Raw genomic sequence first — 144,179 nt, forward strand, 5'->3', positions numbered from 1 at the left:
TATTATCAACTAATATTCATTATTGCCGTGTATTAGGTAAAACACCCCATCAACGGGCTTTGCATTTAACTACAGTCTATGAGCTGAACAATATGGCCAGTAGTGTGAGACCACAGCATGAACAGTCACAGTATTATTACGATCACTGGTAAACATCACATAATCGCTTGTATCGCTGCTGGCAAAGAAGTGCTGGGAATAATGACAGAACAATACTCGCCTGCCACGTAGTGCTGGCCTCGCTGGTCAAATCTTAGGATCAAGACTAAAGTTAGCCCTGGCGTAAAGCGCCGCAGACTTCAATGAACTCCAGTAACCTTTCGTCTGATGAGTGGTACGACATCGGTAGGCAGGTCAACCCGGAGCCAGCTGGCGCACATGACGCACAGCGGAGCATGGAGGGCTTGCAGCTTTTCTTTTCTTTTTTCAAATGAACCCACTGATACTTTGCTATCAACTCCGGCGTGTCAAACTGTACAGTGCCTCAACGTTACTTCTGCGGCTCCGTTGCCTCTGAATAAAGATGCTAAAGTGGACTGAGTGCATCAATGCGGCATCACCGGGGTAATAAATGCTAAGTAAACCAGCTAGCCAGCACATCCCTTGAATCCAGCCACTGACACGGCTTATCTCTGGACACACATGGCTTTGACTGCGGCCGGGGTCGTAAGCTAGCCGCACGGTGAAGTCAAAGAAGCAAACACAGAACCTTTTAAATTCACATACATGAGAAAATAAGCCCCCCCCTGTGCGACTACTGCTACCAGAGATGCGTTCAAGCTAGTTGACAACAGCTTAAACCTGACGTGTGTAACTCACTAGAAGGACAGGGAGCGGCTAACAGTGCATGCTAGCATGCTAAGTTAGCAAAATGCGTATAGCAAGGGTGATCATTTTTTGTGGGGGAAGTAATGAAGTCAGTTGGAAGGATTGCTAAGTTGCCAGCGAAAGGTAACTTTTCCCCACATAGCCTCCATCCTCTGTAAATAAACATCTGACGGTGCACCATGCTAGTTAGCCAAGCCCCCTCGTTAGCAGCAGTCAGTAACGGTACCCGGTCTTACCTGGAGATTATGTACTGGGGAGCAGGGCCAGTCGGTGGATTTAGTTACACTTTTTCGCTGCTTTTTGGCCTTCCCAGGACGTGAAATAAGTCTGTCGAGGAAGGCTTGCTCACTTGGTCCGTTCCCTGAAACGCAACAAAAATGACTTGAGGTAATGCGATTTGCAGGAGCGCTATTGTTTGTCGGTTAAAGCCCCACATTTCCTCCAAGCCCATCTGAAGGTGGCCTGTCCCACATCCGGTCCGGCCCCTCGTTTATTTTCAGACATAAATTAAATTCACTAATATTTAGAGGAAAAAATGTATTTATGCAGTCCTGCACCTGCCTGCAAGCTTTAATATGTTAAAAGTAGAATAAATTAATTTAGATGCGGGCCTATTATGTCCAATTTTACTGATTCCCTGCTACAACAGTCTTGTGTCCAGATCAGTGCTTAAACTGCTGAAAATATCTAATTTATTGACATTTATTGACATTTACTACACTTGCAATGTATCCTTCTGTCTAAAAAAGGAAAACAAATATAATAAAAACTGCTATCCACAAGTACTTAAGGTAGGAAATGACCTATAGTTTTAGTAATATTTTGGAACATCGCAGAATTGCCTATAAATTTGATATTTGTGGCATTGTATTCTCAATATAACCTGCAGCAGTTTTTTCCCTCAATTTTGTCTAAAACATCTAGCCTTTCTTTGCACTTTTTATTACCCATTTTCTTGACTCTGCCTGTGAATTTAATGCTTAACCTTTATAACCATTTCCCCTCTTGAATCCCAACCTTGCAGTACTGTGTGCTTGAATAGCCAGTGTCATGTCAGTAGTTGTGTCACATCCTGAGCAGGTGCACATGTCTGTTTAACTTTAGACCTCTTTAGCCCTCTGCTGGTGTACACTCATAGCTGCAGCTAAAACTGGAGGCCAGAAGAGCCGAAGGAATTAGAAACTTCCTTTACACATTCATTCCCTTTGTGGCATTTAGTGTTACAAATCTTCTCGGTAACATACACATTAGATTTCATCTTGCTGAACTGAGAATGAGACATGAAATACAATAACAAATCAAATTCATCCATTCTATTTTACAAAGTCTTGGTTTTTTTTTTTATATGTGAGCTACCTTGTGCATACTAAACAAATAAAATGTCTCAAGAACTTTGTTGCTGCATTCAGGTTACAGTTGGGCAGAAATATTGGGCCATCTGAGTATCTGGGCTAATGCTGGCTATTCATGCTGTGGATTAGTGTTGTCAATACAGAGCTCTGCCACCTGGCCCTAATCACAACATAGTAAGCACCTGGCCAGACAACTAAGGTTTGCTAATGTACCGTACTTTCTTATTATTCACACTTTTCATCTTTAAAACATTGTTCACAATCTAAGGCTAGATTCAAACGCAATCATGGCACATTTTATATATCTTGTGCAAGTCAGGGAACAATTAGCTCCTTGTAGAACAGATCGTGATGTGTGCCTTTACCCAGACTTACCAGACCTGAAAGTAAAAGGTATCTTAAAAAAAAATGAAAAAATCATGCCCTCAGAAGACACACCTTGATCTATCTACCAATAAATAAAAAATACAAATAAAATCAACACAGTTTGAGTAAAAGATTAGTAATTTTATTATTTCTGTTCTTATACTGCTCTATATCAGAGCAGTGGCTAAAGGTTTGGCACTTGACATTCTAACATTATGTGTGAGGATCAGTTGTTAGCACACAAAAACATTCACAATCAGTGCTCCTAGCCTTCCTAACCCCGTTAAGGCTATTATACAGCGTGGTCTCTTGACTCTTTTCTTGAGATATGACAACACTCAAGACTGAAAACAATGACCATTTGTAAATATATTAAAGATTATCTGTGCAAATACCTCAATTTGAGATGTTAAGACATGGATCTAACATGTTACACATTTGCTAGTTTAAGAAAGCATCGCAGAATTAAAAACGAGGTGAAAAACCTTTTCAGAAAATTGATTAAAACAACAATTTTTGACATCAGCTATTATCATGATTATCATTAAAGTTAGTTTTTGTCAAAAATAAAACAAAGTGAAATAATTTGGAACAACGAAACTGGACTACATATTGATTGCATAAGATGTTTGACATTTTGTGGGAGTTACAATAAACATCTCAGCGCTTATAATGCATCCAGTGTGAATGTGTAAGATGGTAACACTTGAAGTGACAAAACACCCAAGTGCATTTTAAGCACACTGCATGCATTCATTTCAGAAAAATATGAATAGTGCTTTTGCACTATGTGTTCTGGCCTAAGCCAGAGTGTTTTCATTTTATTACAGACAGTAAACTGAAGTGCTTATAATGCCTTGTGAGCATCACACTGGAAGTATGTGTGACGACTCCTGACGTACCATAGTCAAAACAAGTGGAGGCATGTTCATGCATACATTACTGGTTTCCTATTCATCCTAACTGGAATGAATTGTTTTACAGCAAGAACTTATTTTCACTATGTCAAGGAGGATTAGAGTACATTTACACTATCTTAAACCTAAACATAGTTGGCTGATGTCCTTTTTTTTTATTTTGAATCAAGGGCAGAGAATGTCTACACAGGCCATAGTACAGACACATATGGCAGTGATACCAGTGTGTTTGTGAGCAGAACGTACGTACAACAAATCCTGCTGACCACTTCTGAAAACACAGTTGTACTCCTTCAAAGATTCTGTAAGGCAGAGACACGTGACAGTCTTTGATGTGAAAATCCTATATGTGTCTGGCAGACTGCCCAGATGTGACGCAGATTCGTACCAGCACAATATGAATGTTCACAGAAATGCTACTGTCTTCGTTATGAAGACTTCTGTAAAACCTTTGCCTGCACTACGATGGTGGGATTCTCAATGTCGGCTTTGCTCTGAACCATCCTCAGCTCCAGTTGTGCAGGACTGGGCCTATTCCCAGGGCCAGCCACCTCTGAAAGACAGATGAAGAGCAGTTGAAGGAAAACACCTGGTTTTTGGACTGTGGTTGACGAGTCAACCAGAAGTCAAAGGGCAATTTTTGGTTTTCGGCTTTTTCTATACGGGTATACAACAAACAATATAATTACAGTTACAACATTGCTTGTTTTCTTCTGTCTAATTAAATATAGGTTTTATTCAATACTTAACAGTAGCACAAATAAAATAATTAAATGACCAACAATAAGGAGGGTGTCGCAATCAGTTGAGATGTTGACAATCGTCATCTGAAATATGCTAGTGGTCTCGACATGATGTAAAGTATTGGTGGACATTTGCCATGAATTGTTTAGGGAGAGTATTAACAACAGAAGGGAGTGATAAGTAAACAACTTATTCAGAAAACAACTGGAAGACAAAGCAGAGAGACCTCATGACAAACTGACGTCAATGAACAGACACAAACCCTACCATTAGCGTAAGTAATGGTCCTCTTAATGACATGGTGCATGACTGAAACAGTCTTTTCACAGGCAGCCTGTGAAGAAAACAAAACTACAGTGAGCTACAGTTGATTTATTAAACACAGTAACAACACATTTAATGGCTGTGCATGCAGGACTGCCACCTCCACAAAAATAATTTGATTCCATCAGTTTTTTGATGGAAAATGTACAAGTGTGTTACCGACCTTCAGGTCCTTGGGGTGATGGTGAGTCCAGGCTAGCAACATAGCAGCAAAAAGGTCTCCTGTTCCCACAAATACAGCATCGACTTTGGGGATGTCCATGCAAATTTTCTGATTGGTGTTGGTCCCATCTGGTTTTTCTGCAGTGAGGAGGACAGACAGGCTAGTGATGATCAGCAATGAGCGGGGACAGCAGTTGTAATTGCACTCAGCAATAGTTTTATCTACACTACCAGTCAGAAATCTGTACATTTTTATGCCTTTGAACTTTATATATTATAGTGCCCTAAATCAGCATCCCAACCTCATCAATTACAGTGCAATAATTTTGTCCTCTTTATCAAAAATGGTCAGACAGTATGCACACAAATGTTTCCCATACGAAATTAAAAACCAAAATCAAGTTACAGCAAATTCCAAATGTGTTCTTGAAAAGCAGAAAGTAAGCACTCTGTATAGAGACAGTTGGTCTGGTACTTTACTTGTTTTTTGGCTCCCAAGAGCCACCAGGAACTGGTCCCCATTTTTGGAGGGTAGGTCCGTACTAGTGAGGACCACAGTCTCTGGACCCATTTTATGAAGCAAGTCCATCACCTGGAAAACAGATGAGGTCCCAAGTTCTCAAGTTTTGCACTTGGTGGTATCACAAACTAATACAGCAAAGCAGGACATGTTTACAATACTCACCTCAATAGCATCTTCCTCTGTGTTTATTTTCCTCCCAGTTAACAGCCTAGGGAGAAACACAAAGTCACAGATGTACCAATCACAAAAAAAAATTAAACCCGTTTCCTCACACACTCACACAGCCCTTAAATCCTTTCACAGGTTATGAAGCTTTAAAATGCACTTACTCTGCTTCAAATTGGTTAGGGGTGAGGATGTCGGCCAAAGGCACTACTTTGTCCTTGTAGACTGGCAGCAGGTTCTCTGGAACATACTGAAACAGACAGAAATAAAACAAGCGCTACTTTTACAAAATGTCAAACTGTCCAGAATAACTGTCCAATAAATAACATCACCGGTAATAACACAATAATTACAAATGGAAAGCTACAGATGTAAGGAATCAATATCATTTATGAAGTGCTTTAGGACTTCCACTAGCAACTACTTTGTATTGAATAATCAATCAATTTCTTTCACAGGCTTTATTAAGTTAAACCAACTGTATCTCATTGCATAATGCATCATGATACAAAATGTAAACAAAAGCTTACATATTAAACTGCAAAACTGAAGGGTTAAACTGGTACTCCGGTTATTTAAAAAAAGGAGATTTATTATATGAGTCAGTAATGCAATGCCAAAACCAATCCAATATTCTATTAAACCCTTTAAGTGAAAGCATTAGATCTGTATATTAAACAAAGTACAACATGGAGACGATGGATATTTATCAAGCACAGATAAGGTAAAGCAACACATTTTCTCCTTATTGTGTAATTGTTCTATGACTTAGTTTTGTAATTTCTTGACTCTGAAAATATTGCAGAATTCACAGCAAAGCCGTTGTTTTCAACTCATGTATATGGCAACTTTGTCATCAGCATTGTCAGGACACATATAGTTTCAGTTAGTTTCATATTAGTTCTGTTGTCTGACAATAGAAACAGATAAAGATCTAAATGAGAACAGTTTAATTGGGATTTCAGCTGTTTTATAATGCAGTATATATGAGCACAGAGAGTAGGAGAGAAGCAAAAAGCTGTAAAGTGTCTCCGTGGCAAACAGCATCTGTGTTTTCTTCAGCTGTCTGAGCAGTTTGGAAGGCAGATCGCAGCAGCAGTGTACAAATCGCCGTTTTGTTCTGTGGTCATCCGAATTACTCCCGTTCTTTTGAAGCCTTGACTCTTTGGAAACTTTCACACTGAACCGTGTTGGAATTTGCCTCCGCCAGCATTGCCTAAAACTGTAGCGCTGTCTGCAGTTAACCAGTGACTGGAGCCAAAAACGACTGACGCCAAGACACAACAGCGTAATGACACTGAAGAAAAACATGTTGTTGTCATGAACTAAAGTTTAAAAAAAAAAAACAAAAAAAATGTGCTGATAAAAAAAATAGTGATGTTGATGCATTTTCAACGTTAACATCACCAATTATGCCAAGTGACCATGGTCTAAAATGTGATCAGCTGTATGGTGTGGCTGTAGGACACTTACCATAGCACCGTGGTCTCCCATGACAGGATCACAAACTGCAGAGAAGAAATCGCAAACATTAACTTTGTAATCACCCAAAAATAACAACTTACACTCTGTCAAGTTTCATTATTCAAAATGAAAACCCAATCTTACACTCACCATACACCAAGCTGGGATTGACCTTCTTCAGCTCCTGAATAATATCAACCACCATCTCTAGGAAAGATGTGTCCCTGCTGTACCCTTTGAGGAAAAAGGTCAAGACAATGAAAAGAAAATAAACACAAAGCAGCTCAATTTAAACATTTTTAGGTCAACACGAAAGTGACTTTGGAAAATCCTGCACTCTGTTGAAGTATCTAATTCAGGTCAAAACCAAGTGATTGTGAGCGTAAAGTGCTTCCTAACATCCACATCTCTTTACCCAAGTCTACAAAAAGACAATCCTCAGACTCACCTGTGAGGATGTAGTCATAGTGGGTCACCTTATTGAGCTTGATACCTTCATACAGCACATTCAACTCCTCTGCCGTCAGGACTTGTCCTTTCCAGTGGGCATAGCCTGGGAAGAGAGGAAATGGGACACATGGCATCTGTCAGTTTTTAGTGTTGAATGGATTTGATTAAAAGCACAAAGACAAGAAATAGAAGGAAAGCATATTTTTTTTAAAAAAAGGTCTCACATTCTCATGCAGCACTTTACGATATGTCAAGGACAACTTCTGGTTTTGAATTTGGGAAATGAGAATTGTGTTTTCAGACCATTTGAGGATAAATGAAGGACAATGCCACAAATGTTTGGACTAGTTAAACCATTAAAGACCGTGTTATTTTGTATTAGCCTGCAGTGTATAAATCTACCAAGACATTCTCCTGCTTGCTTCATCTTCCCCCACAACTCCCTCTGCTGAGGTCCCTCTCCTCTTTGTGCTGTCCAGAGCCAAGCGGGGCCTCCTCACTGACTGAATGGGAAGCTTGTATTCTGCCTGGCAGCTCCCTCCTTCCTTTGTCTCCATTTCACCATTAACCTAGAATGAGCCCTCAAAAGCTGTCCTGACTGCAAATGATTGGACACAGAATGGACACAAACACACTCTGGTATACTGGAGAACAGAGTTCACATGGAGCCCCGACTTGACCCCGAGCCAGTGAGCAGGCCTCCAGCAGTGAGGACTTAACAGAAAGCTCACAGCAAAGTAGAAACATGTGCTGTGGTTAGGGGTGTGTAAACTAATGCCTCCGCTGAGAGCGAACATTTCTGAATATTAATATTGTTTACACATAACAAGCAGACTCGACAAGTAGGATTAGACTCCCACAGTAGTGTAATTTAGTCCAAATGTTCAAAACTCAGTAGTTTTTCTTTCAGAGGAGCAGATGTTTATATTGATTGAAATGATTTCTGTGTGTCTCTGTCCCTGTGGTGAAAACACATTCTTCACATACTTTGGCACATGAACCCCAAATAATAATCCTATCATCTCTGCAAGTGTCTTGAGCCCACTAATTGCAACATGCTATTGTTTGCCTCACAGTTTTTAATGGCTAATTGTGTGGCTTTCATAGTGCATCTGTGGGACCAGTTTGTGGCCTGCATGTATTAGCATACTTTCTTATTTGTCTAAAAGTTAAATAAGGGACACTTGTTGAAAAACCCAGGCTGGCTAAAAGAACTTACAAAGTTTTCTCTCGAATCCGTAAAGTTAAGCCATAGTTTCCTCAGTTGAACTCTGTTCTCAATCCTAGTACCCAACATGTTGACATTTTGTTGCGGTGGTGAAACACAGGAATGAGTTAGCAAATATGTTACAAATGTTTTTGATGAGACAGTGTACAGAATATTTTTCTCTGAGGATTGTGTAGACGCCCTCGGAACAATAAGTGGTTTTTAATTAGTCTCTGACATTCTTAAATGACCGTTAAAGAAATGATTGCTGTCTTTAAATCACAAGGGAAATAAACTGGAGTTAATGGACAAAATGCCTGTTTGATTAGCTTATGGAAGACCCATAAACAGACATGCTAACCAGCTCCACAGATTCCTTCAGGCCTTTAGTGTTATTGTGGGGTTCATTTTTTACCTCACTGAGCATTCTGTGCTAGGTCTGGGATTCGTATCTATGCAGCCACACATGCCAATACAAGAAAGAACCTTCTATATAATAATCTATGTATCTATTATAGGGTAATCTGTATAGTGCTCTGTTGGTTATTGCTACTTATATGTATGTACTGTAGCGATTTCAACCTATTTGCATTCTAAATCTATTTCAAGACAATTAAATTACCTAAATTTAATATTTTGTAGGTATAAAAATCACAGCCTAACATCAACTATTGCAAGTTTGACTTTAAGCAAATGTAAGTAAGCAGGGAAGTATAAGTTTAACTGCATTCATGTCATACACCACAGCCCTATAGATATGCTCTGACTTTGGAGTTACATTCCTCGGGTCACTGGACGAACCTGAGAGGTGGCAGTTCTTAGAAACGCATTAACTTTTCTAGTTAAACACAGCACCCAGGTCCCTTCCTCTAAATCCGGCTGATGCTCACAGTGAGTGTATTTCACTGCCACAGATAAAGAATGCATACACAACTCATCCAAAGGCTTCTGCACTAACAAGGCAAAGTACAAGAACAGTCATTAACTCTGTTAATATCTCTGTACTGCCGTGCCAAGCACCTCATTAAATGTATGCGAGGGAGTTTTCCTGTGATCAATGTAATTTTGTACTTTTACTGATTCCTACTTTTTCTGCTGCTTCATGAGCAACAGCTTAAATAGCATGAACACAAGTTTTATTAAACTGGACATAACAGGCCTAACTAGATGTGAACAGATGTTCTGTTTCCAGCCTGCAACAAATGTCTTAGGAACTAAGATAGCGGTATTACCATGCCTGATAAATATTTTACCAACATTAAAACACGTAAAGAACAGTCACGTAAGCACAGATATTTATCTTCATGAGATGTGCTCATCAAAAAATAGCTCCACAGCAACACTTACGATCAAAAGCTTTACAGTACACCTTTATAATATGAAGCCCATTTGCAATCCATGCAACACACCGGTAAAGTCAAACGGTCACAGTTCAACGGAGGAGATAAAGGTTGATTTATTACGCAGTAGTGAAGGAGTGAGCCTGCTTTGTGAAAGTGAATGGAAAACACTTTGTAACTCCAATAAATCACTCGCCAACCTGTGTGATTGGAGAACTGCACAGAGTTGATGGAGTCCACTTCAAAGCCCAGCACCTGAAAAAAAGAGCATTTAAGCAGCTGTGAAAACAGAGCAACGATGTCTTTGGAAGAATAGGAGTGAATGAACTTTTGAGCTTAACTGTACTGTGGGAACAGCACACTGTATTACTGCAAGAGCTGCTCAACACAGAAGGTTTTACCCACACTTTGAGTTCTTGTCATTTCACTATATTTACATTTTGCACAGTCATTTACTAGACAAAGTTGCGTATACTTCCAACAAATGCTTTAGTTTTGAAACGTTGTAACCTGCACCTAAAATAACAATTTATATGGACAATACAAAAATAAATGAGGTGAGTTATGAAAGTTGTTAGTAATAAGAACTATAAAACAGATTATCAAGTCAGATTTTACTGTTAGACCTGCGTAGTCATATGATGCACATTTATAACCTATCAATTCAATCATAAAGTAGCAACGACTACATTTAGGTTATACATATGATCTTCACTATAATGGATTTACTAATTAATGTTTTTTATAAGTTATATACATTTGATTAGACATGGAAACTAACTTTAAAAATCCTGAAAACTTTTCAGCACAAGTTACGGTAGTCCTTGAAATCACGTTATGCTTGGCCAAAACGCTACTACAACAATGTAGAACATTGACTTAAATTACTTTTGATTATCTACATGATAAATTAAATACAGTATAACCAGTAACAACACTACAATAACACCTACAACTTTTGGACTGTTGTACCCTGTTTAATATCTCTAGCTGCCCTTTATGATGTGATTAGAATCATTATAAATAGCAGGCTAACAAGCAACCTGACTAGAAATCATGTTGAATTGTTTAATTTAAGTGTAATTTGCACTGCCATATTACAAAAGAAAAAAGAAGACTGGTAAATTCACTCCAAACACTTTTAAAACTTCAGTGTACTTTGTAGCACTTTCATTAGTCTTTTACGCAGAGAAACACTGATTATTGTTGCTTTGTTGCCTTTCATATAGACAAAAAAAAAAAAAAACTACTGTAACCACGGAGCATGACTTAAATTACTTTCCAGAGACTGCACTTTCCTCTAGTGATTAAATCCAACACAAACAACATCTTTAACTTTTAGGGATGCTTTTCTCTGTGTGATACCTGTACCTACCCTTTATAATGTGTTGAGAATGAGCATAAATAGTAGGCTAATAAGCTACCTGACTAGAAATAATATTGAAATGTGTAAATACCATATATTATGCTGTGAAATAGTTCATTTGTGGTAGTTTTAGGCTAGCAGAAACTGTCTAACAAGTTAAGTGTTTAAAGTGTACTAAATGGTAAAGGGCCTGTGTTTTTAAGGGCAGAAAAGGTCGTTGAGTTAACAGTACAGTTGATGTCATACTCTTCTTACAAACCAGGAAGTCACATCCTGCACCAGGCCGATGTTCTACGCTGTTTTCTTCGCGTGTTTTAAACCGTTTTGTCCTCTTTCTGGGCACCACCGGGTCGGTTTGAACAGTAAGATCCGGTTCTTACCTGCAGCGGGAATGTTGCCGACTTGTTCCCAACGTATCCCCTGACAACATGACTCTGAATGGACAACACACGACACTCCATGACCGCAGACTGCGTTTAAAAACACCAAACAACAGAGAACCGACGCTGTGTAGCCTAAAGAGGCATTAAAAATCTGTGCAGGATCCGACACGCTGCTACTCAGCATGTGGGGAATGAGTCCAGCATTGGAGGGCAGAAGCGGCGCTGCTGATTGTGACATTTACAGTTTTACTGCAGGCAGTGAGGAGGACACCTAAGGTGGTGCGTTCATTGGCTCGCTAGGAATGTGGGAGACACCAGCGCCCAGCCAGAAACAGTTCAGCTTTTTGTTAAAAAAAAGATTTTTTCTTAAAAAGACTTCTTCAGTAGCAGAAAACAAGCTACTTACGTAAATTAAAATGAATGGATGATTAAACAAACTGTTAGGCATACAACTACAGACATTTCAGGTGACTACCTCATGAAAGTTCATCAAGAGAATGCCATGAGTGTGCAAAGCAGTAATCAAAGCAGAGTGGCTACTTTGAAGAATCTAAAATATAAAACTTATTTCAAGCTTTTTTGTTTACTACATAATTCCAGATGTTTTCATTAATTCAAATGAGAAAGTATATATTGTTGAGCGTGTTTGTTTTTTGAGACAGAAGACAACCTACTTCTCTCCAGTTAAGCTGTTTATATTCCAATATCAGTGTCTCAAAAGAATCTTGTACAAGGACCTTTTCTGTTTGAAACAGCCTCCCAGAAAAGGCTAAAGTCTGATATAAACAGAACGTTTCATACAGTAGTATTTGGTTATAGAACACAAACATATGATTCAAATATTGAAATGTGATTGGCTAAAGGTTGGGATAAACTGTGGTTTACACTTAGTTCTCCCATTAGTTGGTGCACAGATATGTCCATATCTCTTGGCATATGATTCATCCAATTTTCTCCCCCCTGTAAAAAGAACCCTCCTAGAAACCTCTTTCTGCTGTCTACCAGTTAGTCTTATTCCTATTTTGACTGTGATGTGATGCAGTTACTGGTGGTATCTCATAGGGAGGATTATTATGGTTTCCACCCTTAAACAACCTTGAGTTAGCAGTTTCAGTGCAATTAGTTGTTACCTTATAAGGAAATAGGAATATGCTGTGAAGCAAAGCCAAAACTCTATCTTTTTCGTGTGTGTATCTGTGAAAACTTTCCAGATTGACCTATCCTTGGCTGTCTTCAGTATTAATCTACTATGTATAAAATAATTAAATAAAAACCACTGAATGATATTTAAAGCCAATAATAGAAGACCAGGCATCTCTGCAGGGGCTGCATTGGCATCAAAATACATATTTGTAGACAGTTGTTATATTTACATGATGGTGGACATACAGTTGGCTAATACTGAAACCTGTCCCAGAAAATGGCACTGTATATGAATGCTAGGGAGACTCATTCCTCACATACCAAAGATTTAATAGTAATTTAAACTCATCATGTAAGACCCTCTCTTGGTGAAAATATATCAAACCGAGTTATAAAAAAAAAGCACTTGCATACAGTTGGCTTAAAACTATTAAAGAATTTACGGCAAAAAAAATCTGCACTGATAAGAATTTGGTAATGAATCAAAAGAAAATGCTATCGTGCCTCATTTACAATGTCTGTAAGCCACATTTAAAGGTCCCACATTTCACTGTGCAGATTACTGAAAATGTCACGTATCCCTAGAGCGCTTCTTTCAATTTTTCATCTCAAAATACTGCAGAAATGGTTCATTTTACCACAACAATATAGCCCCTGGTTTTAGCTCTGCTCTTAACAGTTTGTTTCAGTGTCTGCAGCTTTAAACGCAGCTGAATTGCTGTTGTCCTTTCCCCTTTCAGGAAGACTTTCTCTGCATTTGTGATTGACAGTGTGACCAAACAAAAACATCTGACAACGGTAGCAAACATAGACATGAATAAGTGCGAGATCAGGACATTTTATCACTTCCAACTTTTTGACTGAGAGATCATTTTACATATTGGATAGATTGATGAATTCACAGCACAACCACTGTCTTCAACTTCTGTTTATAGAGAGTTTGTCTGATGATGTTGTGGTTATAAAATATATTTAGTTGTGCAGAGCAGTCACTTGCAAAGGGTGCTAAAGTGACGGCTGGTTGTATCTTGATAGTCTGCATTTCAGTCATTCTCTCATAGCCTTTCCACTGACAACAGACACAGGAAAATATGTAAATGAAAACAGCTTTATTGGGAATTTGCTTGCATTAAAATATATGATATGTGCACAAAGAGACCAGGTTAGAAGCATATAGATGTAAACACTGGCTGAGTTTAGGTTGCACTGAAGCAGAAAACACAGTAATGAACCCAGTCCTTGTTTTTTGGTTTTAAATCAGTCTTAAAGTTTCTACCTTCTTTGAATGTTTGTCATCTTTAGTTTCCACAGACGTCCAACCTGTGAGCATATGATCAGACCTAATGGTAATATTAGCCATATTAGCCACACAATTGGCTAACACAAATGATTTTCATGTCGTTGTAACAATTGTAATAAAATAACCCACTCTTTTTCAGTTCCTCAGATGCTGGGAGTGCATGTAAACTCTTTTGTTCACTCTTGCAGCCGACAGAACATTTGCTGTGCTTTGACTGTGGCTGAGATATTTTAGAGTTAGCAGAAACAGCTCTAGAAAGTAAATAAACCAGTGGACTGAGCAGCAGTGGGCAGTGAAGGGGCAGGATTATATAGAATTTGAGCTAGACTTCTATTTGGAACAAATCTGGAATGTAGCAGCTCAGCCAAATTCTTACAGGCTTGTAAAGCCGGGAGATTATCTAGTTGTAGGGGACAACAGGAAATGGCAGAAGTAAATATTTTCATATCTAACAGCTTCTAGCTTACACAGCCAAGTTTATAACAACCACAAAACACAATAAAAATGCATTTTCACCCTATAGGGCTTAAAGAATTTCATCATTTCATGTTATAAATTGCTTTGTAACACTGATTCACTGGATGTAAAGAGAATCTGTTTGATACTAAGCAACTGACATGGTTTTCATGATCAAAGTTAAAGCATAACTCATCAATCATCATCAGAATTTTTATATTAAACAAAGCATGTGACCAGTAATAAATGCCAACCCCTGACTCTTGATCACATTTCAGCTGTCTGAGTAACTCATTTATGGTCCGAACTCAGATGAATTGTGGTAGGTATTTTGGTTCCCACCAGAGGGCAGAAGACAACAGGGATTTGCTTTGTGTTTGAGCCAATGGAAGTAAGATGCCAGCTAAAAAATGCACATAGAGAATGTAAAGATCCCTTGCTATGTCCTAAGACAGGGCACTTTCTATATATTTATATTTTATATATATACACTATCAGTCAACAGGTTGGACACACCTTCTGATTCAGTGCTTTTTATTTCATTATTTTATTCATTGTAGCTTAATACTAAAGACATCAAAACTATAGAAGAATACATATGGAATTATGTTATAAACACAAAAGTGTTAATCTTCATTATTTATCTACAATGTAGAAAATAATACAAACAAATAAAAAGCATTGACTGAGAAGGTGTGTCCAAACATTTGACTGGTTGTATATATTTGGCCTCATATAGTCAAACAATCTGCTTCGTTCAAAGTGAAATATTTGTGGGTCTTTGTCTATTAATGAATGCTCAAACATTTCTATGTACACAGCTATGACTTCATAAGACAGCTGCGTACAGAGAAAGCTCTTTATGAGCTTGCAGCATGTTGCACAATATCACCAGCACTGATGCTAGACCCACTGTATAATTAAACATGTCAGTTTTTTTGAAACCGTTACTTAAAACAGTTGATGTAAATCTTCCATATAAAATTCCAAGACTAAATAAAACAAGACAGCCCTGCAGAAGGATCAATCTAGGACCAGTGACTGGACAATCAGGAGTTATTCTGCTGTTCAGTCTGTGTGGGTCAGGGGCTCGTAGAGAGAACAGAGGTCTCGCTGAGATGGGTGAGATCAGGGGCAGCGAGTTTCAGAAAAAGACTCACAAAGCTGCAGCCGAGGGGTCGACTGAGCAGAACTTAAGGCCTACAGCCCCTGACACCTGGGTGAGGAACAAAGAGGCTGACAGAGAGCAGCATGACCCGGGTGGATGAGTGTAAAGTCAATCATCAATAAAACACACATGGAACAGCTGCAGAGAGAAACTTCAATTTTTTGATACAGACTGATTACTTTTCCAGCAGATCATTAATAACGGGCTTCTAGAGAAAACTGCAAGCTGAAAATTAAAGTGTGTAAGTGCTTTATTGCACTTATTTTAAAGTCTGAATAAATCCCTAAAATGTGCTATGGCTGTGTGTTGGAGAAAAAAATAATTGGGTTTTAAATTGAACAGTGCAAGAAAGAGCATAGTTACAGTTACAATGGTAGAAATTATGAGCAATGAAATTGATTTAGAATTTGACTGAATTTAAGGTTTATGGCAGTGATAATGATCAGTGGCCGTCAGTGGGAGACAGGACCTGCTGTGGCCTTCAGGAGAACCCTGTTGGTATCAGTTTGTCACCGAAGATGTTCCAGTGTTCACAGAGGGAAGTGTGCATGTCATGTAAACAGTAGGTGGAGGAATATAGATCTTTTATTTGAGTACAAGTGGAAAACTACACTGTAAATAATCTTCAACACAAGTATCTGTTTTGCATCTAAAATAGAAAAAGTAAAGATACATACTATTATCAATATGTAAATTAAAGTTTTTAGTGCGTAAAAGTGGCCTTTTGTGAATGGTGGATCTTTAGATATTATAGAGATTATTATGTGGGCTGGTTTGTTATTTTTGTGCCCTGGTTTTCAGTTAAAACAGCCACAAAGTTAATATCTAAACTTGTTAGGTAAATTTGCATAGGTAAACTAATAAAATGAATAATTTACCTCATGAATATTTAAATTAGGTAAATTTATAAAATAAATAGTGTTGTGGGGGTCTTAATCTTACTTGTTGGGAAAATTAGTATTATGTATATATATATTTGTAATATTTAAAATTGTCAAGTAAATTCATAAAATATAAATCTATCTGACTAATATGTAAATTAGCAATTTAAATGTATAAAAATATATATTATTATATGATATTGTGGGGTCTTAAGCTTAATATTTACACTTGTTAGGCGAATTTGTATTATATTTAGTATTGTACACTCAGGTAAACTATTAAAATAAATTATTCACTTGACTAATATTTAAAGTAGTGAGGTTAATTAATAAAATAGCTAATATTATCTGGTCTTTAACTTGGGTAAATTTGTAACATCAGTCTTATTTCTTCATTTGAAAGCATTGAGGCTCGACCTCTGTTGAGTTTAACACTGTTATTTTAATGCCAGGTAATGTAAAGTAAAGAAGCAGCAGCACAGTTTATACAGTTCAGATAAACTTTATATACAGTTTACATATAGTTTATGAATACAGTCACCTGCTGCACACAGATGTTTCAGTTCCTGTTCACCTGCCGTCAGTCAGCGGGTCCCTCTTGGTATCCCTCCGCCCGCCGCTCAACTAGACCCGCCTCTGATGCTAACACCAGGCGGGGGGAGGAGCCAGGTAGCAGCCCGACTGACACGTAACAATCCTGCGTAAAAATTTAAGGAAGAAGCTGCATCTTTTTTTCTTAAGTTGACTCTGGATCCCAGTGGCTGACTTCAGACTTGATGTACAGTTGAGTGTCCCGGACCAGAGGCCTGTTTGTCGGCGGACTGAAGCGGGACCGTCAGCCGGAGAGAGCCCGACGCTCAAAATGAGATTTTCACTGTTTATTTCTGTCCTGCGGTCGCTCGGCCCGGTGATTATCGGCGTTTCTCTGGGCTTCACGCTGAGTTTACTGAGTGTACACTGGACTGAAGAAGCGTGTTATCTAGACGAGGGTGAGGATGTGACTTCGGGTCAGGACGGACTCCTCAAAGGAGCCCGAAAACCAAACTCCATATCGGCTGTCAACGAAGTGGAGTCGGAGGAGGATTTCGAGCCGAGGATAGTCCCATACAAACAAGTCCAACCGAGCGCCCCGAAGAAAGTTTTCAGGTGAGTGTGTGTGTTGAGTGTAACCGGCGGACACACGGACACAGCGCTCACACACTGCATGTCTGCTGGCTGTGTTAAATCCAGGTCATGTTATTATCGCCTCCAGAGCAGCAGGCCGCAGCTCATCCCCACTAAATGATCACTGATGATGATGAAACCAGCCTCCGTGTTACTGCACTTTATATGCCATGTGCTCAGGTTCCACTGGCTGTCAGGTTAAAGTAGCAAAATCATGAACAAAACTAATAAAAGTCAGCTCAACGGCAGCTGTAACTGGGTTAAATTCAGTCCCAGATGTCCAAATTTCCACACAAAGTCTGACCAAATGTGAAGTTTGCCCCACTTCCAGAGCAGAGCTGAGATTAACTGCATATTTTGCTGCTACAGTCTGCCCACACTTACAGTTTCTATGCAAACTAGGCAAACATTTCCAAGATTTCCTGGATAGAGACCTTGTCTGAGTGTTTGCCCTCACACCCCAAGGTGGTTGAATTTCATTGCAGTTCCACGAAAGAGTCGTTTCCCCCCAGAGGAGTTCTGCTGAAGGTTTCAGAGGCGTGAGCAGCCCATGTTTAATAGGCATCGTGTGCCATCCAGTGGTTTGCTCAGTAACTGGTAGCTGCATCTAATGATTTTTTTTTTCATCATTGAATTATCCCCAGCCTGTGTGCCTGACGTGTTCTGACGTCCTGTTTGTCCAGCTGACAGTCAACCATTCCAGTTATATCTGATTTGCTATCGTACACGACAACGAAAAGAGGCAGATCCTCACGTCTGAGATTCTGGGATCTGTAAATGTTTTGCATTTTATTTGAAAAATGTTGCTGATGATTTTTTTTTTCATTGTCTTCCAAATTAGTCACAAATACTTGCAGCCCTAATGTGGGGCGCTATTGATGCAATGTAGAGAATAACAAGGAAATAAAGGTTCAGTTGGTTTCTGGTTAAAGGTGTATCACTGCAAGTTCTTGCATGTTTATTTTTCAAAAGATCTTGTGGTTTTTCTTGTTAGTCTGTGCATCTGGATATTTCAATCATCCAGCACTGGGATTGGGAATTTGATGGGTAGAACCACAGTTTTACTGTTGTTATACAGCAGGGGTGTCAAACATATGGCCCATGGGTCAAACCTGGCCCACCAGAGGGCCACATCTGGGGCAGGACGACTGAGCAAAGTGTAAAAATTATGGAGAAAACATCATTTGCAATACTAAATTTGTAAAACCCTAAATTTAAAATGATTTCTAGACCTTGACAAGTTGTTCTGATCATAAAGTAAAATATTTAATTGTTCTGATGCCTGTAACTAAATGTTGTGTGCTTTTGAGATCCGCTGTGTAAACGATAAACTGACAGATAATATTGTTGAAATGTAACTTATTTTTCTTAAGAAATTTCAGTTTGTTCATAATGTTTTGTAAAAAGATGGTTCCTTAAATGTGAACATTTTCATAATTTACTTTTATTGCACTGAAACAAATGGAAAAAAATGAAGTTGTTGTTATTTATAGATTATTATCGTCTGAGTTTACTGATCCTGCCCACTGTAGATCAAATTGAATGACCCTTAACTAAACTAAAACGAGTTTGACACCCCCGCCATACACATTTATTTACATTCACTTAATGAAGTGAACAGGAAAGCCATAGAGGCAAAACAGTCAAAATAATGTCTTTTCGTGTAACATCAATTTAGAGAATTGGAGGTTTTCCGACTATTTCTTTTAGTGTCATTTTTTAATGCACAGCAGAATTTATTCAGCAGCTGTTTGACTTCTTTTTCAGGGCTAAGTACATAAGCACGGAGCTGGGGATGCGAGAGCGTCTGTTCGTCGGGGTCCTGACATCTAAAAACACCATTAACACTCTGGGGGTTGCCGTCAATCGCACCATTAGCCATCACCTGGACACGGTGATCTTCTTCACCGGCTCACGCAACCGCAAAGTCCCTCATGGCATGTTTGTGGTTTCGCACGGAGACGAGAGACAGATATGGAACATGTTTCAGACCATTAAATACATTTTAGAGCATTGCATCAATGAATATGACTGGTTCTACTTCGTCCAAGACGACGCCTACACGGAAGCTGACAGGGTCAAATCCCTGGTGGAACATCTGAGCATGGATCGGGAGCTTTACATGGGCAGTCCTGAGGAGTTCATCGGCGGGGAGATGGAAGGGAAGTACTGCTATGGAGGCTTTGGGTATCTTCTGTCACGAAGTTTGCTTCTGCGACTCCAGCCTTTCCTGGAAAACTGCAGGAATGACATCCTGAGCGCCAGGCCTGACGAGTGGCTCGGAAGGTGCATCATAGATTACACCAACAAAAACTGTGTCAGTGAGTATGAGGTAAGCTGAGTGTATTCTCTTTTCAGTAATACATCGTCATTTTTTCTCTAAAGGGAATAAAAGAAAGCAGTTCATAGTTTAAATGATTGTTCTGCCACAAAGAAAAACTGCTCAAAGATTCCTTGAGAACAACTGTGTGACAGGTTACAGCAGGGGTTCTCCTTTTCAGCAGAAAAGCAAAGCTGTCACTGTAGAAATCATGGGTTGCCCCAGGGACAACACTTAAAACTGACAGACAGCTATATAAAACTGTAATTGCCACGCTGGCATAGAGATGGTATTTATATTACAGAGTAGATTGCTAATACCCTTTAGCCTTACATTTTTTTTTTCCACAGCTCCAACAGCGATGTGGAATAGGTAAATAGGCGAAGAGAGCACAGCTGAAGGTTCAGCTTAGGTTCAATGGTGTGAAAATCCCCTGTGGGTCAACATGCTCTGCTCCTCTAATGTCATTAACATTTAAGGTCAAATAAGCCCTGTTGCAGTGCCCTTTCAGGCGATTGTTTGCGTGCTTCAGCACCGGCTGCTGTAACCATACCGAAGCTGGAAATTCGCCGTTACAGAAGAATCCTCTTGATCATTCAGACAAAATATACTGGACATGCCTAGTTTTTATTGTTGCTCCGTAGATTTGAAAATGCTTTTGCTTCCATTTTCTCTTCCTTGGCCTTCACCCTAAGCAGGAAACCATCTTGCTGCACAGCCGAGAGAGAGTTACATGGCTAACTAAAGTGCTCTGAGCCATAAGAGCTCCAGCAGAGCCTCCGAGATAAGGGAGAGAGGCAGGGGGGAGTTAAAAGGCCTGGTATGGGTGAAGAAAACAGCTTGAACACGGAGCCAGACATCCATTTTTCTGAACTAAGAGAGAACACTGATGACAATTAGCCACGGACAATGCTTCACTAAGTGAACAACTACAGGGCCGTAAGCTGTTGGCAAACATTTGCAACAGAGTGGTCACACTGCGTAGTTAAGCATTCTTGTTCTTTTAATAGCTTGATCAGATTGGATTCACTTTTTTTAAATCACTCAAGCTACTTAGGTAGTTACTCTGTTTTCAGCTTAAATGGCTGCCGCTGCAAATGGGATTGTGTCACTTGTATTACTGGTTTCACCTTTAAATTCTTAACTTGTCAGCCTTTTGTTTCCTTCCTACTAAAGGGGTAATAATCGAATAATTCAGTGGTGAAATCAAGTAAGATGAAGTGTATTTTAAATGTCCCAGTACCAGACCAAACACAATCCTTAAAAATGGCCAAAACTTTCACAATAAATGTCTGGAGTTGTATAATCATAGCATTTTATTGTTACAAAATGTATCTCAGTCTTCATTTCACTGTGCAGTTGTGGTCGAAACCAGCCTGTTTGCCATGGAGATGTGCCAAAGATGCTGTCTAGATGGCATGTAATGTTTGTTTGAGTGGAAGCAGTGCAGAATACCAGCTGAGCTTGGAATAACATTAGGCATGTTTCTGTCATGCCATCATGCCTCATGAAAAGGTCTCTGTGTTTCATTTCAGGGACTTAAGTACCACCATTATGAGTTGGGAAAAAACTCTGATCCAAGTAAAGAGCAGAGTGAACAGTTTAAGAATGCTCTGACCGTCCATCCAGTGTCTGACCCTGAACAGATGTACCGGCTGCACAGACACTTCACAGAGATTGAACTCCAGAAGACTTACGATGAGATTGCTAAGCTGCAGGTAAGCTGATTTTCAAGTGTCACAAATCACCTGTGGATCAGTCAAAAATAAAAACCTGGCTTCTCTCTCTTCGCTTCTATTATTGGCGCCAAATACCACAATTTAGTGTTGTGCTGATTGTGGAAATAGTGGGTTGACATGCATAGATTTGAATGCTTCTTGTGTTTCCACAGGCAGAAATAAAGAATGTGAGTGTGGTTGCGTTTGACGGCAACCGAAGCGCCCAGTGGCCAGTGGGGATCAATCCACCGTTTGAGCCAAAGTCTCGATTTGAGGTTCTGAAGTGGGAATACTTTACAGAGGAGGAGATTTATTCGTGCATCGATGGCTCTCCCAAGTGTGAGCTACGTGGCATTGACCGCATGGATGTAGCTGATGTCATTGACACGGCCATAGCAGAGCTGAACAAGAAGTACATGCCCACCTTACACCTGAAGAAGCAGCAGCTGATTAATGGCTACAGGCGCTTCGACCCCATCAGGGGCATGGAGTACACCTTAGACCTTCAGCTGGAAGTTGTTAATCAGAAAGGTCACAGCCGTTCCATCACTAAGAGGGTTCACCTTGTGCGACCTTTGAGCCGCATAGAGATCATTCCCATGCCCTACGTCACCGAAGCTACAAGGGTCCACATCATTATACCTCTTGCGCTGCAAGACCGGAACTTTGTCAGTCATTTCCTGGAAGTCTTTGCCTCAAACGCCTTTGAGACCAACGAAAACGCCATCTTAACGTTCCTGTTTATTTATGACCCAGTGGAGGCGCAGCAAGTTAACCAGAATGATATATTTGCCAGTGTGAAGGCTCAGATAAATGCTTATGAACGGAAATATTCTACAGTAAAAATCCCGTGGATAAGTGTGAAGACGGAAACACCATCCCAGATCAAATTCATGGACATCATCTCAAAGAAACACCCAGTCGACACCTTGTTCTTCTTGGCTAAAGTCACCACAAACATGAATTCAGAGTTCCTGAACCGCTGTCGCATGAATTCCATAAACAACTGGCAGGTTTTCTTCCCCATCCACTTCCAGGAGTTCAACCCCGATGTGGCCTATCACAACCAGCCACATCCAGCCACAGTGGATCTGGTCAAGGATGCTGGCCATTTTGACCGCAGGTCATTTGAGGAATCGTGCTTTTACAACTCGGATTACATGACGACACGCACTCGAATGGTGGCGGACGTCCAGGAGAACGAGGAGATTCTAGAGAGCCTGGATATCTATGACATGTTCGTAAAGTATTCAGGCCTACATGTATTCAGAGCAGTAGAGCCAGCATTACATCAGCAATACCACTACCAAGACTGCAACCCAAGACTCAGCGAGGACATCTATCATAGATGTGTTCAGAGCAACTTGGAAGGCATCGGTTCGCGCTCCCAGCTCGCCATACTGCTGTTTGAGCAAGAACAAGGAAACAGCACTTGAAAATACCAACGAAACCTCTGCTCCTGGAAGTGTTTAAATGGATGTTCAAAGATGTGTGTTTGTTGTAATAGCTTCTGGGTGCAAGCTAGAATTTGGGGAGAAAAGGAGCAACACATGTACTGCCACCCATACGTTAAACCTGACATTTTCCCCAAATACAACCCATGTTTGGGGTTGTAGCTGAATACGGGACTCCGCCTGACATTCTGTATCTTCCTGTGTGCATCAAGGGCTATTTGGTTTGCTTGAATTCTTAGCTAGTTTGGAAAAATGAATGCAGTACTTTCCTAAAGAAACCCTTTGACATAATACTTTTTCATACAGAACCAAATATTGTTGCTAGTCTGACAAATTTCAAAATTGCATTAAGCGATTTTGACAAGTAGAGAACAGAACTTCACAGCAGCAGAGAGTTTTCATTCTTGTGGTTAAAGCGTCCACCACACAGGGCTCCGTACATAACCCATTGGAGCTGGCATTCATTGGGAGTTTATCCTTGGTTGGGTTCACAAACTTCTAGAAGAGGTACTTTGCGCTCTACAGTTTTGCAAGCATTAGGCTTATTTGAGCTAATCTACTGCAGACAGCTGCTGAAGAAAACCAAATGAACCAAAACAATGAGTTGCAAGTGACAAAAAAAAGCTTTAGTGGGTTGTGGCTTTTCGGTGGAATCGAGGTACTAGCAGCAGCAGCAACGCATTTAAAGAATGTGCTTTGATTTAATGTTAATGTCAAAGGTACTTTAATTTGGAGCTTCAGTGACTGGCTCAAATAGACTTACATTGGTATATTGCACCGCAGCTGGTTTGCCCCTTCACACAGGGGCGTCGAAACTTTGCACTTTTGATATTTACTGATTTAAGTATTTGCAAAAGTGCGTCTTTGTACATGTGCCTTGACACTGACTTTTCATATGTTAGCTGTACTGAAATTATCTTTGCATGGTTGTGCAGTCCACCCTTCAGGTGACGCACATCAGATTATTTTCATTAGAGTTTAAATATTGTTACAGCATTAATACCTGTTTGAATGAATGGGAGATATTACCTCTCACTGTGGATTACGCCTGTTACAGCTGGGAGATATAAGTGGGGTCTTTGGTAACTTTACACTTTATATAGGCGACTTTGAAATCCTCCACAGGCTGCACATGTGCCTCGAACCAGGGAAGAGTTTTCTGGACACTACCTGTTGGTCTCCATATATACTAGATAAAGATGTGTGTGATCCAGTAGGCCAGCACTCTAGTGTTCTATTTACTGAGTGTTTCTCTCCTTGAAACTTTTTGATGTTGCAAGGAAATTTACATGCAGGAGGCAAAGGAGAATAATGAATAATGGCAGGGAAAATCACCTTGTCTGAAGTGATTGCCCAGTTTTTTTTTTTTCCCAAGAGTCCTCCTTGAAGTAAGTGGTACTTATACATAGAATTTAATTAGCTTAGAAATGATTGAAATTAAGAATGTATGAGACATTTCCACATCACCAAGTATAGAGAGTTTATATAACCTAAAAGAAAAATGTTTAGCTGTTCCAAAGTATGTCGGACTGTATTGTTAAAGATTTTCTAAGTCATTGAATGGTGTCATTGTCCTCCATTTAGTGAGCTCAGTGGTAGGAATGGCTGCTTTCTCCCAGCTGTAGTAAAACCCTCTGGGAGGTCTTTTCTACATCACTGAGAGGTAGTGGAGGTAGCGGTACTGAACACCAGAGAGTTATTAGTATATTCTAATGTGCAATACTACAGATAACACAGCTCGATAGACGTCTGTGGAGGACAGGACTTTGACTTCTCATTTCAAAGACATTTGCCTCAAATACAGCAGTGTGTGTATTAAAGTACTGTTTATGACTCATACTTTCTGTTTAATGCTGAGTAAATACACTGTAATTTCTTTTGACAAGACCTTTTATGTATTTTGCTGACACTAGACACTTTTTGTCATCAAATGTACTTTGAGATACATAAAATTAAGGCAAGTCCTTTTATTTAACTGTAATTGGATTTAATGCGTATGCTGGAAACACTACATCCACAGCGGTGGTCCTAAACAGTTTTTTCTGTTATCTGCCATGTGAACACAAACCATTGAGGTCAGGTTTTTGCTGACTTTTTGCATTCATTTTCTAACGCATCTCTTTCTTATTGAGAGCAGTCTTTCACTGTGACAGTGCACCAGCTGACGTGGTATGAATGTTCTTCGAAGAGTATGATGCTAATAATGCGCGGGATTGGAAAAATGAATCTTAACCACTGTGAAACATGGAGGGCTGAGATTACAGTATGAAGTTATTGTGGTGATCTGCGTTGTCTTTGCCTTCTGTAGACACGAGAAGCCTAAAATTATGGGAGCGGCAGATTAATCACCCTGTGTTGTTTAACACACATCGCTGAGCGAAGGCTCTTAAGTATTTTGTCCATAATTTATTTATCTGTCATATCTCCTGAATTATGCAGATTCTAAATACTTCTGCACCAACTGAGGGTTTCTTGACATTCTCTGTACATGTATAAATATTTTATAGACACTCTATTTTTAAACCTTTTTTAGCTTTATTTACACAGCAATTGATATTTTAATATTTTTGTGACCAAATCAAACATATGCTTTAACTTTGTCTTTAATGCTTTTGAAATTATGCCATGAAATCTGTGCTTTTCACTCTCATTTTGAATCAAGTAATTAATTTAATTCATTCCGAAACACAGGCAATTACAAGTTTTTGAATTCCATTGTTGTTTGGACCCATTGGTTTACATTGTTTTATGCACGTGGGTACTCGAAAAAACCAAAGCAATACATTTTATTAATGTCTGTCACATGTAATTGTGTGCTGTAATTCCTAATAAACTGTGAATTATTATAATTTTTAAATAAAGAATATTTGGAAATACCATTTTCTCTCGTTTATTGTCTGTGCTGTTTTAAAATAACACATTCTACAACAATCATTACATCTCTGTATTGTAGCTACAACATCCAGTTTGTCCTTTAGGTGTCAGTAGAAGAACACATTTACGTCCCGGACTTGTACCGACTGCTGGTTGCTATGTCCTGAGGACTGAGCAACTTTTAGAAAGCACATTTAAAATACAAAGAACATGGTTTTAATTCAGACTCATTCAGATTTGTAGTGTATTCTGAGTAGGACAGCTTTTAGTATTTCTGCCCATGTCAGACCCGAGGTATTCCTGATGTCTGGGTTGGGTAAAAACAGGGAAAACGTCGCAACCTTAATTACAGCTTTAGTTATTTCAGGGGTCTATATGCACTACCCTGAGGCATGCTGTAAAACCACATAACTACAGAGCAGCTGGGAGTTAATTGTAAGTCATTATTTTGTACTTCGTTTTACGTTCAATCCCAGGACTTTCTCCTCCCACGTGGGCACAGTTGTTTCAAGCCCTCCAGAAACTGGTGCTAGAAAAATATGTTTTTTGGTTTTTTTCCCACAAAGGACTGGCTTCACCTAGAGGCTATTTTAAGAGACAGAATTACACAATTTGCAAGAAGTTTGGAAAAGCCCTCAATTTTCCCGACGAGATAATGGTGCTTTATTATGACTAGTCCTGTATTGTCTTCCCAGAACCATCTTTTGAGATGCTTTCCTGTAACCTTGTAAGTCAAAAACATGTCTCGGTCAGGAAATGCTTTAAAAAGATGGATGGAATCAGAGATATATTTTGACTGTGTTGTAAAGGAAAAAAATAGACAACATAGAGGGAATTCGGCTCCGGATTTAAGAGGCACTGGTTTTTATCTAAACTTTAATAGTCATTATATTTACCATATTTAACATTTAAAAAATGTGTTCTAACAGAGGAAATAATCACAAGATCACACTTCTGTACAAAATGTAAGCACTCCTTGTTGCTGCAGGGATGTGTCCATTTCCATTTCTGTCAGATATGGGATGAAATTGCTCCGTGTGAATTCCTGACAGCTCCTTGCATCACCCTGCACTTATATTTTTCTCTCAGGCCTCAGCTAGGAAAATATTCAACTGGGAAAAAAAGAGGACAAAACGGCAGATATTCAAAACTTAACATCTGTGGCTGGTTGGATTACATTAATTTTTATGGATAATGCAATAAGCACACACAGGCTCAATGTCATGGAGCTATAAAAAGATCGGTTCAAAGAGCTGTGCGAGAAAGGAGCTCAGAGTAGCGGCTTGAAGAATCCCAGGAATGTCAGCTACATGTTGTCAAGCAGGGAAGTCGTTCCATCTGCTACAGTACAGACCTGCTGCCCACTGCGCAGTCCTGTGGCACCTCACACAGACTGCTGCCGTAAAATCAGCTCTTTATGTTTCACTTATTTGCCTTTCTAAATGCTTTTGGATGCCAAATGAACCCAGCTGTGTTTTACAGTGCAGCTAAACATTCATCTTCAGGACAAAAAAGTCTTCCCACATCAACTCCTGGCTCCAACATTCAAACAAAACTCCACGATAAAAATGCAGCCCTGTATTCATCTCAACACACCAGGCCCTGTGTGACTTCTCCAAGGATAGCTACAATTATTGATGACAGAGGAGAAGATTGTTATGCATAGCCTGTACAGGATGCCATCAGAGACTGTGATTGGGAACCTTTTGAAAATGTCAAAGTGACACATGATTATGAATATTAAACAGCCATGTATAGCCCATGATTACTTGAAAGGAGGAGGGGATCTGACAGATGGTGACTGTGGAATCTCGTTGTGAGCCAAAGTAATGTATGACAATATTGCAGCAACAGAATACACCAATCAAATTAACACATAAAATTATGTTGTCATTTGTTAACATGAAATTCCGTAATGTGACTTTTTTTTTTAAAAAAAAAGGTCTCATGTATGTGAAGTATGGATTGTCTGCCACCTTTTTGTGCAGTAACTTTAGAATTTAGTCCAACAACTTTTGTTCACACTTTGCCACCAAAACACGATGCCTGATGTCTGTTTTGACACAAACAAATCCAAACTGCAGCATGATAGCAAATAATCTCCTAACAGGCTCAATCAAGATGGAAGATTTGTGATACAGCACATGGTACAACTGAATATGAATCATGTTTGGTTAACAGCAAGGCTGCAATTACATTACTATGGTCCAGTGTGTAAATGGATGATGGGACAGAAATGATTACATCAGAAATCAATCAGAAATGAAAATGCGCCCATAAAGCATTTCAATCATGCATCATTCCTAAATACTTCCGGTAATAAATGTACATGAACAATGAGCTGCAGACAATACAAGTCTGACTTTACCCTAACTTTTGAGAGAAGTCAAAAAAAAGTAAGAAAGATGGAAACTACATCATGAAGCCCAAAGAACTCACACACAAAGATTGGTGTCAAGTCAAGCTAAGCTAAATATTTTTCCCAGCTAGTAGAGATCCAGCTGATAGTTACTTGGGCAGCCTTGTGTACATTTCTTTCCACTGCAGGAACTTAAGCGTAGCAATCAACAACAAAACATAACCTGCAGCTATTGATTTTTCTCCCCTCTTTACTGTTGTCTGCTTTTTTCGGGGGTGGGGGGGGGTGTGGTAGCTGTAAATAAATTTGGGCTCTGCTCAGGAGGTGATACTAAAAGCAAGTTCCAGGTACTTGTAGTGTTTGCTGAAGTGCGTTTGACTATAATCGATGCAGCAGATTTGCTGTCACGTCACAGCGAGGGTATCGAGCTGGAAAATGTTTGTTGGACAAATACGTCTGGGCTCTTATTGGGCAATTCAACCTTTAAAAACAAAAGGCACGGCCTGACAGTGAAGGCAACGCATGAAGCAAGTGAAAAACTATGAACTGTAAGTGTAGGATCCCATTCTGGCTTGTGCTGCTCCCACCAGCTGAAACTAACACCTGTAGCTGTAGCTGTTGTCTCACACAGCTGCTTACACAACTCTTCTACTATAAGCATTATATAGTTATGTGACCTTGTACAGTTTTAACAGTCTGATGGAAAAACAATGGGGATTGTGTTTGTCTCTTTCAGGCTCCTGAGATTCTGTGGGAATATGCAGCAGTCCTGATAAGAGAGAACTTAGTGTTACGTTCCCATGTAAGATGGAAGAACAACATAGAGCTATCCTCCCATAACAGGATAAAGACAAGCTGTCCCAAACAGAGGCTACAGGCTATGGGGTATAAATACTGACAGTCCTTTTTGCTCGGGGAGCTCCTCTCCCATAACCCCGTGTTGTGTGAGCTTCTGCTGAATAAAGAGGTGCCGACTTCAAGAGCCTTGTTTTGAGTGTGATTCTTTGTCGTCACCCACTCAGTCCAAATGTCTATTTGTAATGGATGAGACAAGAGAAAACCTCAAAGCAAATCCTTCTTTGTAAGTTGTTAAAAGGCCTTTAAACGAGCTTCATAAGTCCATGCAGTGGAAAAAGGCTGACAGTGACTAAGCTGACCTTCTATGAAGTGACAAGTCTGATTCGGAGTCTTTGTTTTTATTTTTCACTCCCTCTTTACTAACTTGTGCTCTTAAAAATTTGTGATGTCCTTGTCCCGCCCTTTCAAGCTTAAGTATACCAATAAGAATACATCAGCCGTTGTCTGTTTACATTACAACTCTCTCTGTGTCTCCAGAGCTGGAATTGGTAGATAAAAACCTGACGACTGCAATAATACTCTCCTCGCTTTCTTTCTAAATACTCTGATTCTATTCTCCTCCTTTTTTTCCATGGTTCAGCTCAACTGAGCTGTGTCAGTCTAATGTGCTCAGTCAAGTGTGTGAAAATGTTAAAGTGCGCATGCAAACACATAAATAAACACACACACACACACACACACACACACACTGATGTCGGCTCCACACTGTAAATAGCTGCTGCATTTTTACAGTGGCTCTGGCCCACAGCAGAAGGAGATGACTTGGCGAAAAAAATAAAAATAAAATTCTGTCTGTTATTGCTTATGTCAGCTTAAAGTTTTGACGCTAACCAAAGAGAAGAGTGGATGGTGGGCGGAAATGGCTGGGAGAAAAAGAAAACTTCAAATACAAACAAGTCAAAGCTGAAAACATCATCCATATGCAAAGGATTTGTGTGTCATCTTGTACAAAGCAAGTACAAAAAGGAAATGATGGAAACATTACTGACGAGCCAAACAGTCCGTTCTTGTTACCTGGACAAACGTGTCGGTGTTTGGCAGTCTATCGCCGTGAACAGTATTTGCTACAATCGTGATCGCTATTTTCATATAAAAATCTTCTCTAAAATGTATAAATAACTAAAATCAATGTTACATAAGTTATATATTAACTAAATATAAACAACAACCATTGAAACAGAACTTTTAGAACGTTCTCATTTTTAAGTTGGACTTTATGTACAAGTACAATGCTACTCTCTAACACCTTAACCACAAATCAGACAAAGTGAATCATGTGGAAAGATGCTGCTAGATCCTCTAAGCCAAGTTCATACATTTCAGCCTAAATAATTCCCCTCATACTTTGGATGGTGCAACACGAATAACGTTTGCTTACTGAAGTATTGTCTTCTTGTATACAATATAGAACATATAGATAATAGTATCTCTTTAAATAATTACATAATGTATCATGTGCAATGACTTGATATGGTACAGTGTGTTCTCCATGTAGAAGAAGGAGTAGTTTGAGGAGAAATATATGAAGGGATATAGACAGAAAGAAATCTGAGACGCTAGCTGAATAAATAAATCATATTTCCCCTTTTTTTTGGAGTATAAACTGGATCAAGGTGACATGCAGTCCTCCTCTTGTTCCCATGTAGTGATCATGTACCAAAAGTTGGTCCTGAAATCACAGTGCCTGGAATCACAGAGTGAAGCAGGGCAGAGTTGAGTGGAGTCCCGTCCACAGAGAGCAAGAGAGAGAAAGAGGGAGAAGAAGAAGAAGAAGAAGAAGCCGTGTCCGATTTGTGCCTACATACTGTACGTACAAGTGGTTTGTTAGCAGCACAAGTTTGGTGTTTGACTTTGGCTGTAGCTTTTCACTGGTGACAGCAAAGGAATGACAGAAATGCCACGGGTCTGTCATTGATCTCAACACAGACAGCTCTTATCTTTTGTTGTCACCAGGACTGGAAACAATGGTTGGCTTTAGCAAGCGAAGTCCTCAAACACCCCGTGGTGTCCGGCGTGATGGCGGTGGGGGTGAGGGTGGGGGAGAGGGTGAGGGTGGTGGTGATTGGGGAGAATCGTGTTGGCGTACGCTCCCTCTGGGTGACTCCGTGTCATGTCACTGGGCTCCTGTTGGAAACACAACCAAGACAGTCAACTTCAAGATCATGTCCTGATAACATGTGACGGTGTTTGGACAAAAATGTGTTGTGAACACTCGACCCTGTCTCTGCTGTACTTCACTCACACTTTACATGGGCACTTCACTTGTGGTGCTTTAAAACTGTAATTTTAACCCTTTGATGTGCAGCGTGGGTCAGGAGATACCCGTTTCCATTGGATTTGGGTCACTTTTGACCCCTGTTGTGCATCAAGAGGTGAAGAAAAACAGTTTGAGGTGTTGCTTATTTACTTTCTTTACAAGAGTGAGATGAACAGATCAATATAAGTCTCATATCTGTGTCCTAAAGGTTGGGTTTAGGATAAATAACACTACCAGTCAAAAATTTGGGCACACCTTCTCATTCAGTGCTTTTATTTACTTGTATTATTTTCAGCATTGTAGATTAATACTGAAGATTAACACTGTTTTGTTTACAACATAATTCCATATGTATTATTTTATAGTTTTGATGTCTTCAGTATTAATCTACAATGTACAAAATAATGAAATAAAAAGCATTGAATGAGGAGGTGTGCCCAAACTTCTGACTGGTAGTGTACATTTCAGCACTGTGTACATTTTTAAACTATATGGTGAACTCCTACATAACAAAAAAAATCCAGGTTAGCATGAATTTATTTCCAAATAAAAATTGACAATAAATGGGGGGTTCTGCCTCTGTCTTAAACTAATTCTTAAACTAACTCTGTGTCCACTGATGAGCTCAAGAGTGAATTTTTTTTACCACTTGCTATGGTTTTTGTATGTATTATAGAATTAGGACACTATTATAGTTAGATATGAGATAAGAAGTCTATTGTTCAGAACTACAGTAACTGATCTGAGCTCTAGGGGAGGATGTGCTTGGCATGGTGGTAAAGACGAATTAGGAACATTGAACTTCTTCATTATTTTAGTAGTGGAAACGTATTCATTTGCTTCTCTCTTACTTACTCCTCTGTTGTTTTGTAATGTTGCTCCACCGCCACAGGGTAAGTTGTACACTCAGCATGAAAACAGTGTATGTATTATTTGTTACAGTTCAGTGTGTGCTGTACCTTTGCTTTCATTTCCTCTAGACCCACTGTTGCAACAGTGCTGGTCTGCTGCTTGTTCTTCTTCTCCTCTTTCTGCGGCCTCAGCAGACGCTGTAGCCGGTGCTTGATGACCTGGTTTCACCGAGACCACGGCAGCAGAGAGGGTGAAAGAGCAGAGATGAGGGAGGGAGACATGAGCTGCAGCAGCGTGAAGAGTTCATCCAACATGATGTCTGTGTTACAGTCCCTCCCTCTGATTTTGCTTTATTCATACATGTTTGGCAGTCAGCAGGCAGCTGGCTACGGGGCTTAAAGGGGATACAGATGAGGCAGGAGTTCATTTCATGATCAGCGTTAGTAGCATGTCCTCTGCTCAGGCCTGAGCGGATATTAGCTTCTCCTGCCTGGGAATCAAATAAAACTTCTCCCATGTATAATAAGCGATAACATTCGCACTGCCAGTCCTGTCGTCAGATTTTCTGATGATAATGTGTGGGAAGAACATTGAGGAATACCAACGTGCTCAGTGGAAACATTGGCGAATAAAAAAAACAATACTTTGTCAATACTGAGGGAAATTAAAGCAAACAAAGGAGCACTAATGTGTTTTGTAAATAGTGACTCTTTGCTTGCAACAGAGTTCTTTCTAATATCCAGCAGGACAATGGCTGTTAATTATTGCTAATTATACCACAGACACTGCAGGTCTGATTTCATGTTGTGATCGGCTCGTGTGCGCGGGTTTGAATGAACACTGTACCTCATAGATGTAATCCAGTATTTCTAAGACTGTCAGGATGCTCGCTCCAATGAATAAGCCCATCTGTCCACCAATGTCACCTGAAAACAAAGTACTTAACTACTTAACAAGAGGCACAGTGGACTCAGGAACAAAGCTGTTCCTATTTTCTGCTAATGGCAACTATAAAAAGCACTTCCATTCTGCTCCAGCAAGTCTATATAACATTGAGAAAATAGGGTGAAAATGGATACAAATCTTACCTAATAAACCTGCAACATCGTACGCTTTCTTCTGCTCAATTGTTTCATAGTTAAGGGCTTCAAAGAAGATATCCAAGACTAGGAAGTTGTCTCTGGAAAAACAAACGGAGTGTAAATGGCATAAAAGACAAATAAACTTGAGCTGTTCCATAATTCACTGCAAATATAATTTGAAAAACAAAAATAAAAACATATCAAGTGATTTTTATGTTCCCTGAAACTGTCATGACAGGATTGTCAGTCCGGCAGTGCTTTACACAAATCTAACCAGCGATTGTGAGATAATGAGGTGTTGCAGGGTTTAACTGAGATGTGCTGACAGCCTGCTTAGTCACTGCCATGTCCCTGATCTCTCTGGATTTACAAAGCCTGGTAATATTAAATGCGGTGAAGCAGCATGTGCTCTTTGGTTTAGGCGTATTTACCCTCCGCTACATCCCTGATGATTAGGCACTGAGGGGAATTACAGCATAAGCATATTAGTTACTCCACTGAACTTGCTATGATCGAAATATTAGCCAATGTCCCATAAAACATATTGCAGAACAGCATTAAATGCTAGTAGAAGGCCTTATGTTCACTACACCAGAAGAAACGATGTCCGAACACAATTTACTTGCTTTTATCTAGAGCTTTCCCAAAAATGACATTACATCTTCCTCGTGGTACTAATATATTTAATGGAGTTAATCATTATCAAGATGTTTGATTTTAATGGACCATTACCCAACAGAAAGACTAAAGGAGCCCGCAAGGAATTGCAAATGATCTAAACAGCAGCAATAAACTTAGAATCTCAAACACAACACAATTAATGATTACAATTGGAACATTAATTAAAAAATGATGCATATATTCTGACAATCTGTTTCCAATTAGCAGTCAAAAAATAAAGTGATGCCTGCGTTAAAATCAACAAGATTTTTGTTTGTATTTGTGGTTGTGTGTGTTGTGTTGGTGATAACAGACTGGAGGTCATAGTTTATGGCCCTTTTACTGAGCACCACATCACTGCTCATAAGTGAGTTAAGTCTTGCTCAAGGTTCTCCGTCATACCTGATGTAGTCCTCCGACTTGTCGTATTTCCTGGACAGATAGCGAGCCGAGCCTTTGCTGGGAATTTTGACCATGGAGAGCTCTTTACCGTAGCGGGTGAGATTACAGGGAGTCTCGCATGGACAGGTATCCCCACTGTTCTTCTGTAGCTGTGCTGTACCACAAGTGCAGTGCCGGGGGGGTTAACAGATACAGACCGGGTCAGTTTCAGAGCTGATTTCACTTTAGCAGAGAACCATACATGATACTAGGCAGAATGTAGACACAAAAAGGACTGTAACACTGAAGTCAGATTCATAATTGTCATTACATGCAACTTTTTCTTTTACATTACTCATTTCTATTTGAGTAATTGTGAAACTAAAAATACTGATTGATGCAGCTTCAATGTTGTCTGTTGAAATACAATCGACCAAAGAAGTGAGTAAACCCCTGTGCAATATCACAGTTGCATTACTTCGAGGTTAAACAAGGGGAAACTAAAAATTCAGGTTCCACATTAGGAACTTAATGCAACAGAGGTCAGTACGCTTTGACAACTGATATTTGAATATTTTCTTTTTTTCAGTACTCTGTATGTCCACCTTTTTTTATGATGACAGACTCAGTCCTCGACATGGAGGATGCCAGTGTTGCACAAATTTCTGGACATTTCTGTCATTCTTCAGAGAATGTTTTTACAGCTGGTCTTTGCTGGAGGGGTTTTCTTGCTCTGCCTTTCTCTGTAAAACACCTCAAAGGTTTTCTGTTACATTCAAGTCAGGAAACATACTTGGGCAGGTTGTAGTCTTCACTTTCTTTTTCAGAAACTGTGATTTTGGCAGTGTGCTTTGGATCACTATCATGCTGGAATATTCCTCTTCTGCCAAGCTTCTGCAAACTGGGAGTCGTGTTGTCAGATAGTATTCTGGTGTATCCACAGGCAATCATGTTGCCATCTAGGAATGTCGTTACCTCAACACCTTTTGCACTCATGCAGCCTCATATCATCACACTCCCACCTCTGTGCTTCACTATCGGGACTGTGCGTTCACTGTGGTAGTCCTGGTCGGGTTAATGCCAAACATGCTGGACTCCATAAGAGCTGAACAAATCTATCTTGGTTTCATCTGACCAAAGAATGTGCTCTCAGAATTTCTCAGGTTTTGCTTCATGCCTTTTAACAAAGTTTAGCCTTGCAGTTTTGCTACTGAGTTGCAAGCAAGTTTTTCTTGGATGGCGTCCATAGAGGTTGACATTAAGCATTGTCCTTCTCACTGTCTGATCTCTCACAGAAACTTTGATTTCCATAGATAACCCTGTGCCAAGTCTAAAGCACTTGCTTGTCTGTTTATCAGAGCCAGACTGTACAAGAAGCGTACTGTCCGTGGTAACTTTTTAGGAGGACGCCAATATCTCTCTGATTAATGGTACTACAACTTAATCTATTCCTCCTGATTACTGCTGAAACTGTGTTTCAGCTGATTTTTAGTTCACCGCTGATCTTTCTGTATCCTTTTCCATCTTTGCAAGGACTCACAATCAGATTTTTCCAGTCGTCTGACTTTTCCTTTCCATCTGGAGTCATCAGGCAGATGAACAGATTAGATACGGCCCATATGTCCAAGTTCTGTTGTTCATTTTAGAACAATTTTTATGTGGTTAGGCTAATTGGGAAGTTTTGTTGCAATGATCACAGGTCTTTTAACTTGTCTGTTAGTGATCACAGATATATTTACTTCTATTTTTGTCATTGAGTTTCCACTTGAGGCCTGTATTTTCAACATGATCTTTCTTAAATATTCAAAGTTTTGGTTTGTTCATAAGAAGAAATCCTTTATTTGCTAACTAAGAAATGTCCTTTTATTGAAGGTTGATACAGATTTGAATGAATTGACTGTTTTAAGTGATATTGCACAGGGGTGTACTCATTTAGGTTGTATTATACCGCACTCACAGAAAAGATGCGTTTCTAATCAGCTGGTTCAAGACATTTCAAAACTAGATCCAGTCAACATTTCAACCACTGTTCCAAATGAATAAACAAGCTACAGACTACAGGTAACTACAGCAACTTAGGAACACATTGTGGTACATGTTAAATCTCATGACGATGATTTAAATAGATTTACTTTACTAAGTGACAATTGGATGAGCACAAATGTACATGCATACACTACCATTCAAATGTTTGGGGTCACCTCAGCAATTTCATGTTTTCCATGAAAACTCACACTTTTATTCATGTGCTAACATAATTGCACAAGGGTTTTCTAATCATTAATTAGCCTTTCAACTCCATTAACTAACACAATGTAGCATTAGAACACAGGAGTGATGGTTGCTGGAAATGTTCCTCTGTACCCCTATGGAGATATTACATTAAAAATCAGCCGTTTCCAGCTAGAACAGTCATTTATCACAAGGTCTAGACTGTATTTCTGATTAATTGAATGTTATCTTCATTGAAAAAAATGCTTTTCTTTTAAAAATAAGGACATTTCTAAGTGACCCCAAACTTTTGAACGGTAGTGTATGTGCTGATTTAGTAAAATATACATCGATATACCAATTAATACAGATGAGTAAGCCTTTTGTTGTGTGGCTTTTTCACTACAGTTTGTGTGGAAATTATGTTACTCCTCATGGTTGATGTTTATTCCAGCTTTCCTTGTATATTTGATTTAACAAATTCATTATAGCATTAAAAGTAAATCTAGAATCAATAGTTTATAAAGGACAAACTGTGCAATAATTTCGAGCTCATGTTCAGTTTTTATACCCTTCTTTAGCAGTGGGTGCTTCCATATTTGAAACATATGATATGAATTAACAGACCAGCATCAATCAGCATCTTAATAAAATAATGTGTTAATCTAACCGTATAGTCTAATAGACAGCAGCTATAGGGACGGTGTTAGCAGTAATTCTGTGTCAACATTTGCTCACTGGTGAAGTACAGTAAAGTGCGACAGAGGACTTTGGCACGTTACACCCAATTAACATGTAGGCACCAATGGCTTGCATGTTAACAAATATATATTTATAATCCTTAAACAACACAACACTCACAGGAGAGTAAATAGCTTTTCCCAATCTCTCTGTTTAAATTCCGCACGCATTCATTCCAGACAAAAACGGGTAGAGTGAGCACTGAAAGCAGTAATTATAATTTGATGATTTATGTATTTAATAACTCTAACAATTAGGTTATTTGTATGCAGGAGCATGATGGCATATATTCTCTGCCAGATACGGGAACAAAACACCTTTATAATACAAATATATAAATTATATTTTAATGTATTACCTTTCGTAGAGGGTGAATCTATTCACACCATTTGATTCAGGAATATGACCCACATGAATATGCTCCATTCATGTAAGATATATCTAAGATTTCATTCAGCCATATTTTAAACAGGGTTTGAATTCAGTGAAGAGAGACATAATTAAATTTCAGGCTTATTCAGCTGAGAAATGATAATTCTAGTTATATGTCTGTCATGCCAATAAAAAAAACCCTGTATTTTCTTTTTTTCATTGGAATGCCTTTGAAGTCAAGGTTCAGTAACGCTATCTGCTCTGTGAGCGGAGTGAGGTCAGAGTCAAGGCTGAGGGTGGGGGATGCAGATACACAGGAATGAAGTGTAGGTTTAATATTAACAGTTCAACAATGGAAGCAGCAGAGCCATCAAGCTCTAAAGTGACTAAATCACAATGAAGAAAAGCCATTTCAAAATATCCAGTCTACCTCCAGGTATTTGTATAACAGAAAAAAAAAATCCTTATCATATTTACTGATTGTGTTTCCATTTCCCTGTGGGGGAGTCTATTGTAATGAGAAAAGAAATGAAGGAAGATTGTTTCTTACCAAGTGCTTTGTCAACACAGTTGACTTTACTGGGAGGGCAGATATCTGCAGTTCCTGGAAAGGAGAGCAGAAAATGAGTCTGATCAATCAGAAACAAAATGATCAGTGACCCGTGTCTGCTGCAATGAGGAAGCGTGGCTGTGAACAACAGTCCACAGCTTATCATTCATCTCCAAATGAAGGCAGGCACACAGAGGATGACTTCCATCCACGCAGCCCGGGCCATCTTGGACGTCTGTCCTTGATTGCACTGAGAAATGGAGCATGCTGGCTCCACCCGCGAGGCATATTTAGAAAGTCTTTAAAAAACAATCAATGAGTCACTTCCATGCAGACAAACATACTGCCTGGGCCATTAATGACAGGTATTCATCAGCAGCACAATTAATTTGTTTGTCTGTCTGTGAAATGTTCATGGGGTTAATGTTTTGTGGAAGTCTCCTTCCCAGTCGCTCAGGAATGTTAATTATTACACAGTAAACTTGTGTCTGATCACACTGTCAGTTGATTCTCATCAAAGCAAGATTTCTTATAACTTTTCAAAGAGTGATTTCAAGAAGCCATTACTAAATAGTATATATTATTTAACATATTCTTTAAATTTCACTATATATATATATATTTTTTTGTCTTAAAAATTCTGTGTGGAGGCAAAAGCTGTGCAGTGTTTCTGTCTGCTGTCCACACATCAAGAACAAGAACAAGTTAATAGCTTTTTTTGGGTGATCATCCAAATATAGAAATAGGCTGAAACACTGAAATATTAATCTTGAAGCAGGCCAGTCTGGGAAACACAGTTTTGCTTCTAGACCTCACAGTTCAAGGGTTATGAGCGTTGTAAGTGACCACATGGTGGCACAATCCACCTCAAAACTCCATCATTTGTTTGGCCAAATTTTTGATAACTGTGGAGTCACTTTTGTAATATCCTGCTGACAAACAAACACAGAGGCATGAATGTGAAAGCATCATCTACGTGGTGGATGTGACAATAAAAATGACTTGAAAACAGCATCTTAAAAAGGCAAGAAAAACAAACGACAACAAAACTATTCCGGCACAAGATAGTCCAAAATTGTGGGCTACTGACTACAGACTGGCTCTGCAGACTCAAAGTGAAGACAATTTGCTGGGATGTTGAGGAGGCTGTAAAGAGCTGCTGGATAATGTAAGTGAGCACAAGAACAGAAATGGATTACAAACATGTGTGTTGTTTCCTCTAAAACAAACCAAGCATGAATCAATGTAACAAACTGAAATCTGTAATAGCACCCAGTAACACGGCTGCTGCTGCTGCCGAGAGGACAGAGGACTGCTGGAGAAATTACAGAGCACTGTGTGGTCACTTTAAGGCTGTAAAACTATTTTCTATTCACAAGTTAGTCTCATTTCGCCTCGGAAAGCTTTTGAACCAATTGCTTTCTGGACCCTTATGGCAGGATTTCATTTCATATGCAACAATAAATTCTATTCACTATTGATAAGTGCAGTGAAGTAATGCGAGCTACTTGCTACCTGACCAAAGCCCTCTTCTGGGAGCAAATGGCCTGGAAAAGCTTCTACATTTATTACATCTGACATAATAAATTTCATATCTGCTGTGATACATCATCACAGGAAGCTAAGAGATTCTGCCGCACTCCAAACACCTCTGCTCTGTCCTCCCCAACTGTTCATTTCCTGTTCTGCTGTCCTTTTTCTTACTTATGTCATTCATTTGAAAGATTACTATAATATAAGACTATTTCTGAGTAAGTAATGTTGCCAGACAGCACAGTGGTGAGAAAGAGGAATTTATATACACTATTGTTCAAAACTTTGGGGTCACTTAGAAATGTCCTTATTTTATTTTATTTTTTTTAAAGAAAAGCATTTTTTTTCAATGAAAATGACATTAAATGAATCAGAAATACAGTCTAAAATGACTATTCTAGCTGGAAATGGCTGATTTTAATGGAATATCTCCATAGGGGTACAGAGGAACATTTCCAGCAACCATCACTCCTGTGTTCTAATGCTACATTGTGTTAGCTAGTGGTGTTGAAAGGCTCATGGATGATTAGAAAACCCTTGTGCAATTATGTTAGCACATGAATAAAAATGTGAGTTTTCATGGAAAAAAGTGTTTGGGTGACCCCAAACTTTTGAACTGTAGTGCAGGTGTAGATGTGATATACAGTCATGTGAAGAATACAGTAGAGCCCCAGACACTGTTGACTTTCAGCATATTTGAACGAGGAAAGATGTGATCCTCTTGGAAACAGTGTCTACAGATAAAAGTGATATAGCTACTCAAACAAATGACAGAAAATTTACTTATTTTTGTCATTTTCAGAATTTACATAATATGTGATTCTGCTGCTTCTTGACACACCTCTGTTAAGTCCTTACTACAATAATTCTATCAAAAAAGTTTATCATTCTAGAGTACCACAGAAAAATTAAGCATATTTATTGCACCTTCCAAAAAATGGGTTCCAGATAAGGTGCAAATAATTAGAACCACCTTAAGGAGCGACTGGGAGAACCTGTATTATTTAAAGCTCTGACATTTGGGGTCTGGCGTTCTTTTTGCTGTTGAAGTGTGTGGTGTCATCATGCCAACAACTGAACAGCTCTCCAAGGCCTTCAGGATAAAGGCTGTGGATGCCGATGAGACTGGCGAGGGATTTAAAAAATTTGAAATATCATTCCACTCCGAAGACAATCATCTTCCACTGGCACAGATTTCAAATGACTGATAATTTGTCCTTGTCCGGCCGCTCCAGCAAAATCAGCTCACGAGCAAACTGTTAGACGCAAAACAGCCTCTCAGAACCCGTAAACCTTTATCACAGGATCTGCAGGTAACTCTTGCAACTGCTGGTGTCAAAGTCTTGATCTACAATCAGAAAGATGTTGCCCAAATTAGACCTGTGTGTGTGTGGTGTGCCAAGAAGAAGCCATCGCTGTCCACAACGGAGAAATTAGAGCAAGAATACAGTTTGCCAAAGAGCTTATAAGCAAAGACGAATCAAAGATAGAGCTTTTTGGCCACAGTAACAGTAGACATGTTTGGCACAGGCCAAAGGCTGCTTTTTAGGAGAACAACCTCATACCAGCGATGAAGCATGCTGGTGAAAATGTTATGGTTTGGGGTTGCTTCGCTGCCTCAGGGGCTGGGCAGCTCGCAGTCTTTGAGGGTTATGGAATGGCCTAGAAATAAGCCGGCCAGATTTGAGTCCCATTGAAATATTGTTGGGGGATTTGAAATGGGCAGTACATACAAGAAAACCCTCAAACAGTTTGCAGCTGAGAGAATTTTGCATGGAAAAGTGGTCAGAAATTTAAACAAGCCCTCATCAGACACTGATGGACAATTATGCAAAACGCTTACAAGAAGTTATTTTCCTACTTTTGAATAATAATACCTCTACTGATATTTATGCTAATTTATTGTGCTTTTCAAGTTTGTCACATTTATTTGTTTCAAAGAGGATCAAATGTTTTTTGACCAAATATGTCAAGACAATTTCCCTGGAGTTATGTTTGTACAGGCGTGTTGCATCAAACAAGAACAAGTGAAGTGTGATACAACCAGTGTGTTACTTAGTCAAGAACAATCTTAGAAATCATGAGAAGATACTGCAGAGTGCACGAATTCTCCTCAGATCACACCACCACTTCAGTCCATTATAGACTGCAAATCGAAGTTTGAAGCGTGTGACTCCTATGTAAAGGTGTCACATGAAAACCACACCATTTATATTTTATAATGATCGGATTTCTTCTGGGGAAAACCCTATAGTATGTAGTGTGGGGTTAAATAAGTAGCAAAACTTGTTCTAGAGCAAATCAAACGTCTCATACCAGTTTGTTCATTTAAGTAAATCAGTTGTGGATTTAAACTGCACTTTGCTGATGTGGAAATGAGAATGTATACATGGTAAGATTGCTGCATTAGCTTTAAAGGCTACCATCCTCAACATGCCTATTTGTTCGACACATCAGCAAAGCAGCTTGCATTCAGTGACTCAGCTCTTTGACTTGCCGCACTCGAGCCATGATGATGCACACACTGAGTAAGCCCAAACATCACACTTTGCGTTTGTAGGACTGCTCACATGGTGGTACTGCAGTTATCACTGCTGTCAGAGAAAGATCATCAACCTAACAGGCATGAATTTGCATCATGTCTCCACAACAATTAGATTCATTGCTACGGAAAGATGGTCTCTGAAAATGTATCCTGACTTCCATGCCAGCAGAAAGTTCACACTAGGAGTTTTGAGTGATAGACGAAATAGATTTAAGGGAATTTGCCAAGTAGCAATGTCGAAGGCTAAAAAATTTAGGAAAACTGCAGTTCCTCGAAAGGCCACTTGGGGCTGTCTCTGAAAGTGAGTAAACCTGTAAAGACCTTAATGTTAAAATGTGCAACCGAACAGCAGAAATAAAGATGTTTACGGCCTGGTACAAAAAGTGATTCCTGTCTCTATGGCTAATTTACCTGTTCATGACAACGGTACTGTGGAAATTTTTTTTTAAATCAAACTGATCTTTTAAAAATTGTATTCAGACTTAAAATTATGCATCATTAAGGGGTGGGCTGCTTCGTCTGTCATAGGGCAGTCCATGGTTCAGGGATCCATGCATGGCCACCTGCTACACCTCTGTATTCATTTTTTTGCATTTTCTTTAAGTTAGGTGGAGTCAGCCATTGGCCAGAACCATCACACTGATGTTCAAAACAACTGTTCAGTGAGCTTAGATGTGAAGTCATGGACAGTTTGTCCATCTTCACATACAGTCTGTGCCCTGCAACCATCAGGATGAATTATAATAGCTCTGGTGATCTCTGAATTTTGCACATAGTGCTGTCGTCATGTTTAAGACCATGTATGGAAAAATCTAATGAGATTCATCAACTTCAGCTATGTTTTGTGCTTAGCGCTAGTAAAAATATATTCGCATGCTATCATGCTAAACAAAGACGATAACTGTGATTAAAATTATAGCTGAGAAACATCAGTACATTGTAGCGTTCAGCTGAGCCCATGAAGTGTTTCACACAGCCACTAACATTGCTTTAGACACTTGTTATTGATATAAAAACACTAACAATAATACTTATTTCCGTTATTTATTTAAGGCATAAAATGTGCTCAATAACAATCCTAATAGCAATTGCTTCTATTATGATGGGAATCATTCAATAACGTTTTCCTTTTTCTACTGAATTTTGCTCCAACAAATTACGCCAAACAATATAATATATAACATCGACAGAAACTTATTTGTTCTGTGCTTCATGAAACTCAAGACTGGGTTTAAATTAGATATGTGTTCCAGGCAATATGTCATTATGTGAGTAAATGCCCAAATAATCCAATATAGTCAGAGGTCCTTAGTGCAGTCTGGAAGCCATGTACCAGTGGAAACTAAACAAGAACAACCAAGACTAGAGGTAATAATCCATCATAATAATTAATGAAAGCCACAGGAGGACAACAGAACAATTTCCAAACAGATGGAGATGGATGAGAAAAAGGATCCCAAACTCATTGAGAATGTAGTCTGATGTGTCACTGACCAGAGAGCTGGCAGCACTGCTGAAGAGCATCCCACTCCAGATATCAAGCATCAAGGTCAGGCATGTGGCAGCCTAAATTATATCTGTGCTGGAACGATTCAAGTGGGCAAAAAACTGGTGGCTTTTTTTGTACAATGGGTCATCAAATATCGAGCAAATACTGGGCTGACTGGGTGTTTTTCAATTATCAAAGGCCAACCAATGATGGAAATACTTGAAAACACTGACTATGTTGGAGTATTTCTTTCCACATCTCACAATATAGGCTTTGTTACTGTATATATGCTATTTCATTCCCTTAAAGTTATGAAGATCAGCAACAAAGGATCTGTGCTTATCTGTTTTTTAAATCTGAAATTATTACGGTTCACAGCTCTACAGTCTTCAGTACCTAGAGTTACAGTAACATTACTTGAGAGAATTAATTATTAATTTGTGCGCATTTGTAATTCATGCACACACATTCTCTGTTCCCATGACCCCTATTCTGCTTTGAATTAAGAAAACAGAAGGGATGATCTTACCAGGCATGTGCACCATTCTGCACTTGCACACCCGTAGGACCTCGTTGGTCTCGCAGAGCAGGCGACAGGCACTGATGCTGTACGTGTCGTATCCTGGGAACTTCTCTTTGCTGGTGGAGCGGCAGTTCCCCCAGGGCTGGGGCAGGTAGGTCAGCTAAGCACACAGAGATTTATTAGACCTCAATCTGAGCCACCAGGGGCGAACGGTTGCAGCGAGAACAGTAATCAGGCGGTGGGGGTCGGGGAGCTGGGATGGTGTGTTGTGATGAAGAAGACCTACTCTCTGCTCCTGACATGAAACAAAGGTCTGGAAGCCCGGAGAGACGCCGAAGCCCAGCTGGTGAATGTAGGGAGGCTCGTCCTGACTGTGGATTTGAACTCGGATGCCGGCCTCCAGGGACGTCTCATCTTCTCATCAGGATGAAACGGAGCACGGCACGTTGCAAAGGGAGAGTACAAGAGAATTTCAGATGGCTGCTTCATCTGACAGCTTGGACTTGGTTTGACGCTAACCAAAAACCATATTTCAGTCATGTTTAAAAAATAAGCCAGGAAGGATTAATATTATGTGACAACGCAAGGGCATATCCGGGGTAGTGCATGTGGTTCAGGAATTCCCTTTCGACAAATCACATTTTTCAGGTGCAGCAAAGCAATCAAAACATAAATTATTTACAGTACATGACCCGGAGAAATGTATCGAGGTTGTTTTTGATTTAAACTGCAGCAGTGGTATGTCATGTTGGAGCATAGGACAGGATTACAATGAACAAATAGTTTTGAGGCTTACTTGTCTCTCTCCAGATGGGCAGATACTCATCCTGCTGGATATCCAACATGATCTCCAGCCCATTTCCCATTCCACCCTGCTTGGTTTTCCTGGATGTAGTCTTGTTGCCATTAAAAGTGTAGCATTTCCCGTATCTGGTGTAAACCTGGGAGAGAGTAGATTCATATCATGAACATCACCATAAACATGACAAAGTCCACATGCTGGATGTGCCAGCTTGTACTAGCAATGCATTGGAATGAAGGCAGAGATATAGTGCAAGAATAAATCAGCAAGCTGAGTCTCTGCCTGGACAAGTTGCTGAATATTACCCACAAACCTCTGGATGCAGTCTGCTGGCTCAGTCCCTCATGGACTTTGATAAGCTGTATTTGAATCAATTTCCAACACCCACCACACAAACCCAGCACAATGCTACTCAATAGTATCACCATCCCACTGAAATATCAAATGGCATAAGAGATTCTTTAATCTTTCTTGAAAAGAAAACAAAAGACAGAGAGGCTGCTTTAAATAAGCTATCACAGCACAACCTATCAGAGGAGCTGTCTCTGTGGGGGACACATCATCTCTTTGTTTATACCTCTCATCTAAACTGCTGCACTGCAGAAAATATCCATCTTACAAGTCATTTAACTGTTATCTCCTCTGAGTTTTAAAGGCACAATCCGTGATCCATGTGTAAACAAAAGGGTACTGTAGTGACACCACTCAAATCCAAAGGATTACACAGCCAGTAAACACCACCAAACTCAAGTCTTTTAATTCCCACACTAGAATAAAAGAACAAAAAGAAGAACATCCCCCCCCCTCAAAAAAAAAAAAAAATCTCAGTTATTAATATTTTCTGATCCTGATTGAGGTTTAAATCCTCCAATAGTTAAAAAAAAAAAAACTATACAGTGGGACATTTGCTAAATTTGTCCCCTGAACAGTGATGTGCAATCATAGCTTAGAAACCATAACCAGGTATGGCAGGTGTCCAGCTTAGGATTTCTCCACACGTTGAAGCTGTGTTTGCCAGGCTCTAGGAAGGGCGAGACTCTGCATTTAAAGAGTAGAGGAGGGCAGTGTCATTTTTTTGGCCTTTCCAAAGTCAGAAACACAAGCAAAAAGTGCAAGGAATAAGTCAAACAGTGAATTTATCTGTGTAAAGTGAGGTTACATGTAGAAAAAAATGCGGTCAACGTGACCTGGGTTAATGTTATGTTTGGCAAACAGTCTGATCTTACATTTTTCCTTAAGCTATTTCTACAATGTAAAACGCTACACTGCAGTAAAAGTACAGCACTTTTTCTTAAAGAATCATCAGGTTATGAGGTTGCTGACATTTTGTCCAGTGCCTGAGCTTTAGCCTGAGTCTTTTAACACTAAATCACATATGTAGCCAAAGTGGGAAGAAACGTTCTCATTTTAGAGGAGCTCACTGACAAATATTACAAAGATGGAGACAGTATTTTCTACCAATTCATGCAGCCACCATGAAAGCTGCATTAAAGTTGAAGTACGAGAAATCTAGAAAAGGCAATAAGATAAAAACAAAAATAAAAAATCTCCAAACACCACTTCTGCCACATAAACACAGATAGCCGAGGTAAAAGTCAACATTTATTTGTTGATTTGAAAGGTAAAGACCTCATGAACATAAATCCACAAATATTTGGCAGACCTTACCAAAAAAAAGGGCAGAGTAATAATCTATGACTGTGCAAGGTAATCGTATACATAATGACAAGTGTATAAATGACACATTTAAGATTTATTACTGCATGATTTATGCATCTGAACAGCCAAATGATGTGTTTGATCTAATGGAAGAGAACTTTTCCCAGCTGGACCTGCCTACCGTATCAATACAAGCAATCTGATTTCAAGTCTGATTAGAGAGGGAGTATTGAACATTTATTTGTGGCTTAACCTGAGATTCAAATCCCAACCTCCTGACTCCAAACCCTCCATCTAACCCATTGCACCACCACATCCTGTGCTCACTGTGGACTTGATATTTGCTATTGATAGTGTCTTATCTGATTAGCAAAAAGCCCTGTGATTGACTAAAATCTTCTGCCACAGACTAGATTTTCTAAAGCCCAATAACGGAGCCAGGAGGAGGTGCAGGAGCCTAGTTTGCTCTCAGATCACTTGAATTACAATATGGATACCACACTATCCCCACTTTAACTGGAATCACTAGCCAGCTACAGCTGATGAAAACATAGTGACCTCAAACAACTTTCCTGAGGGTTCAGCTTTTCCTTGAGAATGAGGCACGTTTATAATACATTTTTCTACAGTGCAGGAAAGTAATCTATTGGATTCATTTTGTCCAAACATCAAATAAAAGGGGACAGTGATGAAAGCATTAAAGCTGAGGAAATCACATGGCAGGAGAGGTCAACAGACAAGGCACTCGAGAAATGGCAGTGAAATAACAATCGAGCTGAATAGACAGCAGACATATCATTAAGCAGACACTGTGACGGTCCCAGCATTCTGAAAAACATAGACGTCTCTGTTCTGACTTTGATATCAGCTTGATCCACCTAATGAGTGCTGTGATGTCTAAATAAGGGACACTGGCGGAACAACACAAGCTCTCATTTAGGGACCACAGGCTGCATCCACATCTGAGATGACTGAACAACAAATCAAAGCCACGTTGTGGGGTTCAGTCAAGTCATCTCCTGGAACAGTGGGTAATTTTGCAATGTCCACAACAGTGATTAGTAGTAGAAATGAATACCGTTTACAAAAGCTGCTGTTTAGAAGGACAGCTGTATTTTATGCAGTAATAGACCTCAGGGCCTTTGATCTGGGCAGGTTTGGACTGAGTGTGTGTTTTTGAATGTAATACAAAAGAATAACCTTCAAAGTGAGTGTTGGTTGAGGATTTAGAGAAACGGCTGACAACGACAGACTTGAGCTCAGGTTCTGATGTGGTGCATATGGGTTTACGGCTAGTTCTGATAGCCACTTTGCATTTTGGTAAATTGCAGCATCTTTTCAGCCGGTGCAATTAGAAAATGGGAGGAGGAAACGTGTGGGCGGGGACCCAGCCAGAGAGGGTTCAAGTATTCAAGTGTGACTTTTGACTGGCATGTGCTATTAGGCTGAAATGGTTTAATCTCTATTTGGCTGGTGCGCAGCAGCTGAGGAGGTAAGCTGCACTTATCGCTGATTCCCCGCCCCCACCCGGGTTCATTGACACACTTAAGCCCCGACTGGCAGTCTTTATCTGATGGAGCAAGCAACAGAGGCAAGGGAGGATTTCACTTCAGGAATGCTCAAAACACCCCGACCAAGTGCCTGAGTTCCGCTCTCAAACTTTCGGCTCTGGAGGACGCCGGCGTGTTCACAGATGATATCCCCAGAGAGTGTAGAGAAGTTTTCCCATCATCTCACCCAGGAAATGGTTGTTGGCAGAGCTTCCACTGGTTTATTTTTCAGCTTGTGAACACCCCCCCTCCCCCCTCCTCCAACTCCTCTTTCTGCATCTACAACGTGATTGATGGAGCATTTTTCTCTTGTTACACCTTGCACCAAATTTAGCGAAGGTAACAGGACTGACTTGGGCAAATCCCAAAAGGGGACTTGGCACTGCTGTTGACACGCTGAAACAGAGCAGCAGCACGGTAGTTACAACCCAAATGAAGAGACGTATTGTTTTCCTCTGAGTAACTCAAGAGCTAATTATTGCAGCACTTAATGCACCATTGTTCACTTTGTTGTCATTTGGACGTCTAAAACAAGATCGCTGTGTGTGACAGACTTTTAGATAGAAATGGAAAACACGGAAAACATTGGCTCCATTTCGGCAATATACAAAAATTCTCTAACCTATTACACAAAATAATCAGTTAGTATCACACGATCCAATAATTTTATTAGTTTTTTTGTGTAGACTGTATTTACCAGGTCATTAAAAAAGGTATACCACATATTACATAAGGATCTCAGTGATAAAGTGTTTGTTTCCAATAACATTATTCATGCATGAATATTGCGTCTTTAATTAAATTACCACAAGATAACACAGAGCAGAGATGGACAGGTTTTAGAATATTAGCAGCAGCTGCTCTCTGGGGCTCTGCACACAGGAACATTTTGTTGTATGTACTGTACATGATGGACACTCAACAGAATACATATGAGGTACTTCAAGATGGTTTCAGCCTCACTTGGAAACAAGGGGCGTAACTCCCATTTTGGGGCAAAAAGCCTTATATAACTGTCCACAAAAAAAAAAAAAAAAAAACCTCAAAGGTTTGAAGCATTAAAAAAAGGAGAGGGAAGCTCTGAGCTTGAGTGCTGTTGCTCCAGGACAATGCGTCCGTCCATGCAGCTGGCAGAAGCAGCCAAATGTTGCTTCCCTCTCCTTGCAAAGAAATGACAATAAATATTTGAGTTGTTGTGGACAGTGACATAAGGCTTTATAGTTTACAGTTATGCCTCAAAAGAGAGTTACGCTCCTTGTTTCCTGGGTGAGGCTGAGAATTTTTTAAAGTACCTTCGCATATAGTTCAAAGACAGTAGGAGTTCTGTTTCTCTATTTTGACCTCATTATATTTCTCCTTACTACTCTGGATATGTGACATCTACTGAATATTTGTCCGTGCTGGAGATGGGATGCTTCTCAATTTTTCTGTTAAAGGTATTTTTTGTTCTTTGTGTTCTTCATTCAAACCGAGAGTCTAACAACTGAGTGTGTCTTATGTTCACATTATAAAAGCTTAAAATAAATCTCTGATTCGGGGAAACATAAATAAAGTTGGCTCAGCTTGACGAGACAAAGTCTAAGTGCATTAGAATGAAGCCTTCAGCTATATAAGCAAGATGCTCTGGAAAGATGCCTGACTTCATGTCATTTGCATATACTGTAGGCTATCTCACCAATTATAATGTAACTGCCTTAAATGTCAATTCATTACGTCTTTTGCCAGTGTTTTTCTCCCAAAGTGCCTTGTCTCATTCTCTGTCTCTCCATGCTAAATGCATTAAGAGACCAGCCCCTTACCATGTAATTCATAAGCCCTGGTGGGCTAAACCCTTAAACACCCTCTTTATGACGGTGATCTGACAGTCCCAAGTTTTCCTTTTAAATAACCTGCAGGAATCACTTCAGTGCTTCTCCAGAGGACATCCATTTCCAGGCAGGCTGCGTGTCATCGGGTGGCTCTCTGAGTATGAGGAAGGAGGATTTGAATTCATTTACACAGGGTGGTAGAATATGCCAGAGCACTGATTGGCAGTTGAAAACCATTAAGGCTGGCTCATGAAGGTTTAAGGTTGAGACAGAGCGTTCCTTGATTTAATGGCTTCATTACAAGTTCCCAGCAGAAGGACTTGAATCACAATGTGACATAAACTGCACATTTACATGATATTTTGGAATGTTTTCTCAGGACCAATTGCATATGCAACAGGGCTGTCAGTCAAAGTACTTCACTGAAAAAACTCTCTCTCGCCCAGACATTTAGTACATTATTAACTTTTAAAGACTAGACCAACATCGAGAATGTGATGATCCAATCATGAACCTTTCATTTTGGTTGTTGTGCAGCTTGAAAATGTCAAGGAATGCGTATCTGTATGTTAAATCTGTGTGTCAACCTCTTAAATTAAACTGTCTAGGGATGCAAAATTTGATAAAATTTCAATGTAAGCTGGCAATAGAGTTGTATTGCATCACACTGTACCTTTTTAATATATATATCCAGACTCTAAGGTGATGCTTAAAGGAAAATATTAATAGAAGATAAATGACTAGTTAGAACACGCACACAGAGTAGGAAAATGGCTAAAAATATTAATTTCAACCACTCACATGTGCATGTGGGAGCAGTATCATTAAAAAAAAATTAAAAACTGCATTTTATCACCTTCACACTAATGATCAAAGGGTGAAGTCACACAGCTGACTTAAAAAGCCCTCAGGGAATCCACTAACTGCTCTCAAAACAGTAAACAGGCATTAGTCGAAAAATGTGACGTCTTATTCTTGGCGCTCCATCTTTAACACAGAAGAGCAAAAAAAAAAAAAAAAAAAGAGTGAGGAATGAGTCTTCAAAAAGAGTAAAACACAATTTACAGCGTGAACGTGGCCTCTAAGTGCAGGGCACAAAGCCAGCTACTGCATTTTAGCTGCATCCCATTTCTTCCTTTTAGCCTTGCACTCCAGATGTCCATTTGTGGTACGACACAAAACTTTGCTCTGTGAAGCGACTGTTTCGCTCTCCCACTCTCACCACAGAGAGAGACTCCTCACCCCACACTGGACTGTATACAATACCCTGCAGACAGCTCATCACAAAGAACAGCAAAGGGTAAAAACGCTTCTTCGAATTAAATGCGATCCACTATTAAACAACATGGAGATGGAATGATAGAGGTAACTTCACATCTTCATCACTTGCATTAGCAGTTCTTGTTATTTATTCGGAGGTTTCAGTGCAGGAAAAGAACCTGATTTCTCTCTTTTTTTGTGTGCAGAGAATAGAACTCAGTATAATGGCCCCCAAAAGATATTTCACTATATTGCAACCAGCTACAACAACACCAAGTTGAATAAAAACCTGACAATGACAAGAAAAGCTGATTCATAGCCTTAATTAAGTGATATGTTACAGCATTACTGCATTGCTACAGACATGTAACTAAAAAAAAAGAGGTAGCTCAGTGCATTTTCTAAACCCAGGACACAAACGCACTACAGGAGTACCAACTCACTGCTGCGACAAAACCTTCACAAGCCTTCAGGAGTCATGAACGAGGCTAACGGCAAGCTTGCGGAGATTCAAAACATTTTTCAGCTCAAGATTAGGAGAGAAAAATGCTAATAATTTGTTAACTCAGTGAACATGCCAGAAAAACTGACATGGAGTGATAAGAACTCATTTCTAAACCTTCTCCTCATGCACCATTTCTAAGCTGCATAATTCATAAATAATCTTCAATCAAATGTCAGACAGATTACTTTTATCTCGGGTCAGAGCTTTGAGATCTCTACATACATACAGCTGGGAGTAAATGCAAATCTCTATCATAAACCCCATTTTAGATATATACATGTGAGAAGATCACAGTTTGACTAAACAGAGCAGAAGCTCAGACATGAAGCCCAGCAGTGCAGTGGTACGTGAATGGCACAAGTTTTGCACCATTAACCTCCATCTCAATGTCGGTGTCTAAACAGGGCACCGGGGGCACAGCTCGAGACTGCAATTCAACACATTTACAGTCACTGTGTATCAATTCCAACCTTCATTACACAACTGAGTGCTGAGATCTCAATGGAAGTTTCATGCAGTCGTTGGAGTGAGGTAAATACTGTGCAATCAGCGGGTCGTCGTCACGGTTCGTCTTGCTCTGCGGTCGGGTAGAATAACATGTTTTATAATGTGATAATTTCCCTAAAGAAATGCAAATGAATGCCATATACGAGTGTTCCCAGCAGATCTACCGATTAATGAGAAGAAAAGAGCACATGACCTTATCTGAATGGATTCGGGATCAAACGCGGAGCCAGGTTTACATTATGTGATGACCTTACTTACTGATCATTTGAAGTAGTCGCCTGTATGTTCAGCTCCCCTGTTTGCCTAAATACCATACATTAAAATTAGGACATAAACCTGCAGGGCTTGTCTCAGTTATTAGTGTCGGAGTTCTGACTAATCTCTTCTCTCCCTTTGCTGCCCTCTTTCTGGTTCTCTCTGACAGAGCATCAAAAATAAGTTGAGCACCTAAGCCAGAACAGTGCATTGAGCAGCCCCCACTCTCCCCTTCTTTCTGCTATTCCCCACATATCCAAGCATACTCAGCTAATGGAGCAGTGAGGGATGCTCTTGAAAAAGCGGTTGAAAATGGACAGGCTCCCCAGCACAATACAGCAACTCACAAACAGAACAGCCACTACATTCAGCACTCTCAGAGATGTGAAAGCTTCCTGCGAGTACAGTCTGCACTAACATCACAGCCGCAGACCCATAAAAGGTGCTCTTTTGTAAATGTGATTAGAAACTACTGTCATAATGGGGATAATTTATTTGGCTCACCACTGAGAGACAGGTCCCTAATCAGTCTTTATGTGTAATTGAGATGAATCATTTCCTGCAGCTGGAGCTTGTGACTGGGTCCAAGCAAAACAGGTAAGTAATTCTTGACCTTAAAATTCAAACGGCGCCTATTAGTTGTGCTCACTAAGGAACAAAACCCATTTATCGGCATTAAATTAGATGGTGAGTTTCATGTCAAAGCATCCCGAAGCCTCTAGATATATATTTATAGCAACTGTGATGCAACAATAAAATAATAGCTGGGATGTTTGAGGGCTTCTGTCATAAGATGGGTCATCTGAGTCATACAGGATCCTGTCCATCAAACTCTAACAGCATCTGTGGTCATGGTTATTTTTGACTTTTTGTGATTTCAGATTTTTAGGCTATTTATTTCCCTACAGGGTTGAAGATTGTAGCTTAAAGCAGGAGTACAGTCATTCTGAATTTGAAGCATAACAGAAACATATATACATAAGCCAAGTGTGCTTTCCTTTTCCTTTTCACCTTGTTTTGTCCACACTTCTGATCAGTCATTCTCTACGTTATACACCGATATATCTGAGAAGAAATCTGCCCTGGGCAATATACCGACAAACAGTCCCGCCTTAGGCATTTGTCTAACTGTCGACTTTGTTTTTCTACAGTCATTTAGATATTCAGGTTTAATTAAGGTAGCTCTGTCATTAACAGGATTTCATTTCCTAAGCTCTCACTCTCGCACCACACTCTGCTTCCCTCTGACTCTGGCACCGGCTCCAAAACGCAAACACTCCCACCCAACTGCCACTGAAGAAACGCCGGCACAGTTCCCTGGCCAACCTTTTATTTAGTATTCATCATAACCAAGACACCTGCTTGGTTGTTTTTCTTTTCCACTGACTCTGGGGAAATGATATCTGTTGGATCGGAGCCACATGTTAGGGTTGATGAAACTTCCGGAAAGGAAAAGCGGGATCTACTATCTCTTGACATGAATCATCAATTTAAAATATAGTGTCCCTTCAGGGGTGTGAGAGTGATGCAGATGCAAATGAATATCGGCTGCTAGCTCTTGTCATTTTGTGACAAGTTATTCATAACTGAGCCAGTGTATCAGCATATACAAATATTTGTGATTGCAAGTATGTCATGAAACGCGTCTTGCACACGAGATATTAATAAATACATGCTTTTTTCCCCTCCAGTTTAACATTTTTATTATTGTGGGACTCTTAATGACATGCAACACTTGCTTTATTCACAAGATGGTGCAATAAGTGCACTTACTTACCTACTTACTGGCTCACTTATCCATCCTAAACCGTCCTCCTTTGTGAGCGCAACAGTGAAACAATATTTGCCCCTCAACTGTGTAACATTTATGAGCATGGGGATTCATGTTTTTCATGCTACATAAATCATTCAAGTAAACAAGTCTGATTAGTGTTTTTACTCAGGCAAAAGAGCGTGTTTTGAGTCAAAAGCAGATCTCACGGTCCATTAGACTAAGCTGGATCTAAAGCCAGAGCCCAAGGAAGTTTGGCAGACACAGAGATTTAAACTGCACACCTAAACACACCCACTTTAATTTGGCCTCTCAAATGGCTGAGGTAAAGAGGGAGATAATGCAGCCACGGAACAAAGGGCAGACAGATCAAACAGGAATTAAAAACCTCGGACCACTGACCCTGTCCTTGACCGAATCTGATCAAACTAAGAGTAAGAATTTTTATTTTTTTTTTTTACAGGACAAAAGAACCATATTTCTGCACAGTGGACCTGCAGGGGACTGATAGAGTTGATGATTAATTTTAGTGAATTAATGATTAAAATTGAGGTGGTGACATTTGTGGCATTATAAACTCTGTGGTGCTTATTCTATTCTGGAATAAAAACTCCACAAGCTCATTTAACCACCCACCCATATAAACAGAAAGAGCAGCATTGTTGTACAAATGAGCAGCTGACATCACATTTCTGAATTCCAAACATTCCCACGAATAAATCACTAATTTTAACTCTGTAGTATAATTATTCCAGTTTTAATCCCTACTTCACTGGACATTTCTGATGATTTCTCATTGGTTGGTTCCCTTGTCTCCCGCTCTCCTCGGTGCTTGAGGCTGATCTATCATTGCTGTTGCAACACCTACTGTTCGCCAATGGAGGTCGATAAAGATTATAGATGACTTGATGCCCCGTTAATACCAGGTTATTAAGAGTGAGAGCAGAAGACCACTGTAATCCCTGTCTGCACATCAAAGACAGGCGAGATATCTGGCCCGCTATTAGTAGAGTGGCTGGATGCCACCTGCCCAGATGTTTGGCATGTGGACTCCAGTTCTGCCAAATGGGGATCATGAGACCACAGGACGCCTTCCAGGAGGCATCTGCAGCTCCCAAACATCAAGGACAAGCCTGTGGTCAAACGTTAAAAAAAAAATTACATGTTTTATAGAACCTGTCAGTTATTCTATGTTTCCCTTATACTGCATGTATGCTGCCCAATTACCATTTAGAAGCTTTAAAGAACGTTTTTCAAAAAGATCCATTTCAGACCTTGCTAACAAGGTTATTGAATTTGCTCCAGACACCTTTAGAGGTTGATGACACAGCTGCCTCACTTTTACATTTTAATTTTCTATGAACATAACAGGCACTTTTGATATCCTGCATCAGAGGCCACAGAGCTCAGTGTGGATTAGAGGGAGTTGATGTTGGGCTCTGTATATCCCACAGTCTTGACAATCCCAGGCCTGTTGCCTGGGCTCTGACTGTCAGTTGAAGAACTTGCTTGTGATGGGACCTCAAAATATTGGAAGGCTTCCTGTGGTTACAGCCGTGACTGTCAATGTGCATTTGATCTCCTTGGAGTTCATTCGCACTGAAGTTGTTTGTTGTTATTTACAGCCAAAGCCTCCGAGTAGGTCTGTGCCACTGTATGCTGTGCACTAAGCTGTGGTGGAGGTCGAGGCAGTTGTTACACTTATGTGCTCCATTACTGAAACATATTACTCACTGTCACAATTAGAACAAAGACCAACAGAAATGCTACATTCCACCACAGATGGCTGTATTCTCATACACGGGGTTCACGGTCGTGTATGCAAATGAGTTTCAGAGTCAAGGTTTGGTGCGTTTTCTGTTTACATTCAATAGGAACGCCACATAATGGCTGGTCAGTTGGCTTCCACAGTGTGAGCAGAGAGGTCATGGGTTTTGGCCATGTAGGAAAGCTGATTAAAATGTGTAGAGCGAGTTAAAACATCGTACAAGATTAACAAATACTGCGGCATCTGTCCAGCCAAGGCCAACTCCACTAGCATGCTACCGCTGGTGCTCTGTTCAAACTTTCCTTTATGGGAATTGGAGTACATAAACTGTGACAGTATATGGGTTTACTGAACTGAAGAAACCACCTGTCCAACGGTACACGTTCACCTCTACACTCATGTGACTGTGATGTGATAATATTAACACTCATGTGGCACTGGTAGTCTAAATCACACGCTGAAGGTAAATGCATAAAAACAGTTATTTAAAAGATAAAATAAACTTTGTTATGTCAAACACATGCTGGTCTAGACTGAAATCTCAGCTTCTATTTGACGCGTTCATATTCATGGTCCCCAGAGGACACCTAGGACTTTAGTACACTTGACTTTTCATCAAGCCAAATTTTCACCTATCTAGGAACATCTCTTATTATCTATGGGTTAATTGCCTTTACATTTTACTCCTGATCCTTCCGTTGAGGAGATAAGATTTTTCTACAGTTAGATTAAGCCCTTGGAAAAGTTTCAGCCTCTTGTTTGAAGGAGCTCTTCCTGAAGCCAGTTCTGCTAATCCCCCTTAATAAAGACAAACATACAAATTAAATCTTAATTAAATAAACAACACAAAATACCACAAAGGGAGAGGGTTTGGGGGGATGGAAGGAGCTGCTGCAGCAAAGAGCATGAATGTGATCATCAGCTGTGAATGAGCCAATCATTGTGAAGAATTCTGCAGTCAGTGCCAATCCGATGGTACAAACGAGATTTTAGTGCTCTCCTAGAACTAACACCTTATTCTTGGTCTCAGAGGGCTGACTCCTAATCACTTTAGTGATCCCCTGACTTCTCCAGTAGTCCTACCACGAGTCAGTTAGAAACACTTGTTTCAGATGTTATCATACTATTCAATAGCTATTATCCTCACAGATCATTTCTGTACATATGGGCCAGCAGGGACCTCCTCTACCTTCTACGAGGCTCAGTAAACCATTATCACCTTATTTAACAGTGGTGGAACTGCAGTTTTACACTGAAAGTCTGCATTTGGAGGGACTGGTAATGGTTTAAGTCAGTGGATGTTCAGTCACGAGTCTCCATTTTCATCTCAGACCATTATTATGGTATCTTTTGTGAATTAAGTCTTGGTTCAATTTTTGCTTTCATGTACTGTCTTTTACTCTTTGTTTACTTTCATTTTCAGTCCATGTTTGGTGGTTTCTGTGCTTTAGGTTAAAGTACAGCCATACAATAATGGTAGCCAAAGAAAGAATCCTAATGACTTTGATTACACTTTCAAATCTGAAAACATTCATATTAACTCATCTGTACATTAAGTAACAATTTTTAACATTCCAACAAAATAAAATGCAAAATAAAAAAGGTACCACTGCCTGTACCATTACCGTACTTTGCTAATTTTTCACATCTTTACTCAGCCAGCACTTACAGTATAATAATAGAAAGCATGATGACTTTTCTGCTACATAAGAGATCCCTCTAATTAAGGTGGCCAAAAAACGTTATTCTGAGATGGACCTTTGTCTAAATAATACATTAGCTTTATCAAACTTCTAAAGTTAAAAAACAAATTGTGGATCCCAACTTTGTTTCATTTAACTGTTCCGTTTTCTTTACATGGACCACTGAAGCCTCACATGCAGACTTGTGTCCTTTTGTGCTGGTGGTTGTTTGTTATTATCAATATTTTATTAATATGGATGAATAAATATATATGACTTGTGCCTCTTAGAAATAGCAATTGTGTTGAGTATAAATAATAAATATACCAATGAAATGATTAAAGCCTGATATATACAGTACACCATAAGTCACTGGCAACATTAGACGAAATGGCAAATCTGTGTTTTTATAAACAGCAAGCCATCAGTTCATTCTTTTCATCCATACGACAACAGATAAACCTTTTTATTTGCCAATATTAACATTTAAACATTTTTTTCGTCATTTGAAATGCAAATGGAGGTATTTATGCTACATTTCTATCTACAAGACAGGAGATGGATGTATTTTCCCTCTGTGTCACAGGTCAATATGGCTTCAACATTTATAATATAAAAATATCAAGAGGCATGCATTTTTTAACACACATTTGCTCCGTGCGGATGAAGCTGTGTCAAATCAATTTCAAAGGTGGTAAGCTCGACTTTGACCTTGTCCCAAGCTGCTCAAATTGTGACTCAGTTCCATTAATATGACTCAGAGCAATTTCACTGCATTTAACAGACACAAAGCCAACCCGAATGCTTCCAACGAAAAGCACTTTCGCTGCCAGAACTGGCAGAGATGATGCAGTGTGAACCTTTTCCATATCTCCTATCATATAATCATGCGCATTTGGAATAATTATCAAACTATTTGAATTCAAGGTGAGCGAAAGCATACAATTAATATATCGTTACATTTTTATGTGAGGTCAATGAGTGTGCAGGGTTATTTCTTTGTTACAAGGTCATTGGCAACCTTCCACCACACATCACACACATCACACATCACACTTCACACGCACGCACGCACGCACGCACGCACGCACGCACGCACGCACGCACGCACGCACGCACGCACACACACACACACACACACACACGGTTTCATTACCTGAAGGTAAGGAAGCAGCTGCAGTGTGCTTTCCTTGTATTCTGCCTCTGGAACACGTGTTATCAGTCAGATTCAACTGAGGCACTCAAAACGCCCGACTTTTTAGAATAAACAACAAAGCTGCTCACCAAGAAGAAGAATTGTGACTTTTGCAACTCTTCTTGAGAGCTATAATTCACTCTGACAGATGTCAGAAAGAAAGCATGTTTATTTTAGCTGCACTGTGACAACAAGCCGCAAAACATACCTCTGAAGAGACCAGAAGCCTCAACATCCTGCCATCTGTGAATCCTACGCTGTGCATGACTTCATCATTAGTGAGCAATGACACCGCTGACATGACTAAATTATGATTACAAAGGCCCATGAATCAGAGAGTCTTCACTGTGACAAAAGAAGGAAGGCCCACCCGGCTCTGCACAATGCTTTGTCTGCCTTTGAGTCTACACACATTTTAAACATGAGCAGCTGATTTTAAGTGAATGACAGTAAGTGCAACAGAAAAGAGCAGCTTTACTGTTTGCACTCAGACACCCTCAACATAATCACCCTGGTTGTCATCATAGCTTGAAGAGCAAGTCAAGACTTCTGTCCGAAACCGACTCCAGCAACATTTCACACACAAAAACAGACTAAAGGAGAAATTTTCTCCTCAAAGAAACGCAGACAGAGCTACAGTGAAATTAAATGAATATGGCCTTTGACTCGGTGGGGCGGTCTGATAAAATTCTGCTCACTCTTTCAGCTCCACCAAACAGTGACAAACAGAATGTCTCTAACTGATCAGCACTGCAGTCAATACATCAGCGTGTGCATTGGGATGAAGAAATCAATGTCACTCCATTCCCATGGCACTTCCATCTCTGCCAGAAAGCCCTCATACAAGGATGGAAGGCCATCAACTGAACTTACCCAAAGGGGATAGCATGCGGCTGATATTGATGTTTGACGGGTTGCCGTGGTGCCAAGAAAGGCCCTCGTAAAAGCCATGGTAAAGGATTACCCAAGCAAGCATGTCCTCCTTCAATGCAGCCCAGAACACTAGTTTCCACCCTTGGTACCATTTTGAAGGGTCATTTTTAAACACAGCGAGGGATGAAACAAACAACAAGAGAAGCTAGGAGGGACCATCCATCACTCCTACTTGGCTCTGCCCCGCTGTTTGTTGAGCAGAAGATAAAGTTGGCCTTATCTACAATTAAGTTTGATCAAACATAGTTAAGGTTTAATCTGAAATGCCAGACAAAACAAATAAAGAGGCTCACCTGGAGAACAGGATATTTTCATTGTGATATTAAGTAATAGAAAAATAGCATTTTATCATGCTGCCGTAATGGGTAGAATGACAACAGAATAAAATAGCAGCGATGTACCAATAATAATGATAGTGAATGTACAACATCATATGATTATTATCAGTCACAGGACAATCCATAGTCACAATGTGGATCTTCTTTCATCTTTTCTTTTTAGAATGTAAATCTAAACATTTGGTTTGATTTTCCAAATTAGTTGTGATCCTTTCAATGTGTCAGATATTACCAAATTCATTGCATCAGACAGGCGTGAGATGGAAGGTGACACTAAAACCATCCATCCATCCATTATCTATACACCGCTTAATCCTCATTAGGGTCGCGGTGGGGGCTGGAGTCTATCCCAGCTGACTCGGGTGAAGGCAGGGGACACCCTGGACAGGTCACCAGTCTGTCACAGGGCCACATATATAGACAAACAATCACTCTCACATTCACACCTACGGGCAATTTAGAATGATCAATTAACCTCAGCATATTTTTGGACTGTGGGAGGAAGCTGGAATACCCGGAGAGAACCCACGCATGCACAGGGAGAACATGCAAACTCCATTAAGAAAGACCCCGGGAAAGCCGGGACGCGAACCAGGGATCTTCTCGCTGCAAGGTGAAAGTGCTAACCACTACGCCACTGTGCAGCCGCCGTAATAAAACCATTCAAAAAAAAAAGAGCTTTTCACTTTGGAGTGATGGAACAGAAACAGAATATCTGCTGTACGTCTGTGGACCTTGTGTCAGCTGAGAGGTTTGTGTTCCGGTTTGGGATTGTTGCATGCAGCTGAGCAGATAAGATTGATGTGCCACTGCTCTGCCAAACAGACAATGTAATTAAAGTCATGCAACCATGCTCTGTGCCATAACTGAGGCACATGTAGCCACATCCCTCTGCTCAGGTTATTCTATTAAGTGCGCTGACACAGATTCTGAACTGTTTTGTTCCTACAAGAAGCCACTTACATTTAGAAATGGTAGCCTTTCATATCTGTGAATACATATCATTTTTACAGTCAAATATTTAGAAACATGCAAGTATGTGGAAATGTTTTGAGTAATTTCTATTATTTAGTCAGTCAGGTAAGTTCAAGTTTAAAGAGCCCATGTCATGCGCATTTGCAGGTTTGTAATTTTATTTTTGGGGTCAATATGTTCACATCCTTTAATGAATAATTTATCTCTTAGGCATCTTCAGATCTGGTCATGAGGCTAAATGTGGCGGTAATAGCTCAGACGCTTTTTTTTATCTGGCATTATGGTCATGAACTAAACACCTCAAAAATAAGATGATTTGTTTATCAAATACACAAGTAGCCTACATGTTGGGGTTTGTTCATGTGTCATTCAAACACTTGACTTGGTACTTGCGTATTTTGCATTAGCATGTGCAGGAGAACAAGTCGGATAAAGGGCACGTCATTGCTGGCATATGGTGGTAGTCAGTTTGCAAATTCACAAAGGAAACACTTTATGAGGCTTCCAATTCAAAATACTTTTTAAAAAAACAATAGGATGAAACAATGAAGTGAGGCTTGAGGAGACATTGGTCAAGTTCTCAATAGGACAAACACGGACAGAGTAGATTTGGTCTCATTATTATTAGTTATCTATTTAGATTTACTGCACTATGGACTTTATGGGTGAATGTTTTCCCTCAGCAGCACCTGCATCTCTTCTCCTGGACTATTTAAAGGCTCAGTCACCCAGATTAAAGCCTATTAATAACCTAAAGGAGAACCCACTCTCAGGTCAGTGGTTCTCAAACGTTTTCGTAACACGGCACAGCATTACATATGATCATAGCTGCACATCATCATTAATAAGATTAATTCCAAGGCACACAGTTAGAGAACCACTGTCCAACTGAGCCTGCACTAACTGTGGTACTAATGTGAAACTAAGGGCAAAGAATGGAAAGAAAGTGGGATGGTCTTACTGTGTAGAGACCATAATGTTCATCCATCTGTTTTTTCCATACATCTACACGATCAGTCAAAAGTTTGGACACACCTTCTCATTCAATGCTTTTTATTTATTTGTACTATTTTCTATATTGTAGATTAATACTGAAGATTAACACTTTTTTCTTTACAACATAATTCCATTTGTATTCTTTTATAGTTTTGACATCTTCAGTATTAGTCTACAATGTAGAAAATAGTTAAATAAAAACCATTGAATGAACATAATTTTCGAGCATAATGTCTCATGTTTTATGTTATTTTATGGTGCAGTTATTCAGTTACAGTCTAAAGTTTGGTGGACTGTGCTAAACCCCCAATGATCCTAACAACACCCCTGATATATCTCATACGATACGTTGCTGCAGCTCCTCTCCTCAGCCCTTGTCTGAAATGCTCCGTTTTACCTCCTGTTTTCTTAAAGTTTCACCTCCGGAAATGCCTACTTTGCTCTGATCGGTCAGCTGGCCTGACAAGCAAGACAAGGCTGGTTATGTATGGTAACCCCAGAGTACAGGGATGTAGTTCTAGCACGAATGGCAGACTGTGAATGAAGCTGTTCATTCTTTCATTGAGGACCAAACTAGCTGCTAGGCAGGCATTATGCGAATGTGTTACAAGGTGATCTGAACAAGCTACAGAAGAATCAATGAGACTTAAAACAAGGTGTTAAAAGACTTTAGATTTGGGGGTCTTTTACATGTATAAAAAGCTATGTACAGTAACGTGCTGAAGGAAAGGAAAGGTGAAAACCAATATTGGAAAAAATCATAACATGAGTCCTTTAAGGTGCAAGAGAAACTACAGACTGGGATCACTGGCTGTAGCTGTAATCTGAAACAAAGTTCAAACTAAATAGCTGAGTTGTGAATACTGCCTGCAAATGGGTTTCATCATGAGGAAGCTGACAGGAACAGTCACCAAGGAGACCACTGTGGATGCAGTAGAAATTATTTATAAAACCGTGACATTGTTGTTTTGGCAAGTTGGTGGCAGCACAACAAACTGTATCATAACATTATAATCTCCTTATGAAGTTGTAACAGTGAACATGTTAGCAAGCAGCTGTTTATAGAAACACTGGGAATATATGGAGCGATAGCATATATTTGTCACTGTACGTCTGACCACCTGGTAAAGGTCAGGATTTACTCTCCTGAGGGAAATATCTGTCACTTTAAATGCTTAATTCTTACTGTGGATTCTATGATACTTAATTTGGTGTTGGGAAGTTGGGATGCAGTGGGTTTATCAGTGTTTTTTTTCATGAAGATATTCCTGCTGTAAGTAGAGACCAGGTGGATGAGAGCAGTGACGGTGAACCAAAAAACAGTGAGTTAAAGAAGCTGAAACACTCCCTGGAGCTGAGGAAACCTGCCGAGTCGGGTGATAATGCTCAGTGGGTTTGTCACAGCAAATGTCACCTTTCACTTTGCAGATATTTTATTCGGTCCATTGTTTATATGAAAATACTGATTGCAGCTTTAAAAATGTCACTGAATGTAAATCAGGGCTTGGCAGAATTGTCCGACATCAATGCTCCGTGGCATTAAGGTCGAACATAAACATTTAAACAAAATCAGAGAGGAATTAAAATGGTAGCTCCGAGATGTGCATTGTTAATTATGATGTCCATCTTACAGGAAAGGTCAGAGAAACGCTACACAAGTTATGATTTGATTACAATGAATTTCTCAGCCTCATCCTTTAGCTTTCTAGGGAAATTATGACCTGAGGAAAGTGAATCACCAAAATCATTTGGCATCATCCTGTTGGAACCATAAATGTCCACAACAATCTTCATCAGTGTGGCTTTACTTCATTCTACAACCGACCTCAGCAATCTGTCTGACATGGCTATGTTTAGTTTCTGCCCCCAGTGGGAGAAAAACCTAAAACTCGCAGCTGTACCCTGAAATAGTTAAGTATGTTATTACGCATGCCTGACCATGGCTCTGCTTCAGACGGAAACACATGCAGAAAAACAACATCCTGTATTCTTTGTATTTTACTTTCCAACCACTTTAAAAATGTAACCAGGTCAGGTCAAGGCTGCACACATTATCCACATCCAGGTTTAGCATTGGAATTGAAAAAGTAACACCGCCGTCTGCTGTGATAGGACAATAAATTACTGGTGCTTTTAGTCTTGGGAAACTGCAGGTAGTCGGCAAGTGATCATCGGTTCAGCAGAAATAATGTGGCAGAGTCCCAGTGATGCATGTCGCAAGCATTGTTAAATCAGACTTCCACTGCACTCCCTCTTAAGAGGTTAATCTGACAAATGAGGTGATGATGGTTAAACCTGATAATTACAGAGCGAGCAGCCAGTCAGCGAAAGCCACCTTGATGAAATGTCAGAAGAATAAAAGAAAAGCAAACTTTGTCAGATCTCCCTGACTGGCCAGCAACATATTTTTTTTAAATAGTTTTAGTTTATTGTAACACATAAATCATTTCTGTATCATACGTGAGAACATTCACATGTTTGTTTTACCCACGAGCTGTGACCTCAATACACCAAACAGTCTTTACAGAACACCAAACCATGGGTATAAACAGATAAATATGAGAAGTTGACCCTACTGAAATCCCCAGTTTAATTAATGCCAGGTCCCCTCTCTGTAATTTGAAGTCTCCTTTATTAGAAATTTTAAAAGTGCCCTCCCTTGAGATGCTCTGAGTCACAGGGAAATTGTGGCACAATATGTTTTTAATTTCCCAGGAGATCCTCACACAGCAACTATTTAACGACGGAGCAGCTTGGCTGAATGAAACTAAAAGGTATGCTTTTTTCCTTTTGTCATTATGACTGGCCCTAGTATGAAATATTCTGCTTATTTGCATGGTCGGCCCCTGTTTGGTCTTCCTTCCACTGGGACAAGCACTGTTACATCAAACTACAACACCTTTTTATCTTTAAAAGGCTACAATGTGAGAACTGTTCCTAACTTGCTGTCTTTTAGTCATTCAATAAGTAGCTTTTCTAATCTAAAACACAGCTGACATAAGACACAGAGAGAGTTTGTTTTAATTGTGAGAAAAACATTCAGTCACAAAAAAGTACAAAACATATCCAGGAGAACCAGCCTGGATTGGGCTGCAGCAGCTAAATCCATTATTCAGTTTGTTTGTTTAAGTCTTTCTCATGTTCTTTGTAACCAGTAGAGGCTTTGATAGTAATTTGCTACATTCTCTTAATAAATGACGCTAGTTAGTAAAAAGTTCGGTTGCTAGGAGATCTGTAGTGCTGTGCAGCATGTGACCTGTGAATGTAGGTCATTGTTCTTTATGTAGATGCATAATTAGAACATGGATATGTTGGTTTCATTTGGTGTGTTTTGTGCAGTTTAGATTGAGAACAAAATAGCTGATCTCACCAAGGTACCAAGTGTTATTTGGCCAATTAGGGTAAGTTAGTAGTAGAATGTCGTCATGTTTAAAGTATATTGTGTGTTTTTTCTGTATGTACATGTGTGAAAAGTTAACAAACTATCATTAGTTTTGTGAGTTTGTCAAAGTAACTAAGCAACTTTTAAACCTTCCTGTTAATATGCATACATTTTTAATAAGAGTAATCTCTATGTAAGAAGTTCTCATTTCAAGTGAGTGAATTTGTGGACTTATGTTAGAACTTGTAACCTGGTGGAACTGATCTCACATCATTGCTACCAACATAGCAACACAATAAATACGTTGCATCAATCAAAGCACCCAAACATCCGATGTGTCCTGAGACGTCGGCAAGTGTGTTTTCCAGACCCTCACACCAAACACAATGAACAAGACAACGCAAGACTGCATAATATAAATCTTTTTGTGTCCTTCAAGGTTTAAAAACTGTTTTAAAGGATGAGTACTTGGTACAATCTGCTCAAGCCAAATAAAGCAGAGGCTCAAAGAGATTCAAGGTTAGTCAGATCAGTGCCTTCCAGTCAATTTGGTGCTCACGCAGGTGTCATTTCCAGCAAGAGCATAGTTATTTTGGGGCTTCCTGGTGGTACAGACATCTCAGACACTAATTCCTTTCTCCATTTTTTTAGCCCACATATCACACAAACAGAAATAGTTTAAACATAATTATATTGATATTACTTTCCATTTTGAATAATATTACTAAAGTACCAATAGTGCAACATTTCTAATCTTTTGTGAGATTGTAATACAAACTAAATAGATATTCAAATTAATAGTCACGTAAACGCTAATATTTGTCAGATTCCCTCAAAATATTTCAAAATGAGCATTTGCAGTCTTTATGCAACAGCTTTGGTAAACTCAACATTTATGGATGAAGTGTTATCAGAAGCCCTCAAGCTGCCTCAGTTTATAATTTTAAATGAAAAACAACATGAATAGTTCACCAGGTGCATCTTCACAGAAGGAAGGGATGACTGCAACTCTTACAGTTGGTGCTTTTAAAGCTGACACATATTATGACCACCTGCTTGTCGCTCTTATTTTATCCATCTCTAAGAAATATTGCCATATATTCAAGATATTCAGATGACAATTACAATTCAAAGGAGCGATGCCGTGAAAAACAGTTTCCTCTTCGTCTAATGAGACATCTCAGATTGTTTATCCTTAAAAGCTTTAACATTGGTGTGACCACAGCTCTTATCAGACTATTCCGCACACGGAGTCTGTTCCATTGCCACATTTTGAGTTGGGGTAAAGCTGAGGAAGTCATTCACACAAGAAGTTAGATCTCATTAAGCTCTGGACACTGTGTCAGTATCTTGTCTGTATGTTTCATCTTCAGCCCGCAGTCTGAGGGCACGTCCATCATCTGTCCCTGCAGTGTGCTGGAAAACTTACTGCTGCTGGTCTCAGTCCTGCAGAAAAAGGATTCACAGTCTGTCCAGATTAACACATGTCCCGTCACTATTGTTCAAATACAAGTTTTAACCATTCATTTTCACCACAGGAAATCTATCCGCCAGAGTCTTCTGAACCTAAACAACAAGAAACAGCTAACAGTTCCACCCTCATATCTCCTCTTCTACATCTAACCTTGCTTATTAAACTATAAACTTAAAGGATATATTTAACTGGTTGTGATACGTTCTGTTTGTTCTGCACTGTTCAGGTGCTTATTTAGTAAAGCATGTATGTCGTTACTAAGTCTAAAATCCATCTTATCTTTTGTCTTGACAAATATATTACATCAGTGTGTGATTCACAGGCTTAGAGTTCATAATGTCCATTCACTGCACTGTTCACAACAGAACCTAATGGAGATGAGTGATGCAGCGCATCCTTTATTCTGAAAATGCCCCAGAAGGCCATGCACTCATCATCATGGCTGCTCAGCCTGTGTTTGGACAACTACATGATTTCTAATCCAAGGACTATGATCCCTGACAAACTGACAGTCTTTAGAAATATGCACCCAACAGCAGAAATAAAGCCTTTTCTTAGAAACCAATTACTGTTTGTGGCTCATGTCATGTAGAACTATTTGTATTAATCAACATCAGCATCTGGCCTTGTCTTCTGGCAATTGTAGTATTGCAAATTATACAACAGGCCATTGGAAAACTGTGAGCCGTGTGTTAGTGTACACAAGAATTACGTGAAAATGTGTTGGAGCTGTAGGACCTGCTGGGATAAGGACAGAAATTATTTAGCTTTGCTGGACATGAACTGTGCTATGGTTGGCTATATTTGCTCCACTTCAGCATCTGCACTGGTGTGACATACTGGACAGTCAACACACTGCAGAGTCAACACACTGTCAGGCCTCGTGGTTTTTGTTCCCTAGTGGAAGACTTTAAGCAGACAAAGCACTGAGGACTGCTCAGGTAGAGCACTGGTCATTGCAATGCCAGCTCTTTCAGCTAGTATGCAGTTTTTGAAGTAGATTAGATTTTGTGATCTTGGGCTTTATAAGGTTTCTCCCTAAGTATAGAAGTCCCCAGCTCTTGTGAGTATAAGAAGTTTTCTTCTTTCTGCTTTGATGTTAGAGTTCTAATGAGAACATACTACTACATACCTGTTGGGAAGAAACACACTCAGCAAATCAGTAAGCTGCTAAGCAGCTGTTTGAAGTGCCCTAGCCTGTTCCCTTCGCTTCACATTTTAATGTGGAGAGATACTGTCTTCTAATGTGCTTGTAATATACTCTGTGTTCCTCATGATGACACAAATCAATAGATATACTAATCCCATAGTATCCAGTGGGGCATTCTCTTATCCTCCTGGATTTTCACACACTAACTTAAAAATCTGTTGAGTGGTCTTTAGGGCAAGTTTCCTATTCCTGTCAGAAACAAGAGGGATTATTCACGATACTTAAAGCTTCACCCACTTAGAGTTAGACTTTTTTCCACACGAGTCAAAGGAAGAATCTAAAAAATAAGACTAGTTTTATATTTGCTGACATTGTGGGATGTGATAAACAAACCCTAAAAAAACAGGGGTTGTGCAAAGATTGCCTCATCAAACGGGCAGATAAAATGCGTTTTTCTTTGGTTGTTGACATTTTCCAAACTCAGTGGTGATTGATAGAAGGAATTCTTTGAATGTGGAGCTGAATCCACAACAGCCCAATTGTGGCAAATGGAGAATGGGTGTCGTGATATAAGGTGGAGGGAGCATCCCGTATTCCAACATTACAGCCACACATTATTCACTGTGAGGACTGATTAAAACAACATCTGCAGTTCTGACAGTGGCAGACTGCTGTGCACTGGTGTTAAAATCATATTTCAGCCGTTTATTAGAGAGCAGTCTCAGCACACCTGGGCAGCAGCACACTGCAACAAATCAGTAGGCTCAAATTGATTCAGAAGACAGTGAATTGCCTTTTTTAATTACCGTGTGAAAAGTATGATGTGACAACTAGTGTGTGGACGAGTTCTTAAAATCACTGACTTTGAGGTTAATGTGCCACTATTTGTGTCACCGAGGGCCATCAGTGTTCATTTTCTTGTCCGGATGGCAAAAATGTTCACTTCCCAACAGCAGTATTCTTGGTCAAGCACTGCTTTTAGACTGATAAGCGATTATACTTATAACAGAATATATTTGACGTTAATCCACTCCTGTGTTTGCTTCAGTGATCCTCTTACCAGAACTTATTCCACATTAAGGGTGTTTAGAGTTGACATATTCCTGCCTGCTCCCTCCTTCTATCAATCTGCAACTCCAACGCTGCCGTTTGTAGCTATTTTGAGAGTATCCAAAGAGGATAAAACGAGGCACCTGACTGATGGTAAATTATTCCCCCCCAATCCTTGAGCGGTGCGTTAAAGCTTAGATTTATGACTCAACTCACATCTAAGTGAGCTTGAGATCTGACATTGTCACAGAGTAAAGAGTTGGCGTGTAATTGAATTGAAAAGCACAAAGCCAGTGGTAGATCGCACAGGAAATTCCCAAAGCCTGCAGATTTGAAACCAAGTCACGACCCTGGTAGCCATAAGTGCCATCCAAGTCAAATCCCAGTTGCTTGCATGTGTCTCTCTCTGTCACGCGGAATCCAAATTCCCCCATCGGTTGTGGCGGTGGGCGACACGATCCCTGACAACTTTTCACATCAGTCTGGGGATTAGAGGCATGAGGTTTACGCTGGCCTGGCCAGAATCCAGGATAACATTTTTTGATTCAGCAATTTAAACTAATTTCAAGGCTGGCTCTGCAGCAATTTTCTGGATCAATGGAATGTCATAGCTCACTTGGTCACTAGCCCTCTTATCGCAGGTACCTAACACTGGGGGATGCTATGCTAATTGGCTGGTTTGGAGAGCAGCAGATCTACATTTTCTCCGTCTTAGTCTGAGCTTAGCTGAGGATTTGATACGAATGATTGTAGTTGGTACCTGTCAAACAAAAGCTAAAGTCAAAAGGTTAACATGATGTGTAATTTACACTGAATTGTATTTAAGAGAACTAGAATTAGAAACTGCTCATGGAAAGCAGCAGGGAATTCTAACCGTCTTGTTTGTGTTTGAAACAATGCATTTGTAGCTCAGTCCAACCTGGAAAAAACTGAGAAAATGGGTAGAGAAGAAAATATGTAAGAAGTCTAAAAATACATCCAGTGCAAGAACAACAAAACTATGGTATTTCAAATGTAGTTTTTATATAATTGCAGCATCGGCCTTAGGGTAAATATGATTGAAATGCATTGACTTCTGAAAGGATACTGAGTGAAGCCATGCTGTATCATACAATTTATGTAAATATGGACCATTCCATTTTAGCGGACTGGTTAAAGATATATTTCTTGATTGCTGTCCAATAACCATGAAACCCGAGAACTGGACATGTATTGTTATAAGCCTGGCTGCAGCCCTGAACACTGGAGCATGAAATAAATATCTGCAAATCATTTCTGTGGAGTGGCTTCAGGGTGGCACAGCTGAGGACATTATCTGTTGGACTATTTATTGGTGCTTCTGGCTTCTCTTATTCCTTTGAACATGAATGGCTGGAAATGTTGCAACTGAATTTCCAAGTTGTTAAATGTGGTGCAGAGAAAGGATGTGGAGAAACTGACAAAATTGCTGTAATCTGTGACATTTTCAGCAGGGTTTGCTTTTCTCCTAATTTCTGCAGACGTGCTATTTCAAGTCTGGTTTGGGATGAAACCAGAAAGCATTTTGGGGGCAAAACTGTTACACACACACACACACCTACACACACACACACACACACACACACACACACACACACATATATATATATATATATATGCATTTTTCCTGGCAAGGTCTGCTTCATTTTCTTATGTTTCAATTGCCAAGGACAAAGCAAAGCCATATAGGGTTAAAAAGCAATTTCCCACATCATGACAACTGTACAAATGTATGGTGGCAAATGTTGGAGGAGAAAAGAAGGAGGTGGGGGCAGATAAGGGGGTGAAAGACACCGTGGTGGCAGTGGTGGAGTAGAGAGGTTAATCCCGCTGTTTAATCTGTGGAGGTATGGGGGGCCTTATCTCTGCCGCCTGCTGCCGTTGCGCTCTCCTCCAGCATCCAGCATCCCTGACTGTCTGACATCACTCAGTGCTGGGCGGTGGTGGGGGTTTGCTGGGGTGATGGGGGGGAGAGGAAAGACAAGCTAGCTGCAGCTACATTAAGTGCCAGTGCTACCCCAGGCACATGCAGTACCTCCCACATATCCTGCCGTGTGGCTTTGTGACGACCACAGAGAGTCAGATGCCGCTGATTCTGTTCAACGTCCTGTGGGACCGAGCACTGACAACCTCCACTTCCATATTTGTTTTGGTGAAACTGCAATGAGGGGAGAAACCAATGAAGAAACGGTGGAACTTTTTGGCCTGGTATCTGACAAGACTGTTGGCAAACCGAACAGCTGTCAACTACCCTAAGGCAGAAAAAAAAACCTCCCCTAAAAAACAAGAAAAATCCCACATGGGCATGAACTTTAGCAAGCGTGCGCATTCAGAAAACTGAAACATGGATGCCCATATTTGTCAAAACGCCACATCTCACCACAATTTAGTTCACATATCTGGCTGGCAGATGACAGGGAAATATGCACAAGGGTACTAGTACGGTAGGCCTGCAGCAAGCTCGACCCAACAACAAAACAGCAGCACAAAACAAGTGACCTGCCTGCAGGACGAGTGAAAAGAACACAGATCTCAAAATCTTTTGATGATGACTTCCATTTGACCTTACAAACAACATTTAGGTTTCAGCAACAGGATCCAACAAACTTTTCTGGAGGGCTTTCAGTAACAACAGGAGCCTTGATGACTGCAAATGGAAAGAGGGATTACAGTATTCACCTATCTAGAGCAGCAGCAGATTATAAAAATCACTTTTGATTTGTTTTTCTTCTTATTTGCTTTTCCCGTAGATGCATCTTATCAAAAATGTTCTCTGTGGAAAAATGGTGCATGTAGTTTACTTTGCTTCTTTGCTTGTTGTTGTGTTATATGAGGCTTTAACAGATTCAACGTGATTCCGGCTCCTCTATTTACTAACTGATAATTTTCTTCATGAAGCCTTCTTCACAAATCCTTAATACTTTGAAGTATTTCTCTAAATGCAAGACTAATACCAGACCATAACTGGCATGGATTATTTTAATTTGTCATGGAGATTTTAAAAGCTAAATACGATGCACTTGCATGTGGTCATTTATTTATTTTTTTGCCCATTTAAGGTGGAAAGAAAAACTTGAAAAATAACACCAACAGAAACCACTGTGTAGCTTGTTTTAGTCATTTTGTTTTTGCAACAGTTGTATCACTGATACATTTTAAGAGACTCGGTAGAAGTTCGATTGGCTGTTAAATGAGCAGTTTCTAACACAATCCAATTTTGCATATCAATTTCTAACTCCTCCTCTTTCTGCAAGAACAAGAGTAAAAAATGTTGGCAACAAAAGATGCCCTGTTTAGGACATTTGCACCTAATTAAAATGGCCTGGCAGTCACCCTTTTCAAATAGTATATTCATGCAGAAAATGGACAACCCTTAGCTATGATACGGAAAGAAATAAACAGAACAACAAAACAAATCCGCATCCTCAGCCTTAGGCTACAAAAACAATTATGAGAAAATCCATTTATACATAGACAGCTTCCTATTCTTTTAATGACTCTATTAATGATAACATTTCATTGACTGGCCGAGGTCCCAACTCTATTGTCCTTTTGGTTGTTGTTTTTTTTTTTTTTTTAGCAAAATGGAAGAAAACATTGTTTTGGCATAAATTCTATGTTGTGTTTACAGAATAAATCTGCATTAAAAACTGTAGTTGAGCATCAGAATATTGGACATTTTGGACACACATTTACATATACATAGACAACTTGTCTGTGTAAACTAAATGCCAGAATCAGAACTAAAGATTAAACTACAATTTCTGGACTTCATTCACTGACAGTGTTGGGTAAGCAAATTTAGTATCATCAGAGTTTCTAAAACTTTTCATAAAAATAAAATCTGAATATAAGAAAAAGCCCAAGTTCCCTGAAAGTCGCCTCAAGTGTTGTCAGTGTCCACAAATTGCCATTTTCTCGCAAACAGTGCAAAGCTAGAAGCCGAGGAACACATTTTTCTTTTTCCACCGCTTTGGATTTTTCGTTTTTCAAAGATTGTGTAAATGAGACTGCTGTCAGATTAAAAAGCAACTGGATGGATGGTTTGAGATGCAGTTTTTTCATATGAAGAGACAACGACACAGAGTCATCAAAATGTTCTCTGGACAGGAGAAGTGCAAAGCTGGAGAGGAAGATTAAAAACACAAGAAAGCCGAGACTGCAGGAAAATTACAACATGCAACAAAGGCAGAAGTGTGATGCATTCATAAGATTGCTCAAGCACACAATGTAAGTGACATAAATAATTACGTTTAAATATCCACAGCATAAAGGAATAATCCCATCCCTTATATTCATACTAGTAACAAACAGTTGTGCAGTCTGAGTGTGTGTCTTGTAGCTGTGGAGGGATTTACATGCAAATTAGTGCTAAAACATTATTCTGAGAGTTTTGTCTCATCTTTTTTATATTAAAAAACAGATTCGTGTTTAGAAATAACAGATGGTAAAGATTCTAAGTCATATGTGGTTTATGTATGTTGAAATTATATTTGCATTATATGTAGGAAGCACTTAACGTACAAATGCAATTTACTGTTCTGAGAGTACTTAAAAGAGAACAGTAATGACCAGACAAATGTGTGGGATGATTTTTTTTTACTTTTTTAATTGAGCAAAGACTATTTCTTTCTCTGTAGTAAGCCCTGGCTAGCAGTGTTAATGCACAGTTGATGGCTAATGACAGGTGTATTAAGTGATCATGGGATTTTAATGGCCACTTATCCCTGGCTGTCAAAGGCAGAGTCTACAGAAAGCTGCTGGGAGCTGCTACAGCAGCTGTCTGTCTGCCAAATGGGAGGCTTTCTGCTCAGAGTTTCTTTTTGACTTTGTTCTCTTCATCCCATGAAACAAAGTTGTCATTTAACTACAAAGACTAAGTGTAATTTTTCTATCAAAGCAATTTCAACAAGCCTGACGTTCATTCTTTCATGAACTGTCCATGAGAGGGCAATGAAAATTGATGTTGACATATTTATAACAGGCTGTCAAGCACAATGCACATTAAGCTAGTGAAATCCATTAATCCCTTTATGTTCCTATCAAAGGTTATCAGGTTCAGACCCTTTAGTTTGCTGATAAGTGCACTTCCTAATAATTATGAGTGAGTGCAAATTAAATTAGCCATTGCATTTACCATATTTATATTAGAATAACCAAAGGTTTATCAGAACAGATGGAAACATTGCTGTTTATGTATTATTCCTTTCTTCATTTGAAACATTTCTGAGAATTGATGCAAGCGTGTCTTTAGAAAACATACATTTGAAAGATAAACAGGTGGAAATGTGGAAGAAAGCCTGCAGTCAGCATCAACTGTTTTCGCGTCATGTATTTGCAGAGAGAGAGCAAACAAGCCTTTGCATTGTGTGCATGTGGATCATTGGTTTTATATTGGAAAAATGTAAAGGAAGCAAGTGATGCAATGGTTTAGCTTTGTGCTTTGACATGGCAAGAATGCTATTTGTTTAAAAATAATGAGAAGATGAGATGAGGAGGCTGGCAGTTCACCTCTGAACTGTGTATCTTAGAGAAAAAGAGGTAGGAATGCATTTTCTCTATCCCTTTCCTTCGGCAAGAGAACATTTCTCACCGTTATTCTCATGGGGAACCTCTTAAAACACATCCAACACCCACATACCTTCGATTTAAGATCTGTACCTCAGCTGGTAATATCACAGACTAACATTTCACACTATTCTGCCCTGATGGTTTGTCTTTTGCTCCTGGTGGTGTTATTTACCTGCGATTACTCATGGGGCACAAGCCCACTGTAAACCCCTAGCTAGAATCCCCTGTGGTAATATTTAACACCGGCTCTCGACATAATGGTAGCTGGACGAAGCCACAGGTCAGTCAGTTCAGCCACTCCCTCTGAGAAACATTAAACATTACCAACAAGCGACATCTGTCAGTTCACCCTGCATCAATGTGCTCATTGGATCAATGTATCCGTTTTCTCTCAGTAGTTTCACACATCTCATCAAGCCGAATTTGAAATGCCAGTGGTTTCATTGATTTCCATTAGCACAGTTCACATCCCATGGGTGAGGCCACGGCTATGTTGGTTCAGATATTTCAGCGTTCAGATTGTTGAACACACTACAATGCTGTTAGAGATCACTGTGAGCACATTGCATTATGGTGCACTTCAGTGTTCCTGTCTTCACGGAGTGGTGCTATATGTACAGAACATCTGATTTAAAATAATAATAAAAAAAAGAAACACAATCCATGACACGTGTTTGCTCTCCTCAGTGACAGTCATTCACACCTTTCCACCTACCTGAGCACTCAAGGAGCAGCTCTACAGTGGTGCTCCTGCTGCCTCAGTGCAAACCCTAAGGTCCATTTGGAAAACAAGAGACGATCAGCTCATTCCCAGTAGACTGGTGGATGGGAGCCACACAGACGGGCCTCTTTTGAAGGCACACAGCACTAAGAGCCATTCAATGGTCCAAGGGACATGCTTGAATGTCATGTTGGATCACATCACACATACTGGGATTAAGGTCAGCAAAAACTGAAAAAGCATGGCACTACACCTTAGTGGCTACAAGGACGAGGCTAAAAATGAAATATCTTCGCTGATATGGCCCCGTAATTGTCAGAACAGAAAAACATATAATTATACCACACAATCTGACAAATACAAAAGCTGTGCGACCTACAGTCAAATACTTCTACTCTTCACAATAATCTCAATAGCAACAGCCAAATGGGGCCCTATTATCAATTCTGGGCTGTGTCTGAAATTGAATCAATACAATCAGTGGACAGCCTGGTGTTTACTTTAGGATTTGAGATAAAGCTCCACAGTAGAGTAAGTAAGAAAGGTTTACAGCGGGCAGAAATTAAAAATATAGATTTATTATAGCATGAATTGATGTTTATTGCCTCATAATGAGTACCATATTTGTAATTGCTAATGTATTGCAATGACAATGTAAAGAATCTTTAAATGTAGTTTATGATTTCTGTTCAGACAGAAACTGAAATCTTCTCAGCAAAATGGCCAAAAAACCTCCTCCTTGTTAAGCTGACATCCTCCCTGTATATGTTGGTTGGTGGTGTGGGAGCAGGCGGTACTCCCAGTTGATCATTCCCCTTGTTAAAAATAACAAATCCCCTAAAGGTTATAGGACTTTTACTTAATAATGTCGAAAACATTATTGGAGTAATACCTGATTGATTTTACAATGTGAGAGTGACTACAATGATTTTTATTTAGCCCAATTTAATGGGGCAGCATATTACATTTTCAACAGTTGCATTTTGTAATAATATAATTAACATAAGCCTTACATTCAGAGAGCATAGACAGCCCACCCATTTAAATGTAGATATCTACACAAGATGTATTAGGTCTCCAATTGCTAAATCAGTGCAGATATTATTTTATTTAGTATCAGTGGAAACCTTTAGCATTTCTAACTGATTATTTCTGGGCCTGAAATTGAACTAACCAAATAAAATATGATGCATAATGTTCATTTAATGTAATATATATAAATAATATTTATGTAAAAAATCAATATAAATGTATTTTCTAATGCATTGGGTGAATATCACTTAAACATGCTAAACACAACAGAGTCTAGCACTTTTTTTTTGCAGCATCCTCCATTCCATGCATGAGCAAGCCCATTACTGTAAAACATGAAATTGCTAAATCAACATGAAATCCCGGCAGGGTGCACCCGTGTCACCTGGTTTGTTCTTTTGACCGCTTGTGTGATGATCACGCCTCTGAGCTGTCAAGATCAAACAGAAAACTATACGCGCCTCACCTAGCAAGAGTGTTACTGGGAATGCTTTTGTCAGCAACATGAGCGCCTCCACTAAATGTCGGCTAACAAGGCTAAAGGAAAAAGAAGTGCATGCACACACAAGCTCATTTAGACGTACTATGATCTCCCCGGCCTTCAGCTGTATCACCAGGTAGTTGTAAAGAAAATTTAGCTGGGGAGAAAGTCAATGAAGTGATGATGAAAATGAGCCCCCCTGATGCAGCTGATTGATTTTTTTCAGTGAAAAATGGCAGGTGCGTAGGGAGAACACGTCGGCACTACACAAATCGCGGAAGGTAGGGGAATCGTTTTCACTAGGTATCCTCACGCTCCCTGAATTTATCAAGGAGAACGAGCTGAAAACTGCAAGCCTTGAGATTCAGAGCAGACGTGGTTTGACCTTGACTGAAAAATCTGAACCAATCCCAGATTAGAAAACACACTCTGGGTGTATTTTGTAGAGGTTATCCTTGTTTGAAAAATACTCGTATGAGTAAAAATGTCAGAAAATCTTTCTGGCGTGACATATCAGAGAAAATGTATTTAAAGTAAAAAGATGCGGAGAGCTCAAAGGGATTCCGCTGACAGCTTCAGAGTTGAGAAAATGAATCGATATTGATACTGCAACCTGAAGAAGGGTTAACAGAGCAGTAAATGCTGCACAAAAACAGCACTGATATGATGCCATCCAGAGCAGCCACGTGCACAATTTCGTGATATAGGACCTAAACCTCAGTTAATACCGCAAGATGGCAAGGGGTGTTTCCAGGAGTGTGCAGCTGGATCAGGAGTTTCTGAGATCAAGGACAGAAAACCTCAGAGGGAAAAAAGAACTAAAGCACATTTATTGATTTTTGACTAGTTTTTACTCCAGTTGTGGGTCTTTATCATATTCAAAATGCAAATTGAAAAGATTAGTTTTATCTTTGAGTTCTTGTTCTGGGTCTAAAATGTAAGAAAAACACTGGATATGTGGTGTATTGTTGCTTCATTTCACACAGTCTACACATTAGACACACCACAAAAGAAATAGAGGAGGTACTTTTGGCTACTTAGTATTGCATTGCAGTAACAGTGAAAGACTAACGAGAAGCAGACTTTAAAAAGATGGTAGAGGCCGACATATACTACAGTTTAGTTCGAAATAGGGTGGATCATAAATTTCCCATAATGCAACCCAACAGTGTCTTTCATTAGACCACTCTTTGCCTCTTAAATACCTGTTTCTTTCCCACACCTCCAGTTTAGAGAGGATTTCTGGTGTAAAACTCAAGTTCAAGCCTAGATTGACCCTGATGACATCATTATTACATCATCTTTGCTATTTTTTCAACGTTGGAAAGCTCCCGTTAGAGTCATGGAGGAAGTTATACAACCGTTTCAACTGGTATTCCCTCTGATGAGAGATGTTAACCTCCGTAAAGTACAGAATTTGCTGGTCTAGGGAGTGAATGCAATAAAACTGTTGGGCTTATTGAGCGTTATGCTGTGAAGAGCGGTTTTATCTTGTTGTGACAGTGTGAGTCAACCCAAAGTCACATGTCGTGAGATTGTTGCTATTATGGGAGTCTATGCAGAAAGCAACAGGTGCCAAGAACATCTCGACAAGTACTTTCCAAAGACTGCCTGACATTAGAGTAATTGCTCCCATTATGATTCCAAACAGGAATCATAAGGTGGGCACCAAATTTTACAAAATTGGCGCTTGTCCAACCATAAAATCATTAAAATTATAAACAGGTTGTTAGTCCCATGTTCTTCCATGTCTTTCTGCTGTGAGCCATCGGTCAGCTCCGTAGCTCTAAATAATACGGAGGGAAAACATGAAATGTAACAACAGAGAGAAAGCACATCTATGAGCATCTTTCCAGCTGTGTTTTTTCACTTGAGTGGGAGAAGAGAAGGAGGTGGGTGGTGAGAGGAGGGGGGAGTGGGAGATGAGAAAGGGGCAGGATGAACAGATGAACCGATGGCCTTTTGCTGTGTTTTACAGGACTACAGCCTGGCCAGGATTGTTCTCCGCTTCCCAGAAGACAGCAGTCGGCTTCTGGAGTCTAATGTTAATTAGAGCCTGTCAGCAGAGCAGCCTTTAAAAAAAAGGGGGTCGGAAAGAAGGTCAGTGTGTTATATTATAATTATTTTACATGTTTAAACCGGAGCCACATTTTTTCCTCGGGAGTCTGACACCAACATGATCTGATACAAATGAAGGTTCAACCGCATGCACTGTTGATGAAGCTCCGTGATTCATTATCTGAAAGTCAAGAGTCTGAACAGCAGTTTAACTGTTGTTGACAGACTGTTGACTCATGCAGCCTTTGTGATGGATGGCTTTTAAAAGTAAAATATTACCTGTTTACTGATAAGTGAGGGGATTTATCATTTTGTTTTTTCACTGATGGAAATTATTATTCACATTACAGTCCTCACGAGAAAAACAAGAGCATTTATCATTTCGTTCAAAAGCCTGATATGACCTATGTTTCAGCTGACCTCCAGCTGCCATTTGAAACACGAGTCTGTTTGGAACAAAGGCATTTTCAAAGAGCCACAAATTAGTGTCGGGTTCAGGCAGGTAACACCTGAAGAACACTGATATTAGAGGATTCTGCACAGAATAAAGCACATAGAAGCTGCAGCATGGTCAATATAACAGAAAAACTGTTATGACAATTAAACTATATGACACCATGGTAAGAGTTAGGCAGCTACAACACTTGGTTTAAGTGAGGTTAAAGGAGCAGTTTTCCATTGTTTTGCTCATTTGCTATCCTGCTAAAAACTTATATGGGAAGATTGATACCACTTTCTTTTCTTAATGTTCTAAGCTTGCCAGGAATAGCAGGAAAGAACTGGCTCGGCTCTGTCCAAAAGAAACTAAATGTGTCCATCAGTGAGTTTAAAGCTCATTAATGTTCTAACTGTACAGAAATAAAAGCGTAAAAATGACAACTTGTGGTTTTACAGGAGGTCACAAGCCAAACTAGCTCAAGTCTGATAACAGTGGCTTGTCATCACCATGAGGTTGCTAGGTAACCACTTGAGGCAAGAAAAAAAAGCTTTTCCTAAGATAAACTACTTCTTTAGGGTTCCATCATGGGTAAATAAAATTACTTGGGAAATGTTAGTAAATGACTGTTGATGGTAAAAAGAAACCAACATCAACTGTTGGTAGGAGACAAGTCCAAGTCACACCCTGTATTGACATAATTCTTAGTATCCCTAGGAATTAAATTAATGGACTTAATCAGGCCAATACCACTGTTCAGAGCCAATAGAGGAATTACTGAGCCTTATGGCATACGGCATGGCAGAAATTAGGGGTGTGGATGCTGACAGGGTGGAGGATTGAGGTGGTTTCAGTCACATTTCAATCACAGACCTGCAATTAATGTTCTCTTCCTGACTTACTCAGACCTTAATCAAACAGTTTTTGCACGAAACTAAGGAAACGTTATTTTGGGGCTGAAAAACACATGTTGTTTATTTTGGAGTCCTTGTTCTATTAAATTTGTAAGTTACAAAACTAAGGATTTATTAGATTAACTGAATGACACTGTTTGCTCATTACCAGACGAATTATTATATTATTGCTATACTTTGTTGTCTTGATTTCAGATCATTTTGTTTTTTCCACTGAACATACATCAACCAAATAGAAAATTCAGAAACACAAGATTCATTGGAATCATTTGTGTGATATCGGAGGCATGCAGAGATAAGAACAGAATTTTGCTTTGTTTCATAGATGTCTCTGTTGTGGGCTGAGCTGATAGGAACGTAATTCAGAGGCTGTTAACCCACAATACATCAGGTGACACCTGTCTGTCCTGTGCTGACCTTCCTATTTTGTCCTCGACCCGCTGCTGTCTATCCTGCCTGCCAGTGTCAGACTGAAATCTCCCAGGGCCAAACTGTGCCATGTCCATTCACCGCTTCCACCTCGTCAACCAGCAAACATCTTCAGATTGGATTGCCTGACCCAACCCCCACTCCCCCGGCTAAATAGATTTACCCCTCCCCCTCCACAGACAGGTGGAGACAGGTAGAAATGTGTGTCTGTCTCTGCTCGACATTCATCACACCTGCTTCCCCCCTCGTATCCGCTAAACAGTGTAGCAGAGATAATACAGCATTAGAGTCCTCACCTTCATCATGCTGACATTTGTTACGCCTCGGCAGAGCCGCTGTTTGATCCAGCACATGTTTCAGCATCACATCTTTAATCTGTGTAAACAAGTCAAAGGCCAACGTGGCTTAGGAGGCAGAGGATGGAGAAACATTATTCAGACTGAAGCACGTAGCAGCCCGGGTGAACCCAAACGGAGATTAGAGTGTATAGTCATGTCACGAGGAGTCAAGACAGTCACGTCCTGTGTGTGCACAAATGAATGTGGCTCTAGCAGGTGTTTTCTCTGTGACATTCCAGTGAAGATTCCTTGTTCAAATTCCTTAGTGCATTCCCAAGCACGGGCGTATATCAAAGAGCAGAGTATGACGTCTGAAATGGACATTTTTAATCTGCGTTGCTTCTCCTCATGATGTGATCTACTGTAGTGTTGACAAGGACTGAGAGGTGGAGCAGACATTAAACTAAGCAACACGTTTATTTTGAAAACATCATAAAATTTTTTTTTGGGCTCAAGAATTTGTAACTGATAAAAATATGAGATAATTCTTGATCTGTATGGCAAAATGACAACATGTCAGAAGTAATGTAATGTTTAAAAACAGTGAGTCAAACACATGCCAAATTAGATTTATATACAGAAAATCATAATAGAAATCCTATTTTTTGCAGACAAAAAATGTTTAATTGGGCAGAGAAAGCGTAACAAATCACTGCTATAAAAAATATAGACAATACATTCTTCATCATTCTTCTGTCTTCCATCTCTCTAATGTCTGTTGCCAGCAATAGTGAGCATTTGTCTATGATGACAAATGTCTGGGATGTCGATAACAGGTATCATAACAACCCATGATGCATGGGACTATTATGCTCCATTATTACATTTGTTCTTCTGGCAATTTTATTTTTGTTTTGTTATGAATTTGAACATTCTTTTACAAGCTGATGTAATGCTGATTTTCATTCTCAAAAGTCTCAAGTCAATGCTGAGATTAACCACAGAACCAAAGGCCACATAGAGCTATGTCATTGGCAGATTCATTTCAAACTGTACTTCATTTATTGTGCTCATTAACATGGTTGTGTTGTCTCTGTGTGACACTTTGCTTCCTAAAACAGATGTCCAGGTTGTGAAAGCCTTGCGCTGTCACCAGCAAAGGAAACATGGTGCAGCAGGTAAAAAATAAAATAGAGAAAATCACACAGCTTCACCAGATCAGTCTAAGCCCGCTGAGAGTTGTCAGTGCATACAAGTTGGCATATCTACGCAAAAGCACTCCACAATTTTTCACTGACCAGAGATAGAGCCTGCATCTTTCATTGAGCAGCACGCTAAGATGAGAACATCAGTCAGAGCAGAGTTTCTATTTGAGGCTGTCAATTTTTCCAAAGTAAATAACAGGCTCACACTGCCAGTTCCACCATTTAATGTGCTGCAGTTTCATCTCAAGGTGGATTCTTTCCTATGTTGAACACAGAATCACTGTGAATGGACACAGACTGAAAACAAGTATTAACAGGTTCTCAGGAAAAATAAAACACATTTTAATTTTTCAAAATGCTACTTTAGAAATTCATTTGGTATATTGATCCACCACTCTACCCCGGATTGAAAAATCTGATCAATTACTGGATGGATTGCCATTAAATTTTAATTTCTTTTAGAAGCGGAATTCAATTTGTACTGAAAAATTAAGCCTTATTTACATGAATATTTTTCTGAACCTGTCTTGCATATTGTTATGTTTTTCTCAGTAACTGCACTAAATTGCCATTTCAGCGGACATAGAATTTTAAAACATTAACCCTCACCAATCAGTTTCTGGGCGTCTTTGCTCCTGTCACATTTTTATTTACTGTGGGATCGTTTTTCACTGCACTATAAAGTCCTGCACCTCATTGGAAACAATACTAAAATGGGTAGAAGTGAAAGGGTTTAAAAATGTCTTCTATTCAGGATGACAGTTCAAACGGCATACATCATTTAAAAAAAAAAAAAAAGAAAATGAAAGTTGAATATCTTTGAGTATCTATTTTACAACAAATAAAAAAATATGGAAACAACATATAAAACTAAATGCCTATATATGTTACCAATACTGGAAAAATGGTTACGACACATACCATAAGTAATTTACTACTTACATTTTTGTCCAAAATTGTGTCCTGTCTGCTTTGTATAAACACTGCCTGCAGTTCAACCCACTTCAGGAATAAAAATCTCAGAATTTTTGTCACATGACAACTGAGTCACTAATGGCTTCAAGGTTGCACTTAGGAGCACAGATTTTTTTGTCTCTTTTTAAATAAATTCTGGTTATTGCAAATGGCAGTTTTTTGAATGAGACAAATAAAATAAGGTTGTTTTGATAAAATAATCACAATTTTAGGCTTATATTTGGTAACGGAGCAGTAAGTCATAGGTGTGTAGCTCAAGGACCATCTGAAAGACGATCATCAAATGAACGAAGGTTCCATCTCTGCTAAATGGCGACTTTTAAAAGATTACATTCATTTCATATCTGACAGGGGGTTTTGAGATTCAAAAAGTTAAATGAAAAATTACATGGGGATAAAAAAGTGTATTTTTTACATGATAAAGACATCAAAACTGTAAAATTTAAAGTTAAAGAATTTTAGCTGCTCAACATAGATAGAAACCCAAGCAGGTTTTACACGAGCAATTAGTCATTATATAGATCTGCTTTTAAGTTGTTTAGTGACCTGTATAAGAAATTGGTTCAAGTTTCAGCTGAGCCTTTAATTTATATAAAATCAAAAAGGAAAAAAAAAAAATAAAATGCCACCTCTGGAAAGGACATACTAATTAATGCATCCATATTCATTTACATAAGTTCTAACAACTTCGAAGAAGGTAAAGCTGTCTGGAAACTTCATCACTTTATGAAGGCTTAATGCAATGCTGCCCTGAGAACCCGGCCATAAAGCCAGAGCAAGACAGTTTTATGCTTTGTTAGTAAAGGTCAGGCAGGCACATTGATGATGTGCCTATTATCTGTCTCAGCGGCAATCTGTTTAAAATTACCTCATTATGTTGATGACCAAATCAAGTGCACCCCTGGGCCCCATGCACTCTTCCTTAGATACTGCTTATGCCAAGTCACGGGCTACCAGTGCCGTCGTGTTAGACTTGATTGGAGCTGTAGGGCATTTAATACTACATGTATGCCAGCTAAGCCATGACATGTTATTAATTAAGTTAAAGCCCTTCTTGTCAGGCTGCCTGATCTCCTTATTAGAATCACAAACAGGTGAGACTTCAGGCTCTTTTGCCCATTCTGAATGGAATGAGCGCACTGTGCATTCACTTAATGTATTAGATTTTCTGAGAATATCAATATGTTAGCTATAAAAAAAAAAAAAAAACAGATTCAGATACAGAATTTAATGATATTTTGGTATAATGGTCCTATAATCCAAATTTGTGTTTGCACATGTAAGTCATGTGATTATTGGTTTTGCTGTGTTTAAATCAGGTCAACACTCAGAGTGCAGTGCTGACAAAACAGCTATAAAGAGCATGCGAGATGGATAGTACAAACAAACATGAAGGGTAATGATATTCCAACTGAAATTCAATTTCATGCAGCACCTGATAGCATCCAAGTTCTGGTGTGTCTTTAGATTCACAGTTTAACAGATGACACAAACCTTGGTGACAAAACTTTGTGGCAAATATGTGATTCTAGTGCGTTAGAATGGATGCTAAATGCACTCTTTCCATGATAATTAGTGGGACTTTTTAGGTAACTTTACATATATTGCAGTGAATTGTGCTGTAAATATAAAGATTCAATAATCTCAGTTGTGACAGATGAAAAGCGCTTTCTGAGTTGTTATTTTGAAATGTCTGCAATTCAGTCTGGATCTGGTCTATATTAATTAGTGGTGTCTTTTCAGCCAGTGCAGCCTGGGCATAATAAAATGCACAACAGAATAATAAGTATTCCATCATTATCATCATCATTAAGTCTTGTGGTAATGTGACTAACATGCAGACACATCTCCCTTCCATAGAGTCTAATCCTGAACAACAAACGGCAAACACATACTTTATCTGCCGACAGAGTGGAAAAATACCTGTAAGGTCTGCTTTGATTATTTATAATAACATTGTATAAGCAGCACTTTAAATTTACCTTGAAGTAACAGTTGTTGATTGTTCAGACTGCATCAAAATTGCATCAAAAGGCTTTCAAGGAGTATTGAATTTGTATTCACATTTTTTCACCTACACTACCTCAACTGGTTTTTTCCACGAAATTTCACTCAATTTCCTTGGTGCTTTGTTTTCAAGGAACTGTAGCGGAATGAATGCTTTCATGCAGAACATGTAAGTGGCCACCCAAGTTCTTATTGATTAGACTATAGCACGCTGAAAGATCAGACACTCACAGTCTTTTGACACAAATCAAAAGCAGTCAAACATTGACACTTCGCCCACTGGGATCTGTACTATTAAACAGCTCTGTGTGATGGGCTATTTGTATGGCTGATAACATTTGACAAACACAAAAAAGTCAAATAAAAGAACCATTTGGCAGTGGGCCCCAATATACAACTAATATTTTCACGAAGGAAAGGTTACAATCGGTGCTACATACACAAACATGGACAGCAAAACAGGACACCTGTGAAGTGAGTGTACAAGCTATAATCACACAGCAGCCACATTAAATGGAGGTTTTTGAAGGAACTGTGCTGAGAACCACCCAGGTAATTCTAACCATCATTAACCTCTGGCTGACCCTAATTCAGCTTCACGATCCTGCAGATTCTGAGGATTAATGCTACATTTAAATAATTAGGGTCAGCGATGGACAAACACCACATATATAAAACCCAGGCTGACATGACCGCGATTGAATTTAATAAGACTCTGCAGCCTCAATGAGCTGTCATCCTATATGGACCTGGTGGATAATAATGTGGAAAGAAAAAAACGTGTTGATTAGCCTGTTTAATGCAGGCAGCATCAGTCTGTTTTATCACGAGCTACATAGACTGAATGTCATTATACAAATAAGGGCTACAATGAAAACAATCTTAAAGCCAATAGTTAAAGTGCACTGTAGCAATAATACCCACGTATGATTCGTATTTATCCGACTATCGTTTAGAAGCAAAAACGAAGCACAAGCATTAGTGCAACATGCAAGAACAGGTGGGAACTTTGATCATCTGTATGGAGGACGTAAGCTAGACTGTTCAGTAGACTAGAGTACATTGATCGATGGACAATGCAAGAAAACTGGGTAATAAAATATACAAAAATGTGAAAAACTGCAAGGCAACATGTTCAATGAATCCTGTATTCTTTCAGAAAGCGTTTTAATCAAAGTTCTCTGAATAATGGACTGAATGATGAGTTCCTACTGCATCTCATTCAGCGCACTGGTCTGGTTTGATGGCTTTAACTTAAGAGTTTTCATTCATTCTCACTGCTCGGTTGTTTCCAGCCTCACCTGGCAACTGTTTTCAGAAAACAAAGCTGTAAAAGACTGACTGAACAGTCGGTGCCCAACGGCAAAATGGCAGACAGAAAAAAAACATTGGTAAACTGGGGAACATAGTGCAGCATTTAGCAGCTACAAAGGCAGCTGTTTCCATCAGGAGTTGGTAGAGAACAAAACGGGGCTAAAAGGAGTGTGATTACTGGACATTACAAAATTAGCGCTTATGCAATTTGCTCGATGTGTAAATGAGCAACTGTTTGCTAATTCACTACATCAGCGTATTCTTATCAAGGGATAAGATGTAAATGTTGTGTTTAAAGGTGCTTACGCTGCACCCAAGCAGTCAAAAAAAAAAAAATGCGGGTTAAAAATGCTGTCAATGCAAATGTACCCTGTGGAGTTTCTCACCACTAGCAGCACTGTGGAGCAATAGTTTGTTTATATCTTGTGCACACATGAGGTCACACAGGCATGGCAGGATATACACCCCTGCTGATGGCTTCACAGTATTCCACTGAAAGTTGTTGGTGGTAATATAAGAAAGAAATATAGCAAAGAAGAACAAGGCTGCAAGTAAACACGGATGAAAACAACTGGTCCACTTCATTTGCATTGTTTCAAGTTTTCTTACTGCTCAGACGGTCTGGTGATAGATCTGGTCCGCTATAAGGATGGACGTCTGGCGTCCCAGTTGTGTGCAAAGAAACACTCTTTGATTAAAAAATTAGAGACAGTATTAGTGACACCGCAACCAGTTCGACTGCTCTGATAGTCTGCTCAGTTGTAATATTTGTTAAAATTACTGAATGCACGATAACTACTGTACCTCTGATAGGTATAGGAAGCATAAAAGTGTTTCTGTTCATGATAATTATCAGGGAGATGAGGAGTCTGCAGACTGTTTCACCTGTAAAAACATTTTAATTAAATACAGGAAACTCTACATTAATAAATGCAGGGGTAAACACCAGTCTTGCTGGCTGATGTCCATTTGGTGTCTGAGCAGTAATTTTACAAACTGTAGCTTAGTAGATCTGTTCAGAACAGAAATACAAAATACGGGTTTTAATGAGCATGCAGATGCTGGTCAAAGTGTTTATTTGAGGAGAAACATGGAGGCATATTTCACACTCATTTTTGTCCTGTTGGTAGACATCACTACACTGCTCTGTTGGCAGTAATGACTCTACACTCTCATTATTATTTGGAAAGTACTTTACATTATCAATGCAAATATAAACTCCAAGGCACACAGAGCTGTTAACAGCTGCAAACTGACAGCTGATCCAGCTGTGCCATTAGAAACAGTCCCACAGCAGGTCCATTTCTACTAGGCGGACCAGGCCATCAGCGAACAGACGTATATTGGGTTTGAAAAAGGAAGAAGTTTCCTAGGGATGGTGATCTGGGGAAAGAACCTTTCCAATATGAAACACTTTGGATTTTTTACATTAAACACATAGTGACCGCAGGGTTGAAATGAGCAATATGTCATAAAACCCATTTTTATGAAGACAGTAATTACAAAATGTAATTTTAATTTTCCCGTTTTTGATACAATGTCTCCCCTGGTGCCAAGACCTAGAATAGCTAATAATTTGTTTTTTTTTCATGCACATCTTAAGGCTTTGAGGCTATATTGTGTATATTCTCTTTCACTGAATGTTTCTTTGTAGCATGTGATCTACTAATTGAAGCTGGAGTTGTCATCTTTATGCCAGTATACTGTTTATAGCCTGTGTTTTGTTCACAGGAGTGTTTGCCTGGTGGAGATCTCGCAAGTCGAAACATTGCACTAATAATGAAATTTCAGTGCACTGACAGACTCTTCTGTACCATTTAACGAATGAAAAATTAGGGGAACGGATGCGAGTGTTGTATAAGTTTAAACTTACACAGACTTCTCATTTGAATTCACACCACTGGGTAATGGCTAATATGCATTTAGCAGATACTGTAAGGCAGAAGGCACAGAGTATCTGTAAATACAGAAAAATAAAATTACCTCCTGAATAACACAACACATAGTTTCCGCCCTCATTAACTCACTAGGATTCCTCACGGCGAATCTCATTTAACACCTGCTGTTCGTATTTGGATCTGCTCGATGTACAGAATTAAATGCCATTTTTAATGTATCTAATCAACGTTATGTGACGTGAGCTCTTTGGGGCTCAGCCATATTTCAGTACAGTAAAGCTATTGCAAATCGCCTTTTAAAAGATGGTATAGTGCATAGGCTGAGAAATACTGTAGTACAAGTGAGATAGCACTTCAAACAGCTAATTGATCCACTCATTGGAAAATATAATCTAAAAATCTGACAAGTGCTTTAGGTTGCTTTAGAAGTGCTAATTAGAAATATTGATCCCACATTATGATGTTTAAAAACAGGGCGACTGTCTCTCACTGTGTAATCTACAGGGAGAGTGTGCCAGCTCACCACTTTCATGAAGGGTATTTCTCCCTGAAAGCCTTGATGACATAATGCCCGCTTTGTTTGTGGGTTTGGGGATGATGAGGAGGGAGTGGATAGGGTTGGTAAACATTTCTCCTCTGTTCTCTTTTCGTTCTTCCTGCCCTTCTCTCTTTGGTGACTGCTAACGTCTTTCCAACTACTTGAGGTTAAAATCAGTGCTGCCTTCGGCTCTAATGGCCCAGTGACTGACAGGTCAGTGACAGGAAACAAATGTGAGCCTTCATCACACCGGGCATCCACATAAACACTCGGCAACCCCAGGGCCACGCTCTGAATTGCTAATTTGTTTGTGATGAGGGCGATAGGGAACATGTTTTGAGGGTGGGGAAACCATGGGTGTCACAGAGTCTACCCCCAGCTTCCATTTACAAAGTAATCAATTCAGTGTGTTTTTCACTTCACCCACCGCTCCCAGACAGAACGGACAGTTTTCTGTTTTCAACAACATTGATCAGCCTCTGAGCTGCTGGAACTGGGGATATTAGAGGGAAAATGATCAGGCTAGGCTTGGAGAAATGGCTCACCCTGCTGGGAGGCTTTGATTGACTTCCCTTGGGGAGGACACTGCCTTAGAGCTACTTCGAGGTCTCTGCTGATATACTAGCCCACAATGCAGCTAAAAGCAGGTATATGCATGTGTAATGTTGAAGAGCAGGAGTAACAAAGGGCCAACACAGGAGAAGGTGGGATGTCTTGCCCACTCTGTGTGGGATGTAAACGAGTGTGTTTTCTATTCTGGGCGGAGTGGAGAGCTGCCTTATGTTTCATTTTCGAGGCCAGAGCTCCAACGTGAAAAGCAGAAGCGTGAACACCAACACCACATGAACAAATGTGATATCAAGTCTGCCAAATCATTTATCAACCAATAAGCCATTTTCTCAAACTAATGCACCCTAATTCTCTTGTTGAGAGTTTTACAGAGGGGAAGGAGACATGAAGCAAAAATACTGAGTGAGGCAAAGAGGACAGAAGCCTGCAAGCTTTCTGTAAACAACAGAAAATTAGTTACTGCAATGGGAAATTAGTTATCATAGTTTAGAGTGTTGATTTAATCTGATTATCAACATGGTCAACAGTTGGAGCTGCATCATTTGCAATGACACACAGCTTACAGTTCATGGTTTGCCACAGATTGACTCAGAAAGTCCTTCTTTGAGTCACAACACAGTCCACTGTTCAGTCGCAGACATGATGCATACTGTTCTAGATTCAGTGTTGCTTTGTGAGGATTTATCTCAGATGCATAAACCTTCCCAAGAATCTATGAGTGTTAAAGTTTTCTTCAGTATCGGAGTATTTCCACAAACATGGATTGCTGTAAATCTGTGTACTTTTGAGAATCTCAGTGATGTCTGGGTTGGGAGGACAGCATCTGACTTTGAAAATCCTGGCTGACTGGAACTATTCTTTTGCATAAAAAAAATCACTGTTCCTTAATTTAAGGACAGGACCAACACACAGAAATTTATTGATATAATATTCTGCTACCAATTCTGATGAATTACTGCCCACTTTAGCTCTATTCCATCTTTGACTGTCATCTGAGTCATAGAAAGCCAAAGTCGTGATGTCATGTCCAGGCTGACCTCTGATCCACCAGCAGTCTCTCATTTATCCAGCCCCTGTCTCCCAAAATTACATCCATATAAAACAAATCTGCATTTTCATTTATGTTTTAAAAGAAATGTAATTTCTTTTTAAAAGAGACATATTTCCTCACCAAACAGTAAGACCAGGATGTTGTAGCAAAGACTTTCAGTTTGACAATGCCACAATGTCCGTGTACATCAAATAAAGCAAAAAGACAGCAAAAGAATGATGTGTAAATTGGAAACTTATTCGTGACGTGTCACAAAACTAAATTGGGCAAAAGATATGTTCTGCTAAAAAACTTAGATTTCTGGATGACAGGGATAAATGTAAAATTAAACAATTTCTTGAAGGTTACTTTCAGTATTCCAAAAGAAATGAACATACACTACAATGCTTAGTGAAAGAAATTATAACCTCTGTGATATATAAAAAGCATTACGCCTAATTTGTGAACACAGAAAAAAACTACAAAATGCCTGAAGAAACTATAACTGTGATAGCGCAGGTATTTACATCATTGCAATAGTTCCATTCATATTCAAAAAAAACCATCAATACTCTCTTCTGAAGTCTAAATGTCAGGGCTTTATGTTGGGAATGGTGTTTGTTAAAGGCTGCAAAAAGCAGTTTTGAGGAACTGTTCCAGGACATAATGTTGAGAAAAGCTCTTTTCCAAAGCCGTAGTTCCAGTTTAGTTGTAAATGTCACATGGATTTTAAATGAGTTTCTTACTTTTGGAGCAGAAACAAGAAGTCCTAGTTTCAGTTTTGCCTCTAACAGAAGTGCGCTTAGTCAATCGACAAGTGAACTCTTGGAAGTGCATGAAAAAAGCACCACAGCACCACGAGCATTTAACACTGGAGACTATTCATTATAATTGACTCAATCCATGATCCGTACATTTACTGCGCAGAAAAAAAACAATCTTAAGATAAGCGAGGCAAATAAATGACCCTTGCTCAAATGATGTATTTATCGCTTGATATATCAAGGCCACCACACAGGCATCTCTTTTAGTTTATGTTCCTGTCTAGCCCTACATGGCCTCAGATGATGCTGCTGAAAGTGGAGGGAGGCAAGAGGCAGTGAGGCAGTCAGTGTCTTTGGGTTGCCAGTGCATGGAAAGTGCTCTGTTGTCGCATGGTAAGCAAAAGAAGATTTTCAAAGCATTAGTCTAAAAAGAAACTAGTTATTGGGGATCATTTTTGCATTGATGCTGTACCATTCGTGCCTCACGTGTGTGATTTCAACCTGTTTTATTCACGAGGACACTGTTCCAAAACTACCAGTCGACCATGAAACAGTAACGATTAATTTGATACACTTGTGCTCAAAATCAATCTTCAAGTAGATATTTTTGTAGTTAATTGCTCTGCACAGTACACAAACTCTGTGTAACTCTGAGTAACATTTAACATTCAATAATATACGTCCAGTAGAACTCATGAGCACATGTTAAATGACAGTGATTGGTTGCTGGCAAGGGAAACTTTGATTTGAAGCTCCACAACATTAAGGGTAGTTTCGCTGCACGTTTGAAAGAATTTCTACTGACATGGATCAGTTGGATTGCCATAATGGTAAATTATTTGATTAACTGGGTCACACTAGTTGGGAGATTTTGTTTGTTTTCTGTCACAACAAATGAAAATCAGGATATCATACTTAGTAACATCCTGCCACAGTAATTGAGGCTAGTCAGATTCTTTTCTACATGCATACCGACAGAATTCATTGTTGAATTGTTGGTTTCAGATGTACTTTCTACCCCTTGTGTAAAATAACATTTACAAACAGTATCTGCAGATGTTGCAGAGTAGTTCAATACAAACAGTTTTTCCCTATGGCTTCACTAGTTACCACATAATGTGAACCCACATTTTTCAACATGAAGAGCAGTTTGACAGCCTCTGACTGACTGTAGAATTCCCTCAACATCTGAAACAGACACCAGGAGACTGTAGCCAAATGTCTTCTGCCGGTTTTGTCACCGTCACTCATTTGCAGGCAACAAATCATACATGTGGCAGGTGAAGGTTGTAATTCTAACCTGTTGTTAACATGTGAATGGGGTGCATTTCTACCCAAAGTATGATCTTTTTCTATACATAACCAAGTACTTTTGCTGTCTAAACTTCACCAAAGAGGGAATGAAAACGAAAATAAGACAGAAAACTTGAATAATAAGTGAACAATGTATAAAAAAAAAAAAAAAAAACAGGTTCATGAAACATTAACATTCCCATATGGGATATGAATCCCAATATCATGGGTGAAAGTGTCGTGTTTGCCTCATTCCAGCACCACCTGTCCAACCTCCTTAGTCAGTCTTTATACAACCTTACCCGCCAATGTTGAAAAATGATGCTGAAGGGGAACCGAGTGCTTCTAAAATTGATGCCTAGGGGCCATGACCATGCATCCATACGTGACAAGCTGGAAGTAAGAATGTGTTGGTTCTGTCCAGTTTATGGCTAATATAGTGCATGGATGTGATGGATGCAGTGCATGGATGTGATGGATGCAGTTGTTGCACAAGTAAACTGACAGCGTCGTTATATTTGCTGTATTTGCTGCTGTCTGTATTATACGCCACTGGTACATTTTAATTAATCTGTATCAAAACCTTATGTTTGCCACATGCTGGCTGTGGTAACCTGAAGTTACCAAAGATGCTATATTGGTTATGTGTGGCCACTGACACAGGGCTTTGTTAGATCCACATCCACGCGTAAATGTCTGTTAAATAATATTATGAATCTGCTTGCTTTCTTTCTTGGTGTAAATGTTGAATGCAATCAACAATGTGAGTGATTCAGCACATTTTTCTCGATCCAAAGCACCATCATGTCTGTAAATCAGCCTATTTCCATTCTACACCAGCTCCCTCATTCTAGACTAATGGCAAAGGATCCCTTGTGGTGCGGCATCCTTTTCCATCTCACTGCCAATTGTACAGGACATCTTTCACATTCTGTCTCTTCTTTGACATTGTCCCTTTAGGGTTGCCAATGCAAGCAAGGAATGCACAATACGTAGGTGGGGACTGAAATACTTAATAAAAAACACAGAATGCATGTAGAATGCAATGCTTTAATTTCTATGGAATAACAGTTTGGTACGTGAACACAGCAGTGTGAAAACACTTAAATCACACTGAGCCCATTACGTTTAGGGGTTGTGGCCAGACTCTATTAGCACACAGAATGCAGGTAATGCCACATTCAACTGTATCCAAAAGGCATTTTGAGCATCCTCATGCAGCTGCTGACATGGTGCGGGGGAACCAAACAGAATGCAAAAATAATCAAGCATCCACTCCCTCCCGCTCTAATCTCCATGACTTTCTGCACTATGCCTGATAAAGTCCATTAGAGTGAAGTTAATATATCGAGACTTGACACATTTGGCCTCTGAAGTTAAGGCAGCGCATTTCACCCCACACATCATCAGCGAGTTGACAGCAAGAATAATGTGGAGCACATATGGGAGCAGTCTTGTACACGACACAGTAAACAGGCTCAGTGCACAATTCTGAACAAGACATGTCTGTGAGGGGTATAGTGCAGCCCCAGTCTCAACTGGAATATGTTGTAGTGTGTTATTTACACAGATGCACTGCAGTGACGGGATGTATGCACAGATATTTTGCTCTGTAATACAGGCAGTGGAAGATTTACATTAATTTACCATGAAGACTCAGCTGAAAGGAGCCGAGATCCTGCGGAATTCAAAAGAAGCTTCCTCCCAGTAGACTGCACCTTACGTCAAGTAAAGCCCTGGTTAACATTCAAATCATGAGCCTCTTGGCTAGTTTTAAAAAAGAAATGTCAGGTCATTATAGATCGCAATTTTTGCCTGGATAAAACGAATACATGAAACCTTTATTACCCACAAGGCAGCGCAGCAACAGAGAAAAGACACCTTCAGAATAATTCCTTTCTTCTCCTGGTTTACTGGTCAGATCAGACGCTCCCCCCTCCCTGGGCGTCTTTTACAAGTTCCTGGGCCAGTCATGTCAGGGTCACTGCCTAATCACATTAGGGCTTGATCAAAGTTGCAGGAGCAAGAGGGAGAGCGGGAGGACCTCATTTCTCACAGTGTGGGGATTAAACCTCTAGCAACATCTCAGGCTCATCGGCACCAAGCCACGTCTCACAGGCCCCACAGAAGGTTTCAGCTGAGTGGTGGGCGGTGGACAGGCTGCTGAACCTGTTGTAATCTGGAAGACAGAATACAGAGAGCAAATCCAGGCTCCATGTGGCGGGCCAAGATAGATGATCGGCTGGATAAAATATAAAATAAAATACAGCGAGTAAATCACTGCTGCGGGTGGGTGATCAAATGATCTTAACTTTTCAGCACAGGGAGACTTTTGGAGTTGTAGTTCCAAGAACCACTTATCAGTATTTCACAGGAGAAGTTATCAGTTTTAAGATTGTTTAAATCACAACATATAGTGTAATGATCACATTTACAGTGATGCATATATTTCAACAAATGTGTTGTCCATTAGGAAATTATTGAGCAAGGATTTTTTCTATATATTGCCGAGTGAAATTTTTTTAAGCTAACATTCAAGACACAGTTCCTATCAAACAACAAATAATGGCAATATTATGCCTTTCAACAGAAAAACAATAATGTATTAAATTGAAATACAGAAAACATGTACACTGACATTTCATTTGGCATGACATTTAAAAATATTTCTGTTGTTGCTGCACTTTTATTTGCAAGAGAAGTCCATTCAAAAATTTCTCATTTTCTCTCTTAAACCAAAAGAACAAATTATGGCCAATCATGGCCCTAAACTGTAGCTGGTGGATCTTTTACTGCCTGGTAATAAGGACAGCAACGTTTGAATGCATCTGTTCTCACACCATGTCCCTGCTTGCCTCCGCACACTGTCTGCTAGTTACGACAAAGAAAAAAACAATAGCTCTGAGTAGCTTTCTATTATTCAGTCTATACAAAGCCGAAACATTTAAACTTCTGTTTTTACGCTGGCTGGTGGTGCTGAGCAACTGGAGCCTTTTGGTTTGAGTTCTACTCTGTTTCATAATGTTTCTCTGTGGCCATGAATCCAAAAAAGAAATTACATGACAGGCCTCGGGAGAGGATGATAGTGCCTCCCACCATTTTTCCATCATACGATCATGCCCTTTCTCTTTCCTTTAAAATTACGACAATGATCCACTTCCGAGCTACCGTAATCCTTACTAATGCTAACTGCATAAACAGGCAGACAACTCCATCATTACCTCCATATCTGTGATGGTAAAAAATTTAGCCGATAGGAGTGCTTCAGTGGCATGCATAGTTACAAGTCAAAGGCTAGAAACCTCCTTGATTTCAATCTGGGATGACAATTATATTCAGTTTTATGAAGTGATAGTGCCTCTTCAATGATTTTGTGCATTTTTAGTGTTGCACAAGTTCCGTGCCACTTTCACCTGACCGTGCTGACAAGAATAAAATATATCTCAAGGGGACTGTTTTAAATGCATTAAAGCAATTTGAATCTTAGCTAGTTTTAGGTGAAAGTACGAAGGAGCAGTATTTAACACTGGTTAACAAAGGGTGCTCATTAAAAGCAGAATCTGTCAGATAACCCGTCTAAGGAACAATGATGAGAGAGGAGTAAAGAAGACTGGTAAAACGGTTAAATTAATTTCCCTGTTAACTACATGGTTGACAGGCGGGTAACATTTGAGTCTCCTTGTGAAGGGCAAACAAACAAGCACAAAATCATTACATTTCTGAAACATCATTTTTTGAAAAACAAACTCAGCATTGCTTATGCAAACACCACAGGAGAACAACTTGGAATTTTATATTAAATGAGTGTACTGACAATAATTCAAATGAGTCTTTTTCTTTTTTGCACTGAAGCATAAAAACAATTAGTTTAGGGTTAAGGTACAATTGTGGTCCAAGTTAAAATGAACCAAAGTTGACTGTTGGTACGACACATAATGAAAACTGCAGTTTTCATCGTACAGTTCCAAGCTCTATGTTTCTATGTCATTATCCCTTACATGTGAAGTCTGTTGCAACTGCCATTAGTACCGCCTACGACCGACTGTTTCTTTTGTGAGCTCTACAGTGACCAACACAGAGGATGAATAAAGCCACACAGCACAGGCCTGCTTTCAGTCATGAAAATAAAGTGTGTTTTGATCTTCACCCACAGTCCATATGATGCTCATGATGCAGGGCAGCAAGTCACCAAAACCGTCAAATGAAACTGTTATCTTTCAGTCCACGTAACTTCACATTTAGCTCATTTGGTTTCTAATATGTCACTGTGACCCCCAAATGGACTGGAACTCAAGGACAACAATGTATCATTTTTAGTCTCTGTTCCAGGAAGCAATCAGGTGGAACAGCCACGGTCGCCTGCTCTGTAGGCAGAGTAGGTGATGTGATGCTCGCATCCTCATAATAAACTATTCTAATGTGAAAATCAACCAAATAAAAAATTAACTCACAGGTCACAAGTTAGATTTAGCCACCGAAAAACTGCTCTGTCACTTACTCTTTTCAAAAAAGGGTGAAACAAAGAGAATATAAACATTTATCTTACAACCTAAAAGGTTTCAGTGTTTATTTATTGCATCTATGTCATTTGAATTTTCATTAACACATCATATGGTTTTATCAGCTCATACAGCGACACACAAAGCAAAAAGCGCATTGCTGCTGCTTCACGTTTTTGTGTTCTTGCTTGTTTTTATGCTATGTTTGCCCTTTTGTATCAGCTTCAAAAATCTTTAATGGACTGTTCACTATGTGCTTGAACAAAGCCCTTTCTAACCTGTCAGCGGGAAGTGAGGCTTAATATTTCTCACAGTGAAATCAACTTGTCAGACATTTCAGTAAAACCCAAACAACCAAAAGCCAACTGTTCAGTGAACCATCAAGTACAAATGTCACATTATTAATGTCATCTCTTGCTTAACACTTATTCCACTGTGATTACTGTACACACTAGAGCTGGCACATTAAACGATTAAAGCAAAATAAGTGAGAAAACAAATGATTATATGAGTGTGTATTAAATCCTATTTAGAAGGGGCTAAGAGCTTGCATGGTGATGGACTTGTATGGAAAAAAATTCATTATTTTGCCTGATAAGAGGTGGTATTCTTGGCAGGTAATTTCTTAGTGTGCAGCCCTTGGCATTGAGCTAAAAAGTTAATTTCAGACTCTGCCCACATGATGACAAGGAAAGGCTGTTTGACTTCAGTAAAATTCACCGTGTGATTTCTTGCACTGCTCATCGTGACACTGAGATTTTTATGACAGTGTTGCACACTAACAAGACACAGTCCTCAGAGTTGGGAAGAGATTATGGTCCTATCAACAGCCAGAGGTAAACACGCCACTGCCATTTCAATCAAAAACATACTGCGACTTCCATTCACAGCAGACAGGGCTAGGAATATCATTTCGCCTCAGATATGGAAATATATCTTTCACAATCTATATGGGAGTAAAATCCCTCTAGTGAAACTTGCAGCACACCTGGGAACATATCAACATTAAACTTCTTTTTAATCGTTGCTCCTTGCAGGTCTGCAGCATTAACCTAGTCATCCAAAGCTGCAAAGTGTAGTTTGTACGGCTAAATTGAGGTGGCGGTGTAGGATAGTCTGAGCTGCTCAGGCAGGCCAGGCTTTTCATTTTTCATTCATATCTGTCAGCTATAGTGCATCTCTCAGAGACATCTAGGAAATCAGTGTGATATAAAGGTTTTTTGCTTCAGAGCCAAGCAGAAAGAACAAACTGACAACAAGTTTTATCTTAATAAATGATTCCTCCAAAAACGACCACATCTTTACTGCAGGCTGACAATCTGAACAGCTAAAATCTTTTGAATCTCTGTGAATTTGGGTTTGAATTTGTCTCTTCAGGCACATTATTACTACTGTCTTTTTTGGGTGCTTGTCTTTTGTGGTTTACTGCTCTGCTGAATGTGTTTACTTATCCGTGGGGAGCACAATCAAGGGGAAATTGCATGTTCATGGCACAGATAACACAGACTGGCCACCAGCAGGAGATACTTTTGCTGTGGCCAATTTATCTCAGAAGCAAACTGTCACCAAGTTTTTCAGTGTGAGTATTCTCTAGATTGCACTGTCTTCCTGGGGGCACAGATTTACGCAATATTCTTTTAAAGAATGACAAGCGTGAATTTTGCTTGTATAAAACTGTCTGTCGCCTTGATTAACATTTCTACAACAGCATTTTGGAATAATGCAGAGGGTTTAGCAGAAGAGGTGATCAAACCTCTAACAAGCTCCTAGAATCCATGAAGAGATCTTTTCAAACACACAGGCACATACAGACCTCAAACAGTCCCTCTTTCTTACTTCTTTGTCCACACACCGCAAGTGCGAGTAGTGTTTAATGAGATGCTAATCCCGGCATCTTACACTGGTGTTTGAAAGGGTGAGGGTTTTATTTATTCAGTGGCATCTACTCTGTACACAGGCGATGTCTGGTGAGATCAGGCCACGGTCTTCTATAACCTGCATTAGAAAGAGGCCCGGTTAAAGGTGACCCCTTCTGAGTATCATCATGAGCTCTGTGAGGATCTGCTCTGATTTATTTTACACATCATAACTGAATTCTAAAACTGGTAAGCTCAATTATTCAGGGTGTACGAACGAAAACAGGCTCTGCGTGGTCATTTTGAAAAGATTTCAAAAGAGCAAAATTCATGCCGACATTTTGCTCTTAGTGAAAACTCAGTCTCATACTAATCATTTGGTATGTGTTGGTGGAATTAGTGCATCTTCGTCTAGACTGATTTTTCTAAGCAGTGAGATGTCATGCTATAGGGGTAGGCAACTGACTTATTGGCAAGCTGAGTCAGACAGCAAGGAAATGAAGCAAATAATGGCTTGATTTGGAACACTTGAGCAGCATACGGCAGGTGGAAACAAGGGGGGAGGCTCTAATTCTGCTCTCAGGCCAGCTGGTCCTGAAGCAGGGCTGCAGCCAAGCTCACTGACCGCTCTGTTTCCCACTGAGCTTTTTCAGCTGAACGAACTGTGCCAAGAGGTGTGGTACCGCTCTTCAGATCACCTTTCTCTCACTCTCCAGTGTATAATCGTAACATAATCATGCTCACTACATCTATTGATCTGTTCACAGTACACTTCCACTGGAGCAGCCAAACAGTATCCTAAGGCGAGGCTCTTGCCAAGAGAGATATGATGACACCAATTAGATTACACTGATATTCATATACACAATAGATTTATGTGGCGTGGGCTCCAGTCTCAGGATTATGTAGCTAATGTTGAAGCTTGGTAATTTATCCAGTTGTCGCACTGTCCCAGAAGTCCCTCAATGTCATGCTAATTAATTATTTATCATTACCTAAACACACTAATTAATTGTCAGTTTAAGGGCATGCTTTTATGGAAGACATATTCAATCTGTCTCTGGGGAACACTTTCATCATAGTATAAATAACAATTATTTATTAATATCCTGCTAATTCTCTTTAGAGTAGACATAGTGAAGGTCAGAGAAGAAGAAAAAAGCCCGCTGATTTCTCCGTGAGGCCCGCTGACATTTATCCCTTCCAGTGGACTTTAAAGATCTGTTTAGAAGGATGCCGTTACCCCCTTTCCCTCTTCTCAAAGTGAATGTCAAGGACATGCATAAACAGTGATGCCATAGCTCATTACTGGTCATATTTGTTCTAAGGAGATGCCCTTATCACAGTGTTTATAATTAAATGGATGAGACCACAGTATAAAAAAAAAGAAGACAGAAAACAAAGATCTGTCATTTTCTTTCTTCCTGCTCCTGGGAGTTGTGAAATGTATGAGCTACTTGTCTTTTCCAGCCACGATGCATGTTACATACGTTTCATCGCATTTTAAGATCAGACAATCACATTTTGAGTGGGTGTAATTATAGCAGCCTCCCTTGGAGTTGGCATTAAACTACAGCAGCACATGGACATCTGGTATTCAAATAATTGGCACACTTAGAAAGGGTCTATGGCATTTTACAGATGTTCTTGTGCACTGTTTAAAATGTGTCAAGACACCCATTAGCTGGTTCTGAGATGATTTCCAAAGTAAAAGAAACTGTAACCAGAAATCTGAGCCTCCCTATCTTTGCGTTGAAGGCACCTTAAAGGCCACATATTCAAGTTCTTCAAGTGTCGCTCACAAATCAACAGGAAAAAAAGTTTATGATAGTTTGCTTGTTATCAACTGTGTCTAAAGACAAAGATTAGAACATTACTAACAACACGAGCAAACATTTTATTTTCTGGTTTGCCGTTTCAAAAACAAGGCATAACTGGAATGCTCTACTTTTTTCCAAGCTTTTTTCTAAGAAGATGCAGAAACAAGAATATGACCTGACTTCTCTCAATATGATTCATGATCAAACAACCAAGATATGGCTTGATTATAGGATTTTGATGTGGATGTGAGCCTTCCACATTATTTGCTGGCATTGTGCACTGCATGACAAGATCTCAGAAGGTCTCAGGATGTGCAGGAGTTGCTATGTCTCTAATGAGCAGCCAGCGTGAGGTTGATAATCACCTCTGACAAGCCATGATACATTTTGCCAATGACTTTGCCTGACACAAAGTGTGCCAATTTGACCCATAATACAAATTAAATTTTAAAAAAAGAAATATACATATATAATAGATTTAACAAAACATGTACCACCCTGCATCTACTGAACTAATAAGCACTGAAAATAAAGTAGTGAATTAGAGAACACCTGCAGTAACTTCTAAAGCCAGCACTGAGTATGTCCGACGGTTCATCTGGCCCAAACGAACCGTGCCTCCTCACCCATCAGCAGGACAGACCCAGAGCTTCCCTCTCGTCTCCATTCGGCTCACCACTCACATGCCGAGGCTGCCCTGGCAACAAACCTAAACAACCATCATCAACACTAATGAACTAAATGCAGTGTTTGCCCACTATCTACTAGCAACTGGCCAAACATGATATTAAAAGCCAGTAAGCTGTGTTTGAACACACGCTTTCAAAGAAGTGACGTGACGAACTCTTATTTTGCAAAGCCCATCTACAAATGAAAGTCAAACACACCACTTATAATTAGGTTTTCTGTGTAAATTAACTTCAAGGAAATCTGGTTGTATTCTTGTTTCTGCATCTGTTTTTAAAAAGTTACTAGTGCAACTCAGGAGTTGAATTTAGCTGAAATCAAACTATAAAGTTACAGGTTAGTTTAGTATAAAAGAACTAAAGAGGGAGAATATGATAATTTTTAATCATCAGTTTTGCTTCTGTTGGTTCTAATGTTAAAATCAAACTGAAATGTACACAGAAAAATTACATGACGTACACTACAGTTGAAAGAGAAATATCCTTATTTTTGGAAGAAAAGCAATTTTTTTTCAATAAAGATAACATTAAATTAATCAGAAATACAGTCTAGACGTTGTTAATGTGGTAAATGACACAAGCATACATCAGCAACATTATCTAACAAAAAAATACATTTTTGTATAACTAAACTGCATTCTACAATATTTTTGAGTGAAATGTATATTCTCTTGGTCTAGTAACAATGAGACATATAAACAAAGTCCTTAGAAGGAGGATGTAGGGGTGGTGTTGGTATTAATCTGATGCAGGACTTCCATTTAGGAGATGGGGGCTCGTGCCCTGTGTGGGACTATTATTTTAGGTCTCTTTTTCACACACTTTTTGGTTAGGTTTAGGGAAATATCATGGTTTGAGTGAAAATAAAACCCTTTCCCAACATTTTCTAGGTTACCAGGCTGACATTTGCTGCTCCATCTAATACATGATGGGTGGGCTGAAAAGGAGCGACAGTAAAGCAACAGAAGACATGGCAGATATATGTTGATTAGAAACATTTTTGTATGTTACAAACAAATGCAATGTGGAGAAAATATTTACTGCACAATGTAATTGAATGCAGCTTACAGGAAAATCATTTTGGGAAGCTGGGCAGACGCCAGAATAATCGTTAACACCGTACAAACAGCAAATGTATAATAACAGATAGAAAAATAACACGAGCTAGGGTATTACCTGGAAATGAAACACTGTGATCAACAACACAGCTCCCAGGGATAGTTAAAAAGGTTGGCACTCCTCTACTATGTCCATGATGATTTGCCACTATGTGTCTCATAAATAAAAGCATTTTATATGGTCTAAGTAAAATCTAGGACAGAGGGCTATTAATGGCCAAGGGACTCCTCTCCTGGGGCAACAGTGTTAATCGGAGCAATAGGTCTCCTTCCTGCTGGATCAATGTCAGCACAAATTTCAGATTGCTTTCCTGATGCGCGCCAAGTTATCTCTGATTCAACTTTAATAGGATATTGAACGGATCCAGCATTTAGGGAGCAGAGCCGTATTTCACGTTATTGACAATCAAATGCTCACAACTTTCTCATTTGCATGCATTAGGAAAACACAGAATTAATCTTGACAACACCACTGGGGAACATGACTACAGTTACATGCTTGTTTAAGCAAACATGTCTAACAGTGACTTGGCGAGCACAGGGAGGAGGAGACGTGAGGAATGAAGATAAACACAGCTTGACAGATATTATACTGGACATGAAGCTACAGTGGCAACTGAAGGAGATGTATGACTTTAGAAAAAAGGAGATGAGCAGAGATGGTACTGTCTATTCTAAATATAAATGGAGCATTGCATTATACATGTATAATGATAAAGCATATCATCTTCAATGTTTCAAGACCTCAGTGCATCATGGCTCGTCTCACTGTCATTTTGGATAAAATCCTGGTTTTCAGCATGAATGCCACTTCAAAGATTTGTAGTGCATAAATCTAGTATCTGTGTCATGCAGGGCAAAAGAGGTCTAATGTTTTGCATTTATTTGACTTACAAATCATCAAAGGTAAGGAGCACGATGTATTGAATATCCATTCGTTTTCACATTCTGTGTAATTATACTGCATCAGGCACACATAAATGTACAGTAACAGCTATGCAAATGCTACACTGAAATGACATTAGGAGTCCTGATGTGTGTGATTCTCCTCTTTCAAACAAGCTCATTACACTGTAATGTATTTGCTCTGACACTTCCTAAGCAAAATGCAATGCTTGGGTGACAAAATGAGGGGTGGCAATTCAAACTGGGCGTGCTAAATCAGATGACATTTCACTGCACCTGAAGGTCAAGTGTTCTGTCAACAAGGACAGAGCCAGACGATGAAGCTGCCAACAGCAGGGGAAAGATTTAATGTCCACATAATACCCAAACAAGACGTGAACGCATCATGTTGGAGGAGGAGGAAAATCCTCGTAGTTGTCAGGTTTTTCTGTGTTAAAAAGTATAGATGTAAAATATTACAGTATGTACACATGTAGGGAATGAAATGCGGCGTGTTTCAGGCCTGTGCCTGTTTCTATAGCGTGAATATGCAAATGTACATCTTCGAAACAACACGGCAAAAATAAATTAATTACAGATAGAGGGAATGGAGAGCAAGAAAGAGGAAAATAGGAATCAAGAACAATGTCCAGATGGAAGGGTTGAGTATATGTCGTACTGGGAATTAACAATTAATTGTTTTCATACTCACAATGCAATCTGAGATGAACAATTTTCAATAAGACTTTTAATAACTGTCTTCACAAGTTGTGACCAGTGAAAATGTAAGTTGCAAGTATTCAGACTCAGTTAGATAAACCAGATACACACACAAAAAACCTTGCATATGTGCAAAGATATGTGTGATATACGTGCGTCCGTGACAGCGTCTTATTGATTTCAGATGAGTAGCTAGCAGCCACCTCAAGTCGTCATGTCTCAGGCAGCTACACCTGCCAACACTGCGTTGTTGGTTAAAATTAAAACCTGACAACAGTGTGATCAGCAAATCTAATCCAATACATTTTTTGTCAGATTCAGGGAATATGTAATTACAGCCCACTAGCCATTCTTTCTAAGCATGTGGGGGAAAAAAGGACTTTGTTTCAATTGGCATATTTTTCTCTTTTTACTGTAAGTACGTACTGCCCTTTTAAAGTACATACTGTTTCATGCAGTATGCGTACAATAGGGTCATACTACTATGTTCTAATTATGCCTTACGCTTTGACCATCACAGTCTGTATTACAAAATGAGCTGTCATCTGTCTGTGCATTCTCGGTAGCTCAAGTTTGTTAACGCTCGCCCGAAACACTGATGTATTTGGCGTAACTGCGCAGAGGATTGTGGGTCAGATTTGCCAGAAAAGCATGCTGGCTTGTGTAATGCAAATTGCAACCCAATGTAATAGAAGATACAGGTATTTTTGGCATACTATGATTTTTGCGTATTGAATCTTGCTTGGAGTGTACCTCAGGTGTTCATCATGTCTGACTGATTTTAGGGAAAATATCTGATAGTGATTTTTCTGACGGTTATTGTATGAATCTCAACATGAAATTCTGGTCGTAAAAGATTGTCTGGAATATAGCAAAATCAGAACTATGATGGTGGCATGCTGAAATTAGGCATAATGCTAAACAGAAAATAATGTCATTATTTTAATCACTGTAGTGTTCACATATGATAGCCTACCTAGTGTGTGGCAAGACCCCCACCCCCAAACAACAGAACCCAGAACGTCAGGTTTCCTTTGCCTCCCAGGAATCTAGGACCACCACTGCATTATGGACAACTACGCTGCTATAATATGAGGCTTAAATGTCATGAGATTAAAAGCTCGTGATAATTCCAACAACATGAACTGAGGTGTTTTATCTGATTTTATCAATGCAGAAATAGTTTTGTAACAGGCTCGGTTTAAATGGATCTTGTTGGTTAGTATGTGTGGACAACAAGTACACATCTGTAGTTTAGTTTACAGAATTGCAGTCACAGTATTGGTTAAAAAAAAAAACAACAAATCACACGTTTTCTTTAAATCATTTAACGCTATAGAAACTGCAGGAAACTGAACAAGCAGGATGCTTAGTCAGGGTAGATTCTTCTAATTTTTTGGTATTGCGAATAAAGTGGCTCTGACTGATCCCAAGCATTATCTGCACCAGTGCAGTAGTTCTTGAGCAGCAATAGTAAAAAGGTCATTTTGGTGAAGAATTTTAATCCACCATTGATTCCTCTTAGCTTTATAAAACAGCATAAAGACATAACAGTGAATGGCCTCGAATATGGCCAGGAGGAGCGACTGAGATTAGGAAAGCGTTAGCTTAAATAATTCAGCGTTTTCTATCACAGCATACTGTATTGTTCCATAAGTGTGGTGTACATTATTAAGCAATATAGAATGTAAGGAGTGAACATTGCATGTAAAAAAATGAATTTAGTGCGTTTGCTAGTAAGCCTGCCTCGAAGCCATTTGACAAATCATTGCATGCATCTCCCAAGAGGAAGCTACAAGGTACGCCAAACATCATCATACACAGAGGCCTGTTCAGCTGGTTTACACCACAAAGTCATACAGATTCAGACAAAATATCACACCTGTCATGACACCTTAGAGTCCATGTTCTAGATTTTTGACCTTGTTTGCATTAACTGTAGCCAACAGTAATGAGGGAAAACAGCGAAGAGAGGAAAAAAAGAGAGAAAAAAGGAGGTTAAAAAGCGTGATCTTTGAGACAATGTTGTCTGTGTGGCAATAAACTCGAAAAAGCAGCAAGGGGCACAGCCAAGTGTGTGACATTAGACATAATTCAGAATAAGGGCCAAGTGTCCAGCCAAGCGGACAGACGAGGCCCTCATGTTCAGACTGTGCCAGGGGTAAATATTCACTGTGACATTTGTGCTGTGTGCGATTTCCATCGGCTGAATTGTAGCCGACTGACATTTTCATCCATGTCACAGTAACCATGATTTCTACATTTCAAATCTATTTACAGTGAAATATCAGATACACGGGGTTTGCTCACAATGAGTGAGACCTCATTCTAAGATGTTCATACAATCCAAACAAGCCACAGAAATATCCAGCGAGGTCTCACCCCCACAGTCTCAGTTTAGTCATCTGAGCTTTTCACAACATGTGTTTTGGTTCTTCTCCTGCCTGATTTCAGTGATTTTTTTATTTATTTCACCTCAGTTTTACCTCAATTTGGAAATAACAATAAATCAGCACACTACTGGGCATTATAAATTTTGGGTCAAGCTCTGCTCAGAACACCTTTTGAAGACCAATGTTTCACAGAATCTGGTAGACATCCCAAATTTAACACATAACACCACCACAGACTGCATTTCTCTTGCTTATGATAGCTCTGGAACTGTCCTGCTATTTTTTTCAGTATCTTTCCTCTTAAATTCTTTTAACACACCTTTATTGCAGGACTTTTTCACATCTAGCTGAAATCCACAAACATCTGCCACATGACAAACACTTAAATTTGACACTATTTGGCTTGTGCTTAAAATGATCCCACACACTGATCTGTAATTTGAAACCACTAATACAGTAGTTCAAGTACACTATCTCAAGTGTACACTCCTTCTGTGAGACTGGAAATGTTTTTGGTGCAGTTAGACAAATATATTTAAATTATTTTTGCAGAATTCTAGTTTTCTTTTTTTTTAAAATTGTAGTTTTAATTTAAAAAAAACATGTTGTTTAGCTTTCACTAATAAAAATAACACTGATGTACAGAATAGAATTACTTTATAAGGTGTCTCTATTTTTTTGGCCACCTGCATGTGCTATCTCTCACAGAGTAATTAAACCTTACGAGCGAAGGGAATGAAGAAGCACGAACCCATTATGTGGCAGCCTAAAAGCAAGCTTGGTTAATTTTTCAGAGGAATTTCCACTAATGTATTCAGAGACTGGGAAACATGACAAAATAAAAAGCTCACATCGGCAGCTAAGAAGACAAGTGTACATTTAAAGTGCGCTTCGCCAAAGACTTTCATAACCATACTTATCTAAACACTGAGTGCCATTCATCATCACTGCAAAGCCTAAGAAAAATGCCTTATTATGACAGATATGCAAGAATATTTCATCATCACAACTGAGCTTGAGTGGACTATATATTTAAGAAAAATTTATACTTACTCCTAGAGTCATTTATTAGCCTTAATCAAAGTCCTCTCCTAAATACACTGGTTAATGAATCCTTTCTAATGAAAAACTGGGGAGTAGCACCGTTATTGTGAGTAGTGCTGTAAGTTGAAGCGAAATATATTTGTTTGATGGGGTCACGGAGGTAAAACAGCTGCAAATGAAGCCTTTCAAATTCATAATATGGAGATGCCCAACTTGAAAATGTCACAACAGTAAATATGGAGAACATCTGCGATACAGAAGTTGAGCTGCTAAAAAAAAAAAGTAAACTTAAACATGCCATTTTTCACATAACATATAGAGACATGATTTTGTTCGCAAGAAATAATTGAAGTTTTTAAGATTTGTTTTTAATTCAAATCAGCCTGAGGATGCAATTTCAGCTCTACTTATTCCTTTTGACTCAGTGATACATATTTGAAATGGATATATTTGGTGGAATGCATATCATGACTGTATAATAAACTTCTATTTAGACTTTTGGATCTGACTTTTAATTTTTTCTGACTCGAGCAAAGCGCTCATTCCTCCACATCCTCACACGAGCTGTGCGTCATCTCATATTGCTCGATAATTTCAGCGGCCTTTAGGGAAAAGGCAGACAGTGTATATGGATTGATTTTGGCTGGATATACACTAAAACAAACAGACATCTTGTTCCAAAGATCAAATTCTTCACCAACTCTGGCAGCATTAACAAATGCAGCTGAGACTGGGCCCAAAACACAGGCACAAGATAATTAGTCACACCAGGCTTGGAGTAGGAAGGGCAGGGAAGCAATCTGACTGAAGGATGTATTGATCCTCCAGAGAGGGAGGGGCACCCAGTCAGGAGTCATGATCAATCTTGCGAACCAACTCTCTCAATCTGTGATGAGACCTGTGTGTGTGTGTGTTTGTATGGGGAAGCATTCTATCTGCACTACACACACTCTAAATACACATGTTGGTGTGTGTGCGTGTGTGTGTGCAGCCACATTAACACTACCAACAGCTTGGTGTATGAGTTGTCAAAAAGAGACAAATGTCTGTGAGAGTAAAAGACTCCCAGGGGTTGGAGGGGGGGTTTAGCAGTACCACAACACTGGAAGCCTTTATCGTTGACTTAAAAGCCATCTCTGAGCCACAGATTCTCCTCATCAAACCAAGCGCTCCAAACCGAGGCACAGCGAGAGGTTTGAAAGCCAGCCCCGGGAGTGAGAGAAAAGGTAAATCTTCCCAATATAAACTGTTTGCATATTGGTGTTATCCAGTGGCTGGTCACAGGTGGGTTTCATCTGATTAGACAGTGGTGATGCATATCAGGAGGAGCAGCCGACCAATTGCACTGTAATTCATCTTCCTCTGATACACTGGAGGAGTAGCAGGAGAAGGTGGGGAAGGAGTGCAGGGGAACCGGAGTGGGTTGCAAAAGCAGTAGTGCTCCCTTTAGCTTCGAAAGATATGCAATCGGTGTTCAGTGTTTTTTTTTTTTTCCTTTGACGTTTTGCAAGAAGCGTAAAATAAGAGAATAAGACAAGAAAAGACTGTGTGTATTTGTTTGTTTAAGGGTTGTGGGGGGGCATGATAATGCTCAGCACTTGCCTCCAGGGTTGGGTGTGTGGATCATATCAGACAGCATGTTAAGCTGCAGGGACTCCCACAGCAGTGGAACTGTAGATGGCTAATTGACAGGCTGTTGGAGACGAAGCCAGTCCAGATAGCCAGTCACTTTCACGCTCCCACACTCCTCACTCTCCACCAGGGGCAAGGCGGGTGGCTGGGGGAGATGTGTGTGTGTGCGTGTGTGTGCGTGTGTGTGTGTGTGTGTGTGTGTGTGTGTGTGTGTGTGTGTGTGTGTGTGTGTGTGTGTGTGTGTGTGTGTGTGTGTTGTTGAGGGGTGTGCACACTTTGGACCCACAAGGGAAGTGGATGTCCCTCTCACAGTCGTCTGTACATGTACAAAGCGCATTTTCACACAAACACACACAGATAAATATAGAGCTGAGAATGAAGGTCTGCGTCTGAGTTTTAGCAGGACTCACAGCCAATGCCACAGTTAGGGGATACGTTTCTTGTGGTCACATGGAAAGTCACACTTCAGTGTCATTCTCCTGATGCATCGGCGAAAAAACCCCACATCTTACACACCACACATGGCCTGGGTAAAAGAATGACAAGAGATCCGACCCTGTACCTTGTGGACAAAAGTTTAAAATAAAATTTGTGCAAAGCTTCAACATGCCAGGAAAATGTAAAACACACTTCAAAACTGAAAAATAGTCAGAGCGCTCTACTAGACACGTAGTAACTTTTGTGACTCATCTCTATGTGATTGCCCCTCAGAGTGTTACGCTGTACCTTGCTGGTACATGACTTAATTTACTTTTCTTATTTACACTGTTATTATGGACCTCCTTTGCTCATCTTATTTTTTTCTTCTCATGAACTACACAAGGCCACTATACTTATTGAGATCAGCTCACAATAAAGTCTCCTTTGTGCCGTTTGTACATAGTATTGATTTACATTAATGTGGTTTAAGGATTCATCTCACTATGAATGATAGGACAGGAGAAGGGGGCGAACGTCATCTGTGGCTTACACCATTAAACATTCAATTATCTATAAAATACACAATAGAGGCTTCAGTCAGTGAAATGACAAATTACAGACGGAGAGCTCTTCAGTGTTGTCCCCGTTAACCCAGGTTTTTATAGATCACCTCGCATGCCACCCTATAGCTGTTTAGTTATCTCCATGAATATATGCAGAAGGGATCTGTCCTTGCTGAGAGCAAAATCTGATAATGCAGCAGCAAACACAGCTGAGAGTCAGAGCAAACCAATTCAGAGCTCTGTTTAAAAAAAGCCAAAGGGCTCGCTGCTCATCTCTGCGACAGCACCACACAATAGATGAACAATTATTCAGAGTTAGACGGGAAGAAAAATATTAATCTATTTATTCATGGCTTGTTGAATCAGCTTTATCTTCTGTGATTAATCCAAGTCAATAATGTAATCTTTAATTATAAAGAATGGTCTTATTACCTACGTCAAATAATCATGCCGGTCCACGATGCTGGGAAGAGGAAAACAAATTTCTCTGCTACGTGATTATGTATTTTCCTGCCATAAATTAGAACAGCCAGACAATTTCATTCTGGCCTTTAGACTTATATTTATTTAACTCTTTTGAAGACTGAATACACAGAGGCTAATTCATGATTTTCTTGAATAAGCTAATAACATAAAAAAGAAAGGAACATTTTTTTTCAGATTTGAATGTTTTACAGCACACATTTAAGGCCCTAAATTTACCATTCAATGACTAATGAAATTAAGATGTTTACAGGAAATAAAATACAAATACAACCATGAAGATTCTGAGTGAAATATAATTCCAACCAGAGATCTATTGCAAAAGCACGATCTGTTTACAGAGAAGCTAAAATGTCAGAAGACATCGCAATTATATTTTATCATGCAATTTTCCCAAGAGCTCCACATCCATGAGGCTATTACCAAAATAAAACATCTGCAGCTCCCAGAATGATCAATCGAAAGAAAATACATTACAAGAAGCCAATCTTGAAGGAGGGCCCCATGAGAGGAAGAATAATGACCGATTTGTACACGACTCTTGTGTATGTGGGTTAGTACATGCTTGCATGTGATTAATAGTGCATCACCTGTAATAATGGCTTTCTTTGTGAAACAAATGGCATGCGATTTGTAGTTAGGAAATACACACACACACACACACACACACACACACACACACACACACACACACACACACACACACACACACACACACACACAAACAAGAACAGAGGTGTGAATTCATGTGACTGAGCTTCATTTGAGCTCTTTTACTTTTACATTCTGCTCTGAGACCTGCTCCCATAACTCCCAGTCCTTCCTGCCTATGCGCTCCCAGTTGTGCTCCCCACCAGGACTCAGCGTAAGTGATTTGTCATGCGTGGAGGCAGCAAGTAGCCTGTAACAAATCTAACTGACAGCCCCCGAAAATGCAGATCACATAGCTGACAGAGAGGAAACAGCAGCTTAGGGAACTTTCAACAGGATCTTAATCTGTGATGAAGTCACCCAGTGTCCAAAGAGAGCTACAGGACGTTTCAACTGACACGGGACAGACATTTCCTGGATGTCAGAATTGTCTGCTAATTAATGTACTCAGGGAGGAGTGAGTGTCAAAGTGTCAGAGGATATTGCAGTCAAACGTGCTAGAAGCACATTAAAAACTTTTAGAGTGATGTTGCTGCTTCAGACTGAATTTTGTCAAACTTTTTGTCTCCCCGAGGAGCATGACATTTTCTTGTGCCCAATAGAACAACTGAGAGATTTTTTTTGCGGGGGGGGGGATCCATTCTCGTGTCACAGGTAATTTTATGTCCACATGTGAGAGGTTGCCTTGACAACAAAGGAAAAATAAATATCTCTGTACAGTGTGAGAGAAATCAAATGAGAAGCAGTGAAATGTCATTATTTCTTTGCTGTAATTTGGCACATCAAATTTAATGTAGTCCCATCCCTGTGATAAGACAGAATCTTTAGGTCTCAGGAAGGTGAGCATATCAATGTTCAACATACCCTATTAAGACTTGACACCCGCACTTTATCATCACTAAAGCAATTGCATATTCCTATTCCTGCAGGAGAGATGGGGAAATCCATCTCCTGCAAGGACAGTGCCTTTAATAAATAGTGCACAGAACACAGGCACAAACTCTCCTTCTTTCACCTGATCCCTTCTTCTCTCTCTTGCACACACACTTTCCCTCTCATGGAAATTGTTTCATTCCTTTTAGTCAATCTGGCTAATGCAAAAATCATGTATGTCTGTCTTTAAATATTTAATCTTAACAGCAGCAAGATTGAAATACAACGTTGAAGAAGCATTACTCCTTCCCTCCTGAAAGGTACAAGAGCTCAGACAGAGAGAGAGACACAGAGAGACACAGAGAGAGAGAGAGAGAGAGAGAGAGAGAGGCAGCTGCTCTGCAATGTCAGAAAGAGAGAGTGGGAGCGACAGGGAGAGATGGAAAAGAGAGGAAGAAGAGACTCGGCTATTTTCGATGACAATTTTGTTGCCATGCACTCTCAGCTACTGGGGTTGGAGGCAGCATTAAAGCACAGTTTGCCTTGGAAAAGTACACTACCACATACGACAGCTCTCTGTTTTTCTTCTTCGGGAGCAGCCTTTGTTCTTTGACATAACAGATTCTGGTACAGGCACGACTGACGAGAAACACTGTTGCTGCTTAGAACTTAGTGAGAAGGGATACAGCTCAATGACTGAGCCAAAGCCATGAATCTTGCATGCAGAAATGTATCGTGGGAACCAAATGGCCCCTGGAGATGAGTACAAACACAAAGAGAATTTCAAGTCCTCTTGCCTTAAAGTGCTCACTTTGCTTTGACGCTTATCGGTAGTTTTGTATGAACAAGAAGCACCTTGTAAAGTTACACATTTATGATTCCTCAGAACGCTTCAAATGTGAAAAATGTATTTTCACAAAACTTACTTTAAGAAAGAAAGTTTTGATGAAGTCAATAAATGACAGTCGAGTCATGTAATATTGTAAGTCAGGCAAAAGCAGAACTTTGAGAAAGTTTTACACTCACCACAGAGAAGTCCTCAGCTGAGCAGTTCTGTCCACTGAAATTGCAGCTCATGAGCATCTCTTCTAACTGATGTCCTGTCCTGTTGAAGATGTCCTGCATGTCAGGAGGAGGATACATTAAATCATGAGGTTTGTGCCCATCCCTGTTTTTGGGGGGCAGACCTGTCAAGTTAGCCAGGTGGTAGATGTCAGCATCAGTCAGTGCAGAGAAACGAAAGCGGTTGATGTTGCAGATGGTCACAGCGGGGAAAACCATCTCAGGGGTCGCCTCCTCGTTCAGAGCCGTGACATGAGGGTGCTCCAGGTAAGAGATGGCACACTTAGCCGCTTGGTACAGAAACAGCGCCAGTGAAGTCAAAAAGGCAAGAGCCCAGAGAGTCTGCCGGATGCCCAGGCGACCAGAGACAAAGATGTGGTTAATCCCATGAAGGGAGCAGGAGTTAGCAAATCCGGCCAAGTCCTTGGCCGGAGGTGTGCAGCTCTCCTCGATCAGGCTCTCCTTGTCCCCATCCTGCTTGCTTTTCTGCTTCTCATCCTCCTCTGCAAATTTGATTTTGCAAACAAATTCGATAGGCATGGGGGCAGCCAGGTCTGCGTTTTGGTTTTGTTTTTGATGGCAGCTATCAGCCCTGGATCACTTCCCTCCTACTTCCTTGGCTTTTGTCCTCTGAGCGGGAAACAACTCCAGAAAGAAGAGAAAAAGACAGGAGAGAGTTTGTTGCTGCTGCTGTCGCTGCTGCCTGTGCTGTGACTGATAGTGCTGCTGCTGCTTCTGCTGCCACGGCACCTAGTGACTACAGCGCTGCTGCTGCTGTGCTGCTACTGCTCTGAACGCTTGTCTCACTACTTGATCAGCTCACACAGTCTCGCTTATCAGCAGTAATACAGCTGTCAAAAAAAAGGGAAAAAAAAAACACCCTTGCACGCTGCCTCAGACCCACCGATGAAAATGCAGCATTTTGAGTCGGGCTAAAATAGGAACAGGGCACTTAATAATTCATGAGTAGGTAACATTGTGATTATTTCCTCCTCACTGGCGCGAGTCGCAACTTCCCCTGGTCATCCCCATGCTTCCCGCACACAGACCCCCTCCTGCTTAATCCACTTGTTTGGACGGTGCTTTTACTTCTTGACCTGAATAAGTTGGTGTCAGAGGTTGCGCTGCCAAACATGTGGTGTTTGATGTGAATCGCAGGAGGTCACCGCATTTTAATGCCACCCCGCAAAAGGTCTCTAGAGAATGCCTAATTGAAACAATAATGTGGGGTGCGAGAAGTGGAATTGAGCACAAGGCAACTCCTGGCAATCAATCTTGTCTTTGCAACAAAAAAGTAAAAGACTATCGATCGAGCGAATGTGTCTGTCAGAGATTAAGAGAGGCAGTACAACGGTGTTTCCTTATCGGGAACTAATGGTAGCATCACAAGAGTCCTGCAAGAATTTGAATTAGTGAATGCATCCTGATCTGGACCCCGATGCTGCTAAAGATGTTGAAATAAAGTATCGATCTATCTGTGTCCCTACCCTTTACAGTGTGTGTCTTAGTGCTGTTAATGGCCCTTTTCCAAGTTGCCAAACAAAATTATGCAAATGTAAGGAAGAAAAGTGAGAGCCTTAATGCATGTTATTCCCCTTTAAATGGAATTAGTCATGCGGGTCACATCACAAGGGGCTGGGACCTCTAGAGAAAAGGCATATTTAAAAGTGAATTCAACCGCTCTAAACACACGTGCCAAGTCAAGTCTGATAGAGCATGAGGAATGTGACATTACTCTAAACTGGGGGACGAATAAGGGAACAAAAGAAATCCCTTTAAAAAAAAGACCTGCCTAAGCATTTTTCCTTATGCAGATGACCTACGAACCATAACATACACGCTGTAAATGAGCATAATAAAATAGAAAATGTATAAGTCATCTGATCTTTTGGCTGGTGGAAAAGCACCATGTCCTTCAGTGACAAAATAACATAAAGACCAAAATCCCCCATCTTTGCCTTTTTTCCTTTATGTTTTTTGTCATTGAAGTCTTTCAGAAATGTGCTTTTTATACTTTTTTTCAGAGCAGAATTGTCTTTTGATGGTGTGGTCTTCTGTTAGATAAACAGAGATATGTAGGATATTGCTTTTACTTGATAGAAGTGAAGCATGCGTGGTTTAGCTATGCCTCTGGCAGGCAGGCACTGAGGTCTGCTAACCACAGAGTGTTTTATGTAGTCACTCCCAGAGGATGCCGGGCTTATTTACAGTCTCACAGAGGGAATGAAAGCTCACAGTCCACGCTATGACTAAATACCAAATGTGAATAAAAAACATGCAGACACATCTGGCACATGAAAACCATTCAAAGAGTGGATGGCATTATATTTGTTTGTCAGAGCCAATTACACTCCAAACTCCAGGCCTGCTTTGTGTTTGATGTCCTAAAAATGAGATGCAATGGATTAAATGTTGCTGACCTTCAAGTTATTTCTGACACTATAATGTCTCATTTTGCAAGAACATCAGCGGGGGCTTTTTATAAGGCATCATGGCTATTTCTTACACAAACATGGGTGAGTGTTTTTTGTCTTTTTCAAATATGAGGCTCAGTTTCAAAAGAAAATGTTTCACAAAATAGCTGAAAATGCTAAAAAAAAAAAAAATCGCTCTTCTAAATCTATTTATTGAGGAATAAAAGAAAAGACTGACAGTTTTATCACCTCGTCCAAACACTCCCATCTATTGAAGGTTTCTGTAGTAAATGGTTACTTTGATGTCAACTACAATGTTGCAATTTGAGACATGTTCAACTTGTTAGTCAAAATATAGGGAGAATGGTTTACAGAACTCATCCTATTCATCCATCCATTATCTGTACCCGAGGCGGGATACACTCTGAACAGGTTGAGAGTCTATGGCACGGCTAACACAAGAGAACAAACAACAAAACAAGCTCAAACAAGATCAAAGATATCAACATAATAAAGCCTAAGGCTTATTTGAGAAAGTTGCTGATATTAAATCATTTGTCCATAGGCTTCACAGTGCTACCATGGTGATATGGTTTTACCTTTGATTTAGAAAGGTATGATGTGGAAACTACAGAAAACATGCAGTCTTAATTTAGGTTAACTGACACAGAAACGCTTTATTAACGTGATGTAGCTAACTTTCACCACTAGAGGCCAGTAAGGATACAAACAACTGGAATTATTGACAAGCAGTTGAGCTGAGAAAGATAGTAGCTACCAGTGGAGATACAGGGCTACGTGGTTGGGAGTATTTATTCACAGGCCACCAAATGAACCGGTTAGCAGCAAATACCTCTACATGTGGGCTTTAACCTCTAAAGGTATATTCAGCACATCAGGAAACGTGGTTCCCCACATTACTCCCTGCCAAAGCCGGGTTAAGTAAATATGCTCATTTACTTCAACCAAGGAAAGATCTGTTACTTTCTAGTTGATTGGAACTCATTGGGTAAGAATTTAATTAGGTTGAAACATTAAAATGAATTTAATTTTTAAAAAATCTGTCTTGTCAAGTCAAATCTGTCACAAATTACTTTTAACTAAACATGATTTCTAAACTCGTGCTTACGAGATGTTTGTTGACATAGCATTAGCAATATAGGCAACTGAGATGTCAATGTAATATTCACATGTAAACTTCAAAGTCATTTAATTACTTAGAAAAAAACAACACAGGGTACAGCTGAAGAAAACATGGAAATAGATTGTCTAAAATATAAACATTGTTGGCAATAAACAGAAAATGTCTGAGCTAAAAAAAGAGAATATTTTATAATAACTTTCATATTGGGATTGTCTAAGTCAAAGCCTCTCTGAACCTTCTGTAATTGAATAAATACTGGAATCACTGCATGTACTGCAACAACAATCAGTAATAGATTCAAAAATGGCATTTTTTGCTTGACACCCACATTTCACAACCAACAAAACATCAGTGTTGTGATGTTCTTTGTAATTTCCTTTTATGTGGTTCACTTTCTAAAGAACAGATACCAAAATGTGTAGTTCATTTGGCAGCTCTCTCAGTTTCCCTCTCTTTCTCTTGTTCATGTACTTTACATCTTTCCCTAAGTCTAGACTGGTTTCAAGCATACAGCTCTGGTTTTAGTATGAGGATTTGTTATGAAAAATGTGTGCCTCTATTACTAAAATATCAATGTTTGTGTCCTGTGCATATCAACTTGTACACAAGTTGTAGAAGGATTGGACAAGTGAGCATGCAAAACCCAATGGACACATCTGAAAAATCTAAATCCATTTCAAATGTGAGGCCAGTAAAGGGTAGCATTAACATGATCTTTGCCACCCCTCCTGTACTTCAGCTAAACCGTGGTTTGAACTCTAACTTTTAGTGTCTAGAAGCAGAGAACAGCTGAGCTACAGCATCAGCCAGTAAACCCACTTTGCACAAACCTACAATTTCCAGAAGAGAAGACTAATTAGCCAAACAGCATACACCTGTGAGAACTGATAGTCTTGTGTTGGCAGAAAGCTGTGAGAAAAACAGAAAATGAAAGTTCTAGCTCAGACAATGATGGACTGAAAATACTACACGAGATTATTTGATTCCGTGAGAGAAATCAGAAATATCTAAACATGATGATGCACAAAATGTGTGTACAGTGTTTAGAATGAAAGGAGAAATGAAATTATAATAGGAAAAAAGTGCAAACCTTTTATAACCTCTCTTTTTTTTTTGTTAAAGTAAAAGCTGTGGGACTGAGAACACTTTTCTCTCAGGCTACAAAACTGCAGCTCTTCACTGTGAACGACCACACTAATAATCAAACCGTAATTTTTCAAGACCTGAAGTCTCCCTAGTTTCCCCTGGAGGCTACAATGTTCATTAAACCGATAAAGAGGTCTTTAAAATCAAATGTATTTATCTCCTGAGAGTTTTAACGTTTCCACCAAATTTCATGGCCATCAGATAGCTTGCATGTGTTTTTTATAGACCATTCTCTCTGTGCACAAGTACAAATTAAAATATTTAATTAATAGTTCATGAATAAAGTTTCTAACTCGGTGATTATTACATGCTGAGTACATGCTGCTGTATTTTTTTTCAAATGTCATGGCTTCTAATATTCTGCCTACCCAGGGTTTTATTCATTTTTCTCTTGTATTGTTTTCCTAATGGGATTTTCACGACTTCACTGACTTCTTAGTTCTGATTGTTGTCTAGGTTAGATTGATTGGTTGATGTTCAGAAGGAGTCTGTTTCTGTTATGCAGATAGAATAAACATAAAAATGATTAAGTTAATCATAAAGTTCATCTTGACATTGGAAGGAATAACATAAGGTAGTAATGGCTCATGCTTCCATTTAGCACATTCAGGTGTAAGGGACCTAATCATCCAGGTTTTTCACCATAAAGATGAGAATATTTGCGGTTTCAGCAGGGACTGCTGTGGGGTGACCATATTCCCTGTGGTGCTGAAAATACCCTCAGAGGCTGCACTTGAAGCACACATGGAGAGGTGCCACCCTGGGCAATACTGGTTTGGTGTGTTATCCGCTTTAGCCAATTTTTTCTTGGAACAGATATTCCCAAACAGGTATCCCTGTATCTCTATCAGAAGCCACAAATTTTGTCAGTTTGACTACTTGCCTGTTTCCCTAGTTGCCTGTACCATTACTAGGCTCTAGTGGTGGGTGTTATGCACTATAATGCATTGTGTTCACAGAGTTTTTTTGATTCAGTTAAACAGAAAAAAACCATATGAGAGCATATGTTTTGGCAGTACTGAAGATCATGGCTTCAAGATTTCTAAATCCCTGGGTATGTCATATCACTACGATACCACCCAAGCCCGGGGACATACGAATCAACATGAAGATTTTCCTCAAATAAACCCTAGGCTTTATTATGTTTCTTTCTTTGATCATCTGTAAAATGTATGCACTGCTACAGGCAGTTTAGAATATTTACTGGATCACCAAATAATGCACTAATCTAATCACACTTGTTAATGTAAGAGTCACACGTGCAGCTTTAATTATAGTTCACTGATGATTTACTGATTGTGAATGCCTCAAGTTACTGCAGTGTTGTTCTGTAGTGATAAAGCGCTGGGAAATAAGTGGACAGGATGGAATCTAAGCTGTGGTCAGTATCTTTCCGTTTCTTTTTTTTTTTTTTCCAACTCTTGCAAATGTGATTTCAAAAAGCTTCTGGCAAAGATATTGTAAATCATCATTTGGCTGAACACTGCAGTCAGTTCTCTGAATGTAAATAAAATAATCAGGAATTAATGTAATTAATAGGTATATATTTCTATTTTGCTAATGTTCTGATATCACATCAAAAGATGTTATGATTTTATGACATAGTGGAATTTTAATTTTTCTATCTCTTTACATTGTCCTTTTGTTTTTAATTAAATTGAGTGAAATAAAATGCTGCCTATGCACTGCAATGAAATCCCAAAGGTGCATCTTGCAGATATGCCCGTACACTTACATATGTGAAATATACAGATATCCCCATTCAGATATAGCACTGAAGCAGTTCAACTTTTAGACTTGCATGTGTGTAATTTCTATTTGGCAGGTATTAATGTGCTGATAACAAATAATGAAGACTCAATGCAACAGAGGCTGCTGCTACCTCAGCAGTAACACATGCAGGTATCTATGGTCAACAGAAAACCTGGCTCTCTGGAACTGGCAGGGGAAATGTCAAATTTGCATGAAAGCCACAAAATATTGTATTTCTTGTTTTTTTTTCCATGTTTCATATTTGAAGGTGTGGAAGAGACTGCAGACAGCGGGCTGATATTTGTTCTTTTTTTCCTTGAGCAAACATTGGAGATCTCTGCTCAATGAGAGGAAAATGTAGACCGAACTGTTACAATCTAATGAGGAAATGTACTGAAGGGTGCTTGAGTGAATTAAGTTACTAATGTCTTTGTTCACAAAGTCTCTTCATTGTGCTGTTTTTTTTTTTCCTGCATCTCCATCTGATATCTAGCAGTTCCAATTTTTGCCTGGATTTACCTTTTTCAAACTCCCCCATCTAAAGTATCATCTGTGCTGTGTGCACCTTCTTTCATCACTAAAACTGATGTAATATTTTCATTAAAATCAATATCAGAGTTTTTGCTTGGTTTTATCTTTACACACTGAAGTCTATTCAGTATAATTATGTTGTTTCTCAGCCTTGAAGGCTTCAAGTACAAGTAAAAGATTTTTGTCTTGTTAACAAAAAACGTATTTTCACCATGATGTGCATAAAGAAGCTATGATAAAGAGCACTGGTCATGTAAAAAGCCATCTTTGTCTTCATGCAATCAGGAAAAAAATGAATTCACAGAGGACGGGGTCTGTAAAACCCATTTATAATATTATCTAGGCGGAGTTATTCCCTCACTGGTCTGTTTGATGGTCATATCTGACCCAAGAAAAGTGATGAAGAGATGAGACTTTCAGTACTGATGACAGCCATTGTATAATATGTCTAGTGTACAGACAAGTTGACAAGTCACGGTCATGTCAGAGGCAGTTCAAACAAGTAATGGTATATGCAGCTGCTGCATTGGACTTGTTATGTGGAAATATCTGCTTTGTCATCACGCTTGTTCCGGTTTGTCATCACAAACTGAACACATTCCTCAAATTTTACATGTGCCAGAATGCTAATTCTGACTTCTCTAGCCTTAACATAGAGAGCATGCATGGTTGTAAGAGACTCTGACCACCTGCTGTACTGCTGCTTCACTCTCTCCAGCTGAAAATCTGGGACAAACAACGTAACGGAGGACACACTTCAGCAAAATGCTTTGCCCCCACTTCTGTACATGCATTTCCTTTGTTCAGTTAACGTACACAACTACAATCACTCAGCTACCTACACAAGTACTGCATGTCGGTTGTATTGTGTGCTGTGGGAGTGTGCATGGTGTTGCATGTAGTGTTTATGTATGGGCTACTGCTGGAGTAGACTGTGTAGCAAACTGAATGCAAATGTATGTGCATGCTTTCTGTTATAAATGACAGCAATAATGTCTGCAGGTAAAAAAAACCCACTGAGTTAGAGTAGCAAGTCTTTCTATTTGATCATGCACCTGCATAGTGGTCATGGTCCTGGAGCAGTAGTTCATTACATTTTTCCAGTAATGCCTCATTCCCCATATATGACAGTGTGTCTTCAATATTTCTCTAAAATATATTTTTATTCTTAAATAATGAAAGGGAAGAAGAAACGGATGTGATGTTAATTCCCTTTCAAGTTCGATGTCATGTAAAACCCAGGCTGGTATCACAAATACAAACACTTATGCAGATACTTGGCACGTGCTGAAGCTCAAAGTGGTCAGAAAAGGAAAGTAACAGTTACAACAGGTCACACGTTATTTTCCCAAGCACCGTGTGTGTGTGTGTGTGTGTGTGTGTGTGTGTGTGTTGCTGCTCTTGGAGAATCACTTATAAACGCTACAAATACACTGGACAAAGTGACAGATCGAGCTGCCGTCTATGCTAAATTTTATAACTTCAGGTCTGTATGTGGTCTCTCATAATACAGTGGCTGCTACTTTAAGAGGAGAAGGTTTTACAAGTTACATGGATTGGCCTGTTGTTTATTATAGAACACTGTGTTTTTAAAATTGCAATAAAAAATGACAGTGAAATAGATAATTTAATGTCTTAAGTAGTACATAAATGAGTCAATAATTTGTTAGTTGGCAGTCAAAACGAATGACACGGTCAGTGAACACTGGCTACTCATTGACTTACATTTAGTAATGGTCGTAAGCACTGTTGTTTACAGAGTATATTATTCCTCAAGGGGAGCCGAGACAGACCTATGTCTTCAGAGTTTTTTCTTTCATTGTTTGCAAGCAAGAAAAATTACGCAGAAACTTACAAGCTGAATTTCATGAAGCCTGGTGAAGAGGTGGAGTCTGGGCAAAGGAAGAACCCATTACATTTCAGTCCAGATCTAGATCTCTTTCTTTAAAGCTGAGAGATAGGACTTTGGCCTTGGCAAAGGACTATGCTTTCCAAATGCACTTCTAGTTAAAAAAGGCTACGTGACTGTCATTGAAATATTCTCAATAAAACAGCCATTTGAGCATCATGGGTTTTGAAAATAATAATACAATTGAGAAATACTTCATTGAATTCATGTGAGTTGATCCCAGGGACATAAATCTCACTCCCAACTGAACTCATAATTTGCAGCCCTGATCTCAGCATAGCAATTTATTGCCATTTACTATTATTTCATTACCAAAATCATACTATATCTATTTATTTCACTAACATACATATTTGAATAAAACTACATTCTGTTGTTCTAAGAATGTGGGGAAGTCCTGTTGTTTGAGCATTAAAACACAAACTGAAGTCTAGACGGATGCAAATCAACTGCAAACAGTCAGAGATAAATGTTACCATAGCTACACTCTCTTTGTACCTGGATGTTGCCTCCCACTGCCAAAGGATTCACCGATAGAAGTCTGTCTTGCACTAACAACACCTTTCTTCATTTCTTCACACTCAAGTGGCTCACGCCTTTATAGCGCCATACTTGACATATGACTACCAAAGGCAGAAGGAGGAGTAGTTCCTATCAACCAGGCAGAGATCCTACTGGTAGCGGATTTACTGGCATGCTCCCCGTTGACAATAAAATACATATTTACCTCAAATTACTAAGTTCAGACAATGATCTTCTAATATAAGAATCAACTGCTGGAACAAAACCTTTCTAATCAGAAGTATGAATATTTCAGTAGTGATCAGCACACCACAAATAACCCCGAAAATGGAAACACAGAGCTGCCTGCATGGACACCACCAGCTGTAATTATGCAAGGTATACTGCACTACTGCACTGCATATATGGAAAAAAATCACCTGTGTCCAATAGTTTAAAAAAAAAAAAAAAAAAAAAAAAAAAAATATATATATATATATATATATATATATATATATATATATATATATATATATATATAAATAATCAAACATGGGGTTTATAGATCTGCTCCTTCTCTACTAATCTCAGTGAATAAACCATACATCTTTCAAACCAGCGCACCAGCGGTGTCAAAAAGCACACTGCGTATAGCTTTAGGCACAGTTTTCTGAACTGTATGTGTGTGCCACTGTACAATTTCAATTTGTACTGAAAACACTGATGACATGTACAATTTGCACACATCCCTGCATTTTTATTCATTTATTTATGTATCAACATGTATGTAGCAACCCTGAAGCATATCTGATTAACCTAATGGTCAGGTTGCCAGTCTTGTATTAATGTGTCAGCCTGGGTCAGCTCACAGTTGATTAAGAGATAACTGTGGGTAATGAGTCGGTTCTGATGCTGAGCTTGGCAGGTGCGCTGTGGTCTGCAAAACTGAAAATATGCAGACGGCTTTTTTGTTGGAATCTGGATACCACCCACTGCATGATTGTAATAGGGTATTTCATGCACTGATGGGAGAGAGAGGAACAATTTCCATGTTTAGGACAAACTCTGTGTCACACGGCAACTTAAGATGATTATACGATTGCAGAGTTGGTTTGTATATGCTGTGAACTGACAATTTTTACCATGAAATTGTAGCTTCTATTTCTGTCTATTTCATTTGGACTTAATTCCAACAGAATGACTGATGGGTAAATATCAGTGCTGAACTGCTCTATTATTAAACACCAGGTTGAACTATATTTAAGCTTTCAAAAAAATCTTCTTTCCCACTTTGCATAGTACTACACTGTGATTGTAATTTTGTCACCTGTGACTCATTTTGTCTAGGCGTATATTAGTTTGTTTGGCATTTACCATCTGCACTGTGATTAAGGTTCCATAGCTGAGAAACAGGCGTCTCATAACTTGCTGTTTATGTCGTGGCTTTGCCTGCACTGGTTCCATGTTGGGCTGAATCTTAATCCATTTCTTGCCCTTATTTTTTACGTTCTGTGAACATTTAGACACGTGTATGTTGTTAATGACAGAATTTAATGGGTATGTTCTCTTGTTCTGTTTTGTTTTCAGTCCTGTGTCAGCAGGTTGGAAGGGTACACAGCTCATCTTTTTGTTTTGTGAATTTCTCAGTAGAAAACAGAATAGCAGCAATACAACAGGTTTAAGGCGGGGACATGGGCAGCATTGCCAATGTTTACAATGAGTAAAAGACCCAAAGTAGATGAAGCAACAGCCTCCCAGTTCGTTGGCTTTTAAAGTTGCTTTAAGGGGGTAAATTAAATCATTGGACAGAAGGTGACACAGACTCTTCATGACATTGTGTTTACATTACATAAGGCCTGGCATTACTATACTTACAATGACACAAAAGGATCAGAACGCTCACACAGCATGCTCACAGTCTAAATATCTGTTCATTTGTGATTTTGGTTTAGGCTGAATCTGCTGCAGAGAGGCATTTACTCACGACTTCATTGCAAATTCAGAACACTTGAGTTTTACTGTAGCTTTCATCTCTATGAAAATGCTGAAATGACTGGTGTAGCTCGCTAGGTAACATATCAGCTTGCATTAATGCTGAGATTGGACATGGTGTGGTTCACTAGCTTAGTTCAGCCTTGGCGAGCACAAATTCTGCTACCATGTTATAATAGTAGATGAAAGTCAGAGGTTCCACTGCCTAATGAGAGCTCTCATTATTAAGGTTGTACTATCTTCTGAAAGACCATATGGGTACTCATTTTTCTGTATATGTAAGAACACACTGCCCAAAGGGAAGAGGAAAATGTGGGAAGCTTGTGCAGTGGACTGAGGAATTGCCATGCTTTGCACATGAGTGCAAAGAGTAGGGTTCAGTGATTTTTTTTATAGCCTTGAGGATCGCTTCTCTTCAAGTACATACACAGCATGCTACTATGTGGCAATGCAACATATTACTCATACAAACCCTCAGTATTTATCTGTAAAACAGAAGAAAGGAGATAAACAGGGAATGTCACCACTGTGTTGTTTTCCATACGTTCTCCAGAGGAATGAACGTGCCACGAACGTGTCTTAGTCCTGTCACTAGATGCATGTTGATGATTTCTTCTGAATGACTGACAACTACTCCCCTGAGAACAAAAGAAACTGAAGAAAATGTAAAATTATTTATTAAAACACTGAATTAGAAAAAGCTCGCTTTTGACAAAGGGCAAACAATAATCGACTTGCAAAATAGCAGGGATCTGCCTTTATAGCTGAAGGTCACAGCAGCATAGCAGGTAACTGAGGCGAGCCTTTGCTTCCTTCTTCTAAAGTGCATTTTTTAGTTCTCTAAACTGACCCCTGCATAAAAAACTGAAAGAAATCCTCTTTCCCATAAGCAAGTGGAACAAAAGCTAAATGTCACCAGTTGAATCTTTTCTGACCAAAAAGCCATTCATGCGAAACACCTACAATATATGTAGTTTATTGTAAATAATGAATGAGTTTACTTTACAACAGCCCCTGAACAAAAAACACACTCTCATGCACACTTTTCAGAGGTCATAGTGTCAGAATTTCTGAGCATGCTGCCATAGGAACCTATACCACACAGAGATAACAGTAGCTCACATTGGAAACATACAGGTTTTCTTAGTCTTGCAGTCAGAGAGGAATCTGTGTGTAAAGCCTGTTAGTAAACTGCTTTTTATTTTAAATGAAAGTGTGTCTGATTACAAGAATGGTGGCCTCCACACAGGAACTGCAAGTCAAAATTAGCTTTTAGTTACATATGCCCTGCTAAATAATAAAAAAACACAGTAAATTAATAGTTAAACTTATTTGTATTTTCTTTTTTGAAAAAGAGTAAACGTCAGCTTAACTTTGGTGTACGTGTCCTTCCCCTTTTGCATCACATATCCTTCTGTTCATATGTTTTACTCATTTTTTAATATTGCAACTAAATGCCACTTTGCAATATTTAAAGGGGTCACATTATGCAAAATCCATGTTTTCCAATTGTTTCTGAACATAGTTATGCTTCTCCAGTGTGTCCAGAGAAGCGCAACAGGAAAGACCAACCCCTTGTTTCTTTCCTTTCTTCACTGATCAGATAGTGTGTCTGTGAACGGAGTGTTTAGGTTCGCAGCCATTTGTGATGTCACTATAGGATAAGCTTTGCTACTGGCTGGCTCCTCCTTCTCCTCCGCAACTCACTGAAGAGAGCAGAAAAAGATAGAGATGTGCCTATGGCCCTCTTCCTGAAAGGAGTGTGGGCGGTGGCAGCAGCTCAGTTGGATTTAAAGAGCTTATATTATGCACATTTACAGGTTTAGAGTTTTATTTTTGGGTTCTACTTGAATGTGTTTTCATGCTTTAATTTTCAATAAAACACATTGTTTTGCCCATACCGTACATAGCTGCAGAATCTTAAATCTTCTTAATCTCTGTCTGGAACACTTCATTTTAGCTGCTGTCTCTTTAAGCGCCCTGAAGCCTTTAGGCCCCATCTGCTCTGATTGGTGAAGCCATACTAGTTACTTATCATAACCCCAGATCCATGAGTATGGGGATGCAGCCCGAACAGGAGCTGCTCTAACAAGGATAGAATGGTAGTCTGTAAAACATTCACTTGTTCTTTGTCTGGGAGCAAAATAAACTAGCTGCTAGCTGTTATGCAAATGTGCTACATGGTGACATACACAGTATTTAAGGCGGCTAAAAATCTGTGTTTTCTGAGAGAGAAAATAATTCCTTTTTGCACGGACTTTGGGCTTTGTAAGTTGGGAGATCTTTTGCATGCACAGAAGGATGCATAAAACACAAAAACAAAATATGGGCTCCTTAAAGCTATAGAGGTGTTGGTGGTAAAATAGCCATCGTAGAATTAGCGATCTGTGCTGTATTTCAATAAAAGGGGCAAAATATGGGACATTTCATAGATATTAGCTTAGTCATGTCACAGTTGTTTAAACAATGTTATTCAGAACTAATAATTATTGTCTCCAGCACTTTGTAGAAGAATATGTAACCATAGGGGCTAAACTGATGAGTCTAGATTACCATCATCATCTACCTGTTTGCTATCTTCATGCTGAGCTGGGAACCTCATTACAAGACAGATGCTGACTTGTTATTTTACGCACAGCCTGTCAGCGCAGGACAGATGGAAGGAGGGGGGATAGGATGGGTAGCCTGGGAGGTATCGCTGACCCCCTTCCCCTCCCCATCAGCTGCACCAACAACATGCCACACGCATCATGGGTCTGACCCATCCTCCGCTCTGACAGAAGCTCACCTGCCCTCCAGCCTCTCAGAACAACAGGCCGTGCTTCCCTACCACCTGCGTCAAACAGCCTGAGACACTGGTTCACCAATGGGAGACTTCTCGTTTATGAGGGCTGTGACATTAGGGCTACAGCATAAATATATGTTGTTGGAAAAAATGTTGAGAAGACAAAAAGTGAAAAAATCCTACAGTGTGTAGGAGCAGCAATTATAGATGTAGATATAATCAGAATTCTATTAAATATTTAGGGAAAGATCTTTCAAAATTCTAGATATCGATTTAATTTTGTAATGGTGGGGATAATTCCACACCTGTTTGCTGAGCATTCAGAAAAAAAACAACAAATCAATGATGTTTGTGCACAAAAGGATTTCTTTACCTGAACCCCAACTAGTCGAAGCTGATGGTCGTCATTCCTGAGTCTGGCTCTGAAGGAAGTTTTTCCCTCCTGGTAAAGACAGCTTTTTTTCCCTTATTTTTTTCCCTTATTGTTACCAATTGCCAATCAGCGAAGATCACTCTACGTTACAGCACACTTCATCGTGGCATTCGACCAATCAGCAGAGACCTGGAACGTATCAAACTTTTTGAAGTTGGAAAAAGACGGACTTGAGGCTCGGTCCTCTTCCATATTTTCGGTCAAAACGTCAAATCTAACCATGGCTAGTTGACAAAACTCACACATTTTATGGTTGAGTAGTTGTGCTAAGTGATGATATATACATTCCCTGAAATGTTGGGGTTTTTTTGTTGTTTTTTTTATCACTAACAGGCAAGGAACCATATATGGTAACTTCACTGACCCTGAATTTCAACATGAAAATTAAAAAATTTTGAAAAATGTCACAAAACAAAAAAAAAGTCTTCCACTAACACTCTAGGGTTGAAATTTTGAATTTCCAAGTATTTCAGTGAGTGCCCTTTAAAGGGTTAAAGATATCTAATGGAAACTTTTGATTTGTTGGGTTTTTCTGTATACATTTTATAAGGTCTTCACCACAATGTGAAGTGCCTTGAGATGACAAAAGGAAGTGTGTCCATGCACTGTCATGCGTGTCCATGGCCTAGAACTCTCTTCTTTGCCCCCCCAGCCTTCTCATGCATTAGCACTAAACATGTTTCATGTTCATTAAATGTTGCACATCTCCATCTCTTCCAGTGGGGCTTGAAAGCTCAGGGACAGTCTGTGTACAGTTCGTTCAATTGTAGTTCGTGATTTATTTACGTTTTGTGTAGATAGGGTCAGGTCGATACAGAAGAAAAAAAAAGAATGGTCAGAATTGAAAGGACTTATTTCTTTTCTTTTGAAGCACCATTGTGCACATATTAAGTGTTTTTACTATAATGAACGGACTGTGCGATGCTTATAAAAGCTATGTCCTGGTACACAGATGAATGTCACAGACTAACATGTTTATATTTATGTCAGCATAACAGCGTGCCTCACTGCCCCAATGAAATGTTAACAAATCCACTCAGTTTGACTGTGATTTTGTGTTCATTAAGTTTTTGAGGTTTTGTAAACAAATGGAATAAGTACTCTAAGTAAAACATCCACATGTAGTGAGTACGTCTAATGCATGACAAATGAGTTTCCCTACTGATGAATACTAATATGTTATTTTGAGAGGCTAGATTGCCTTGTTTGGGTTAAGACTTGTTTTTGAGAAATGGAAAACTGCTTATTCAATTGCTTTAAAAATTTCCATCCCCAGAATGCAAATCACTTAAATAAAATGAGAGACAGAAAAGCAAAAGGAGGCCTCCATCAACAACATAATATATATAAAAAGCACCAGCTTTCAAACTGTGTTGGGATTTATTTAAATGGTGCATGTCACTACTAAGTTGAGACTGTCGCTGCCGCTTGCTTCTGAAGAAACTGAAGCTGCAGTCTGTAAAGAGGTTGTGATAGTGCGATGGAAGATGAAAGTATACTGAGCCTCGACAGCCAGTTCCCAGAGGGCAGTCCTGACGCAAGATATTAGAACCTGAATAAATCATGTAATGTTGCTGTATCATCCCTGCCCTGATCAATCTCACGCAATCAATATATCAGTCTTCAGGCATGATATCTGAGGGACAGTAGAGCTGTTACCTGGTCATTAGCATCAGCTGAGTAAGTGGCTGACAAAAAGCTTGTTGGGGCGTGGGGGCAATTATAGCAAGGGCAACGAAGGGTGAAAAGCATATATATTGCAAAACGGTCAAACCAATAATGGAACTCTTGCAATTGCAAATAGAGATAGATCAGTTTTACACTACTTGGTAAGCCAGCACATCAGCTGTCTGCTCTGTGCAAACTCAAGAGATGGAGACTGTTTATTATTTCTTTGAATAATGCCCTACTCTAGGTCAGCTGCTAATAACAAAATCTGGCTATTCACAGCATGATGTTCAGTTATCTGACAACACCCCATATTGTTCAGTCAGGTTATGAATACATATCGATTCTTATTTTGTTCTGTGGAGCAAAGATAAAGAAAGCCATAATCCTTTGTATTAAAAGTATTGTCATGGCTCCTTCAGTTCATCAAAGCACTCTGGGAAATAACAACACACTGTGCTACTAGTTGCAGATTAATTCATGTAACACTTGCTCACAGCAGGAACAAAGAGTCTCACTCTACAATCTTATTTTCTGATTTTCCTCATTAGGGAACATTTTAATTTTAACATGTATCATTGTGTTTTTACTGAATACATACAGTATTCACCAGAGGCAATATCACTTTAAAGTGATAACGCACTGGCTGTTTTTCTTCAAATAAAATACAGTCAAATTGTTGTTAATATAATATAATGTGGCAATTACAGGCTAATTGTACAATTACTTAATCCATATCTTTGGCAAAATGTAGCTATTTACAAAGTAGGTGTCATTATTTCCATTGTGACGACATTTTAACACATCATGGCAGGGAAAACACACGTTAACAACATTAATAATGGCTGGATTCCATTTAGCTGCTTCAGGTTCAGGGTCCCATTATTGTGCGTGCTGCCTCACTGTCTCGGCTCACTGGAACACTTGAACACAACACAGACACTCTTAATGTTATTAGTGAGACGTGTGATTTTCTTCCATGATATGCCAAAATGTGAGCTGTGAAAATGTCATCTGATTTTTCCATTACAAAAAGTAAATGTGATATAACAGTAGTTTGTCTACAGTCTATTATATTAGGAAATTCCCCTCTGTGAGACAATTCTTTGTACAAAAGACTAACTAGGATGGTGTTTGATCATGGTCAAAACTAGCATGGCTAATGGACTACAGGCATGAATGACTGGACGTGACACTTAACTACTGAACAAGGCACAAAACAAATAAACAACTCTGTAACAAATGCTTCCATCATTTATATAAATGTTGTTTAGTGAGCCTGAAAACATAAATATACTGCCATGTGAAGGTAGCTCCTTCGGCTGACACTGGGGTAATGCAAATTTTACATTCAGAAGAAAGCACAGATGTACTTCAGTGCAAGAAAAAAACAGCAATTAAAAGAAAACAGTATGTATCTCTGTTAAACCCTGCATTATAAACCTAGGCTGACTTCACTGTCTGTTTGCAAAATATTCTTCCAATGAGAGTTTGGTTAAAAGATTAGAAATATTGCTTTGGTATTGCTTAATGCTCCCTGGAGACACTAACGCTCTATAAAAGCCTATACAACCATCACAGCTCATCAACATTAACTTTATTGAGCATCAGCGTCAAAGATTTTGCTTCACGGCTCTCACATTTGGGTTATTTCTTTGAAATATCTAGTTTAGCCTACTGTTTCTGATATGAAGATGTGTCTGTGTAGTACTGTTGCCAAGTAAAGGAGAATTACAATAATTACAAGTGTGGACTAGCTGGCAAGATTAAAAGACTGGTTTCCAAAAAAGGCATTCACAAAAGGTATATGTAACGATGGGTGGTCAATAAACCATGTTGATGCGTCCATAGCAAAAATCTTCAACAACACTTCAGACACTAACCACTATTTTGTGGTTCTAATAGCAACATTCTGAAATGTTGATTAAACAGTTGAAAACCGAGGAAGCCTGACTTAAGAATTTAAAAAAACACAAGGTTGTGAATTTTTCCAAAAGTTGTCACATGTATGTGATGGTTTTCATGAAATCAAACCCTAATTTTAGCCATCAGTCTTGTTGCATTCAGTTATTGATATTTTATAATTTTATTGATGGCGGCCATTCCTGCACTGGATCCAGGGATTCACAAGAGACATTGTAACATTATGTAGATTTAAGCATGTAATCTTGTTCAGTTGTTATCTCAGTTTCCTGGTTGCAGCCATATCAGAGTTCTTAAGCTACAGCTATTATAAAGATAACAGAAAACAATTACTGACACCTGTTTTTGTGTTGAATTTTAGAGGCCCCAGGATTATTATTACGACATACTAGTTTCAACTTGTGCAACAAGTTTGTTGCAAATGCATCCCAAGGCTGTATGACTACAGTTCCTGAAAGTATGGAGATAAGGAAAAATACTCAAGGAATAAAACAAAACAAAACAAAAAAATCTGGAGTCACTGTTAAGTTGAGTCAGAGGCCGGGCTGTCACACAGTCAGTCTACAATGTCACATTGCTTTTGGCTCATCTTAAACTGTTTCAACCATAGCCAGTGCAGTTTTTTTTTTCCAGAGTAAAAATAGTGCTTCTTTGTGATTCTTTCTTTCATTAGGATTTCTGTCCTCATTCAATTACCATGGCATAATAAATAAATACATAAGATATTTCAAAAAAATTCCAGCTGAATAACTCACTGATGATCTGAGGTCATTGGCAAGTGAAGCAGTTGCAGGAATATTATTGCAAGATTTTGTTCAGTTGGCCAGACTCAAGTTTGTGTGCACTGCTTTGTTGACATTTGTTGCAACAAGATTGTACCACACAGCTGGAGTGGAAGCAGTCATTCTAGCATGAAAACTAAATTAAATAAACAGCTGCAGGCTTAGACGTTGAGCCATATATTCCATTCAGAGGCTTTGTAATCCAGTCTTGTATTGCTGTTAATCAAGATGATGCATATGTCCAACCTTAAATTCCAACTCTTCCAAGTTACAGAACTTCAAAACAAGAAATCTAAATATATTAGATGTTTTTATAAAGTTATGCTGAAATAAAATAAGAGTACTGGATGTTATGCTTATTAGGGCTGGACCCGAATATCCAGTCCCGACGGTGGTATCGGGATATTAATTTTGAGATCAGAAACTGCTATTCAGGCCAGCCCTAATGGTTATTGCTTATATTGTATGTAACAGCTAGTGAAAGTAGCAGCTGATTCTACTATTAACTGGTAAATTCACCAGTAATATTGTTAAAATAGAACATATATTCCAACATATAGATATATGTACACCAAAGCACACTGCTGGTCACCACTTTAGGAGTATACAGTACATGGACATAGGAGGAAATGGATCAAATGTCATGCATTAGTGGGGATATATGTTTTAGCATCTTGTACATTATTTCTATATGCTTTCTCTAGTGTCTTTTTTTCCTATTTGGCATTAGCACTACAAAAGAGACAATCTTTACAAGGTAAGTGGCTGTAAAAAGCCAAAATTGAAGGAGACTCTCTCTTTAAAGAGGTCACAAATTACTGGGAGAAAAAAAAGAACTAATTCTCTCCTCTAAACAAGACTGGTTCTAAATCAAGGGAAGGGGTATATTTTTAATCTACGAAGTATTTTACCTCATGAATTAATGGTGGGTCTTTTGACAGACTGCGGCACTAATAAGATCAGCACAATGCATAATGGCATGTGACCTTTTGCAGTGCTTTTGGCTTCACCTCCAGATTGGAATATTTAGCTGTCGCTGTGGCCAATTATTTCTCAGGTACCTCCTGTTGTGCAGGATAATAACACTTAATTAGCCAGAGAATGCAGGGCGGGCTCTCTTCTTTTTCCCCCTCATCTCCCGTTCCCTCTATCTGTCTGTCTTTCCCTGCTGGAACGCAGCTCTCCAGCAGGGTTTGCAGTGAGAGTCAATCATGTCCACTCTACTGCCTCAACACTCACCTGCACAGTGAGGGGTCGTGGGCCTATGCAGTCTAGCCTGGCCATAATCAGGGTATTCACAGGTATCATGCTTTCAAGGGATGGGGAGGTCAGACCAGCGGCGGGCAGGAGGGAGGATGAGGGTCCATCTGCCTCTATCGCCCCGAGGCTACTCTCATCATCACCATCATCATCATCATCGTCATCCAGCAGGGCAGAAACATAGCAGGAAAGATTAGCCAGCAGCCACTCAAATACTGTATAAACTGTTCCTGAAAACTGTATGGACTCAGAGGTCACATTGAGAAACTTGAACCAGCTAAAAACAGGATGAAAACGAAGCTTCAGGATGAGACAAAAGAGAAGCAAAGAGTCGTATATTAATGGCAAAGGCTTGCAGATTTGGACATTGCCAGAAATTATCAAAATTTGAAAAGAAATCTTACAGGAGCTGTTACAACTTTACCCTCGTGTCACATGAGAAATGAGAAATGTGAGTTTGGGGTCATTAGCATGTAAAATGGTCATTTATTGGTTAATTAAAATTAAACTATTAACAGTGATTTTGTTTTTTATGTAATTAATAAGGGAAATTATTAGTATCTTGTGTTACAGCAGAGTGTGAATTCAAGAAATATCCTGAAATGAAACACTGTCATCTCAGGAATATTGGAAAATTCATGCGTGTGTCACTTGAATAGTAAATGAACAGGAAAGTGACAGATCCTCTTGTTTGGAAATTTATATTCTTGGCTTGAAAACAAGAGTAGGCATCAGAAGCTGTCAATATTTAGTCTGATAAGAGGTTAACACACATAACTTTAGTGCTCTTTCTTGTCTGCTGCCATTGCCTTTACCTGTTACTAAATAACCTCCTCCACAGCAATACCCAAACACATTCAACAACCACTTGCCAGAGAGAAAACAAAGGAAATATCATTTCATAAGACGAGGATCTCAGGCTTACTTGATGAATAAAACTCAGTCACTTAACAGACTGATCCCCTCATGCCTCCCGCTTCACACTCACTTAACTGTTAGATGTGACAACACCGGCTACCAAAAGGACCAAACAGCAAACTGGACTGGAGAAAAAGGAACTAAATTCAGGCCCTGTTCTAGCTGGGACTATGAACAACAGTGTAAATATTTAGTTCAGATTTTACAAGCAGACAGCTACCTGACTCACCTGAAACCAAGTAAACATTGCAGGCTTTCATATCATACTTGGACGCCATAGTAAAACACAATCTGAAACTAATAAACCAGTAAGACACTTGAGCATGAGGTAATTACACCTTAGAAAATGTGTGCGGACAAAAACATTCACACGTTAGACAACTGAAATGTCCAGAAGGTCCTAGAGTCAACGGTGACTAAAATGCAACATTCCTAAGCTTTTCTCTTATCTTTCTTTGTTTTTTGTTTTTTTTTTAATTCAGTTGTGATTCTGTCCATGAAAAAGCAACAGATGCATATAAAATTAATTGGCATTTTCTCCCACAAGCCAGGAATTTGTTATTTGAATGGAAATTACAATCTTGATATAACAAAAAAACCAAAAACAAAGTTTCTCTACTTAAATCACATTGCCATTTTCCACGTTTGATGTTTCTCACTGCTCATCTTTTGTATCTCCGCTCTCCTAAACATCAACCCGTCAAGGCAGAACAGTGTTTACCCTGAGTCTAGTTCTGTTGGCGGTTTCTTCCAGTTAAAAGGAGTTTTCCTCCCTGCTGTCATTTAGGAAATTGTTGTGTTTCTCTTTACAATACTGTAAGGTCTTGACCTTACTATGTCAAATGCCCTGAAAGCCCTAACTGATAAAAAAAAATGTTTCTATGCAACTAAACTGCATCCTCAGTTATTTTAAGTGGGCAGCCTATTTTCTCCTACTTTACATTTGTCTGTAACATACCACAAATACACTTTAGGTCAACATGTCTTTGCCATTTTTTTGTATTTCTTTGCTACTGTCAATCCTTTTCAATCCTTTTTTCACAACAATCATTCATTTATTAGATGGATATATATGGATGGATGCAAAGCCCAGCGTTCTGGATGAAAATAATGTGTCAAATTTGTGTTGCCAACCTCCTAATGTGGACCTTATGGCTTTTGATGGTGAAAATGATTTCGACTACTCGATACTGATACCTTACTGGGAGAAAATATGTTGCTTTCAAAACATAATTGAGAATGCGGTTCAGTTGTGTAGGACTGTAATTTTTGGGAGACAGAGCTGCTAAGGCTGTGATTTTGTGCTACATAAATTAAACTAAATTAATCTGAATTCAGTGAAGATCATTAGAATTATTACATCCTTGTTTTTACCTTCTTTTATGTAACAGTGGTTTTCATACCACACTGCTGCTAAACTGAGCACTCTTAGATTCAGGGTTAATTTAATTGGCATTTCTAAGTCCCAGTCTGATGCCTGCAGTTAAAATGGGCCAGAAAAAAACCTTTGGTTATATTATATGAATGTGATTATGTGTCTCTTGTGCCAATTAGAGCTTTATCGCATTAAGATTTAATTTGGAGATTGTAAAATTCACTCATTTCTTTCTTTTGTAGAACAATCAAACATGACTAGGTATTCTTACTGTCTCTGTATGGTGTTTGTGTGGTCTGCTGTTTTTTGTTTTTTTTTTTGAGAAACAACAAGTTTGTAGAACATCCAGATAATTATAATCAAGAATCACTTTTAGTCTCACAGCCTCATATTGTAGTAGTTGGTGTATTACAATCATTATGTGTCATGACAGTAAAATAGGATTTTTCAAAATAGATTTTTGCCAATACCACAGTGCATGCCTGCGATGGGTTTTAAAAATACTTCCTGCTCACCCAGTAAATGTTTCTAGCAAAAAGGCCACCAGAATCAGAATCAGATCCATCAATTATATTTTAAAGGTCAAACATACCCATACACAGGGTACAGCGCTTCAATGTTTGGCTCCACATTTCTCTGTATGTATTTGATGATTTTCACCACCATAGAGAAATTCAACATTCATCACATCTTTTCAGCCAACCCTGGCCTAAAAATAGGGCAGAGATACCATAAATTGCTAAACGGGACACACTATTTCCCTTTTGATGTGGCTGCAATGAAAGTCAAAGCCTTTGCAAACTAGCTGATGTCCGTGGTCTTGGTCAATCATTGTGAAAATGGCAGACAGCAGGGCTGTGATCAGAACAATAGCACAGACAGTCAGTAAAAGACTTCACTCAGTCATCAATTACCCCAGAAGACTATGTGGGAAGTACAAAGGCCGCCTAATTACATTTAATCTCAACTCTAGATGTAAAACAGGAGGTTAACATAATATCACTTAACCATCTTCATGGTTCACTGATGCCAAATGACTAGGCTAATGAAAGCCAGTCTGCACTAACATCCTGTGACTGGTCATTTTTTGCAAGACAAGGCGCTCTCGAAAATCCAATTTTCTGTGTGCTTGGTTTCTTTTTTATGTCTATTCACTTGTCATGTCTTACGTCAAAGAGATTATTATTTTTTGCAGTTTTTCTGCCTCTCTCAATCTATCATTTACAGCAGGTACAATACTTGGATAGGGCAAATCCTTTCTGCATGAGCTCCCCTTCTGTGGGAAGGACTTGAAAGGGGATGGAAAGTGTTGAGCAGAAGGAATGAGTTCTGGGGTTTTGAATATGTCATTGGCTTTATAATCTCAGGAGGTAAGACCAGAGTACAGGGAAAAAACATTGACATTAAGAATTTAAGTCATTTGGGGATCAAGTAGGAAAACCCTCTACAAACTCAACTTTAAAGAGGAAAATAAACAAAGCTTTAAAACCCACAATGGAAATATATACATCAGCATAAACCAGAACACTCCTGCACACGGTTCACGTGTTCTAATGGTCGCCACATCACAGTCATAGAGCACAAGGAGTTATTACACTTGTAGCTTGTAATGGGTCTGTACAGGTAATGGGAGAATGGGCTGAATGTGACAGACAAATGGCCAATTTTCTTTCCAACCTCAGAGCGCCTCTAATACTCCCCCATATGTTTTCTTCTTTCATAAGACACATTGCAGGACTTTGGAGCTCTCATTTTAGGGAGTGCATTGCTAGTAAAAAGTACCATAAATGACACATGAAAAATTGTGTTGGAAAAAAAGAGAGTAAAGAAGAGCACAAGCTATGTGACAAAGACTAACCAGATGCTGCAAACTACTTGAAGATATAAGCCCTGTCATATATAGATAATTATGCAAACAATGTTTACAGAGACTCCTCCCAGTGCATTGAAGCGAACTCTAAGTACCTTGAGGGCATTTGACACTGAACTGTAGAACGAAGCAGCTACACACCGGCTCTTAAATGTAACCTACTGTAAACATGTTTAGAAATACGTGACTTGCCCTGTGGCTGGCATTGACAGCAGTCAATGTACAGATCCTAATGAATCTCAATTAGGTTTTTAGGGGAACATGAGGCTGGGTTTGACCCTTTCAAAGACATTACTGTGTAATCAAGGCAAGCACTGCCATTATCATTAACAGCAATAACACAGCATTGCAATCTTCCTATCTGATTACTATTAACACAGTAATGTGGAATCCAACTTCACATCAAGCATGTTGAAGCTCTTAATTAGAGAGAAGTCGTCAGAATCTGTGCTGATTAAATTAACCTCATTGTGGTATAAAACGGTTGCTTTCCTTATCCACCTTTGTCTGTTTTTCCTCTGATAACTTGAGTACTGCTGTCCCTTTGTGAAAAATCCGTCTTTCTGGCAATTCAGGTTCAACCAAAAAGAACAAGATAGAGATGGAAAGAAGGGTCCCTGTAGACACCTTGTTCCAATACTCTACATCAGCTGCAGGGTAGTTTAAGCCTCTGGGGTTAATCTGCTATTTAGTATCAAACAAGAACAAGTGGATTTTCCACTCAACACTCAACACAGTCCTCGGCAAGAAATGTTCTACAGGACTCTGATTATGCTCAAGGGCTTACATTACACTTGAACAAAAGGCCGCCTTGTGCCAAGAGTATACTGATTTTCATTCAAAGAATTGTGCCATCACTGGCATTGAGGCAAGTGCTCCTACCCTTTGTGCTCTGTGTGCCAAAGTGTCCTGTTTAAACGTTTATTCAGCTAGCCTGCCCTGATGGGAGACATCATGTCACACACAACAGACGGGTAACCGACATAATTTAATAGTGTTCATTGTTTCAGTTTATTCATCATAATGCAAAACATCCACTATAAAGCAAAGCGGGGTGTAATCATCTGACAACCTTAAATATGTAAATACAAACTGTGAAAATCTATAGTATTTGCACATTAAATCTAGATCTACAGGACAGACCATGTGTTTCAAACATGTTTTTCAGTTACCTATACATAAGAATACTATGTACTAACAAATATTTCAACACAATTTTGTGGTTTTCTAACAGTTGTGCAGCTACTGTACTACATTACTGTTGCTTAATCTTTCCCTCGTCATTAGCTATGCCACATTATCGACAGAAAATAAAAGATTAATGTGTTCTGTGGCCATACCTTCTGCATAAACCTCTCCACAAATTCAATGTTCATTGCTTACAGGCGATTGTACATGTGAGCAGAATACTAATGTCACTCCAAGGACCTGATGGCTTTGAAATGTGCTAAGGAGCTGAGAAAAATGCAAAAGGCCTCAATCATGAAAATACAGGAAAATGATGATGCTTACAAAGCAATAATCAACATTCTAGTATATAAACAGTGTCTACTACATTAACATTTCATTGGGACATGTACTATTGCTCTGCTCCACCTACATTTGTACACTGTAACTGTGTGCTAACAATGCATTCATTATTCAGCATTTTAGGCACTTTTGCTAATTTTATTGAGAAAATTAAAATACAAAATTGAATTATTTTTAGTTATTGCTAGTCCTAAGTCAGTAATTTGAAATACCGTTGAACCTGACTGATTTGACAAAAGGCCAAATAAATTGAAATCTGTTGTGTGATTATGACATCTGTTAGATTAAAGTGCCATTAATTTGACCACTGAAGATTCAGTGGTATAATAAGATCATATCTAAAGCAGGTGATAATTGAAATGGCTGACTGTAGACCCAGAGGATCAAGAGTTTGCTTCTTTCAACGATCTGAGAGCTGGTTTAACCACAGCAGAAGCCTGCTTCAAGGTGAATATTGCACTTTTTTTCAGCACATCTGGGTAAAATGATGACTATACAATGTTATATGAAAAAATGAAATATAAAAAACAGATACAGTATAATGCTTATTCAGTCCCTGAATCATGTTGCTTGATGTCCACATTCTGTGCAGTTTCAACAGTCCTGTAAACTTCACTGTTGGGTATATATAGATTTTTTTTTCTTTGCCTTTTTCTAAAATTCCAAAAGTGCATTAGTGTCAAGGAGGGCAGGACAGTCACAGTGAGTCACAAATGAACAATCCTTGGTCAGTGGTTTTTAGGAGTGGCACACAGTTCTGAGGATGAAAATATTTTTTCACCAACACCCCCACCTCTGCTGCCCCGAACAGCAAAGTTTAGATGTGCATAATGTCCTAGTTTGTGATTTGAAAATCAAATCACACTTTCGCATTCACCAGTCTGCAGCATGGTTCTCTTTTCTATCCTTTCTCTGCTGCTGATGTGGGACTGTGGCACGGCAGTCTGCTGTAGATGAAGTGCTGCTCAGATTCAACTACTTCAAAATACATAGCTACATTAGCTAGTCAGCATGTAGTTAATTATTTGCCTGTTCACAACCATTTGCTAAAGTATATAGCAAACGCCGTAGCGATATGTTAAACATAACAAGGTAGTGGTGAAGATGGTGTTGAAAGTTGACAGCCAGTTTATGTTCAGCAAATAAATAGTGTCTAAATTAGTGGAAGATTTTCTTGCTGATAGCTGTGAAAACTGTCATTATCAAAGTCAAATACTGCCAAGTCCATTTCCCGTACTGCTGTGTGTGTATGAAAGTATCTCACCTGACAGAGGATGCAGAAGCAAGTTATCCTCTGAAGTAAGCAACTAACAGTTATTGCCATTACTGATTAATCATTCAACAATTTTTAAAATTGATTGTGTGGTCTATAAACATAAAAAAAAATGTGAAATATGTTGACCACAGTTTCCAAGGTGACCTCATCAAATGTTTTAATTAATCTACTCTTTGCAGCTCTACATCTTCTTCTAATCAACTTACTTCAGAAGCTTTGTGCAACACCCATTGGGCTCTTTTTGGTGTGTCCCACAGGGTAGATTACATTTTTGCAACTACTTTGTCTTGCCATAACAACATGTCAAAGGTAACTTCTTACTTCTTCCTGAAGCAGGTCAGTGGCAACATTTTTTTTTTTTTTTTTACATAGGTTTACATATGTTTACTGCTTGCAAACTGTAGGGAGGTGGTTACGGAGGGTGTTGGGTACACAAAGCACAGCAGTACCAGAGACCACAGTTACTATGTGCACATGTGATAGGTTTAAGCAACAAAAATACAATAAAGTAAAAGTTATGGAAAGACAGTTGTTTTGGATACATTTGGAAAGGTCATGTCTCTTGCTTCAAGTCATTTTTAACTTTTCCCAATATTTTACCAAGAGAGGATCTTTCCCTTAAATTAACCAAGTGCTGTAGGTGCCCAAACATAAAATTTAAAATTGTTAAGATGCTGCATTTTACAGGGTGGTATTGTAATGAAAGCAAATCATATCAACACCTTGTGCTAATATGCTCTCTAGAAACAGACTCTTACAGTGAATGGTTTGCAATTTTGTGTTATTTCCAGGAGACAGTTTTGCACAGTTTGACTACTTTCCACCTGACTGTACAGTGGTAATCTTCAGATACTGTGATACACTGTGTACTCAGGAGCATTCTGACACTGTAAATGAACAAGGAAAATTTGTGTTATAGCATTAAAGCAACTGATAACATTATAAAATAGCAACCGCAAGCCAACCACTGTTCTGGGTAAAATGCCAAGCTGCTCTGACACTGTGCTAAAAATAGTCAAAAATCATTTCATGGCAGTGTTATTTAGATACTTAAAGTTCTAGTTTTGCTACAATCACAGAAAAACCTCCAACTAAGGAGACTTTGTTTTCCAGGAAAGCTGAAACAAGTATCAATTTACTGAAACAATGTCTTTGATGTTTGCTTTTTTCAAAAAAAAATTGTAAACAACATCTAAATGAAAGTTGCAGCATTAATATATCACACTTTGAACTGCTCACTTGAAACTTGGACAGGTGTCTAGGCTTTCAACACATTTTCTTTGCAATCACAACCCACTTTACAAAATGGCTGAAAACAAAAAAGCACTTGTTCATAACCTTGTAATTCTTTCTTTTCCACATTAAAGCCTGAAGTGGGTAGAAGAACAGAGGAATGCCACATAAATCCCTCTGCATTCTCATTAGCACACAAAAGGCAACTAATAAAAGGCTGACCTTCACACCATGTTTTTGAGGGAACCTGCAGTTTTAAAGTCAAAGTCTTTATGCCAGATAAGCAGTAGTGCATTTTAATCCTCTCTCTGCTGAGTGGGGCATCTGGTTAAATAACTGCCTTTTCACCTCTTCTCTTTGTAGTGGGGATTTCTGTTATGGCTGCGCTTCCCTCCGCAGATCCCCAAGACCTCAGATCCACCCATTGTATAGGCACATTGTGTCAAGCTTAAGCTCCCGATCCAAATAGCCTTCACAGGCTAAGGCAGCATATTCCTGTCCGCGGCATTAACCAAGCTTTATTTCCGGTAAGTTCAGATTATAAAACTTTTTTCAATATTTCTGTTTCCATCCTATATTTACAAAAGCTGCTATTGGTCAGCTATGGTTGAATCTCAGAACCAATTAACTTTTTTCTCTCTCTCTCCTCACTGAACTGATGCTCCTTCCAACATTATCTTTTGCACTGCATGGTGCTTCCAATCCAATGTTTCCAAGGCAACAAGGCATCAAGCAAGATGCTGCCGGTTTGCCATTTCAGGCCTTTTCAACTCTACCGCTTCAGCCAGGTTAATTACTTATTAAAGATTTAAAAAGTGCATACTGACGTGGTCAATACATGTAGTGCGAAGTGGGTGGATTCCTGTAATGAACCTCATTATTCTTACCTTGCACTCCACACCCTGATACAAAGGAAGTGAATGTGCACCCTATAAATATGCATGCACTGAACGTTTGACTGTACTACCTGGTAGGCAGTATGTCCAATCAAAGCTGTCTCCATGCCATATCTAAAAGATCATAGGAGGTGTCAGCGTATGACAGTTTCTGTGCTGCTGACTTTGGTGATGCGGTGGTGATCTCCCTCAGGCAAGGGATTTTCAGCTAGCTCATTCAGAGCTGATATAGGATGCTTGGAAATGATGCAAACTGGCTTAACTAAGTGCCAGACAAGCAGACTAACCCTCTTCGACACCTTACCCTGCTGAAAATTCCTCTTCTACTCCTACTCAAAAACTTCAACTTTACTTTTAAAGTCCTTGTCAAAAGTGAATTCCAGGAACAAAATATACAAAGGGCAAGACTGTCTGTATCCACCACGTAAAACAGAGCGAGTCGAGGTGTTAGCATGAACTGCATCTTAAAGTGAAGACCAGACTGTTATAACCTTGCAAGTTGGTGTTGTAGTACATGGAGTTATAGCCATGTTGGATGAGAAGGGTGCAGGGCCTTAGTCTCTGGTGGCCGAACAGTAATCTCCTTCTCTACAGACTTTGACACAAGGCCACCCCTGGCTGGATTTGCACACAGATATTTTTTTCAATTCTGACCATCCATGTGCTTAAGTTATATGATAACAGAGATAATATCCCCTTAAACATTTCAATGTTTGATACAGTTAAAAGGCTATATTTTTACACAGTTTAGTCAGAAGGAATGTGTGATAAACCAAGCCATGATTTGTATGATCATCTTGTAATAAATGAGTTCTTCTGTTTTTTATGTTTCATAATTAAATGATTCTATAAATCCCATCTACATGTTATTGCACATTTTAATGCAAGTGTGGCTTTGCATTTGCTTACATATTTACATTTAATCCATGAGACAGCAGTAGTCACACAGATGGTTTTGGTAGTGTTGTACAGCTGTATGAGGAAACATTGAGAGGGGCTATATCATTAATGAAAGCACAGCCAGAGCCAGGAGAGAGGTCACGCTGTACTACCATCTACACA

At 39.3% G+C, this 144,179-nt stretch overlaps 4 protein-coding genes across 7 annotated transcripts in view; 1 reads left to right on the top strand and 3 right to left on the bottom strand.

Annotated features, from left to right (window-relative positions):
- agpat3 (1-acylglycerol-3-phosphate O-acyltransferase 3) overlaps positions 1-1,278 on the bottom strand; it is a 20,325-nt gene extending 19,047 nt beyond the window's left edge. The window contains exon 1 of one of the 2 annotated variants that reach the window (XM_023266205.3): positions 1,065-1,278. The gene's annotated coding sequence lies outside the window, so the exon portion shown is untranslated. Of the gene's footprint in view, positions 1-220; positions 319-1,064 lie in introns of those variants that run through there. The other variant, XM_023266206.3, reaches the window with a different exon arrangement.
- Positions 1,279-2,666: 1,388 nt separating this feature from the next.
- On the bottom strand, positions 2,667-11,842 carry LOC111571837 (pyridoxal kinase-like). Of its 2 annotated transcripts, none has more exons than XM_055015120.1 (11): positions 11,589-11,842; positions 10,043-10,097; positions 7,294-7,398; positions 6,996-7,079; positions 6,855-6,889; positions 5,546-5,631; positions 5,379-5,424; positions 5,174-5,285; positions 4,695-4,831; positions 4,475-4,541; positions 2,667-4,120 (listed from the first exon to the last, which is right to left on the bottom strand). In XM_055015120.1, the coding sequence occupies exons 1-11, from the start codon at positions 11,667-11,669 to the stop codon at positions 3,969-3,971; spliced, it is 960 nt and encodes a 319-aa protein (XP_054871095.1). In that variant the 5' UTR covers positions 11,670-11,842; the 3' UTR covers positions 2,667-3,968. The 2 variants fall into 2 exon arrangements, with proteins under 2 accessions (XP_054871095.1, XP_023130986.1); XM_023275218.3 differs by having other exon boundaries at positions 2,667-4,016; positions 11,589-11,841.
- Positions 11,843-17,188: 5,346 nt separating this feature from the next.
- On the top strand, positions 17,189-26,074 carry chpfa (chondroitin polymerizing factor a). The gene is made up of 4 exons (XM_023275232.3): positions 17,189-17,685; positions 19,471-20,035; positions 21,559-21,741; positions 21,915-26,074. Exons 1-4 carry the CDS (start codon positions 17,402-17,404, stop codon positions 23,175-23,177), a joined length of 2,295 nt encoding a protein of 764 aa, XP_023131000.2. The 5' UTR covers positions 17,189-17,401; the 3' UTR covers positions 23,178-26,074.
- An 842-nt stretch (positions 26,075-26,916) lies between these two features.
- Positions 26,917-114,805, bottom strand: asic4a (acid-sensing (proton-gated) ion channel family member 4a). 2 transcript variants are annotated; one of them, XM_035950485.2, is made up of 10 exons: positions 113,744-114,805; positions 45,279-45,423; positions 44,769-44,899; positions 44,489-44,642; positions 38,393-38,446; positions 34,540-34,693; positions 33,484-33,575; positions 33,242-33,321; positions 32,503-32,613; positions 26,917-31,410 (listed from the first exon to the last, which is right to left on the bottom strand). In XM_035950485.2, the coding sequence occupies exons 1-10, from the start codon at positions 114,317-114,319 to the stop codon at positions 31,261-31,263; spliced, it is 1,647 nt and encodes a 548-aa protein (XP_035806378.2). In that variant the 5' UTR covers positions 114,320-114,805; the 3' UTR covers positions 26,917-31,260. The 2 variants fall into 2 exon arrangements, with proteins under 2 accessions (XP_035806378.2, XP_023130981.2); XM_023275213.3 differs by having other exon boundaries at positions 44,769-44,896; positions 113,744-114,802.
- Between the last annotated feature and the right edge of the window lie 29,374 nt (positions 114,806-144,179).

Source organism: Amphiprion ocellaris, chromosome 11, assembly GCF_022539595.1.
Source record: "Amphiprion ocellaris isolate individual 3 ecotype Okinawa chromosome 11, ASM2253959v1, whole genome shotgun sequence".
NCBI lineage: Eukaryota > Metazoa > Chordata > Actinopteri > Pomacentridae > Amphiprion > Amphiprion ocellaris.

Excerpts from the sequence above, each read along its gene's own strand:
- chpfa (XM_023275232.3), top strand. The coding sequence starts at position 17,402 with ATGAGATTTTCACTGTTTATTTCTGTCCTGCGGTCGCTCGGCCCGGTG. Across the intron at positions 20,036-21,558 it reads ACTGTGTCAGTGAGTATGAG|GGACTTAAGTACCACCATTA; the intron begins GTAAGCTGAGTG and ends GTTTCATTTCAG. Across the intron at positions 21,742-21,914 it reads ATGAGATTGCTAAGCTGCAG|GCAGAAATAAAGAATGTGAG; the intron begins GTAAGCTGATTT and ends GTGTTTCCACAG.
- LOC111571837 (XM_055015120.1), bottom strand. The coding sequence starts at position 11,669 with ATGGAGTGTCGTGTGTTGTCCATTCAGAGTCATGTTGTCAGGGGATAC. Across the intron at positions 6,890-6,995 it reads CAATCCCAGCTTGGTGTATG|TTTGTGATCCTGTCATGGGA; the intron begins GTGAGTGTAAGA and ends TCTTCTCTGCAG. Across the intron at positions 4,832-5,173 it reads TCTTGGGAGCCAAAAAACAA|AAAAACCAGATGGGACCAAC; the intron begins GTAAAGTACCAG and ends TCCTCACTGCAG.
- asic4a (XM_035950485.2), bottom strand. The coding sequence starts at position 114,319 with ATGCCTATCGAATTTGTTTGCAAAATCAAATTTGCAGAGGAGGATGAG. Across the intron at positions 34,694-38,392 it reads CTGTGTTGACAAAGCACTTG|CACAGCTACAGAAGAACAGT; the intron begins GTAAGAAACAAT and ends CTTGTGGTACAG. Across the intron at positions 33,576-34,539 it reads AAGTCGGAGGACTACATCAG|AGACAACTTCCTAGTCTTGG; the intron begins GTATGACGGAGA and ends TTGTTTTTCCAG.